Genomic DNA, 144179 nt, shown 5'->3' with positions numbered 1-144179 from the left:
TCTCTGACACTATCTGACAGTCTCTGACACACTCTGACACACTCAGACACTCTCTATCACTCTCTATCACTGTCTATCACTCTCTATCACTCTCTGACACTCTCTGACACACTCTGACACTCTCTGACACTCTCAGACACTCTCTATCACTCTCTGACGCACTCTGACTGTCTCTGACACTCTCTGACACTCTCTATCACTCTCTGACACTCTCTATCAGTTTCTGACACTCTCAGACTCTCTCCATCACTCTCTGACACTCTCTATCACTCTCTGACGCACTCTGACTGTCTCTGACACTCTCTGACACTCTCTATCACACTCTATCACTCTCTGACACACTCTGACAATCTCTGACAATCGCAGACACGCGCTGGCACTCTCTGACACTCTCAGACAATCTCTATCACTCTCTATCACTCTCTGACACTCTCTGACATTCTCAGAAACTCTCAGACACTCTCTGTCACTCTCTATCACTCGCTGACACTCTCAGACACTCTCGAAAACTCTCTGACACTCACTGAAACTCTGAGACACTCTCTGTATCTCTCAGACACTCCCAGACACTCTCTCTCACTCTCTGACACTCTCTGAAACTCTGTGACACACTCACAGTCTCTCTGACACTCTCTATCCCTCTCTGACACTCTCTGACACACTCTGACACTCTCTGACAATCTCTACCACTCTCTGACTCTCTCTGACACTCTGTGACACACTCTGACACACTCTATCGCTCTCTGACATTCTCTGACACTCTCTGACACTCTCTGACACTCTCAGACACTCTCTATCACTCTCTGACACTGACTGACACCCTCAGACACTCTCTGTCACTCTCAGAGTCTCTCAGACACTCTCTATCACTCTCTGACAGTATCTATCACTCTCTAACACTCTCTGACACAGTCTGAAACTCTCTGACACTCTCTATCACTCTCTATCACTCTCTGACACAATTTGACACTCTCTATCACTCTCTGACACTCTGTGACACTCTGTGACACACTCTGACACACTCTATCGCTCTCTGACATTCTCTGACACTCTCTGACACTCTCAGACACTGACTGACACCCTCAGACACTCTCTGTCACTCTCTGACACTTTCTATCACTCTTTGACACTCTCTGACACAGTCTGAAACTCTCTGAAACTCTCTATCACTCTCGGTTACACTCTGACACTCTCTGACACTCTCTATCACTCTCTGACACTCTCAGACACTCTCAGACACTCTCTATCAATCTCTGACACTCTCTGACACTCTGTGACACACTCTGACACACTCTATCGCTCTCTGACATTCTCTGACTCACTCTGACACTCTCTGACACTCTCAGACACTCTCTATCACTCTCTGACACTGACTGACACCCTCAGACACTCTCTGTCACTCTCAGACACTCTCAGGCACTCTCGATCACTCTCTGACACTTCCTATCACTCTCTGACACTCTCTGACACTGTCTGAAACTCTCTGACACTCTCTATCACTCTCTGACACTCTCAGACACTCTCAGACACTCTCTATCACTCTCTGACACTCTCTGACACTCACTGAAACTCTCAGACACTCTCTGCATCTCTCAGACAATCTCAGACACTCTCTCTCACTCTCTGACACTCTCTGAAACTCTCTGACACACTCACACTCTCTCTGACACTCTCTGACACTCTCTGACACACTCTGACACTCTCTGACAATCTCGATCACTCTCTGACTCTCTCTGACACTCTGTGACACACTCTGACACACTCTGACACACTCTATCGCTCTCTGACATTCTCTGACACACTCTGACACTCTCTGACACTCTCAGACACTCTCAGACACTCTCTATCACTCTCTGACACTGACTGAAACCGTCAGACACTCTCTGTCACTCTCAGACACTCTCAGACACTCGCAGACACTCTCTATCACTCTCTGACACTTTCTATCACTCTCTGACACTCTCTGACACAGTCTGAAACTCTCTGACACTCTCGATCACTCTCTATCACTCTCTGACACAATTTGACACTCTCTATCACACTCTATCGCTCTCTGACATTCTCTGACACACTCAGACACTCTCTGACACACTCAGACACTCTCTATCACTCTCTGACACTGACTGACATCCTCAGACACTCTCTGTCACTCTCAGACACTCTCAGACACTCTCTATCACTCTCTGACACTTTCCATCACTCTCTGACACTCTCTGACACATTCTGAAACTCTCTGACACTCTCTGACACTCTCTATCACTCTCTGACGCACTCTGACTGTCTCTGACACTCTCTGACACTCTCTATCACTCTCTGACACTCTCTATCAGTTTCTGACACTCTCAGACTCTCTCCATCACTCTCTGACACTCTCTATCACTCTCTGACGCACTCTGACTGTCTCTGACACTCTCTGACACTCTCTATCACACTCTATCACTCTCTGACACACTCTGACAATCTCTGACAATCGCAGACACGCGCTGGCACTCTCTGACACTCTCAGACAATCTCTATCACTCTCTATCACTCTCTGACACTCTCTGACATTCTCAGAAACTCTCAGACACTCTCTGTCACTCTCTATCACTCGCTGACACTCTCAGACACTCTCAGACACTCTCGAAAACTCTCTGACACTCACTGAAACTCTGAGACACTCTCTGTATCTCTCAGAAACTCCCAGACACTCTCTCTCACTCTCTGACACTCTCTGAAACTCTGTGACACACTCACAGTCTCTCTGACACTCTCTATCCCTCTCTGACACTCTCTGACACACTCTGACACTCTCTGACAATCTCTACCACTCTCTGACTCTCTCTGACACTCTGTGACACACTCTGACACACTCTATCGCTCTCTGACATTCTCTGACACTCTCTGACACTCTCTGACACTCTCAGACACTCTCTATCACTCTCTGACACTGACTGACACCCTCAGACACTCTCTGTCACTCTCAGAGTCTCTCAGACACTCTCTATCACTCTCTGACAGTATCTATCACTCTCTAACACTCTCTGACACAGTCTGAAACTCTCTGACACTCTCTATCACTCTCTATCACTCTCTGACACAATTTGACACTCTCTATCACTCTCTGACACTCTGTGACACTCTGTGACACACTCTGACACACTCTATCGCTCTCTGACATTCTCTGACACTCTCTGACACTCTCAGACACTGACTGACACCCTCAGACACTCTCTGTCACTCTCTGACACTTTCTATCACTCTTTGACACTCTCTGACACAGTCTGAAACTCTCTGAAACTCTCTATCACTCTCGGTTACACTCTGACACTCTCTGACACTCTCTATCACTCTCTGACACTCTCAGACACTCTCAGACACTCTCTATCAATCTCTGACACTCTCTGACACTCTGTGACACACTCTGACACACTCTATCGCTCTCTGACATTCTCTGACTCACTCTGACACTCTCTGACACTCTCAGACACTCTCTATCACTCTCTGACACTGACTGACACCCTCAGACACTCTCTGTCACTCTCAGACACTCTCAGGCACTCTCGATCACTCTCTGACACTTCCTATCACTCTCTGACACTCTCTGACACTGTCTGAAACTCTCTGACACTCTCTATCACTCTCTGACACTCTCAGACACTCTCAGACACTCTCTATCACTCTCTGACACTCTCTGACACTCACTGAAACTCTCAGACACTCTCTGCATCTCTCAGACAATCTCAGACACTCTCTCTCACTCTCTGACACTCTCTGAAACTCTCTGACACACTCACACTCTCTCTGACACTCTCTGACACTCTCTGACACACTCTGACACTCTCTGACAATCTCGATCACTCTCTGACTCTCTCTGACACTCTGTGACACACTCTGACACACTCTGACACACTCTATCGCTCTCTGATATTCTCTGACACACTCTGACACTCTCTGACACTCTCAGACACTCTCAGACACTCTCTATCACTCTCTGACACTGACTGAAACCGTCAGACACTCTCTGTCACTCTCAGACACTCTCAGACACTCTCAGACACTCTCTATCACTCTCTGACACTTTCTATCACTCTCTGACACTCTCTGACACAGTCTGAAACTCTCTGACACTCTCGATCACTCTCTATCACTCTCTGACACAATTTGACACTCTCTATCACACTCTATCGCTCTCTGACATTCTCTGACACACTCAGACACTCTCTGACACACTCAGACACTCTCTATCACTCTCTGACACTGACTGACATCCTCAGACACTCTCTGTCACTCTCAGACACTCTCAGACACTCTCTATCACTCTCTGACACTTTCCATCACTCTCTGACACTCTCTGACACTCTCTGACACATTCTGAAACTCTCTGACACTCTCTATCACTCTCTGTTACTCTCTGACGCTCTCTGACACTCTCTATCACTCTCTGACACTCTCAGACACTCTCTATCACTCTCTGACACTCTCAGACACTCTCTATCACTCTCTATCAAACTCTGACACTCTCAGACACTCTATCACTCACTGACGCTCTCTATCACACTCTGACAGTCTCTGACACTCTCTGACACTCTCTATCACTCTCTATCACTCTCTGTTACTCTCTGACACACACTGACATTCTCTGACACTCTCTGACACATTCTGACACTCTCGATCAATCTCTGACACTCTCAGACACTCTCTATCACTCACTGACACTCTCTATCACTCACTGACACTCTCTGACACACTCTGCCACTCTCAGACACTCTCTATCACTCTCTATCACTCTCTGACACACTCTGACATTTTCTGACACTCTCAGACACTCTCTATCACTCTCTATCCCTCTCTGTTACTCTCTGACACACTCTGACAATCTCTGACACACTCGATCACTCTCTGACTTTCTCTATCACCCTCTGACACTCTCTGACACTCAAATACACTCTCTATCACACTCTGTCACACTCTATCACTCTCTGTCACTCTCTGACACTCTCGGACACTCTCTCTCACTCTGTGACACTCTCTGACTCTCTCTGACTCTCTCAGACACTCTCTGACACTTTATATCACTCTCTGAACCTCTCAGACACTCTCTGACACTTTCTATCACACTCTGACACAATCTGACACTCTCAGAAAATCTCAGACAGTCTCAGACACTTCCTATCACTCTCTGACACTGTCTGACAATCTCTGACACTCTCAGACACTCTCTTTCACTCTCTATCCCTCTGTGACACTCCCTATCACTCCCTAACAATCTCAGATTCTCTATGACACTCTCTATCACTCTCTTTCACTCGCTGACACTCTCAGACACTCTCTAAAACTCTCTGACACTCACTGAAACTCTCAGACACTCTCTGTATCTCTCAGAAACTCTCAGACACTCTCTCTCACTCTCTGACACTCTATGAAACTCTCTGACACACTCACACTCTCTCTGACACTCTCTATCACTCTCTGACACTCTCTGACACACTCTGACACTCTCTGACAATCTCTACCACTCTCTGACTCTCTCTGACACTCTGTGACACACTCTGACACACTCTATCGCTATCTGACATTCTCTGACAAACTCTGACACTCTCTGACACTCTCAGACACTCTCTATCACTCTCTGACACTGACTGACACCCTCAGACACTCTCTGTCACTCTCAGAGTCTCTCAGACACTCTCTATCACTCTCTGACATTTTCTATCACTCTCTGAAACTCTCTGACACAGTCTGAAACTCTCTGACACTCTCTATCACTCTCTGACACAATTTGACACTCTCTATCACTCTCTGACACTCTGTGACACACTCTGACACACTCTATCGCTCTCTGACATTCTCTGACACACTCTGACACTCTCTGAAACTCTCAGACACTCTCTATCACTCTCTGACACTGACTGACACCCTCAGACACTCTCTGTCACTCTCAGACAATCTCAGACACTCTCTATCAATCTCTGACACTTTCTAGCACTCTCTGACACTCTCTGACACTCTCTATCACTCACTGACACTCTCTATCACTCTCTGACACACTCTGACACTCTCAGACACTCTCTATCACTCTCTATCACTCTCTGACACACTCTGACACTTTCTGCCACTCTCAGACACTCTCTATCACTCTCTATCACTCTCTATCCCTCTCTGTTACTCTCTGACACACTCTGACACTCTCTGACACTCTCGGACACACTCGGACACACTCGGACACACTCTGACACTCTCTGACACTCTCTATCACTCTGTGACATACTCTGTCACTCACAGACACTCTCAGACACACTCGATAACTCTCTGACTTTCTCTATCACTCTCTGACGCTCTCTGACACTCAAATACACCCTCTATCACTCTCTGACACTCTCTGACACTCTCAGTCACTCTCTATCACTCACTGACACTCTCTATCACTCTCTGACACACTCTGACACTCTCAGACACTCTCTATCACTCTCTATCACTCTCTGACACACTCTGACACTTTCTGACACTCTCAGACACTCTCTATCACTCTCTATCCCTCTCTGTTACTCTCTGACACACTCTGACACTCTCAGACACTCTCTATCACTCTCTGACACTGACTGACACCCTCAGACACTCTCTGTCACTCTCAGACACTCTCATGCACTCTCTATCACTCTCTGACACATTCTATCACTCTCTGACACTCTCTGACACTGTCTGAAACTCTCTGACACTCTCTATCACTCTCTGTTACTCTCTGACACTCTCTGACACTCTCTGACACTCTCTATCACTCTCTGACACTCTCAGACACTCTCAGACACTCTCTATCACTCTCTGACACTCTCTGACATTCACTGAAACTCTCAGAGACTCTCTGCATCTCTCAGACACTCTCTCTCACTCTCTGACACTCTCTGAAACTCTCTGACACACTCAGACTCTCTCTGACACTCTCTATCACTCTCTGACACTCTCTGACACACTCTGACACTCTCTGACAATCTCGATCACTCTCTGACTCTCTCTGACACTCTGTGACACACTCTGACACACTCTATCGATCTCTGACATTCTCTGACACACTCTGACACTCTCTGACACTCTCAGACACTCTCTATCACTCTCTGACACTGACTGAAACCGTCAGACACTCTCTGTCACTCTCAGACACTCTCTATCACTCTCTGACACTTTCTATCACTCTATGACACTCTCTGACACAGTCTGAAACTCCCTGACACTCTCGATTAATCTCTATCACTCTCTGACACAATTTGACACTCTCTATCACACTCTATCGCTCTCTGACATTCTCTGACACACTGTGACACTCTCTGACACTCTCAGACACTCTCTATCACTCTCTGACACTGACTGACATCCTTAGACACTCTCTGTCACTCTCAGACACTCTCAGACACTCTCTATCACTCTCTGACACTGTCAGACACTCTCTGACACTCTCTGACACTCTCAGACACTCTCTGACACTCTCAGACTCTCTCAGACACTCTCTATCACTCCATATCACTCTCTGGCACACTCTGACGCACTCTGACCCTCTCTGACACTATCTGACACTCTCTGACACACCCTGACACACTCTGACACTCTCTGTCACTCTCTATCACTGTCTATCACTCTCTATCACTCCCTGACACACTCTGACACACTCTGACACTCTCAGACACTCTCAGACACTCTCTATCACTCTCTATCAATCTCTGACGCACACTGACTGTCTCTGACACTCTCTGACACTCTCTATCACTCTCTGACATTCTCTATCACTTTCTGACACGCTCAGACTCTCTCTATCACTCTCTGACACTCTCTATCACTCACTGACACTCTCTGACAAACTCTGACACTCTCAGAAACTCTCAGCCACTCTCTATCACTCTCTATCTCTCTCTGACACACTCTGACTATCTCTGACAATCTCAGACACTCTCAGACACTCTCCAAACACTCTCTGACACTCTCTGACACTCTCAGACACTCTCTATCACTCTCTATCACTCTCTGACACTCTCTGACATTCTCAGAAACTCTCTATCACTCTCTTTCACTCGCTGACACTCTCAGACACTCTCTAAAACTCTCTGACACTCACTGAAACTCTCAGACACTCTCTGTATCTCTCAGAAACTCTCAGACACTCTCTCTCACTCTCTGACACTCTATGAAACTCTCTGACACACTCACACTCTCTCTGACACTCTCTATCACTCTCTGACAATCTCTGACACACTCTGACAATCTCTACCACTCTCTGACATTCTCTATCACTTTCTGACACGCTCAGACTCTATCACTCTCTGACACTCTCTATCACTCACTGACACTCTCTGACAAACTCTGACACTCTCAGAAACTCTCAGCCACTCTCTATCACTCTCTATCAATCTCTGACGCACACTGACTGTCTCTGACACTCTCTGACACTCTCTATCACTCTCTGACATTCTCTATCACTTTCTGACACGCTCAGACTCTCTCTATCACTCTCTGACACTCTCTATCACTCACTGACACTCTCTGACAAACTCTGACACTCTCAGAAACTCTCAGCCACTCTCTATCACTCTCTATCTCTCTCTGACACACTCTGACTATCTCTGACAATCTCAGACACTCTCAGACACTCTCCAAACACTCTCTGACACTCTCTGACACTCTCAGACACTCTCTATCACTCTCTATCACTCTCTGACACTCTCTGACATTCTCAGAAACTCTCTATCACTCTCTTTCACTCGCTGACACTCTCAGACACTCTCTAAAACTCTCTGACACTCACTGAAACTCTCAGACACTCTCTGTATCTCTCAGAAACTCTCAGACACTCTCTCTCACTCTCTGACACTCTATGAAACTCTCTGACACACTCACACTCTCTCTGACACTCTCTATCACTCTCTGACACTCTCTGACACACTCTGACAATCTCTACCACTCTCTGACTTTCTCTGACACTCTGTGACACACTCTGACACCCTCTATCGCTATCTGACATTCTCTGACACACTCTGACAATCTCTGACACTCTCAGACACTCTCTATCACTCTCAGACACTCTCTTTCACTCACTGACACTCTCTATCACTCTCTGACACACTCTGACACTCTCAGACACTCTCTATCACTCTCTATCACTCTCTGACACACTCTGACACTTTCTGACACTCTCAGACACTCTCAGACACTCTCTGTCACTCTCTATCCCTCTCTGTTACTCTCTGACACACTCTGACACTCTCTGACACTCTCTGACACACTCTGACAATCTCTGACGCTCTCTATCACTCTCTGACATACTCTGTCACTCACAGACACTCTCAGACACTCTCGATCACTCTCTGAAATTCTCTATCACTCTCTGACACTCAAAGATACTCTCTATCACCCTCTATCACTCTCTCTCACTCTATGACACTCTCGGACACTCTCTATCACTCTCTGACACTCTCTGACAGTCTCTGACACTCTCAGACACTCTCCATGACACTCAGACACTCACTATCACCGTCAGACACTCTCTATCACTCTCTGACATTCTCTGAAACTCTCAGACACGCTCTATCACTCTCTGACACTCTCAGACACTCTCTATCACTCTCTGACACATTCTATCACTCTCTATCGCTCTCTGACACACTCTGACACTTTCTGACACTCTCAGACACTCTCTCTCACTCTCTATCAAACTCTGACACACTCTGACAGTCTCTGACACTCTCTGACACTCTCTATCGCTCTCTATCACTCTCTGTTACTCTCTGACACTTTCTATCACTCTCTGACTCGCTCTATCACTCTCTGACACTCTCAGACACTCTCTATCAATCTCTGACACTCTCAGACACTCTCTACCACTCACTGACACTCTCTATCACTCTCTGACACTCTCTGACACACTCTGACATTCTCAGACACTCTCTATCACTCTCCATCCGTCTCTGTTACTCTCTGACACACTCTGACACTCTCTGACACACTCTGACATTCTCTGACACTCTATATCACTCTCTGACATACTCTGCCACTCACAGACACTCTCAGACACACTCGATCACTCTCTGACTTTCTCTATCACTCTCTGACACACTCTGACACTCAAAGACACTCTCTATCACACTCTATCACTCTCTATCACTCTCTGACACTCTCGGACACTCTCTATCACTCTCTGACACTCTCTGACTCTCTCTGACTCTCTCAGACACTCTCTGACACTTTATATCACTCTCTATCACTCTCTGACACTCTCTGACACACTTTGAAACTCTCAGACACTCTCTATCACTCTCTATCACTCTCTGACACACTCTGACACTTTCTGACACTCTCAGACACACTCTATCACTTTCTATCCCTCTCTGTTACTCTCTGACACACTCTGACACTCTCAGACACTCTCGATCACTCTCAGACACACTCTATCAATCTCTGACACGTTCTATCACTCTCTATCACTCTCTGAAACACTCTGACACTTTCTGACACGCTCAGACACTCTCTCTCACTCTCTATCAAACTCTGACACACTCTGACAGTCTCTGACACTCTCTGACACTGTCTATCACTCTCTATCACTCTCTGTTACTCTCTGACACACTCTGACATTCTCTGACACTCTCTGACACACTCTGACAATCTCAGAAACTTTCTATCACTCTCTGACACTCTCTATCACTCTCTGACACTCTCAGACACTCTCTGACACTCTCAGGCACTCTCTATCACTCTCTATCACTCACTATCCCTCTCTGTTACTCTCTGACACACTCTGACACTCTCTGACACTCGCAGACACTGTCTATCACTCACTGACACTCTCCATCAATCTCTGACACTCTCTGACACACTCTGACACTCTCAGACACTCTCTATCACTCTCTATCACTCTCTGACACACTCTGACACTTTCTGACACTCTCAGACACTCTCTATCACTCTCTATCCCTCTCTGTTACTCTCTGACACACTCTGCCACTCTCTGACACTCTCTGACACTCTCTGACACTGTCTGACACACTCTGACACTCTCTGACACTCTCTATCACTCTCTGACGTACTCTGTCACTCACAGACAATCTCAGACACACTCGATCACTCTCTGACTTTCTCTACCACTCTCTGACACTCTCTGACACTCAAAGACACTCTCTATCACACTCTATCACTCTTTATCTCTCTCTGACACAATCGGACACTATCACTCTCTGACACTCTCTGACTCTCTCTGACTCTCTCAGACACTCTCTGACACTTTATATCACTCTCTGAACCTCTCAGACACTCTCTGACACTTTCTATCACTCTCTGACACTGTCTGACAATCTCTGACACTCTCAGACACTCTATTTCACTCTCTATCCCTCGATGACACTCCCTATCACTCCCTAACACTCTCAGATTCTCTATGACACTCTATTTCACTCTCCATCACTCTCTGACACTGTCAGACACTCTCTGACACTCTCAGACACTCTCTGACTCTCTCAGACACCCTCAGACACTCTCTATCACTCTATATCACTCTCTGACACTATCTATCACTCTATGAAACTCTCTGACACTCTCCATCACTCTCTATCACTCTCTGGCACACTCTGACTCACTCTGACCATCTCTGACACTATCTGACACTCTCTGACACACTCTGACACACTCAGACACTCTCTATCACTCTCTATCACTGTCTATCACTCTCTATCACTCTCTATCACTCTCTGACACACCCTGACACTCTCTGACACTCTCAGACACTCTCTATCACTCTCTATCACTCTCTGACAGACTCTGACTGTCTCTGACACTCTCTGACACTCTCTATCATTCTCTGACACGCTCTATCACTTTCTGACACTCTCAGACACTCTCTATCATTCTCTGACACGCTCTATCACTTTCTGACACTCTCAGACACTCTCCATCACTCTCTGACACTCTCTATCACTCACTGACACTCTCTGACACACTCTGACACTCTCTGACACTCTCAGACACTCTCTATCACTCTCTATCACTGTCTATCACTCTCTGACACACTCTGACACTCTCTGACACTCTCAGAAACTCTCTATCACTCTCTGACACACTCTGACAATCTCTGACACTCTCAGACACTCTCTATCACTCTCTATCACTCTCTGACAGACTCTGACTGTCTCTGACACTCTCTGACACTATCATTCTCTGACACGCTCTATCACTTTCTGACACTCTCAGACACTCTCTATCACTCTCTGACACTCTCTATCACTCACTGACACTCTCTGACACACTCTGACACTCTCTGACACTCTCAGACACTCTCTATCACTCTCTATCACTGTCTATCACTCTCTATCACTCTCTGACACACTCTGACACTCTCTGACACTCTCAGAAACTCTTCTATCACTCTCTATCACTCTCTGACACACTCTGACAATCTCTGACACTCTCAGACGCTCTCGATCACTCGCTGACACTCTCAGACACTCTCAGACACTCTCTATCACTCTCTGACACTCACTGACACTCTCAGACACGCTCTGCCACTCTCTGACACTCTCAGACACTCTCTATCACTCTCTGACATTCTCAGAAACTGTCTATCACTCTCTATTACTCGATGACACTCTCAGACACTCACTATCACTCTCTGACACTCACTGACACTCACTGACACTCTCAGACACGCTCTGTCACTCTCTGACAGTCTCAGACACTCTCTATCACTCTCTGACATTCTCAGAAACTGCCTATCACTCTCTATTACTCGCTGACACTCTCAGACACTCTCAGACACTCTCAGATACTCTCTATCACTCGCTGACTCTCTCAGACACTCTCTATCACTTTCTGACACTCACTGAAACTCTCAGAAACTGTCTGTCTCTCTCAGACACTCTCAGACACACTCTCTCACTCTCTGACGCTCTCTGAAACTCTCTGACACACTCACACTCTCTCTGACACTCTCTATAACTCTCTGACACTCTCTGACACACTCTGACACTCTCTGACACACTCTATCACTCTCTGACACTCTCTGACACACTCTGACACTCTCTATCACTCTCTGACATTCTCAGAAACTGTCTATCACTCTCTATTACTCGCTGACACTCTCAGACACTCTCAGACACTCTCAGACACTCTCTATCACTCGCTGACACTCTCAGACACTCTCTATCACTTTCTGACACTCACTGAAACTCTCAGAAACTCTCTGTCTCTCTCAGACACTCTCAGACACACTCTCTCACTCTCTGACGCTCTCTGAAACTCTCTGACACACTCACACTCTCTCTGACACTCTCTATAACTCTCTGACACACTCTGACACACTCTGACACTCTCTGACACACTCTATCACTCTCTGACACTCTCTGACACTCTCTGACACAATCTGACACTCTCTATCACTCTCTGACACTTTCTATCACTCTCTGACACTCTCTGACACTCAAAGACACTCTCTATCACCCTCTATCACTCTCTTTCACTCTCTGACACTCTCTGACACTTTCAGACATTCTCTGCCACTCTCTATTACTCTCTCTCACTCGCTGACACTTTCAGACACTCTCTGCCACTCTCTATAACTCTCTGTCACTCTCTGACACTCTCTGACACTCTCACACTCTCTGACACTCTCACAATCTCGGACCCTTTGTGACACTCTCTATCACTCTCTGACACTCTCTGACACTCTCTATCACTCTCTGACACTCTCTAACACTCTCTGACACTCTCTGACAATCTCAGACACACTCAGACACTCTCTGACACTCTCTGACACTCTCGATCACTCTCTGACACTCTCTGACAATCTCAGACACACTCAGACACTCTCTGACACTCTCTGACACTCTCGATCACTCTCTGACACTCTCTGACACTCTCTATCACTCTCTGACACTCTCTGACTCTCTCTGACACTCTGTGACACACTCTGACACACTCTATCGCCCTCTGACACTCTCTGACACTCTCACACTCTCTGAAACTCTCACACAATTGCACACACTCTCTGACACTCTCTGACCCACTCTGACACTCTCTGTCACTGTCTGACACTCTCTGACACTCTCACACACTCTGACACACTCACTCTCTCTGAAACTCTCTCTCACACTCTCTGACACACTCTCACACTCTCTGACACTCTCTGACCCTCTCTGACTCTCTCTGACACTCTCTGTCACTCTCAGACACTCCCTGACACTCTCGATCACTCTCTGACACTCTCTATCACTCTCTGACACTCTCTGATACACTCTAATACTCTCAGACAATCTCTGACACTCTCTATCACTCTCTGACTCAATCTGACACTCTCTGACACACTCTATCGCTCTCTGACACTCTCTGACACTCTCACACTCTCTGACACTCTCACACACTCTCACACACTCTCTGACACTCTCTGATTCACTCTGACACTCTCTGTCACTGTCTGACACTCTCTGACACTCTCACACTCTCTGACACACTCACTCTCTCTGAAACTCTCTGACACTCTCTCACACTCTCTGACACTCTCTCACACTCTCTGACACTCTCTGACCCTCTCTGACTCTCTCTCACACTCTCTCACACTCTATGTCACTCTCTGACACTCTCTGACACTCTCCATCACTCTCTGATACACTGTGACACTCTCAGACACACTCTGACACACTCAGACACTCTCTACCACACTCTATCACTCTCTCACACTGTCTGACACTCTCTGATACACTCTAACACTCTCAGACACTCTCTGACATTCTCTATCACCATCTGACACTTGCTGACACTCTCAGACAGTCTCAGACACTCTCTATCACGATCTGACTATCTCTGACACTCTCTGACACTCTCTGATACTCTCTGATACTCTCCAATACACTCTGACACTCTCTATCTCTCTCTGACACTCTCTGACAATCTCATACACACTCAGACACTCTCTGACACTCTCTATCACTCTCTGACACATTCTATCACTCTCTATCGCTCTCTGACACACTCTGACACTTTCTGACACTCTCAGACACTCTCTCTCACTCTCTATCAAACTCTGACACACTCTGACAGTCTCTGACACTCTCTGACACTCTCTATCGCTCTCTATCACTCTCTGACACTTTCTATCACTCTCTGACTCGCTCTATCACTCTCTGACACTCTCAGACACTCTCTATCAATCTCTGACACTCTCAGACACTCTCTACCACTCACTGACACTCTCTATCACTCTCTGACACTCTCTGACACACTCTGACATTCTCAGACACTCTCTATCACTCTCCATCCGTCTCTGTTACTCTCTGACACACTCTGACACTCTCTGACACACTCTGACATTCTCTGACACTCTATATCACTCTCTGACATACTCTGCCACTCACAGACACTCTCAGACACACTCGATCACTCTCTGACTTTCTCTATCACTCTCTGACACACTCTGACACTCAAAGACACTCTCTATCACACTCTATCACTCTCTGACACTCTCGGACACTCTCTATCACTCTCTGACACTCTCTGACTCTCTCTGACTCTCTCAGACACTCTCTGACACTTTATATCACTCTCTATCACTCTCTGACACTCTCTGACACACTTTGACACTCTCAGACACTCTCTATCACTCTCTATCACTCTCTGACACACTCTGACACTTTCTGACACTCTCAGACACACTCTATCACTTTCTATCCCTCTCTGTTACTCTCTGACACACTCTGACACTCTCAGACACTCTCGATCACTCTCAGACACACTCTATCAATCTCTGACACGTTCTATCACTCTCTATCACTCTCTGAAACACTCTGACACTTTCTGACACGCTCAGACACTCTCTCTCACTCTCTATCAAACTCTGACACACTCTGACAGTCTCTGACACTCTCTGACACTGTCTATCACTCTCTATCACTCTCTGTTACTCTCTGACACACTCTGACATTCTCTGACACTCTCTGACACACTCTGACAATCTCAGAAACTTTCTATCACTCTCTGACACTCTCTATCACTCTCTGACACTCTCAGACACTCTCTGACACTCTCAGACACTCTCTATCACTCTCTATCACTCACTATCCCTCTCTGTTACTCTCTGACACACTCTGACACTCTCTGACACTCGCAGACACTGTCTATCACTCACTGACACTCTCCATCAATCTCTGACACTCTCTGACACACTCTGACACTCTCAGACACTCTCTATCACTCTCTATCACTCTCTGACACACTCTGACACTTTCTGACAATCTCAGACACTCTCTATCACTCTCTATCCCTCTCTGTTACTCTCTGACACACTCTGCCACTCTCTGACACTCTCTGACACTCTCTGACACTGTCTGACACACTCTGACACTCTCTGACACTCTCTATCACTCTCTGACGTACTCTGTCACTCACAGACAATCTCAGACACACTCGATCACTCTCTGACTTTCTCTACCACTCTCTGACACTCTCTGACACTCAAAGACACTCTCTATCACACTCTATCACTCTTTATCTCTCTCTGACACAATCGGACACTATCACTCTCTGACACTCTCTGACTCTCTCTGACTCTCTCAGACACTCTCTGACACTTTATATCACTCTCTGAACCTCTCAGACACTCTCTGACACTTTCTATCACTCTCTGACACTGTCTGACAATCTCTGACACTCTCAGACACTCTATTTCACTCTCTATCCCTCGATGACACTCCCTATCACTCCCTAACACTCTCAGATTCTCTATGACACTCTATTTCACTCTCCATCACTCTCTGACACTGTCAGACACTCTCTGACACTCTCAGACACTCTCTGACTCTCTCAGACACCCTCAGACACTCTCTATCACTCTATATCACTCTCTGACACTATCTATCACTCTATGAAACTCTCTGACACTCTCCATCACTCTCTATCACTCTCTGGCACACTCTGACTCACTCTGACCATCTCTGACACTATCTGACACTCTCTGACACACTCTGACACACTCAGACACTCTCTATCACTCTCTATCACTGTCTATCACTCTCTATCACTCTCTATCACTCTCTGACACACCCTGACACTCTCTGACACTCTCAGACACTCTCTATCACTCTCTATCACTCTCTGACAGACTCTGACTGTCTCTGACACTCTCTGACACTCTCTATCATTCTCTGACACGCTCTATCACTTTCTGACACTCTCAGACACTCTCTATCATTCTCTGACACGCTCTATCACTTTCTGACACTCTCAGACACTCTCCATCACTCTCTGACACTCTCTATCACTCACTGACACTCTCTGACACACTCTGACACTCTCTGACACTCTCAGACACTCTCTATCACTCTCTATCACTGTCTATCACTCTCTGACACACTCTGACACTCTCTGACACTCTCAGAAACTCTCTATCACTCTCTATCACTCTCTGACACACTCTGACAATCTCTGACACTCTCAGACACTCTCTATCACTCTCTATCACTCTCTGACAGACTCTGACTGTCTCTGACACTCTCTGACACTCTCTATCATTCTCTGACACGCTCTATCACTTTCTGACACTCTCAGACACTCTCTATCACTCTCTGACACTCTCTATCACTCACTGACACTCTCTGACACACTCTGACACTCTCTGACACTCTCAGACACTCTCTATCACTCTCTATCACTGTCTATCACTCTCTATCACTCTCTGACACACTCTGACACTCTCTGACACTCTCAGAAACTCTTCTATCACTCTCTATCACTCTCTGACACACTCTGACAATCTCTGACACTCTCAGACGCTCTCGATCACTCGCTGACACTCTCAGACACTCTCAGACACTCTCTATCACTCTCTGACACTCACTGACACTCTCAGACACGCTCTGCCACTCTCTGACACTCTCAGACACTCTCTATCACTCTCTGACATTCTCAGAAACTGTCTATCACTCTCTATTACTCGATGACACTCTCAGACACTCACTATCACTCTCTGACACTCACTGACACTCACTGACACTCTCAGACACGCTCTGTCACTCTCTGACAGTCTCAGACACTCTCTATCACTCTCTGACATTCTCAGAAACTGCCTATCACTCTCTATTACTCGCTGACACTCTCAGACACTCTCAGACACTCTCAGATACTCTCTATCACTCGCTGACTCTCTCAGACACTCTCTATCACTTTCTGACACTCACTGAAACTCTCAGAAACTGTCTGTCTCTCTCAGACACTCTCAGACACACTCTCTCACTCTCTGACGCTCTCTGAAACTCTCTGACACACTCACACTCTCTCTGACACTCTCTATAACTCTCTGAAACTCTCTGACACACTCTGACACTCTCTGACACACTCTATCACTCTCTGACACTCTCTGACACACTCTGACACTCTCTATCACTCTCTGACATTCTCAGAAACTGTCTATCACTCTCTATTACTCGCTGACACTCTCAGACACTCTCAGACACTCTCAGACACTCTCTATCACTCGCTGACACTCTCAGACACTCTCTATCACTTTCTGACACTCACTGAAACTCTCAGAAACTCTCTGTCTCTCTCAGACACTCTCAGACACACTCTCTCACTCTCTGACGCTCTCTGAAACTCTCTGACACACTCACACTCTCTCTGACACTCTCTATAACTCTCTGACACACTCTGACACACTCTGACACTCTCTGACACACTCTATCACTCTCTGACACTCTCTGACACTCTCTGACACAATCTGACACTCTCTATCACTCTCTGACACTTTCTATCACTCTCTGACACTCTCTGACACTCAAAGACACTCTCTATCACCCTCTATCACTCTCTTTCACTCTCTGACACTCTCTGACACTTTCAGACATTCTCTGCCACTCTCTATTACTCTCTCTCACTCGCTGACACTTTCAGACACTCTCTGCCACTCTCTATAACTCTCTGTCACTCTCTGACACTCTCTGACACTCTCACACTCTCTGACACTCTCACAATCTCGGACCCTTTGTGACACTCTCTATCACTCTCTGACACTCTCTGACACTCTCTATCACTCTCTGACACTCTCTAACACTCTCTGACACTCTCTGACAATCTCAGACACACTCAGACACTCTCTGACACTCTCTGACACTCTCGATCACTCTCTGACACTCTCTGACACTCTCTATCACTCTCTGACACTCTCTGACTCTCTCTGACACTCTGTGACACCCTCTGACACACTCTATCGCCCTCTGACACTCTCTGACACTCTCACACTCTCTGAAACTCTCACACAATTGCACAGACTCTCTGACACTCTCTGACCCACTCTGACACTCTCTGTCACTGTCTGACACTCTCTGACACTCTCACACACTCTGACACACTCACTCTCTCTGAAACTCTCTCTCACACTCTCTGACACACTCTCACACTCTCTGACACTCTCTGACCCTCTCTGACTCTCTCTGACACTCTCTGTCACTCTCAGACACTCCCTGACACTCTCTATCACTCTCTGACACTCTCTATCACTCTCTGACACTCTCTGATACACTCTAATACTCTCAGACAATCTCTGACACTCTCTATCACTCTCTGACTCAATCTGACACTCTCTGACACACTCTATCGCTCTCTGACACTCTCTGACACTCTCACACTCTCTGACACTCTCACACACTCTCACACACTCTCTGACACTCTCTGATTCACTCTGACACTCTCTGTCACTGTCTGACACTCTCTGACACTCTCACACTCTCTGACACACTCACTCTCTCTGAAACTCTCTGACACTCTCTCACACTCTCTGACACTCTCTCACACTCTCTGACACTCTCTGACCCTCTCTGACTCTCTCTCACACTCTCTCACACTCTATGTCACTCTCTGACACTCTCTGACACTCTCCATCACTCTCTGATACACTGTGACACTCTCAGACACACTCTGACACACTCAGACACTCTCTACCACACTCTATCACTCTCTCACACTGTCTGACACTCTCTGATACACTCTAACACTCTCAGACACTCTCTGACATTCTCTATCACCATCTGACACTTGCTGACACTCTCAGACAGTCTCAGACACTCTCTATCACGATCTGACTATCTCTGACACTCTCTGACACTCTCTGATACTCTCTGACAATCTCATACACACTCAGACACTCTCTGACACTCTCTATCACTCTCTGACACTCTCAGACAGTCTCAGACACTCTCTGACACTCTCTGACAATCTCAGACACACTCAGACACTCTCTGACACTTTCAGACACTCTCTCTGACACTCTCTCACACTCTCTGACACTCTCTGACCCTCCCTGACACTCTCTGAGACTCTCGATCACTCTCTGACAGTCTCGATCACTCTCTGACACTCTCTGACACTCTCTATCACTCTCTGACTCTCTCTGACACTTTCTGACACTCTCTATCACTCTCTGACACTCTCTGACACTCTCTGACAAACTCCATCACTTTCTGACACTCTCTGACACACTCAGACACTCTCTCTCTCACTCTCTGACACTCTCTGACACTTTCTGACACTCTCTATCACTCTCAGACACTCTCTGACACTTTCAGACACTCTCTGCCACTCTCTATCACACTCTGACACTCTCTGACACTCTCTGACACTCTCTGACACTCGCACACTCTCTGACACTCTCTGACCCTCTCTGACCCTCTCTGACCCTCTCTGACACTCTCAGACACTCTCTGGCACACTCGATCACTCTCTGACACTCTCTGACACTCTCTATCACTCTCTGACACTCTCTGACATTCACTGAAACTCTCAGACACTCTCTGCATCTCTCAGACACTCTCTCTCACTCTCTGACACTCTCTGAAACTCTCTGACACACTCACACTCTCTCTGACACTCTCTAACACTCTCTGACACTCTCTGACACACTCTGACACTCTCTGACAATCTCGATCACTCTCTGACTCTCTCTGACACTCTGTGACACACTCTGACACACTCTATCGATCTCTGACATTCTCTGACACACTCTGACACTCTCTGACACTCTCAGACACTCTCTATCACTCTCTGACACTGACTGAAACCGTCAGACACTCTCTGTCACTCTCAGACACTCTCAGACACTCTCTATCACTCTCTGACACTTTATATCACTCTATGACACTCTCTGACACAGTCTGAAACTCCCTGACACTCTCGATTAATCTCTAACACTCTCTGACACAATTTGACACTCGCTATCACAGTCTATCGCTCTCTGACATTCTCTGACACACTGTGACACACTCTGACACTCTCAGACACTCTCTATCACTCTCTGACACTGACTGACATCCTCAGACACTCTCTGTCACTCTCAGACACTCTCAGACACTCTCTATCACTCTCTGACACTGTCAGACACTCTCTGACACTCTCTGACACTCTCTGACACTCTCAGACACTCTCTGACACTCTCAGACTCTCTCAGACACTCTCTATCACTCCATATCACTCTCTGGCACACTCTGACTCACTCTGACCCTCTCTGACACTATCTGACACTCTCTGACACACCCTGACACACTCTGACAATCTCTGTCACTCTCTATCACTGTCTATCACTCTCTATCACTCTCTGACACACTCTGACACTCTCTGACACTCTCAGACACTCTCAGACACTCTCTATCACTCTCTATCAATCTCTGACGCACACTGACTGTCTCTGACACTCTCTGACACTCTCTATCACTCTCTGACATTCTCTATCACTTTCTGACACGCTCAGACTCTCTCTATCACTCTCTGACACTCTCTATCACTCGCTGACACTCTCTGACAATCTCTGACACTCTCAGAAACTCTCAGCCACTCTCTATCACTCTCTATCTCTCTCTGACACACTCTGACTATCTCTGACAATCTCAGACACTCTCAGACACTCTCCAAACACTCTCTGACACTCACTGACACTCTCAGACACGCGCTGTCACTCTCTGACACTCTCAGACACTCTCTATCACTCTCTATCACTCTCTGACACTCTCTGACATTCTCAGAAACTCTCTATCACTCTCTTTCACTCGCTGACACTCTCAGACACTCTCTAAAACTCTCTGACACTCACTGAAACTCTCAGACACTCTCTGTATCTCTCAGAAACTCTCAGACACTCTCTCTCACTCTCTGACACTCTATGAAACTCTCTGACACACTCACACTCTCTCTGACACTCTCTATCACTCTCTGACACTCTCTGACACACTCTGACACTCTCTGACAATCTCTACCACTCTCTGACTCTCTCTGACACTCTGTGACACACTCTGACACACTCTATCGCTATCTGACATTCTCTGACACACTCTGACACTCTCTGACACTCTCAGACACTCTCAGACACTCTCTATCACTCTCTGACACTGACTGACACCCTCAGACACTCTCTGTCACTCTCAGAGTCTCTCAGACACTCTCTATCACTCTCTGACACTTTCTATCACTCTCTGAAACTCTCTGACACAGTCTGAAACTCTCTGACACTCTCTATCACTCTCTATCACTCTCTGACACAATTTGACACTCTCTATCACTCTCTGACACTCTCTGACACTCTGTGACACACTCTGACACACTCTATCGCTCTCTGACATTCTCTGACACACTCTGACACTCTCTGAAACTCTCAGACACTCTCTATCACTCTCTGACACTGACTGACACCCTCAGACACTCTCTGTCACTCTCAGACAATCTCAGACACTCTCTATCAATCTCTGACACTTTCTATCACTCTCTGACACTCTCTGACACTCTCTATCACTCACTGACACTCTCTATCACTCTCTGACACACTCTGACACTCTCAGACACTCTCTATCACTCTCTATCACTCTCTGACACACTCTGACACTTTCTGACACTCTCAGACACTCTCTATCACTCTCTATCACTCTCTATCCCTCTCTGTTACTCTCTGACACACTCTGACACTCTCTGACACTCTCGGACACACTCGGACACACTCTGACACTCTCTGACACTCTCTATCACTCTGTGACATACTCTGTCACTCACAGACACTCCCAGACACACTCGATAACTCTCTGACTTTCTCTAACACTCTCTGACGCTCTCTGACACTCAAATACACCCTCTATCACTCTCTGACACTCTCTGACACTCTCTGACACTCTCAGACACTCTCTATCACTCACTGACACTCTCTATCACTCTCTGACACACTCTGACACTCTCAGACACTCTCTATCACTCTCTATCACTCTCTGACACACTCTGACACTTTCTGACACTCTCAGACACTCTCTATCACTCTCTATCCATCTCTGTTACTCTCTGACACACTCTGACACTCTCAGACACTCTCTATCACTCTCTGACACTGACTGACACCCTCAGACACTCTCTGTCACTCTCAGACACTCTCAGGCACTCTCTATCACTCTCTGACACATTCTATCACTCTCTGACACTCTCTGACACTGTCTGAAACTCTCTGACACTCTCTATCACTCTCTGTTACTCTCTGACACTCTCTGACACTCTCTGACACTCTCTATCACTCTCTATCACTCTCTGACACTCTCTAACACTCTCAGACACTCTCAGACACTCTCTGTCACTCTCTGACACTCTCTGACATTCACTGAAACTCTCAGACGCTCTCTGCATCTCTCAGACACTCTCTCTCACTCTCTGACACTCTCTGAAACTCTCTGACACACTCACACTCTCTCTGACACTCTCTATCACTCTCTGACACTCTCTGACACACTCTGACACTCTCTGACAATCTCGATCACTCTCTGACTCTCTCTGACACTCTGTGACACACTCTGACACACTCTATCGATCTCTGACATTCTCTGACACACTCTGACACTCTCTGACACTCTCAGACACTCTCTATCACTCTCTGACACTGACTGAAACCGTCAGACACTCTCTGTCACTCTCAGACACTCTCAGACACTCTCTATCACTCTCTGACACTTTCTATCACTCTATGACACTCTCTGACACAGTCTGAAACTCCCTGACACTCTCGATTAATCTCTATCACACTCTGACACAATTTGACACTCTCTATCACACTCTATCGCTCTCTGACATTCTCTGACACACTGTGACACTCTCTGACACTCTCAGACACTCTCTATCACTCTCTGACACTGACTGACATCCTCAGACACTCTCTGTCACTCTCAGACACTCTCAGACACTCTCGATCACTCTCTGACACTTTCTATCACTCTCTGACACTCTCTGACACATTCTGAAACTCTCTGACACTCTCTGACACTCTCTATCACTCTCTGTTACTCTCTGACACTCTCTGACACTCTCTATCACTCTCTGACACTCTCAGACACTCTCTATCACTCTCTGACACTCTCAGACACTCTCTATCACTCTCTATCAAACTCTGACACTCTCAGACACTCTATCACTCACTGACGCTCTCTATCACACTCTGACAGTCTCTGACACTCTCTGACACTCTCTATCACTCTCTATCACTCTCTATCACTCTCTGTTACTCTCTGACACACGCTGACATTCTCTGACACTCTCTGACACATTCTGACACTCTCTATCAATCTCTGACACTCTCAGACACTCTCTATCACTCACTGACACTCTCTATCACTCTCTGACACTCTCTGACACTCTCTATCACTCTCAGACACTCTCTATCACTCTCTATCACTCTCTGACACACTCTGACATTTTCTGACACTCTCAGACATTCTCTATCACTCTCTATCCCTCTCTGTTACTCTCTGACACACTCTGACAATCTCTGACACTCTCTATCACTCACTGACACTCTCTATCACTCTCTGACACTCTCTGACACTCTCTATCACTCTCAGACACTCTCTATCACTCTCTATCACTCTCTGACACACTCTGACATTTTCTGACACTCTCTGACACACTCACACTCTCTCTGACACTCTCTATCACTCTCTGACACTCTCTGACACACTCTGACACTCTCTGACAATCTCGATCACTCTCTGACTCTCTCTGACACTCTGTGACACACTCTGACACACTCTATCGATCTCTGACATTCTCTGACACACTCTGACACTCTCTGACACTCTCAGACACTATCTATCACTCTCTGACACTGACTGAAACCGTCAGACACTCTCTGTCACTCTCAGACACTCTCAGACACTCTCTATCACTCTCTGACACTTTCTATCACTCTATGACACTCTCTGACACAGTCTGAAACTCCCTGACACTCTCGATTAATCTCTATCACACTCTGACACAATTTGACACTCTCTATCACACTCTATCGCTCTCTGACATTCTCTGACACACTGTGACACTCTCTGACACTCTCAGACACTCTCTATCACTCTCTGACACTGACTGACATCCTCAGACACTCTCTGTCACTCTCAGACACTCTCAGACACTCTCGATCACTCTCTGACACTTTCTATCACTCTCTGACACTCTCTGACACATTCTGAAACTCTCTGACACTCTCTGACACTCTCTATCACTCTCTGTTACTCTCTGACACTCTCTGACACTCTCTATCACTCTCTGACACTCTCAGACACTCTCTATCACTCTCTGACACTCTCAGACACTCTCTATCACTCTCTATCAAACTCTGACACTCTCAGACACTCTATCACTCACTGACGCTCTCTATCACACTCTGACAGTCTCTGACACTCTCTGACACTCTCTATCACTCTCTATCACTCTCTATCACTCTCTGTTACTCTCTGACACACGCTGACATTCTCTGACACTCTCTGACACATTCTGACACTCTCTATCAATCTCTGACACTCTCAGACACTCTCTATCACTCACTGACACTCTCTATCACTCTCTGACACTCTCTGACACTCTCAGACACTCTCTATCACTCACTGACACTCTCTATCACTCTCTGACACACTCTGACACTCTCAGACACTCTCTATCACTCTCTATCACTCTCTGACACACTCTGACACTTTCTGACACTCTCAGACACTCTCTATCACTCTCTATCCATCTCTGTTACTCTCTGACACACTCTGACACTCTCAGACACTCTCTATCACTCTCTGACACTGACTGACACCCTCAGACACTCTCTGTCACTCTCAGACACTCTCAGGCACTCTCTATCACTCTCTGACACATTCTATCACTCTCTGACACTCTCTGACACTGTCTGAAACTCTCTGACACTCTCTATCACTCTCTGTTACTCTCTGACACTCTCTGACACTCTCTGACACTCTCTATCACTCTCTATCACTCTCTGACACTCTCTAACACTCTCAGACACTCTCAGACACTCTCTGTCACTCTCTGACACTCTCTGACATTCACTGAAACTCTCAGACGCTCTCTGCATCTCTCAGACACTCTCTCTCACTCTCTGACACTCTCTGAAACTCTCTGACACACTCACACTCTCTCTGACACTCTCTATCACTCTCTGACACTCTCTGACACACTCTGACACTCTCTGACAATCTCGATCACTCTCTGACTCTCTCTGACACTCTGTGACACACTCTGACACACTCTATCGATCTCTGACATTCTCTGACACACTCTGACACTCTCTGACACTCTCAGACACTCTCTATCACTCTCTGACACTGACTGAAACCGTCAGACACTCTCTGTCACTCTCAGACACTCTCAGACACTCTCTATCACTCTCTGACACTTTCTATCACTCTATGACACTCTCTGACACAGTCTGAAACTCCCTGACACTCTCGATTAATCTCTATCACACTCTGACACAATTTGACACTCTCTATCACACTCTATCGCTCTCTGACATTCTCTGACACACTGTGACACTCTCTGACACTCTCAGACACTCTCTATCACTCTCTGACACTGACTGACATCCTCAGACACTCTCTGTCACTCTCAGACACTCTCAGACACTCTCGATCACTCTCTGACACTTTCTATCACTCTCTGACACTCTCTGACACATTCTGAAACTCTCTGACACTCTCTGACACTCTCTATCACTCTCTGTTACTCTCTGACACTCTCTGACACTCTCTATCACTCTCTGACACTCTCAGACACTCTCTATCACTCTCTGACACTCTCAGACACTCTCTATCACTCTCTATCAAACTCTGACACTCTCAGACACTCTATCACTCACTGACGCTCTCTATCACACTCTGACAGTCTCTGACACTCTCTGACACTCTCTATCACTCTCTATCACTCTCTATCACTCTCTGTTACTCTCTGACACACGCTGACATTCTCTGACACTCTCTGACACATTCTGACACTCTCTATCAATCTCTGACACTCTCAGACACTCTCTATCACTCACTGACACTCTCTATCACTCTCTGACACTCTCTGACACTCTCTATCACTCTCAGACACTCTCTATCACTCTCTATCACTCTCTGACACACTCTGACATTTTCTGACACTCTCAGACATTCTCTATCACTCTCTATCCCTCTCTGTTACTCTCTGACACACTCTGACAATCTCTGACACTCTCTATCACTCACTGACACTCTCTATCACTCTCTGACACTCTCTGACACTCTCTATCACTCTCAGACACTCTCTATCACTCTCTATCACTCTCTGACACACTCTGACATTTTCTGACACTCTCTGACACACTCACACTCTCTCTGACACTCTCTATCACTCTCTGACACTCTCTGACACACTCTGACACTCTCTGACAATCTCGATCACTCTCTGACTCTCTCTGACACTCTGACACACTCTATCGATCTCTGACATTCTCTGACACACTCTGACACTCTCTGACACTCTCAGACACTATCTATCACTCTCTGACACTGACTGAAACCGTCAGACACTCTCTGTCACTCTCAGACACTCTCAGACACTCTCTATCACTCTCTGACACTTTCTATCACTCTATGACACTCTCTGACACAGTCTGAAACTCCCTGACACTCTCGATTAATCTCTATCACACTCTGACACAATTTGACACTCTCTATCACACTCTATCGCTCTCTGACATTCTCTGACACACTGTGACACTCTCTGACACTCTCAGACACTCTCTATCACTCTCTGACACTGACTGACATCCTCAGACACTCTCTGTCACTCTCAGACACTCTCAGACACTCTCGATCACTCTCTGACACTTTCTATCACTCTCTGACACTCTCTGACACATTCTGAAACTCTCTGACACTCTCTGACACTCTCTATCACTCTCTGTTACTCTCTGACACTCTCTGACACTCTCTATCACTCTCTGACACTCTCAGACACTCTCTATCACTCTCTGACACTCTCAGACACTCTCTATCACTCTCTATCAAACTCTGACACTCTCAGACACTCTATCACTCACTGACGCTCTCTATCACACTCTGACAGTCTCTGACACTCTCTGACACTCTCTATCACTCTCTATCACTCTCTATCACTCTCTGTTACTCTCTGACACACGCTGACATTCTCTGACACTCTCTGACACATTCTGACACTCTCTATCAATCTCTGACACTCTCAGACACTCTCTATCACTCACTGACACTCTCTATCACTCTCTGACACTCTCTGACACTCTCTATCACTCTCAGACACTCTCTATCACTCTCTATCACTCTCTGACACACTCTGACATTTTCTGACACTCTCAGACATTCTCTATCACTCTCTATCCCTCTCTGTTACTCTCTGACACACTCTGACAATCTCTGACACTCTCTATCACTCACTGACACTCTCTATCACTCTCTGACACTCTCTGACACTCTCTATCACTCTCAGACACTCTCTATCACTCTCTATCACTCTCTGACACACTCTGACATTTTCTGACACTCTCAGACACACTCGATCACTCTCTGACTTTCTCAATCACCCTCTGACACTCTCTGACACTCAAATACACTCTCTATCACACTCTGTCACACTCTATCACTCTCTGACACTCTCTGACTCTCGCTGACTCTCTCAGACACTCTCAGACACTATATATCACTCTCTGAACCTCTCAGACACTCTCTGACACTTTCTATCACACTCTGACACTCTCTGAAACTCTCAGAAAATCTCAGACAGTCTCAGACACTTCCTATCACTCTCTGACACTGTCTGACAATCTCTGACACTCTCAGACACTCTCTTTCACTCTCTATCCCTCTATGACACTCCCTATCACTCCCTAACAATCTCAGATTCTCTATGACACTCTCTTTCACTCTCCATCACTCTCTGACACTGTCAGACACTCTCTGACACTCTCTGACACTCTCAGACACTCTCAGACACTCTTTGACACTCTCTGACACTCTCAGGCTCTCTCAGACACTCTCTATCACTCCATATCACTCTCTGGCACACTCTGACTCACTCTGACCCTCTCTGACACTATCTGACACTCTCTGACACACTCTGACACACTCAGACACTCTCTGTCACTCTCTATCACTGTCTATCACTCTCTATCACTCTCTGACACACTCTGACACTCTCTGACACTCTCAGACACTCTCTATCACTCTCTATCAATCTCTGACGCACACTGACTGTCTCTGACACTCTCTGACACTCTCTATCACTCTCTGGCTTTCTCTATCACTTTCTGACACGCTCAGACTCTCTCTATCACTCTCTTTCACTCTCCATCACTCTCTGACACTGTCAGACACTCTCTGACACTCTCTGACACTCTCAGACACTCTCTGACACTCTCAGGCTCTCTCAGACACTCTCTATCACTCCATATCACTCTCTGGCACACTCTGACTCACTCTGACCCTCTCTGACACTATCTGACACTCTCTGACACACTCTGACACACTCAGACACTCTCTGTCACTCTCTATCACTGTCTATCACTCTCTATCACTCTCTGACACACTCTGACACTCTCTGACACTCTCGGACACACTCTGACACTCTCTGACACTCTCTATCACTCTGTGACATACTCTGTCACTCACAGACACTCTCAGACACACTCGATAACTCTCTGACTTTCTCTTTCACTCTCTGACACTCTCTGACACTCAAATACTCTCTCTATCAATCTCTGACACTCTCTGACACACTCTGATACTCTCTGACACTCTCTGACACTCTCGGACACACTCTGACACTCTCTGACACTCTCTATCACTCTGTGACATACTCTGTCACTCACAGACACTCTCAGACACACTCGATAACTCTCTGACTTTCTCTATCACTCTCTGACACTCTCTGACACTCAAATACACTCTCTATCACTCTCTGACACTCTCTGACACTCTCTATCAATCTCTGACACTCTCAGACACTCTCTTTTCTCACTGACACACTCTATCACTCTCTGACACACTCTGACACTCTCAGACACTCTCTATCACTCTCTATCACTCTCTGACACACTCTGACACTTTCTGACACTCTCAGACACTCTCAGACACTCTCTGTCACTCTCTGTCACTCTCTATCCCTCTCTGTTACTCTCTGACACACTCTGACACTCTCTGACACTCTCTGACACACTCTGACAATTTCTGACGCTCTCTATCACTCTCTGACATACTCTGTCACTCACAGACACTCTCAGACACTCTCGATCACTCTCTGAAATTCTCTATCACTCTCTGACACTCAAAGATACTCTCTATCACCCTCTATCACTCTCTCTCACTCTATGACACTCTCGGACACTCTCTATCACTCTCTGACACTCTCTGACAGTCTCTGACAGTCTCTGACACTCTCAGACACTCTCCATGACACTCAGACACTCACTATCACTGTCAGACACTCTCTATCACTCTCTGACATTCTCTGAAACTCTCAGACACGCTCTATCACTCTCTGACACTCTCAGAGACTCTCTATCAATCTCTATCGCTCTCTGACACACTCTGACACTTTCTGACACTCTCAGACACTCTCTCTCACTCTCTATCAAACACTGACACACTCTGACAGTCTCTGACACTCTCTGACACTCTCTATCGCTCTCTATCACTCTCTGTTACTCTCTGACACTTTCTATCACTCTCTGACACGCTCTATCACTCTCTGACACTCTCAGACACTCTCTATCAATCTCTGACACTCTCAGACACTCTCTACCACTCACTGACACTCTCTATCACTCTCTGACACTCTCTGACACACTCTGACACTCTCAGACACTCTCTATCACTCTCCATCCGTCTCTGTTACTCTCTGACACACTCTGACACTCTCTGACACACTCTGACATTCTCTGACACTCTATATCACTCTCTGACATACTCTGCCACTCACAGACACTCTCAGACACACTCGATCACTCTCTGACTTTCTCTATCACTCTCTGACACACTCTGACACTCAAAGACACTCTCTATCACACTCTATCACTCTCTATCACTCTCTGACACTCTCGGACACTCTCTATCACTCTCTGACACTCTCTGACACTCTCTGACTCTCTCTGACTCTCTCAGACACTCTCTATCACTCTCTATCACTCTCTGACACACTCTGACACTTTCTGACACTCTCAGACACACTCTATCACTTTCTATCCCTCTCTGTTACTCTCTGACACACTCTGACACTCTCAGACACTCTCGATCACTCTCAGACACACTCTATCAATCTCTGACACGTTCTATCACTCTCTATCACTCTCTGAAACACTCTGACACTTTCTGACACGCTCAGACACTCTCTCTCACTCTCTATCAAACTCTGACACACTCCGACAGTCTCTGACAATCTCTGACACTGTCTATCACTCTCTATCACTCTCTGTTACTCTCTGACACACTCTGACATTCTCTGACACTCTCTGACACACTCTGACAATCTCAGAAACTTTCTATCACTCTCTGACACTCTCTATCACTCTCTGACACTCTCAGACACTCTCTGACACTCTCAGACACTCTCTATCACTCTCTATCACTCTCTATCCCTCTCTGTTACTCTCTGACACACTCTGACACTCTCTGACACTCGCAGACACTGTCTATCACTCACTGACACTCTCCATCAATCTCTGACACTCTCTGACACACTCTGACACTCTCAGACACTCTCTATCACTCTCTATCACTCTCTGACACACTCTGACACTTTCTGAAACTCTCAGACACTCTCTATCACTCTCTATCCCTCTCTGTTACTCTCTGATACACTCTGCCACTCTCTGACACTCTCTGACACTCTCTGACACTGTCTGACACACTCTGACACTCTCTATCACTCTCTATCACTCTCTGACGTACTCTGTCACTCACAGACAATCTCAGACACACTCGATCACTCTCTGACTTTCTCTACCACTCTCTGACACTCTCTGACACTCAAAGACACTCTCTATCACACTCTATCACTCTCTATCTCTCTCTGACACACTCGGACACTATCACTCTCTGACACTCTCTGACTCTCTCTGACTCTCTCAGACACTCTCTGACACTTTATATCACTCTCTGAACCTCTCAGACACTCTCTGACACTTTCTATCACTCTCTGACACTGTCTGACAATCTCTGACACTCTCAGACACTCTATTTCACTCTCTATCCCTCGATGACACTCCCTATCACTCCCTAACACTCTCAGATTCTCTATGACACTCTATTTCACTCTCCATCACTCTCTGACACTGTCAGACACTCTCTGACACTCTCAGACACTCTCTGACTCTCTCAGACACCCTCAGACACTCTCTATCACTCTATATCACTCTCTGACACTATCTATCACTCTATGAAACTCTCTGACACTCTCCATCACTCTCTATCACTCTCTGGCACACTCTGACTCACTCTGACCATCTCTGACACTATCTGACACTCTCTGACACACTCTGACACACTCAGACACTCTCTATCACTCTCTATCACTCTCTATCACTCTCTGACACACTCTGACACTCTCTGACACTCTCAGACACTCTCTATCACTCTCTATCACTCTCTGACAGACTCTGACTGTCTCTGACACTCTCTGACACTCTCTATCATTCTCTGACACGCTCTATCACTTTCTGACACTCTCAGACACTCTCTATCACTCTCTGACACTCTCTATCACTCACTGACACTATCTGACACACTCTGACACTCTCTGACACTCTCAGACACTCTCTATCACTCTCTATCACTGTCTATCACTCTCTATCACTCTCTGACACACTCTGACACTCTCTGACACTCTCAGAAACTCTCTATCACTCTCTATCACTCTCTGACACACTCTGACAATCTCTGACACTCTCAGACGCTCTCGATCACTCGCTGACACTCTCAGACACTCTCAGACACTCTCTATCACTCTCTGACACTCACTGACACTCTCAGACACGCTCTGCCACTCTCTGACACTCTCAGACACTCTCTATCACTCTCTGACATTCTCAGAAACTGTCTATCACTCTCTATTACTCGATGACACTCTCAGACACTCTCTATCACTCTCTGACACTCACTGACACTCACTGACACTCTCAGACACGCTCTGTCACTCTCTGACAGTCTCAGACACTCTCTATCACTCTCTGACATTCTCAGAAACTGCCTATCACTCTCTATTACTCGCTGACATTCTCAGACACTCTCAGACACTCTCAGATACTCTCTATCACTCGCTGACTCTCTCAGACACTCTCTATCACTTTCTGACACTCACTGAAACTCTCAGAAACTGTCTGTCTCTCTCATGAAACTCTCAGACACACTCTCTCACTCTCTGACGCTCTCTGAAACTCTCTGACACACTCACACTCTCTCTGACACTCTCTCTAACTCTCTGACACTCTCTGACATACTCTGACACTCTCTGACACACTCTATCACTCTCTGACACTCACTGACACTCTCTGACACACTCTGACACTCTCTATCACTCTCTGACATTCTCAGAAACTGTCTATCACTCTCTATTACTCGCTGACACTCTCAGACACTCTCAGACACTCTCAGACACTCTCTATCACTCGCTGACACTCTCAGACACTCTCTATCACTTTCTGACACTCACTGAAACTCTCAGAAACTCTCTGTCTCTCTCAGACACTCTCAGATACACTCTCTCACTCTCTGACGCTCTCTGAAACTCTCTGACACACTCACACTCTCTCTGACACTCTCTATAACTCTCTGACACACTCTGACACACTCTGACACTCTCTGACACACTCTATCACTCTCTGACACTCTCTGACACAATCTGACACTCTCTATCACTCTCTGACACTTTCTATCACTCTCTGACACTCTCTGACACTCAAAGACACTCTCTATCACCCTCTATCACTCTCTTTCACTCTCTGACACTCTCTGACACTTTCAGACATTCTCTGCCACTCTCTATTACTCTCTCTCACTCGCTGACACTTTCAGACACTCTCTGCCACTCTCTATAACTCTCTGTCACTCTCTGACACTCTCTGACACTCTCACACTCTCTGACACTCTCACAATCTCGGACCCTTTCTGACACTCTCTATCACTCTCTGACACTCTCTGACACTCTCTATCACTCTCTGACACTCTCTAACACTCTCTGACACTCTCTGACAATCTCAGACACACTCAGACACTCTCTGACACTCTCTGACACTCTCGATCACTCTCTGACACTCTCTGACACTCTCTATCACTCTCTGACACTCTCTGACTCTCTCTGACACTCTGTGACACACTCTGACACACTCTATCGCTCTCTGACACTCTCTGACACTCTCACACTCTCTGAAACTCTCACACAATTGCACACACTCTCTGACACTCTCTGACCCACTCTGACACTCTCTGTCACTGTCTGACACTCTCTGACACTCTCACACTCTCTGACACACTCACTCTCTCTGAAACTCTCTCTCACACTCTCTGACACTCTCTCACACTCTCTGACACTCTCTGACCCTCTCTGACTCTCTCTGACACTCTCTGTCACTCTCAGACACTCTCTGACACTCTCTATCACTCTCTGACACTCTCTGATACACTCTAATACTCTCAGACAATCGCTGACACTCTCTATCACTCTCTGACTCAATCTGACACTCTCTGACACACTCTATCGCTCTCTGACACTCTCTGACACTCTCACACTCTCTGACACTCTCACACACTCTCACACACTCTCTGAAACTCTCTGACACTCTCTGATTCACTCTGACACTCTCTGTCACTGTCTGACACTCTCTGACACTCTCACACTCTCTGACACACTCACTCTCTCTGAAACTCTCTGACACTCTCTCACACTCTCTGACACTCTCTCACACTCTCTGACACTCTCTGACCCTCTCTGACTCTCTCTCACACTCTCTGACACTCTATGTCACTCTCTGACACTCTCTGACACTCTCCATCACTCTCTGATACACTGTGACACTCTCAGACACACTCTGACACACTCAGACACTCTCTACCACACTCTATCACTCTCTCACACTGTCTGACACTCTCTGATACACTCTAACACTCTCAGACACTCTCTGACATTCTCTATCACCATCTGACACTCGCTGACACTCTCAGACAGTCTCAGACACTCTCTATCACGATCTGACTATCTCTGACACTCTCTGACACTCTCTGATACTCTCTGATACTCTCCAATACACTCTGACACTCTCTATCTCTCTCTGACACTCTCTGACAATCTCATACACACTCAGACACTCTCTGACACTCTCTATCACTCTCTGACACTCTCAGACAGTCTCAGACGCTCTCTGACACTCTCTGACAATCTCAGACACACTCAGACACTCTCTGACACTTTCAGACACTCTCTCTGACACTCTCTCACACTCTCTGACACTCTCTGACCCTCCCTGACACTCTCTGAGACTCTCGATCACTCTCTGACAGTCTCGATCACTCTCTGACACTCTCTGACACTCTCTATCACTCTCTGACTCTCTCTGACACTTTCTGACACTCTCTATCACTCTCTGACACTCTCTGACACTCTCTGACAAACTCCATCACTTTCTGACACTCTCTGACACACTCAGACACTCTCTCTCTCACTCTCTGACACTCTCTGACACTTTCTGACACTCTCTATCACTCTCAGACACTCTCTGACACTTTCAGACACTCTCTGCCACTCTCTATCACACTCTGACACTCTCTGACACTCTCTGAAACTCTCTGACACTCGCACACTCTCTGACACTCTCTGACCCTCTCTGACCCTCTCTGACCCTCTCTGACACTCTCAGACACTCTCTGGCACACTCAATCACTCTCTGACACTCTCTGACACTCTCTGACACTCTCTATCACTCTCAGACAGTCTCTGACACTTTCAGACACTCTGCCACTCTCTGTCACTCTCTGACACTCTCTGACACTCTCTGACACTCTTTCAAACTCTCTGACACACTCTGACACACTCTGACCCTCTCTGACCCTCTCTGACCCTCTCTGACACTCTCTGGAACACTCTATCACTCTCTGACACTCTCTATCACTGTCAATCATTCTCAATCACTCTCAATCACTCTCTGACACTCTCTATCACTCTCAGACACTCTCTGACACTTTCAGACACGCTGCCACTCTCTATCACTCTCTGACACTCTCTGATACTCTCTGACACTCGCACACTCTCTGACTCTCTCTGACACTCTTTCAAACTCTCTGACACTCTCTGACACTCTCTGACCCTCTCTGACACTCTCTGACATTCTCAGACACTCTCTGGCACACTCTATCACTCTCTGACACTCTCTATCACTGTCAATCATTCTCAATCACTCTCAATCACTCTCAGACACTCTCTGACACTTTCAGACACTCTGCCACTCTCTATCACTCTCTGAAACTCTCTGACACTCTCTGACACTCGCACACTCTCTGACACTCTCTGACACTCTTTCACACTCTCTGACCCTCTCTGAGCCTCTCTGACACTCTCAGACAGTCTCTGGCACACTCTATCACTCTCTGACACTCTATATCACTCTCTGACACTCGCTGATACACTCTGGCACTCTCAGACACTCTCTGACACTCTCTATCACTCTCTGAAACTCTCTGACACACTCTGACACTCTCAGACACTCTCTGACACACTAAGACACTCTCTACCACTCTCTACCACTCTCTGACACTCTCTGATACACTCTAACACTCTCAGACACTCTCTGACACTCTCTTTCACTCTCTGACTCAATCTGACACTCTCAGACAGTCTCAGACACTCTCTATCACTATCTGACACTCTCTGATACTCTCTGATACACTCTGACACTCTCTGACACTCTCTATCACTCTCTGACACTCTCTGACAATCTCAGACACACTCAGACGCTCTCTGACACTCTCTATCACTGTCTGACACTCTCTGACACTCTCTGGCACTCTCTGACCCTCTCTATCACTCTCTGACCCTCTCTGAGACTCTCAGACCCACTCAGACACTCGCTGACACTCACTATCACTCTCTGGCACTCTCTGACACTTTCAGACATTCTCTGCCACTCTCTATTACTCTCTATCACTCGCTGACACTTTCAGACACTCTCTGCCACTCTCTATCACTCTCTGTCACTCTCTGACACTCTCTGACACTCTCACACTCTCTGACACTCTCTGAAACTCTCTGACACTCTCACACTCTCGGACCCTCTCTGACACTCTCTATCACTCTCTGACACTCTCTATCACTCTCTGACACTCTCTGACACTCTCTGACAATCTCAGACACACTCAGACACTCTCTGACACTCTCTGACACTTTCAGACACTCTCTGCCACTCTCTATCACTCTCTGACACTCTCTGACACTCTCTGACACTCTCTGACACTCTCTCGCACTCTCTGACACTCTCTGACCCACTCTGACACTCTCTGACATTGTCTGACACTCTCTGACACTCTCACACTCTCTGACACTCTCACTCTCTCTGACACTCTCTGACACGCTCTCACACTCTCTGACACTCTCTATCACTCTCTGACACTCTCTGACACTCTCTCTCACTCTCTGACACTCTGACACTCTCTGACACACTCAGACACTCTCTGACACTCTCTATCCCTCGCTGACACTCTCTGACAATTTCAGTCACTCTCTGCAACTCTCTATCACTCTCTGACACTTTCAGACACTCTCTGCCACTCTATCACTCGCTGACACTCTCTATCACTCTCTGACACTCTCTGACACTCTCACACTCTCTGGCACTCTCTGACACTCTCTCACACTCTCTGACACTCTCTGACCCACTCTGACACTCTCTGACATTGACTGACACTCTCTGACACTCTCACACTCTCTGACACTCTCACTCTGTCTGACACTCTCTGACACGCTCTCACACTCTCTGACACTCTCTATCACTCTCTGACACTCTCTGACAGTCTCTCTCACTCTCTGACACTCTGACACTCTCTGACACACTCAGACACTCTCTGACACTCTCTATCCCTCGCTGACACTCTCTGACAATTTCAGTCAGTCTCTGCAACTCTCTATCACTCTCTGACACTTTCAGACACTCTCTGCCACTCTATCACTCGCTGACACTCTCTATCACTCTCTGACACTCTCTGACACTCTCACACTCTCTGGCACTCTCTGACACTCTCTCACACTCTCTCACACTCTCTGACGCTCTCTGACCCTCTCGGACCCTCTCTGACCCTCTCTGACACTCTCTGAAATTTTATATCACTCTCTGTCACTGTGACACTCTCTATCACTCTCTGACTCTGTCTGACACACTCTGACACTCTCAGGCACTCTCTGAAACTCTCTATCACTCTCTGAAACTCTCTGACACTCGCAGACACTCTCTGATACTTTCTGACACTCTCAGACACTCTCTGACACTCTCTATCACTCTCAGACAATCCCTGACCCTCTCAGACACTCTCTGACACTCTCTATCACTCTCTGTCACTCTCTGACACTCTCTGGCACTCTTTGACACTCTCTGACATTCTCTGACACTCTCTATCGCTCTCTGACTCTCTCTAACTCTCTCTGTCTCTCTCTATCACTCTCGATCACTCTGTATCACTCTCAGACATTTTCTTACACTCTCAGCCACTCTCTGACACTCCGTTTCACTATCACTCTGTATCTTTCTCAGTCTTTTTCTGACACTCTCAGAAACTCTCTGATTCTCTCTGACTCTCTCTGACTCTCTCAGACACTCTCTGACTCTCTCTGACTCTCTCTAACTCTCTCTCACACTCTCTCACACTCTCTGTCACAGAGAGAGAGAGAACAGCGGGAGCAGAGCTTTGAAATGTGCGCCAATAAGTCGGAAGCCACACAGCGAGAGAGAGAGAGAGAGAACAGCGGGAGCAGAGCTTTGAAAAGCGCACCAAGAAATGGGAAGCCACAGAGGGAGAGAGAGGGAGAACAGCGGCAGCACAGATTTGAAAAAGGCGCCAAGAAATCGGAAGCCACACAGACAGACAGAGAGAGAACAGCGGGAGCAAAGCTTTGAAAATCGCGCCAAGAAATCGGATGTCACAGAGAGATAGAGAGAGAAAGAACAGCGGGAGCAGAGCTTTGAAATGCGCGCCAAGAAATCGGAAGCCACAGAGAGAGAGAGAGAGAGAGAACAGCGGGAGCTGAGCTTGGAAAAGCGCGCCAAAAAATCGGATGTCACAGAGAGAGAGAGAGAGAGAACAGCGGCAGGAAAGATTTGAAAAGCGCGCCAAGAAATCGGATGTCACAGAGAGAGAGAGAGAGAGAGAACAGCGGGAGCTGAGCTTGGAAAAGCGCGCCAAAAAATCGGATGTCACAGAGAGAGAGAGAGAGAGAACAGCGGCAGCAGAGATTTGAAAAGCGTGCCAAGAAATCGGAAGCCACAGAGCCAGAGAGAACAGCGGGAGCTGAGCTTTGAAAAGTGTGCCAAGAAATCGGAAGACATTTCTCGTGTGTAGGCGGAGCGCACGCGGGACTGCTGGGTAAGTAAGGTTACATATTTGGGCAGTTGCTTGAGTGTCCCTGCTGACTGCACCAACGGGAAGTGCACCTAACTCCAGCTCCTCGAGAACCGCGTTAGGGAACTGGAGCTGGATGAACTTCGGATCATTCTGGAGGCGGAGGGGGTTATTGACAGGAGTTATAGGGAGGTAGTCACACCTCAGGTAAAATAAGTAGGTAGATGGGTTACCGTCAGGGGAAGAAGGAGAGGGAACCAGCAGGCAGTGCAGGGATCCCCTGTGGCCGTTTCCCTCAACAACAGGTATACCGTTTTGGATACTGTTGGGGGGGGGGACTTACCGGGGTAAGCAATGGGGTACAGGTCTCTGGCACAGAGTCTGTCCCTGTTGCTCAGAAGGGAAGGGGGAAGAGGAGCAGAGCATTAGTCATTGGGGACTGCATAGTTAGGGGAACAGATAGGAGGTTCTGTGGGAACGAGAGAGACTCATGGTTGGTGTGTTGCCTCCCAGCTTCGTGATGTCTCGGATCGTGTTTTTCGGATCCTTAAGGGGGAGGGGGAGCAGCCCCAAGTCGTGGTCCACATAGGCACCAACGACATAGGTAGGAAGAGAGATGGGGATTTAAGGCAGAAATTCAGGGAGCTCGGGTGGAAGCTTCGAGCGAGAACAAACAGAGTTGTTATCTCTGGGTTGTTGCCCGTGCCACGTGCTAGCGAAGCGAGGAATAGGGAGAGAGAGGAGTTGAACACGTGGCTGCAGGGATGGTGCAGGAGGGAGGGTTTTGGTTTCCTGGATAATTGGGGCTCTTTCTGGGGTAGGTGGGACCTCTACAAACAGGATGGTCTTCACCTGAACCAGAGGGGTACCAATATCCTGGGGGGCAGATTTGCTAGTGCTCTTCGGGGGGCTTAAAATAATTCAGCAGATGTTTGGGAACCTAAATTGTAGTTCCAGTGTACAGGATGTTGAGAGTAGTGAGGTCAGGGATAAGGTTACAAGGACGCAAGAGGGCACTGGCAAGCAAGAACTTGGTTTAAAGTGTGTCTACTTCAAAGCCAGGAGCATCCGAAATAAGGTGGGCGAACTGGCAGCATGGATTGGTACCTGGGATCTCGATGTTGTGGCCATTTCAGAGACATGGGTGGAGCAGGTTCCGGGATTTAGATGTTTCAGTAAGAACAGAAAAGATGGTAAAAGAGAGGGGGGGGGAGGGGTGGCATTGTTAATCGAGGAGAGTATTACGGCGGCAGAAAGGACATTTGAGGACTCGTCTACTGAGGTAGTATGGGCCGAGGTTAGAAACAGGAGAGGAGAGGTCACCCTGTTGGGAGTCTTCTATAGACCTCCGAATAGTTCCAGAGATGTAGAGGAAAGGATAGCGAAGATGATTCTCGACAGGAGCGAGAGTAACAGGGTAGTTGTTATGGGGGACTTTAACTTTCCAAATATTGACTGGAAATACTATAGTTCGAGTACTTTAGATGGGTCAGTTTTTGTCCAGTGTGTGCAGGAGGGTTTTCTGACACAGTATGGAGACTGGCCAACCAGGGGCGATGCCACATTGGATTTGGTACTGGGTAATGAACTCGGCCAGCTGTTAGATTTAGATGTTTAGTTTCGAGATACAGCACTGAAACAGGCCCTTCGGCCCACCGAGTCTGTGCCGACCATCAACCACGCATTTTATACTAATCCTACACCAATCCCCATATTCCCACCACATCCCCACCTGTCCCTATATTTCCCTACCACCGACCTATACTCGGGGCAATTTACAATGGCCAATTTACCTACCAACCTGCAAGTCTTTTGGCTTGTGGGAGGAAACCGGAGCACCCGGAGAAAACCCACGCAGACACAGGGAGAACTTGCAAACTCCACACAGGCAGTACCCAGAATAGAACCCGGGTCGCTGGAGCTGTGGTGCTGACCACTGCGCCACTGTGCCTTTGGTGATAGTGATCACAATTCGGTTAGGTTTACCTTAGCGATGGGCAGGGACAGGTATATACCGCATGGCAAGAATTATAGCTGGGGGAAAGGAAATTATGATGCGATTAGGCAAGATTTAGGATGCGCAGGATGGGGAAGGAAACTGCAGGGGATGGGCACCATCGAAATGTGGAGCTTATTCAAGGAGCAGCTACTGCGTGTCCTTGATAAGTGTGTACCTGTCAGGCAGGGAGGAAGTTGTCGGGCGAGGGAGCCGTGGTTTACTGAAGAAGTTGAAGCGCTTGTCAAGAGGAAGAAGAAGGCTAATGTTAGGATGAGACGTGAAGGCTCAGTTAGGGCGCTTGAGAGTTACAAGCTAGCCAGGAAGGATCTAAAGGGAGAGCTAAGAAGAGAGAGGAGAGGACACGAGAAGTCATTGGCGGATAGGATCAAGGAAATCCCTAAGGCTTTCTATAGGTATATCAGGAATAAAAGAATGACTAGAGTTAGATTAGGGCCAATCAAGGATAGTAGTGGGAAGCTGTGTGTGGAATCAGAGGAGATAGGGGAAGCGTTAAATGAATATTTTTCGTCAGTATTTACAGTAGAGAAAGAAAATGTTGTCGAGGAGAATACTGAGATACAGACTACTAGGCTAGATTGGATTGAGGTTCACAAGGAGGAGCTGTTAGCAATTTTGGAAAGTGTGAAAATAGATAAGTCCCCTGGGCCAGATTTATCCGAGGATTCTCTGGGAAGCCAGGGAGGAGATTGCAAAGCCTTTGTCCTTGATCTTTATGTCGTCATTGTCGACAGGAATAGTGCCGGAAGACTGGAGGATAGCAAGTGTTGTCGCCTTGTTGAAGAAGGGGAATCGAGACAGCCCTGGTAATTATAGACCTTTGAGCCTTACTTCGGTTGTGGGTAAAATGTTGGAAAAGATTATAAGAGATAGGATTTATAATCATCTGGAAAAGAATAAGTTCATTAGCGATAGTCAGCACGGTTTTGTGACGGGTAGGTCGTGCCTCACAAACCTTATTGAGTTTTTTGAGAAGGTGAACAAACAGGTGGATGTGGGTAAAGCCGTGGATGTGGTGTATATGGATTTCAGTAAGGCGTTTGAATTAGAATTAGAACATTACAGCGCAGTACAGGCCCTTTGGCCCTCGATGCTGTGCCGACCTGTGAAACCATCTGACCTACACTATTCCATTTTCATCCAAATGTCTATCCAATGACCACTTAAATACCCTTAAAGTTGGCGAGTCTACTACTGTTGCAGGCAGGGCGTTGCACGCCCCTACTACTCTCTGAATAATGAAACTACCTCTAACATCTGTCCGATATCTATCACTCTCAACTTAAAGCTATGTCCCCTCGTGTTTGCCATCACCATCCGAGGAAAATGACTCTCACTACCCACCCTATCTAACTCTCTCATTATCTTATATGTCTCTATTAAGTCACCTCTCCTCCTCCTTCTCTCCAACGAAAACAACCTCAAGTCCCTCAGCCTTTCCTCGTAAGACCTTCCCTCCATACCAGGCAACATCCTAGAAAATCTCCTCTGCACCCTTTCCAAAGCTTCCACATACATCCTATAATGCGGTGACCAGAACTGCACACAATACTCCAGGTGCGGTCTCACCAGAGTTTTGTACAGCTGCAGCATGACCTCGTGGCTCCGAAACTCGGTCCCCCTACGAATAAAAGCTAACACAACATATGCCTTCTTAACAGCCCTATTAACCTGGGTAGCAACTTTCAGGGATTTATGTACCTGGACACCAAGAGGTCTCTGTTCATCTACACTACCAAGAATCTTCCCATTAGCCCAGTACTCTGCATTCCTGTTACTCCTTCCAAAGTGAATCACCTCACACTTTTCCGCATTAAACTCCATTTGCCATCTCTCAGCCCAGCTCTGCAGCCTATCTATGTCCCTCTGTACCCTACAACATCCTTCGGCACTATCCACAACTCCACCGACCTTAGTGTCATCCGCAAATTTACTAACCCACCGTTCGACACACACATCCAGGTCATTTATAAAAATGATAAACAGCAGTGGCCCCAAAACAGATGCTTGCAGTACACCACTAGAAACAGAACTCCAGGATGAACATTTGCCATCAACCACCACCCTCTGTCTACTTTCAGCAAGCCAATTACTGATCCAAAGATCTAAATAGCCTTCAACCACACACTTCCGTATTTTCAGACAGTCTCTGACATTCTCAGGCACTCTCAGAAAGTCTCTGACACACTCTGTCACTCTCTGACACTCTCAATCACTCTCTATCACTCTCAGACACTCTCAGACTCTCTCTGACACTCTCTACCACTCTCCATCACTCTCTGACAGTCTCTATAACTCTCAGACACCCTCTCACACTCTCTGACACTCTCTGGCATTCAAGATCACTCTCTGACACTCTCTAACACACTCTGACAATCACAGACACTCTCAGACACTCTCTGACACTCTCTGATACTCTCTATCACTCTCTGATACTCTCTGACACTCTCATACACTCTCTGACACTCTCTGGCACTCTCTCGCACTCTCTGACACTCAATATCACTCTCTGACACTCTCTATCTCTCTCTGACACTCTGAAACTCTAAATCACTCTCTGACACACTCTGACAATCTCTGACACTCTCTGTTGCTCTCGGATACACTCTGACACTCGCTGACACTCTCAGACTCTCTCTGACACACTCTTTCACACGCTATCACACTCTGACACACTCTATCACACACTGACACTCGCTGACACTCTCTTACACCCACTGACACTCTCTGGCACTCTCTGCAACTCTCCGGCTCTCGAGATCACTTTCTGACACTCTCTGACACTCTCTATCACTCTCTGACACTCTCTGACACTCTCGATCACTCTCTATCACTCTCTATCACTCTCTGACACACTCAGACCCTCTCTGACACTCTCTGACACTCTCAGACACTCTCCATCACTCTATGACACTCTCTATCGCCCTCTGACACTCTCTATCACTCTCGGACACTCTCAGACACTTTCCATCACTCTCTGACACTCTCAGACTCTCTCTGAAACTCTCTGTCACACTCTATCACTCTCTGACACACACTCTCACTCTCTGACACACTGTGACACTCTCTATCACTCTCCGACAATCTCTGACACTCTCTGATTCACTCTGACACTCTCACACACTATCACTCTCTGACACTCTCCATCACTCTCTGACACTCACTGACACACTCTGACACTCTCAGACAGTCTCAGACACTCTCTATCACCCTCTGACACTCTCTATCACTCTCGGACACTCCCAGACACTATCTGTCGCTCTCGGACACTCTCAGACACTTTCCATCACTCTCTGACACTCTCAGACTCTCTCTGAAACTCTCTGTCACACTCTATCACTCTCTGACACACACTCTCACTCTCTGACACACTCTGACACTCTCTATCACTCTCCGACAATCTCTGACACTCTCTGATTCAGTCTGACACTCTCACACACTATCACTCTCTGACACTCTCCATCACTCTCTGACACTCACTGACACACTCTGACACTCTCAGACACTCTCAGACAGTCTCAGACACTCTCTATCACTCTCTGAAACTCTCTGCAACGCTTTGACTCTCTCTATCTCTGTCTATCACTCTCTGGCACTCTCTGACACTCTCGGATACACGCTGACACTCCCTGACACTCTCTGACACATTCTGTCACTCTCTGACAAACTCTGACAATCTCAGACACAATCAGAAACTCTCAGACACTCTCTGTCACTCTCTGACACTCTCTGACACATTCAGACACTCTCAGACACACTCAGACAAACTCAAACAATCTCTGGCACTCTCTGGCACTCTCTATTACACTCTGACACTCTCTGACAATCTAAGACACAATCAGACACTCTCTGGCACTCTCTGGCGGTCTCTCTCACTCTCTGGCACTCTCTATCACTCTCTGACACTCTCTGACACTCTTTGAATGTTTATATCACTCTCTGACACACTCTATCACTTTCTGACACTCCCTGGCACTCTCAGACTCTCCCTGACACTATCAGGCTCTCTATGACTCTCTCTATCACTCTCTGACACTCTCTGACACTCTCAGACACTCTCTGACACTCTCTGACGCTCTCAGACACTCTCTCTCACTCTCTATCACTCTCTGACACTCTCTATCACTTTCTGACACTGCCTGACACACACTGACACTCTCAGGCACTCTCTGAAAGTCTCTATCACTCTCAGACACTCTCAGACTTTTTCAGACACTCTCTGACAAACTCTATCACTCTCTGGCACTCTCTGACACTCTCAGATACACTCTGACACTCCCTGACACTCTCTGAAACTCCCTTTCACTCTCTGAAACTCTCTGACAATCTCAGACACAATCAGACACTCTTTGGCACTCTCTATCACTCTCTGACATTCTCTGACATTCTCTGACACTTTCAGACACTCTCAGACACTCTCTAACACTCTGTAACACTCTCTACCACTCTCTGACACTCTCTGACACTCTCTTATACACTGTGACACACCCTGACACTCTCTGACACTTTCTATCACTCTCAGACACTCTCTGACAATCTCAGACACAATCAGAAACTCTCAGACACTCTATGTCACTCTCTGACACTCTCTGTCACTTTCAGACACTCTCAGACACACTCATACACTCTCTGGCACTCTCTGGCACTCTCTATCACTCTCTGGCACTCTCTATCACTCTGTCTCACTCTCTGACACTCTCTGAATGTTTATATCACTCTCTGACACACTCTGTCACTGTCTGACACTCCCTGACACTCTCTGACTCTCTCTGACTCTCTCTATCACTCTCTGACACTCTCTGACACTCTCTGACGCTCGCAGATGCTCTCTATCACTCTCTGAAACTCTCTATCACTCTCTGACACTCTCTATCACTTTCTGACACAGCCTGACACTCTCAGGCACTCTCTGAAAGTCTCTATCACTCTCTAAAACTCTCTGACACTGGCAGACACTCTCTGACACTTTCTATCACTTTCTGACACTCTCAGACACTCTCAGACATTTTCAGACACTCTCTGGCACTCTCTATCACTCTCTGACACTCTCTATCACTCTCAGTCTCTCTCAGACACTCCCTGACACTCTCAGACACTCTCGGACACTCTCTATCACTCTCTGACGCACTCTATCACTCTCTGAAACTCACTGAAACTCTCTGACACTCTCTGTCACTCTCTGATACACTCTGTCACTCTCTATCACTCTCAGACACTCTCTATCACTCTCAGTCTCTCTCAGACACTCCCTGACAATCTCAGACACTCTCAGACACTCCCTATCACTCTCTGACACACTCTATCACTCTCTGAAACTCACTGAAACTCTCTGACACTATCTGTCACTCTCTGTCACTCTCTGACATTCTCTACCACTCTGTACCACTCTCTACATCTCTATGTCACTCTCTGACTCTCTCTATCACTCTCTGATACTCTGACACTCTCAGACACTGTCAGACACAGTTTGACACTCTCTCACACTGTGAGACAATCTCTGACACAGTCTGACACGCTCAGACCCTCTAAGACACTCTTGACACTTTCTATCACTGCATGACACTCTCAGACACTCTCTGTCACTTTCTCTCACTCTCTGACACTGTTTGACACTCTCTGACATTGTCTGACACTCTCAGACACTCTCTGACACTTTCCATCACTCTCTGACACTCTCAGAAACTCTCAGACTGTCTCAGACAATTTATATCTCTCTCTGACACTGCCTGACACTCTCTGACACTCTCTGACACTCTCAGACACTCTCTGACACTCTCAGACACTGTCAGACACAGTTTGACACTCTCTGACACTCTGAGACACTCTCTGACACGCTCTGACACTCTCAGGCACTCTCTGACACTTTCTAACTCTCTCTGAAACTCTCAGACACTTTATATCACTCTCCGACACAATCTGAACCTCTCTGACACTTTCTATCACTCTCTGACACTCTCAGACACTCTCAGACACATTCTATCTCTCTTTGACACTCTCTGACACTCTCAGAGACTCTCAGGCAGTCTCAGACGCTCTCTATCACTCTCTGCCACTGTTTGACACTCTCTGACACTCTCAGACTCTCTCAGACACTCCCTGACACTCTCAGACACTTTCTACCACTCTCTGACACTGTCTGACATTCTCTGACACTCTCTGACACTCTCACACCCTCTCTGACACACTCTGACACTCTCAGGCACTCTCAGACGCTCTCTATCACTCTCCATCACTCTCCGACACTCTCTCATACTCTCCATCACTCTCTGAAACTCTCTGACACTCTCTATCACTTTCTGACACTCTCTGACTCTGTCTGACTCTCTCTGACATTCTCAGACACTCTCAGACACTCTCAGACACTCTCTGACAAACTCTGACACTCTCTGACACTCTCAGACACTCTCTTTCGCACTCTATCACTCCATGACAGTCCCTATCACTCCCTGACACTCTCAGATTCTGTCTGACAATCTCTTTCACTCTCCATCACTCTCTGACACTCTCTGACACTCTCTGACACTCTCAGACACTCTCTGACACTCTCTGACACCTCAGACATCTCTACCACTCTCTATCACTCTCTGATAATCTCTATCGCTCTCCGACACTCTCTGAAACTCTCTGATACACTCTGACACTCTCAGACACCCTCTGACACTCTGCATCACTCTCTGACACTCTCTGACACTCTCTGACACTCTCTATAACTCTCTGACACTCTCTGATACACTCTGACACTCCCAGACAGTCTCTGACACTTCTATCACTCTCTGACACACTCTGACACTCTCCATCACTCTCGGACAATCTCTGACACTCTCTGATACACTCTGAAACTCTCAGACACTCTCTGACACTCTCTATCACTCTCTGACACTCTCTGAAACTCTCTGATACACTGTGACACTCTCAGACACACTCTGACACTCTGTATCACTCTCTGAAACTCTCTGACACTCTCTATCATTCTCTGACACTCTCTGACACTCTCTGATACACTCTGACACTCTCAGACACTCTCTGACACTTTTATCACTCTCTGACACACTCTGAAACTCTCTATCACTCTCTGACAATCTCTGACACTCTCTGACACTCTCAGACACTCTCAGACAGTCTCAGACACTCTCTATCACTCTCTGAAACGCTCTGCCACGCATTGACACTCTCTATCTCTCTCCATCACTCTCTATCACTCTCTGACACTCTCTGACACCTTCCGACACTCTCAGGCAATCTCTACCTCTCGCTATCACTCACTGAGACTCTCTGATACACTCTGACACTCCCTGATACTCTCTGATACTCTCCATCACTCTCTGACACTCTCTGACAATCTCAGACACAATCTGACACTCTCTATGACTCTCTGACACTCTCTGACACTTTCAAACACTCTCAGACACACTCATACACTCTCTGGCACTCTCTGGCACTCTCTATCGCACTCTGGCACTCTCTATCACTCTCTGACAATCTCTGACACTTTCAGACTGTCCATGTCACTCTCAGACTCTCTCTGACTCTCTCTATCACTCTCTATCGCTCTCTGACACTCTATATCACTTTCTGACACTGCCTGACACACACTGACACTCTCAGGCACTCTCTGAAACTCTCTATCACTTGCAGACACTCTCTGACACTTTTTATGACTTTCTGACACTCTCAGACACTCTCAGACACTCTCTGGCACTCTCTATCACTCTCTGACACTCTCTATCACACTCTGATACTTTCTGTCACTCTCTGACACTCTCTGTCACTCTCTATCACACTCAGCCTCTCTCTATCACTCTCTGACACTCTCTGACACTCTCTGTCACTCTCTGTCACTCTCTGACACTCACTATCACTCTCTGACACTCTCAGACCCTCTCAGACACTCTCTGACACTCACTATCACTCTCCGACACTCTCTACCACTCTCTGTCACTCTCTGACACTCTCTGACACTCACTATCACTCTCTGACACTCTCAGACCCTCTCAGACACTCTCTGACACTTTATATCACTCTCTGACTCTCTTAGACACTCTCTGTCACTTTCTATCACTCTCTGACACTGTTTGACACTCTCTGACACTCTCAGACACTCTCAGACACTTTATATCACTCTCTGACACTCTCAGACAGTCTCTGACGCTTTCTATCACTCGCTGACACTCTCTGACCCTCTCAGAGACTCTCAGATAGTCTCAGACACTTTCTATCACTCTCTGACACTGTCTGACATTCTCGACCCTCTCAGACACTCTCTTTCACTCTCCATCCCTCTATGACACTCCCTATCACTCCCTAACACTCTCAGATACTCTATGGCACTCTCTTTCACTCTCCGACACTGTCAGACACTCTCTGACACTCTCTGACACTCTCAGACTCTCTCAGACTCTATCTATCACTCTCTATCACTCTCTGGCACACTCTGAATCTCCCTCTGACACTCTCTGACACTCTCTATCACTCTCTGACACTCTCTGACACTTTCCGACACTCTCAGACACTCTCTACCACTCTCTATCACTCTCAGACACTCTCTGAGACTCTCTGATACACTCTGACACTCCCTGACACTCTCTGACTCTCTCCATCACTCTCTCACACTCTCTGAAACTCTCTGACAATCTCAGACACTCCCTGACACTCTCTATGACTCTCTGACACTCTCTGACACGTTCAGACACTCTCAGACACACTCATACACTCTCTGGCGCTCTCTGGCACTCTCTATCACTCTCTGGCTCTCTCTATCACTCTCTGACACTCTCTGACACTCTCTGACACTCTCAGACTCTCCCTGACGCTATCAGAATCTCTCTATCACTCTCTGACACTCTCTGACACTCTCAGACTCTCTCTGTGACTCACTGACACTCTCTATCACTCTCTGACACAATCTGACACACTCAGACACTCTATCTCTCTCTATCACTCTCTGTTACTCTCTGACACACTCTGACACACACTGACACACTCTGACAATCTCTGACAATCTCTGACATTCTCTATCATTCTCTGAAACACTCAGTCACTCACAGACACTCTCAGACACTCTCGATCACTCTCTGACATTCTCTATCTCTCTCTGACACTCAAAGACACTCTCTATCACTCTCTGACACTCTTTATCACACTCTGACACTTTCTGTCACTCTCTATCACTCTCAGCCTCTCTCTATCACTCTCTGACACTCTCTGACACTCTCTGACACTCTCTGTCACTCTCTGTCACTCTCTGACACTCTCTACCACTCTCTACCACTCTCTGTCACTCTCTGACACTCTCTGACACTCTCTATCACTCTCTGACACTCGCAGACCCTCTCAGACACTTTCTGACACTTCATATTACTCTCTGACTCTCTCAGACACTCTCTGTCACTTTCTCTCACTCTCTGACACTGTTTGACACTCTCTGACACTCTCAGACACTCTCAGACACTTTATATCACTCTCTGACACTCTCAGACAGTCTCTGACACTTTCTATCACTCGCTGACACTCTCTGACACTCTCAGAGACTCTCAGATAGTCTCAGACACTTTCTATCACTCTCTGACACTGTCTGACAATCTCTGACACTCTCAGACACTCACTTTCACTCTCTATCCCTCTATGACACTCCCTATCACTCCCTAACACTCTCAGATACTCTATGGCACTCTCTTTCACTCTCCATCAATCTCTGACACTGTCAGAAACTCTCTGACACTCTCAGAATCTCTCAGACTCTATCTATCACTCTCTGCCACTCTCTATCACTCTCTGACACTCTCTGAGACTCTCTGATACACTCTGACACTCCCTGACACTCTCTGACACTCTCCATCACTCTCTCACACTCTCTGACACTCTCTGACAATCCCAGACACTCCCTGACACTCTCTATGACTCTCCATCACTCTCTGACACTCACTGACACACTCTGACACTCTCTGACACTCTCAGACGCTCTCTGACACTCTCTATCACTCTCTGACACTCTATATCACTTTCTGACTCAGCCTGACACACACTGACACTCTCAGGCACTCTCTGAAACTCTCTATCACTCTCTATCACTCTCTGACACACTCTGACACTGTCTATCACTCTCTGACACTCTCTGACACTCACTATCACTCTCTAGCACTCTCTGGCACACGCTAAAACTCTCTGGCACTCTCAGACACTCTTTATCACTCTCTGACACACTCTGACAGTCTCAGACACTCTCTATCACTCTCAGACACTCTCTATCGCTCTCTATCACTCTCTGACACTCTCTGACACTCTCAGACACTCTCTATCACTCACTGACACTCTCTATCACTCGCTGACACAATCTGACACACTCAGACACTCTATCACTCTCTATCACTCTCTGTTACTCTCTGACACACTCTGACACAATCTGACACACTCAGACACTCTATCACTCTCTATCACTCTCTGTTACTCTCTGACACACTCTGACACACTCTGACACTCTCTGACACTCTCTGACAATCTCTGACAATCTCTGACACTCAAAGACACTCTCTATCACTCTCTGACACTCTTTATCACACTCTGACACTTTCTGTCACTCTCTGACACTCCCTGTCACTCTCTATCTATCTCATCCTCTCTCTATCACTCTCTGACACTCTCTGACACTCTCTGACACTCTTTGTCACTCTCTGTCACACTCTGACACTCTCTACCACTCTCTACCACTCTCTGTCACTCTCTGACACTCTCTGACACTCTCAGACCCTCTCAGACACTCTCTGACACTTTATATCACTCTCTGACTCTCTCAGACACTCTCTGTCACTTTCTATCACTCTCTGACACTGTTTGACACTCTCTGACACTCTCAGACACTCTCAGACACTTTATATCACTCTCTGACACTCTCAGACAGTCTCTGACACTTTCTATCACTCGCTGACACTCTCTGACACTCTCAGAGACTCTCAGATAGTCGCAGACACTTTCTATCACTCTCTGACACTGTCTGACAATCTCTGACACTCTCAGACACTCTCTTTCACTCTCTATCCCTCTATGACACTCCCTATCACTCCCTAACACTCTCAGATACTCTATGGCACTCTCTTTCACTCTCCATCACTCTCTGACACTGTCAGACACTCTATGACACTCTCCGAGACACTCTGATACACTCTGACACTCCCTGACACTCTCTGACACTCTCCATCACTCTCTCTCACTCTCTGACACTCTCTGACAATCCCAAACACTCCCTGACACTCTCTATGACTCTCTGACACTCTCTGACACGTTCAGACACTCTCAGACACACTCATACACCCTCTGGCGCTCTCTGGCACTCTCTATCACTCTCTGGCTCTCTCTATCACTCTCTGACACTCTCTGACACTCTCTGACACTCTCAGACTCTCCCTGACGCTCTCAGACTCTCTCTGACACTCTCTATCACTCTCTGACACTCTCAGACGCTCTCTGACACTCTCTATCACTCTCTGACACTCTATATCACTTTCTGACTCAGCCTGACACACACTGACACTCTCAGGCACTCTCTGAAACTCTCTATCACTCTCTGAAACTCTCTGACACTCGCAGACACTCTCTGACACATTTTATCACTTTCTGACACTCTCAAACAATCTCAGACACTCTCAGACACTCTCAGACACTCTCTGACACTCTCTATCACTCTCTGACACTCTCTATCGCACTCTGACAATTTCTGTCACTCTCTGACACTCTCTGTCACTCTCTATCACTCCCAGGCACACTCTATCGCTCTCTGACACTCTGTGACACTATCTGACACTCTATGTCACTCTCTGACTCTCTCTGACATTCTCAGACACTCTCTGACTCTCTCAGACACTCTCTGATACTTTCTATCACTCTCTGACACTCTCAGACACTCTCTGTCACTTTCTATCACTCTCTGACACTGTTTGACACTCTGTGACGCTCTCAGACACTCACATACACTTTCTATCACTCTCTGGCAATCTCAGACACTCTCAGAGACTCTCAGACAATCTCAGACACTTTCTATCACTCTCTGACACTGTCTGACAATCTCTGACACTGTCAGACACTCACTTTCACTCTCTATCCCTGTATGACACTCCCTATCTCTCCCTTACACTCTCAGATTCTCTATGACAATCTCTTTCACCCTCCATCACTCTCAGACACTCTCAGACACTCTCTGACACTCTCAGACTCTCTCAGACACTCCCTATCACTCTCTATCACTCTCTGACACTGTCTATCACTCTTTGACACTCTCTGACACTCACTATCACTCTCTGTCACTCTCTGGCACACTCTGACACGCTCTGGCACTCTCAGACACTCTTTATCACTCTCTGACACACTCTGACAGTCTCTGACACTCTCAGACAGTCTCAGACACTCTCTATCACTCTCAGACACTCTCGATCGCTCTCGATCACTCTCTGAAACTCTCTGACACTCTCTGACACTCTCTGACACTCTCTATCACTCTCTGACACTCTCAGACACTATCTATCACTCACTGACACTCTCTATCACTCTCTGACACAATCTGACACACTCAGACACTCTATCACTCTCGATCACTCTCTGTTACTCTCTGACACACTCTGACACAGTCTGACACTCTCTGACAATCTCTGACAATCTCTGACACGCTCTATCACTGTCTGAAACACTCAGTCACACACAGACACTCTCACACACTCTCGATCACTCTCTGACATTCTCTCTCACTCTCTGACACTCAAAGACACTCTCGCTCACTCTCTGACACACTCTGACACTCTCTATCACTCTCTGACAATCTCTGACACTCTCTGACACTCTCAGACACTCTCAGACACTCCCTGACACTCTGTGAGTCTCTCTGACACTCTCACACCCTCTCTGACACACTCTGACACTCTCAGGCACTCTCAGACACTCTCTATCACTCTCTGAAACTCTCAGGCACTCTCTGGGACTCTCTGACACTCTCTATCACTTTCGGACACTCTCTGACTCTGTCTCATTCTCTCAGACACTCTCAGACACTCTCTTTCGCTCTCTATCACTCCATGACACTCACTATCACTCCCTGACAATCTCAGATTCTGTCTGACAATCTCTTTCACTCTCCATCACTCTCTGACACTCTCTGACACTCTCAGACACTCTCTGACACTCTCTGACACTCTCTGACACTCTCTGACACCTCAGACATCTCTACAACGCTCTATCACTCTCTGATACTCTCTATCACACTCTGAAACTCTCTGATACACTCTGAAACTCTCAGACACTCTCTGACACTCTCTATCACTCTCCGACACTCTCTGTAACTCTCTGATACACTCTGACACTCTCAGACACTCTCTGACACTCTGCATCACTCTCTGACACTCTCTGACACTCTCTATCACTCTCTGACACTTTCTGATACACTCTGACACTCTCAGACAGTCTCTGACACTTCTATCACTCTCTGACACTCTCTATCACTCTCTGACAATCTCTGACACTCTCTGATACACTCTGAAACTCTCAGACACTCTCTGACACTCTCTATCACTCTCTGACACTCTCTGAAAATCTCTGATACACTCTGACACTCTCAGACACTCTCTGACACTCTCTGACACTCTCTATCACTCTCTGACAATCTCTGACACTCTCTGATACGCTCTGAAATTCTCAGACACTCTCTGACACTCTCTATCACTCTCTGACACTCTCTGAAAATCTCTGATACACTCTGACACTCACAGACACTCTCAGACACTCTCTGACACTCTCTGATACTCTCTATCACTCTCTGATACTCTCTGACACTCTCAGACACTCTCTGACACTCTCTGGCACTCTCTTGCACTCTCTGACACTCTATATCAATCTCTGACACTCTCTATCTCTCTCTGACACTCTCTGAAACTCTCTATCACTCTCTGACACTCTCTGACACTCTCTGACACTCTCTATCACTCTCTGACACTCTCTGACACTCTCTGACACTCCCTGTCGCTCTCGGATACACTCTGACACTCGCTGACACTCTCAGACTTTATCTGACACTCTCTTACACACGCTATCACTCTCTGACACACTCTGTCACACACTGACACTCGCTGACACTCTCTGGCACTCTCTGGCACTCTCCGGCTCTCTATATCACTCTCTGACACTCTCTGACACTCTCTATCACTCTCCATCACTCTCTGACACACTCTGACACACACTGACACTCTCAGGCACTCTCTGAAAGTCTCCATCAATCTCTGAAACTCTCCGACACTCGCAGACACTCTCTGACACATTCCATCAATTAATGACACTCTCAGACACTCTCAGAGATTTTCAGACACTCTCTGACAAACTCTATCACTCTCTGACACACTCTGACACACTCTGACACTCTCTGACAGTCTCTGACACTCTCAGACACTCTCCATCACTCTATGACACTCTCTATCACTCTCTGACACTCTCTATCACTCTCTGACACTCCCTGACACTCTCTGTCGCTCTCGGACACTCTCAGACACTTTCCATCACTCTCTGACACTCTCAGACTCTCTCTGAAACTCTCTTTCACACTCTATCACTCTCTGACACACTCTCTCACTCTCTGACACACTCTGACCCTCTCTATCACTCTTTGACAATCTCTGACACTCTCTGATACACTCTGACACTCTCACACACTATCACTCTCTGACACTCTCTATCACTCTCTGACACTCACTGACACTCTCTGACACTCTCAGACACTCTCAGACACTCTCAGACAGTCTCAGACACTCGCTATCACTCTCTGAAACTCTCTACCACGCTTTGACTCTCTCTATCTCTCTCCATCACTCTCTGGCACATTCTGACACTCTCGGATACACTCTGACACTCCCTGACTCTCTCTGACACTCTCTTTCACTCTCTGACACTCTCTGACAATCTCAGACACACTCAGACACTCTCTGAAACTCTCTATCACTCTCTGACACTCTCTGACACATTCAGGCACTCTCAGACACTCACTACCACTCTCTACCACTCTCTGACACTCTCTGATACACTCTGACACACACTGACACTCTCTGACACATTCTGTCACTCTCTGACACTCTCTGACAATATCAGGCACAATCAGAAACTCTCAGACACTGTCTGTCACTCTCTGACACTCTCTGACTCTTTCAGACACTCTCAGACACACTCAGACACTCTCTGGCACTCTCTGGCACTCTCTATCACTCTCTGACGCTCTCTGACAATCTCAGACACAATCAGACACAGTCTGGCACACTCTGGCGCTCTCTATCACTCTCTGGCACTCTCTATCACTCTCTCACACTCTCTGAATGTTTATATCACTCTCTGACACACTCTATCTCTGTCTGACACTGCCTGACACTCTCAGACTCTCCCTGACAATCTCAGAATCTCTCTGACTCTCTCTATCACTCTCTGACACTCTCTGTCACTCTCTGACACTCTCAGACACTCTCAGACACGCTCTGAAACTCTCTGACACACTCTGACACTCTCAGACAGTCTCTGACACTTCTATCACTCTCTGACACTCTCTATCACTCTCTGACAATCTCTGACACTCTCTGATACACTCTGAAACTCTCTGACACTCTCTGACACTCTCTATCACTCTCTGACACTCTCTGACACATTCAGACACTCTCAGACACTCACTGCCACTCTCTACCACTCTCTGACACTCTCTGATACACTCTGACACTCTCTGACACATTCTGTCACTCTCTGACACTCTCTGACAATCTCAGGCACAATCAGAAACTCTCAGACACTCTCTGTCACTCTCTGACACTCTCTGACTCTTTCAGACACTCTCAGACACACTCAGACACTCTCTGGCACTCTCTGGCACTCTATATCACTCTCTGACAATCTCAGACACAATCAGACACAGTCTGGCACTCTCTGGCTTTCTCTATCACTCTCTGGCACTCTCTATCACTCTCTCACACTCTCTGACACTCTCTGTCACTCTCTGACACTCTCTGAACACTCTCGATCACTCTCTATCACTCTCTGACACACTCTGTCACACACTGACACTCGCTGACACTCCCTTTCACCCTCTGACACCCTCTGACACTCTCTGGCACTCTCTGGCACTCTCCGGCACTCAATATCACTCTCTGACACTCTCTGACACTCTCTATCACTCTCTGACACGCTCTGAACACTCTCGATCACTCTCTATCACTCTCTATCACTCTCTGACACACTCTGACTCACTCTGACACTCTCTGACACTCTCTGACACTCTCAGACACTCTCCATCACTCTCTGACACTCTCTGACACTCTCAGACACTCTCCATCACTCTATGACACTCTCTATCACTCTCTGACACTCTCTATCACTCTCTGAAACTCTGTACCACGCTTTGACTCTCTCTATCTCTCTCTCTCACTCTCTGGCACATTCTGACACTCTCGGATACACTCTGACACTCCCTGACTCTCTCTGACACTCTCTTTCATTCTCTGACACTCACTGACAATCTCAGACACACTCAGACACTCTCTGACACTCTCTATCACTCTCTGACACTCTCTGACACATTCAGACACTCTCAGACACTCACTACCACTCTCTACCACTCTCTGACACTCTCTGATACACTCTGACACACTCTGACACTCTCTGACACATTCTGTCACTCTCTGACACTATCTGACAATCTCAGGCACAATCAGAAACTCTCAGACACTCTCTGTCACTCTCTGACACTCTCTGACTCTTTCAGACACTCTCAGACACACTCAGACACTCTCTGGCACTCTCTGGCACTCTCTATCACTTTCTGACACTCTCTGACACTCTCTGACACTCCCTGTCGCTCTCGGATACACTCTGACACTCGCTGACGCTCTCAGACTCTATCTGACACTCTCTTACACACGCTATCACTCTCTGACACACTCAGTCACACACTGACACTCGCTGACACTCCTTTACACCCTCTGACACACTCTGACACTCTCTGGCACTCTCTGGCACTCTCTGGCACTCTATATCACTCTCTGACAATCTCTGACACTCTCTACCACTCTCTGACACTCTCTGACACTCTCGATCACTCTGTATCACTCTCTGACACACTCTGACACTCTCTGACACTCTCTGACACTTTCTGACACTCTCAGACACTCTCCATCACTCTATGACACTCTCTATCACTCTCTGACACTCTCTATCACTCGCTGACACTCTCTGACACTCCCTGACACTCTCTGTCGCTCTCGGACACTCTCAGACACTTTCCATCACTCTCTGACACTCTCGGACTCTCTCTGAAACTCTTTTTCACACTCTATCACTCTCTGACACACTCTCTCACTCTCTGACACACTCTGACACTCTCTATCACTCTTCGACAATCTCTGACACTCTCTGATACACTCTGATACTCTCACACACTATCACTCTCTGACACTCTCTGTCATTCTCTGACACTCACTGACACTCTCTGACACTCTCAGACAGTCTCAGACACTCTCTATCACTCTCTGAAACTCTCGACCACGCTTTGACTCTCTCTATTTCTCTCTATCACTCTCTGGCACATTCTGACACTCTCGGATACACTCTGACACTCCCTGACTCTCTCTGACACTCTCTTTCACTCTCTGACACTCTCTGACAATCTCAGACACACTCAGACAGTCTCTGACACTCTCTATCACTCTCTGACTCTCTCTGACACATTCAGACCCTCTCAGACACTCATTTGCCACTCTCTACCATTCTCTGACACTCTCTGATACACTCTGACACACTCTGACACTCTCTGACACATTCTGTCACTCTCTGACACTCTCTGACAATCTCAGGCACAATCAGACACAGTCTGGCACACTCTGGCGCTCTTTATCACTCTCTGGCACTCTCTATCACTCTCTCACACTCTCAGACACTCTCTGAATGTATATATCACTCTCTGACGCACTCTATCACTGTCTGACACTGCCTGACACTCTCAGACACTTCCTGACAATTTCAGACTCTCTCTGACTCTCTCTATCACTCTCTGACACTCTCTGACACTCTCTGTCACTCTCTGACACTCTCAGACACTCTCTGACACTCTCTGACACTCTCTGACACTCTCTGACGCTCTCAGACACTCTCTCTCACTCTCTATCACTCTCTGACACTCTCTATCACTTTCTGACACTGCCTGACACACACTGACACTCTCAGTCACTCTCTGAAAGTCTCCATCACTCTCTGAAACTCTCCGACACTCGCAGACACTCTCTGACACCTTCTATCAATTAATGACACTCTCAGACACTCTCAGACATTTTCTGACACTCTCTGACACACTCTATCACTCTCTGACACTCTCTATCACTCTCTGACAATCTCTGACACTCTCTGATACACTCTGACACTCTCAGACACTCTCCATCACGCTCTGACACTCTCTATCACTCTCTGACACTCACTGACACACTCTGACACTCTAGGACACTCTCAGACGGTCTCAGACACTCTCTATCACTCTCTGAAACTCTCTACCACGCTTTGACTCTCTCTATCTATCTCTATCACTCTCTGGCACTCTCTGACACTCGCGGATACACTCTGAAACTCCCTGACACTCTCTGACACTCTCTATCACTCTCTGACACAGTCTGACAATCTCAGACACACTCAGACACTCTTTGACAGTCTCTATCACTCTCTGACATTCTCTGACACATTCAGACACTCTCAGACAATCTCTACCACTCTCTAAAACACTCTGACACTTTCTATCACTCTCTGACACTCTCTGACAATCTCAGACACAATCAGAAACTCTCAGACACTCTATGTCACTCTCTGACACTCTCTGACACTTTCAGACACTCTCAGAGACACTCAGACACTCTCTGGCTCTCACTGGCACTCTCTATCACTCTCTGGCTCTCTCTATCACTCTCTCTCACTCTCTGACACTCTCTTTCACTCTCTGACACTCTCTGACAATCTCAGACACACTCAGACACACTCTGACACTCTCTATCACTCTCTGACACTCTCTGACACATTCAGACACTCTCAGACACTCACTGCCACTCTCTGCCACTCTCTGACACTCTCTGATACACTCTGACACACTCTGAAACTCTCTCACACATTCTGTCACTCTCTGACATTCTCTGACAATCTCAGGCACAATCAGAAACTCTCAGACACTCTCTGTCACTCTCTGACACTCTCTGACTCTTTCAGAAACTCTCAGACACACTCAGACACTCTCTGGCACTCTCTGGCACTCTCTATCACTCTCTGGCACTCTCTGACAATCTCAGACACAATCAGACACAGTCTGGCACTCTCTGGCGCTCGCTATCACTCTCTGGCACTCTCTATCACTCTCTCACACTCTCTGACACTCTCTGAATGTTTCTATCACTCTCTGACACACTCTATCACTGTCTGCCACTGCCTGAGACTCTCAGACTCTCCCTGACAATCTCAGACTCTCTCTAGCACTCTCTGACCCTCTCTGACACTCTCTGTCACTCTCTGACACTCTCTGACAATCTCAGACACAATCAGACACAGTCTGGCAATCTCTGGCGCTCGCTATCACTCTCTGGCACTCTCTATCACTCTCTCACACTCTCTGACAATCTCTGAATGTTTATATCACTCTCTGACACACTCTATCACTGTCTGACACTGCCTGACACTCTCAGACTCTCCCTGACAATCTCAGACTCTCTCTGACTCTTTCTATCACCCTCTGACACTTCTCACAGTCTCTGACTCTCTCTATCACTCTCTGACAATCTCTGACATTCTTGATACACTCTGAAACTCTCAGACACTCTCTGACACTCACTTTCTCTCTCTGAAAATCTCTGATACACTCTGACACTCTCTGAAACTCTCTGACACTCTGTATCACTCTCTGACACTCTCTGACACTCTCTGACACTCTCTATCACTCTCTGACAATCTCTGACACTCTCTGATACACTCTGAAACTCTCTGACACTCTCTGACACTCTCTATCTTCCTCTGACACTCTCTGAAAATCTCTGATACACTCTGACACTCACAGACACTCTCAGACACTCTCTGACACGCTCTGATACTCTCTATCACTCTCTGATACTCTCTGATACTCTCTGACACTCTCAGACACTCTCTGACGCGCTCTGGCACTCTCTGCAACTCTCTGGCACTCGATATCAATCTCTGACACTCTCTATCTCTCTCTGACACTCTCTGAAACTCTCTATCACTCTCTGACACACTCTGACACTCTCTGACACTCTCTATCACTCTCTGACACTCTCTGACACTCCCTGTCGCTCTCGGATACACTCTGACACTCGCTGACACTCTCAGACTCTATCTGACACTCTCTTACACACGCTATCACTCTCTGACACATTCTGTCACACACTGACACTAGCTGACACTGCCTTACACCCTCTGACACCCTCTGACACTCTCTGGCACTCTCCGGCACTCTATATCACTCTCTGGCACTCTCTGACACACTCTATCACTCTCTGACACACTCTGACACTCTCGATCACTCTCTATCACTCTCTGACACTCTCAAACACTCTTCATCACTCGATGACACTCTCTATCACTCTCTGACACTCTCTATCACTCTCTGACACTCTCTGACACTCCCTGACACTCTCTGTCGCTCTCGGACACTCTCATACACTTTCCATCACTCTCTGACACTCTCAGACTCTCTCTGAAACTCTCTTTCACACTCTATCGCTCTCTGACACACTCTCTCACTCTCTGACACACTCTGACACTCTCTATCACTCTTTGACAATCTCTGACACTCTCTGATACACTCTGACACTCTCACACACTATCACTCTCTGACACTCACTGACACTCTCTGACACTCTCAGACACTCTCAGACAGTCTCAGACGCTCTCTATCACTCTCTGAAATTCTCTACCACGCTTTGACTCTCTCTAGCTCTCTCTATCACTCTCTGGCACATTCTGACACTCTCGGATACACTCCCTGACTCTCTCTGACACTCTATTTCACTCTCTGACAATCTCTGACAATCTCAGACACACTCAGACACTCTCTGACACTCTCTATCACTCTCTGACACTCTCTCACACATTCAGACACTCTCAGACGGTCACAACCACTCTCTACCACTCTCTGACACTCTCTGATACACTCTGACACACTCTGACACGCTCTGACACATTCTGTCTCTCTCTGACACTCTCTGACAATCTCAGGCACAATCAGAAACTCTCAGACACTCTCTGTCACTCTCTGACACTCTCTGACTCTTTCAGACACTCTCAGACACACTCAGACACTCTCTGGCACTCTCTGGCACTCTCTATCACTCTCTGACACTCTCTGACAATCTCAGACACAATCAGACACAGGCTGGCACTCTCTGGCGCTCTCTATCACTCTCTGGCACTCTCTATCACTCTCTCACACTCTCTGACACTCTCTGAATGTTTATCTCACTCTCTGACACACTCTATCACTGTCTGACACTGCCTGACACTCTCAGACTCTCCCTGACAATCTCAGACTCTCTCTGACTCTCTCCATCACTCTCTGACACTCTCTGACACTCTCTGTCACTCTCTGACACTCTCAGACACTCTCAGACACTCTCTGAAAGTCTCTATCACTCTCTGAAACTCTATGACACTCGCAGACACTCTCTGACACATTCTATCAATTACTGACACTCTCAGACACTCTCAGACATTTTCAGACACTCTCTGACACACTCTATCACTCTCTGACACTCTCTGACACTCTCTATCACTCACTGACAATCTCTGACACTCTCTGATACACCCTGACACTCTCAGACACTCTCTATCACGCTCTGACACTCTCGATCACTCTCTGACACTCACTGACACACTCTGACACTCTCAGACAGTCTCAGACACTCTCTATCACTCTCTGAAACTCTCTACCACGCTTTGACTCTCTCTATTTCTCTCTATCACTCTCTGGCACATTCTGACACTCTCGGATACACTCTGACACTCCCTGACTCTCTCTGACACTCTCTTTCACTCTCTGACACTCTCTGACAATCTCAGACACACTCAGACAGTCTCTGACACTCTCTATCACTCTCTGACTCTCTCTGACACATTCAGAACCTCTCAGACACTCATTTGCCACTCTCTACCATTCTCTGACACTCTCTGATACACTCTGACACACTCTGACACTCTCTGACACATTCTGTCACTCTCTGACACTCTCTGACAATCTCAGGCACAATCAGACACAGTCTGGCACACTCTGGCGCTCTTTATCACTCTCTGGCACTCTCTATCACTCTCTCACACTCTCAGACACTCTCTGAATGTATATATCACTCTCTGACGCACTCTATCACTGTCTGACACTGCCTGACACTCTCAGACACTTCCTGACAATTTCAGACTCTCTCTGACTCTCTCTATCACTCTCTGACACTCTCTGACACTCTCTGTCACTCTCTGACACTCTCAGACACTCTCTGACACTCTCTGACACTCTCTGACACTCTCTGACGCTCTCAGACACTCTCTCTCACTCTCTATCACTCTCTGACACTCTCTATCACTTTCTGACACTGCCTGACACACACTGACACTCTCAGTCACTCTCTGAAAGTCTCCATCACTCTCTGAAACTCTCCGACACTCGCAGACACTCTCTGACACCTTCTATCAATTAATGACACTCTCAGACACTCTCAGACATTTTCTGACACTCTCTGACACACTCTATCACTCTCTGACACTCTCTATCACTCTCTGACAATCTCTGACACTCTCTGATACACTCTGACACTCTCAGACACTCTCCATCACGCTCTGACACTCTCTATCACTCTCTGACACTCACTGACACACTCTGACACTCTAGGACACTCTCAGACGGTCTCAGACACTCTCTATCACTCTCTGAAACTCTCTACCACGCTTTGACTCTCTCTATCTATCTCTATCACTCTCTGGCACTCTCTGACACTCGCGGATACACTCTGAAACTCCCTGACACTCTCTGACACTCTCTATCACTCTCTGACACAGTCTGACAATCTCAGACACACTCAGACACTCTTTGACAGTCTCTATCACTCTCTGACATTCTCTGACACATTCAGACACTCTCAGACAATCTCTACCACTCTCTAAAACACTCTGACACTTTCTATCACTCTCTGACACTCTCTGACAATCTCAGACACAATCAGAAACTCTCAGACACTCTATGTCACTCTCTGACACTCTCTGACACTTTCAGACACTCTCAGAGACACTCAGACACTCTCTGGCTCTCACTGGCACTCTCTATCACTCTCTGGCTCTCTCTATCACTCTCTCTCACTCTCTGACACTCTCTTTCACTCTCTGACACTCTCTGACAATCTCAGACACACTCAGACACACTCTGACACTCTCTATCACTCTCTGACACTCTCTGACACATTCAGACACTCTCAGACACTCACTGCCACTCTCTGCCACTCTCTGACACTCTCTGATACACTCTGACACACTCTGAAACTCTCTCACACATTCTGTCACTCTCTGACATTCTCTGACAATCTCAGGCACAATCAGAAACTCTCAGACACTCTCTGTCACTCTCTGACACTCTCTGACTCTTTCAGAAACTCTCAGACACACTCAGACACTCTCTGGCACTCTCTGGCACTCTCTATCACTCTCTGGCACTCTCTGACAATCTCAGACACAATCAGACACAGTCTGGCACTCTCTGGCGCTCGCTATCACTCTCTGGCACTCTCTATCACTCTCTCACACTCTCTGACACTCTCTGAATGTTTCTATCACTCTCTGACACACTCTATCACTGTCTGCCACTGCCTGAGACTCTCAGACTCTCCCTGACAATCTCAGACTCTCTGTAGCACTCTCTGACCCTCTCTGACACTCTCTGTCACTCTCTGACACTCTCTGACAATCTCAGACACAATCAGACACAGTCTGGCAATCTCTGGCGCTCGCTATCACTCTCTGGCACTCTCTATCACTCTCTCACACTCTCTGACAATCTCTGAATGTTTATATCACTCTCTGACACACTCTATCACTGTCTGACACTGCCTGACACTCTCAGACTCTCCCTGACAATCTCAGACTCTCTCTGACTCTTTCTATCACCCTCTGACACTTCTCACAGTCTCTGACTCTCTCTATCACTCTCTGACAATCTCTGACATTCTTGATACACTCTGAAACTCTCAGACACTCCCTGACACTCACTTTCTCTCTCTGAAAATCTCTGATACACTCTGACACTCTCTGAAACTCTCTGACACTCTGTATCACTCTCTGACACTCTCTGACACTCTCTGACACTCTCTATCACTCTCTGACAATCTCTGACACTCTCTGATACACTCTGAAACTCTCTGACACTCTCTGACACTCTCTATCTTCCTCTGACACTCTCTGAAAATCTCTGATACACTCTGACACTCACAGACACTCTCAGACACTCTCTGACACGCTCTGATACTCTCTATCACTCTCTGATACTCTCTGATACTCTCTGACACTCTCAGACACTCTCTGACGCGCTCTGGCACTCTCTGCAACTCTCTGGCACTCGATATCAATCTCTGACACTCTCTATCTCTCTCTGACACTCTCTGAAACTCTCTATCACTCTCTGACACACTCTGACACTCTCTGACACTCTCTATCACTCTCTGACACTCTCTGACACTCCCTGTCGCTCTCGGATACACTCTGACACTCGCTGACACTCTCAGACTCTATCTGACACTCTCTTACACACGCTATCACTCTCTGACACATTCTGTCACACACTGACACTAGCTGACACTGCCTTACACCCTCTGACACCCTCTGACACTCTCTGGCACTCTCCGGCACTCTATATCACTCTCTGGCACTCTCTGACACACTCTATCACTCTCTGACACACTCTGACACTCTCGATCACTCTCTATCACTCTCTGACACTCTCAAACACTCTTCATCACTCGATGACACTCTCTATCACTCTCTGACACTCTCTATCACTCTCTGACACTCTCTGACACTCCCTGACACTCTCTGTCGCTCTCGGACACTCTCATACACTTTCCATCACTCTCTGACACTCTCAGACTCTCTCTGAAACTCTCTTTCACACTCTATCGCTCTCTGACACACTCTCTCACTCTCTGACACACTCTGACACTCTCTATCACTCTTTGACAATCTCTGACACTCTCTGATACACTCTGACACTCTCACACACTATCACTCTCTGACACTCACTGACACTCTCTGACACTCTCAGACACTCTCAGACAGTCTCAGACGCTCTCTATCACTCTCTGAAATTCTCTACCACGCTTTGACTCTCTCTAGCTCTCTCTATCACTCTCTGGCACATTCTGACACTCTCGGATACACTCCCTGACTCTCTCTGACACTCTATTTCACTCTCTGACAATCTCTGACAATCTCAGACACACTCAGACACTCTCTGACACTCTCTATCACTCTCTGACACTCTCTCACACATTCAGACACTCTCAGACGGTCACAACCACTCTCTACCACTCTCTGACACTCTCTGATACACTCTGACACACTCTGACACGCTCTGACACATTCTGTCTCTCTCTGACACTCTCTGACAATCTCAGGCACAATCAGAAACTCTCAGACACTCTCTGTCACTCTCTGACACTCTCTGACTCTTTCAGACACTCTCAGACACACTCAGACACTCTCTGGCACTCTCTGGCACTCTCTATCACTCTCTGACACTCTCTGACAATCTCAGACACAATCAGACACAGGCTGGCACTCTCTGGCGCTCTCTATCACTCTCTGGCACTCTCTATCACTCTCTCACACTCTCTGACACTCTCTGAATGTTTATCTCACTCTCTGACACACTCTATCACTGTCTGACACTGCCTGACACTCTCAGACTCTCCCTGACAATCTCAGACTCTCTCTGACTCTCTCCATCACTCTCTGACACTCTCTGACACTCTCTGTCACTCTCTGACACTCTCAGACACTCTCAGACACTCTCTGAAAGTCTCTATCACTCTCTGAAACTCTATGACACTCGCAGACACTCTCTGACACATTCTATCAATTACTGACACTCTCAGACACTCTCAGACATTTTCAGACACTCTCTGACACACTCTATCACTCTCTGACACTCTCTGACACTCTCTATCACTCACTGACAATCTCTGACACTCTCTGATACACCCTGACACTCTCAGACACTCTCTATCACGCTCTGACACTCTCGATCACTCTCTGACACTCACTGACACACTCTGACACTCTCAGACAGTCTCAGACACTCTCTATCACTCTCTGAAACTCTCTACCACGCTTTGACTCTCTCTATCTATCTCTATCACTCTCTGGCACTCTCTGACACTCGCGGATACACTCTGAAACTCCCTGACACTCTCTGACACTCTCTATCACTCTCTGACACTCTCTGACAATCTCAGACACACTCAGACACTCTTTGACAGTCTCTATCACTCTCTGACATTCTCTGACACATTCAGACACTCTCAGACAATCTCTACCACTCTCTACCACTCTCTGACACTTTCTATCACTCTCTCACACTCTCTGACAATCTCAGACACAATCAGAAAATCTCAGACACTCTATGTCACTCTCTGACACTCTCTGACACTTTCAGACACTCTCAGAGACACTCAGACACTCTCTGGATCTCTCTGGTACTCTCTATCACTCTCTGGCCCTCTCTATCACTCTCTCTCACTCTCTGACACTCTCTGACACTCTCTGAATGTTTATATCACTCTCTGACACACTCCATCACTGTTTGACACTCCCTGACACTATCAGAATCTCTCTGACTCTCTCTATCACTCTCTGACACTCTCTGACACTCTCTGACACTCTCAGACACTCTCTGACACTCTCTGACGCTCTCAGACACACTCTATCACTCTCTATCACTCTCTGACACTCTCTATCACTTTCTGACACTGCCTGACACACACTGACACTCTCAGGCACTCTCTGAAAGTCTCTATCACTCTCTGAAACTCTCTGACACTCGCAGACACTCTCTGACACTTTCTATCACTTTCTGACACTCTCAGACACTCTCAGACAATTTCAGACTCTCTCTGGCACTCTCTATCACTCTCTGATACTCTCTAACACTCTCTGATACACTCTGTCACTCTCTATCACTCTCAGACACTCTCTATCACTCTCAGTCTCTCTCAGACACTCCCTGACACTCTCAGACACTCTCAGACACTCTCCAACACCCTCTGAAGCACTCTATCACTCTCTGAAACTCACTGAAACTCTCTGACACTCTCTGTCACTCTCTGACACTCTCCACCACTCTATACCACTCTCTACAACTCTCTGTCACTCTCTGACACTCTCTGACACTTTCTATCACTCTCTGACACTCTCTGACACTCTCAGACACTCTCTGACACACTCAGACCCTCTCAGACACTCTTGACACTTTATATCACTGTCTGACACTCTCAGACACTCTCTGTCACTTTCTCTCACTCTCTGACACTGTTTGACACTCTCTGACATTCTCTGACACTCTCTGACATTCTCTGACACTCTCAGACACTCTCTGACACTCTCAGACACTCTCTTTCACTCTCTATCCCTCTATGACAGTCTCTGACATTCTCATACACTCTCTGACACTCTCAGACACTCTCTGACACTCTCAGACACAGTTTGACACTCTCTGACACTCTGAGACACTCTCTGACACAGTCTGACACTCTCAGACATTCTCTGACACTCTCTGACACTCTCTATCACTCTCTGACACTCTCCATCACTCTCTATAACTCTCTGACAATCTCAGGCACTCTCTGACACTTTCTAACACTCTCTGAAACTCTCAGACACATTTTATCACTCTCCGACACACTCTGACACTCTCTGACACTTTCTATCACTCTCTGACACTCTCAGACACTCTCAGACACATTCTATCTCTCTTTGACACTCTCTGACACTCTCAGAGACTCTCAGGCAGTCTCAGAAGCTCTCTATCACTCTCTGCCACTGTTTGACACTCTCTGACACTCTCAGACACTCTCAGACACTCCCTGACACTCTCAGACACTTTCTAACACTTTCTGACACTGTCTGACATTCTCTGACACTCTCTGACACTCTCACACCCTCTCTGACACACTCTGACACTCTCAGGCAGTCTCAGACACTCTCTATCATTCTCCATCACTCTCTGACACTCTCTCATACTCTCTAACACTCTCTGACACTCTCAGACACTCTCTGGGACTCTCTGACACTCTCTATCACTTTCTGACACTCTCTGACTCTGTCTGACTCTCTCTGACATTCTCAGACAATCTCAGACACTCTCAGACTCTCTCTGACACACTCTGACACTCTCTGACACTCTCAGACACTCTCTTTCGCTCTCTATCACTCTATGACACTCCCTATCACTCCCTGACACTCTCAGATTCTGTCTGACAATCTCCTTCACTCTCCATCACTCTCTGATACTCTCTGACGCTCTCAGACACTCTCTGACACTCTCTGACACCTCAGACATCTCTACCACTCTCTATCACTCTCTGATACTCTCTGTCGCTCTCCGGCACTCTCTGAAACTCTCTGATACACTCTGACACTCTCAGACACTCTCTGAAACTCTGCATCACTCTCTGACACTCTCTGACACTCTGTTTCACTCTCTGACACTCTCTGACACTCCCTGTCACTCCCTGACACTCTCAGATTCTGTCTGACAATCTCCTTCATTCTCCATCACTCTCTGATACTCTCTGACGCTCTCAGACACTCTCTGACACTCTCTGACACCTCAGACATCTCTACCACTCTCTATCACTCTCTGATACTCTCTGTCGCTCTCCGGCACTCTCTGAAACTCTCTGATACACTCTGACACTCTCAGACACTCTCTGAAACTCTGCATCACTCTCTGACACTCTCTGACACTCTGTTTCACTCTCTGACACTCTCTGACACTCTCTGACACTCTCTGATACACTCTGACACTCTCAGATAGTCTCTGACACTTCTATCACTCTCTGACACACTCTGACACTCTCTATCAGTCTCTGACAATCTCTGACACTCTCTGATACACTCTGAAACTCTCAGACACTCTCTCACACTCTATCACTCTCTGACAATCTCTGACACTCTCTGACACTCTCAGACACTCTCAGATAGTCTCAGACACTCTCTATCACTCTCTGAAACACTCTACCACGCAAAGACACTCTCTATCTCTCTCCATCACTCTCCATCACACTCTGAAACTCTCCGACACTTTCCAACACTTCCAGACACTCTCTGACACACTCCATCACTCTCTGACACTCTCTGACAATCTCAGACACAATCTGACACTCTCTATGACTCTCTGACACTCTCTGACACTCTCTGATACACTCTGACACTCTCAGACACTCTCTGACACTTATATCACTCTCTGACACTCTCTGACACTCTCTATCACTCTCTGACACTCTCTGATACACTCTGACTCTTTCAGACACTCTCAGACACACTCAGACACTCTCTGGCACTCTCTGGCACTCTCTATCACTCTCTGACACTCTCTGACAATCTCAGACACAATCAGACACAGGCTGGCACTCTCTGGCGCTCTCTATCACTCTCTGGCACTCTCTATCACTCTCTCACACTCTCTGACACTCTCTGAATGTTTATCTCACTCTCTGACACACTCTATCACTGTCTGACACTGCCTGACACTCTCAGACTCTCCCTGACAATCTCAGACTCTCTCTGACTCTCTCCATCACTCTCTGACACTCTCTGACACTCTCTGTCACTCTCTGACACTCTCAGACACTCTCAGACACTCTCTGAAAGTCTCTATCACTCTCTGAAACTCTATGACACTCGCAGACACTCTCTGACACATTCTATCAATTACTAACACTCTCAGACACTCTCAGACATTTTCAGACACTCTCTGACACACTCTATCACTCTCTGACACTCTCTGACACTCTCTATCACTCACTGACAATCTCTGACACTCTCTGATACACCCTGACACTCTCAGACACTCTCTATCACGCTCTGACACTCTCGATCACTCTCTGACACTCACTGACACACTCTGACACTCTCAGACAGTCTCAGACACTCTCTATCACTCTCTGAAACTCTCTACCACGCTTTGACTCTCTCTATCTATCTCTATCACTCTCTGGCACTCTCTGACACTCGCGGATACACTCTGAAACTCCCTGACACTCTCTGACACTCTCTATCACTCTCTGACACTCTCTGACAATCTCAGACACACTCAGACACTCTTTGACAGTCTCTATCACTCTCTGACATTCTCTGACACATTCAGACACTCTCAGACAATCTCTACCACTCTCTACCACTCTCTGACACTTTCTATCACTCTCTCACACTCTCTGACAATCTCAGACACAATCAGAAAATCTCAGACACTCTATGTCACTCTCTGACACTCTCTGACACTTTCAGACACTCTCAGAGACACTCAGACACTCTCTGGATCTCTCTGGCACTCTCTATCACTCTCTGGCCCTCTCTATCACTCTCTCTCACTCTCTGACACTCTCTGACACTCTCTGAATGTTTATATCACTCTCTGACACACTCCATCACTGTTTGACACTCCCTGACACTATCAGAATCTCTCTGACTCTCTCTATCACTCTCTGACACTCTCTGACACTCTCTGACACTCTCAGACACTCTCTGACACTCTCTGACGCTCTCAGACACACTCTATCACTCTCTATCACTCTCTGACACTCTCTATCACTTTCTGACACTGCCTGACACACACTGACACTCTCAGGCACTCTCTGAAAGTCTCTATCACTCTCTGAAACTCTCTGACACTCGCAGACACTCTCTGACACTTTCTATCACTTTCTGACACTCTCAGACACTCTCAGACAATTTCAGACTCTCTCTGGCACTCTCTATCACTCTCTGATACTCTCTAACACTCTCTGATACACTCTGTCACTCTCTATCACTCTCAGACACTCTCTATCACTCTCAGTCTCTCTCAGACACTCCCTGACACTCTCAGACACTCTCAGACACTCTCCAACACCCTCTGAAGCACTCTATCACTCTCTGAAACTCACTGAAACTCTCTGACACTCTCTGTCACTCTCTGACACTCTCCACCACTCTATACCACTCTCTACAACTCTCTGTCACTCTCTGACACTCTCTGACACTTTCTATCACTCTCTGACACTCTCTGACACTCTCAGACACTCTCTGACACACTCAGACCCTCTCAGACACTCTTGACACTTTATATCACTGTCTGACACTCTCAGACACTCTCTGTCACTTTCTCTCACTCTCTGACACTGTTTGACACTCTCTGACATTCTCTGACACTCTCTGACATTCTCTGACACTCTCAGACACTCTCTGACACTCTCAGACACTCTCTTTCACTCTCTATCCCTCTATGACAGTCTCTGACATTCTCATACACTCTCTGACACTCTCAGACACTCTCTGACACTCTCAGACACAGTTTGACACTCTCTGACACTCTGAGACACTCTCTGACACAGTCTGACACTCTCAGACATTCTCTGACACTCTCTGACACTCTCTATCACTCTCTGACACTCTCCATCACTCTCTATAACTCTCTGACAATCTCAGGCACTCTCTGACACTTTCTAACACTCTCTGAAACTCTCAGACACATTTTATCACTCTCCGACACACTCTGACACTCTCTGACACTTTCTATCACTCTCTGACACTCTCAGACACTCTCAGACACATTCTATCTCTCTTTGACACTCTCTGACACTCTCAGAGACTCTCAGGCAGTCTCAGAAGCTCTCTATCACTCTCTGCCACTGTTTGACACTCTCTGACACTCTCAGACACTCTCAGACACTCTCAGACACTCCCTGACACTCTCAGACACTTTCTAACACTTTCTGACACTGTCTGACATTCTCTGACACTCTCTGACACTCTCACACCCTCTCTGACACACTCTGACACTCTCAGGCAGTCTCAGACACTCTCTATCATTCTCCATCACTCTCTGACACTCTCTCATACTCTCTAACACTCTCTGACACTCTCAGACACTCTCTGGGACTCTCTGACACTCTCTATCACTTTCTGACACTCTCTGACTCTGTCTGACTCTCTCTGACATTCTCAGACAATCTCAGACACTCTCAGACTCTCTCTGACACACTCTGACACTCTCTGACACTCTCAGACACTCTCTTTCGCTCTCTATCACTCTATGACACTCCCTATCACTCCCTGACACTCTCAGATTCTGTCTGACAATCTCCTTCACTCTCCATCACTCTCTGATACTCTCTGACGCTCTCAGACACTCTCTGACACTCTCTGACACCTCAGACATCTCTACCACTCTCTATCACTCTCTGATACTCTCTGTCGCTCTCCGGCACTCTCTGAAACTCTCTGATACACTCTGACACTCTCAGACACTCTCTGAAACTCTGCATCACTCTCTGACACTCTCTGACACTCTGTTTCACTCTCTGACACTCTCTGACACTCCCTGTCACTCCCTGACACTCTCAGATTCTGTCTGACAATCTCCTTCATTCTCCATCACTCTCTGATACTCTCTGACGCTCTCAGACACTCTCTGACACTCTCTGACACCTCAGACATCTCTACCACTCTCTATCACTCTCTGATACTCTCTGTCGCTCTCCGGCACTCTCTGAAACTCTCTGATACACTCTGACACTCTCAGACACTCTCTGAAACTCTGCATCACTCTCTGACACTCTCTGACACTCTGTTTCACTCTCTGACACTCTCTGACACTCTCTGACACTCTCTGATACACTCTGACACTCTCAGATAGTCTCTGACACTTCTATCACTCTCTGACACACTCTGACACTCTCTATCAGTCTCTGACAATCTCTGACACTCTCTGATACACTCTGAAACTCTCAGACACTCTCTCACACTCTATCACTCTCTGACAATCTCTGACACTCTCTGACACTCTCAGACACTCTCAGATAGTCTCAGACACTCTCTATCACTCTCTGAAACACTCTACCACGCAAAGACACTCTCTATCTCTCTCCATCACTCTCCATCACACTCTGAAACTCTCCGACACTTTCCAACACTTCCAGACACTCTCTGACACACTCCATCACTCTCTGACACTCTCTGACAATCTCAGACACAATCTGACACTCTCTATGACTCTCTGACACTCTCTGACACTCTCTGATACACTCTGACACTCTCAGACACTCTCTGACACTTATATCACTCTCTGACACTCTCTGACACTCTCTATCACTCTCTGACACTCTCTGATACACTCTGACACTCTCAGACACTCTCTGACACTTATATCACTCTCTGACACACTCTGAAACTCTCTATCACTCTCTGACAATCTCTGACACTCTCTGACACTCTCAGACACTCTCAGACAGTCTCAGACACTCTCTATCACTCTCTGAAACACTCTAACACGCATTGACACTCTCAGGCAATCTCTACTACTCTCTATCACTCACTGACACTCTCTGATACACTCTGACACTCCCTGACAGTCTCTGACACTCTCAGACACACTCATACACTCACTGGCACTCTCTATCACTCTCTGACACTCTCTGACACTCTCTGACACTTTCAGACTGTCCATGTCACTCTCAGACTCTCTCTGACTCTCTCTATCACTCTCTGACACTCTCTGACTCTCTCAGACACTCTCTGACACTCTCTATCACTCTCTGACACTCTATATCACTTTCTGACACTGCCTGACACACACTGACACTCTCAGGCACTCTCTGAAACTCTATATCACTCTCTGAAACTCTCTGACACTCGCAGACACTCTCTGACACTTTTTATCACTTTCTGACACTCTCAGACACTCGCAGACACTCTCTGACACTTTTTATCACTTTCTGACACTCTCAGACACTCTCAGACACTATGTGGCACTCTCTATCACACTCTGACACTTTCTGTCACTCTCTGTCACTCTCTATCACTCTCTGACACTCTCTGGCACTCTCTGACACTCTCTGTCACTCTCTGTCACTCTCTGACACTCTCTACCACTCTCTGTCACTCTCTGACATTCTCTGACAATCTCTATCACTCTCTGACACACTCTGACACTCTCAGACCCTCTCAGACACTCTCTGACACTTTCTATCACTCTCTGACTCTCTCAGACACTCTCTGTCACTTTCTATCACTCTCTGACACTGTTTGACACTCTCTGACACTCTCAGACACTCTCAAACACTTTATATCACTCGCTGACACTCTGAGACAGTCTCTGACACTTTCTATCACTCTCTGACACTCTCAGAGACTCTCAGATAGTCTCAGACACTTTCTATCACTCTCTGACACTGTCTGACAATCTCTGACACTCTCAGACACTCTCTTTAACTCTCTATCCCTCTATGACACTCCCTTTCACTCCCTAACACTCTCAGATACTCGATGGCACTCTCTTTCAGTCTCCATCACTCTCTGACACTGCCAGACACTCTCAGACTCTCTCAGACACTATCTATCACTCTATGAAACTCTCTGACACTCTCTATCACTCTCTGGCACACTCTGACTCTCTCTGACAGTCTCTGATACTCTATATCACTCTCTGACACTCTCTGACACTTTCCAACACTCTCAGACAATCTCTACCACTCTCTATCACTCTCTGACACTCTCTGAGACTCTCTGATACACTCTGACACTCCCTGACACTCTCTGACACTCTCCATCACTCTCTGACACTCTCTGACACTCTCTGACAATCTCAGACACTCTCTGACGCTCTCTATGACTCTCTGACACTGTCTGACACTTTCAGACACTCTCAGACGCACTCATACACTCTCTGGCGCTCTCTGGCACTCTCTATCACTCTCTGGCTCTCTCTATCACTCTCTGACACTCTCAGACTCTCCCTGACGCTCTCAGACTCTCTCTGACTCTCTCTATCACTCTCTGACACTCTCTGACACTCTCAGACACTCTCAGACACTCTCTGACCATCTCAGACGCTCTCTGGCACTCTCTATCACTCTCTGGCTCTCTCTATCACTCTCTGACACTCTCTGACACTCTCAGACTCTCCCTGACGCTCTCAGACTCTCTCTGACTCTCTCTATCACTCTCTGACACTCTCTGATACTCTCAAACACTCTCAGACACTCTCTGACACTCTCATACACTCTCTGTCACTCTCTATCACTCTCTGACACTCTCTGGCACTCTCTGGCACTCTCTGACACTCTCTGTCACTCTCTGTCACTCTCTGTCACTCTCTGACACTCTCTACCACTCTCTGACACTCTCTGACACTCTCAGACCCTCTCAGACACTCTCTGACACTTTCTATCACTCTCTGACTCTCTCAGACACTCTCTGTCACTTTCTATCACTCTCTGACTCTGTTTGACACTCTCTGACACTCTCAGACACTCTCAGACACTTTATATCACTCTCTGACACTCTCAGACAGTCTCTGACACTTTCTATCACTCGCTGACACTCTCTGACACTCTCAGAGACTCTCAGATAGTCTCAGACGCTTTCTATCACTCTCTGACACTGTCTGACAATCTCTGACACTCTCAGTCACTCTCTTTCACTCTCTATCCCTCTATGACACTCCCTATCACTCCCTAACACTCTCAGATACTCTATGGCACTCTCTTTCAGTCCCCATCACTCTCTATCACTCTCTGGCACACTCTGGCAATCTCTGACACTCTCTGACACTCTCTATCACTCTCTGACACTCTCTGACACTTTCCAACACTCTCAGACACTCTCAACCACTCTCGATCAATCTCTGACACTCTCTGAGACTCTCTGATACACTCTGACACTCCCTGACACTCTCTGACACTCTCCATCACTCTCTGACACTCTCTGACAATCTCAGACACTCTCAGACACTCTCTTTAACTCTCTATCCCTCAATGACACTCCCTTTCACTCCCCAACACTCACAGATACTCTATGGCACTCTCTTTCAGTCTCCAACACTCTCTGACACTGCCAGACACTCTCAGACTCTCTCAGACACTATCTATCACTCTATGAAACTCTCTGACACTCTCTATCACTCTCTGGCACACTCTGACACTTTCCAACACTCTCAGACACTCTCTACCACTCTCTATCACTCTCTGACACTCTCTGAGACTCTCTGATACACTCTGACACTCCCTGACACTCCCTGACACTCTCTGACACTCTCCATCACTCTCTGACACTCTCTGACACTCTCTGACAATCTCAGACACTCTCTGACACTCTCTATGACTCTCTGACACTCTCTGACACTTTCAGACACTCTCAGACGCACTCATACACTCTCTGGCGCTCTCTGGCACTCTCTATCACTCTCTGGCTCTCTCTATCACTCTCTGACACTCTCTGACACTCTCAGACTCTCCCTGACGCTCTCAGACTCTCTCTGACTTTCTCTATCACTCTCTGACACTCTCTGACACTCTCAGACACTCTCTGACACTCTCAGACGCTCTCTGACACTCTCTATCACTCTCTGACACTCTCTGGCTCTCTCTATCACTCTCTGACACTCTCTGACACTCTCAGACTCTCCCTGACGCTCTCAGACTCTCTCTGACTCTCTCTATCACTCTCTGACACTCTCTGACACTCTCAGACACTCTCAGACACTCTCTATCACTCTCTGACACTCTATATCACTTTCTGACTCAACCTGACACACACTGACACTCTCAGGCACTCTCTGAAACTCTCTATCACTCTCTGAAACTCTCTGACACTCGCAGACACTTTCTGACACTTTTTATCACTTTCTGACACTCTCAGACACTGTCAGACACTCTCTGGCACTCTCTATCACTCTCTGACACTCTCTATCACACTCTGACACTTTCTGTCACTCTCTGTCACTCTCTATCACTCTCTGACACTCTCTGGCACTCTCTGACACTCTCTGTCACTCTCTGTCACTCTCTGACTCTCTCAGACACTCTCTGACACTTTCTATCACTCTCTGACTCTCTCAGACACTCTCTGACACTCTCAGACACTCTCAGACACTTTAGATCACTCTCTGACACTCTCAGACAGTCTCTGACACTTTCTATCACTCGCTGACACGCTCTGAGACTCTCAGAGACTCTCAGATAGTCTCAGACACTTTCTATCACTCTCTGACACTGTCTGACAATCTCTGACACTCTCAGACACTCTCTTTCACTCTCTATCCCTCTATGACACTCCCTATCACTCCCTAACACTCTCAGATACTCTATGGCACTCTCTTTCAGTCTCCATCACTCTCTATCACTCTCTGGCACACTCTGACTCTCTCTGACACTCTCTGACACTCTATATCACTCTCTGACACTCTCTGACACTTTCCAACACTCTCAGACACTCTCTACCACTCTCTATCACTCTCTGACACTCTCTGAGACTCTCGGATACACTCTGACACTCCCTGACACTCTCTGACACTCTCCATCACTCTCTGACACTCTCTGACAATCTCAGACACTCTCTGACACTCTCTCTGACTCTCTGACACTGTCTGACACTTTCAGACACTCTCAGACACACTCATACACGCTCTGGCGCTCTCTGGCTCTCTCTATCATTCTCTGACGCTCTCTGACACTCTCTGACACTCTCAGACTCTCCCTGACGCTCTCAGAATCTCTCTGACTCTCTCTATCACTCTCTGACACTCTCTGACACTCTCAGACACTCTCAGACACTCTCTGACACTCTCATACGCTTTCTGACACTCTCTATCACTCTCTGACACTCTCTATCACCTTCTGACTCAGCCTGACACACACTGACACTCTCAGGCACTCTCTGAAACTCTCTATCACTCTCTGAAACTCTCTGACACTCGCAGGCACTCTCTGACACTTTTTATCACTTTCTGACACTCTCAGACAATCTCAGACACTCTCAGACACTCTCTGGCACTCTCTATCACTCTCTGACACTCTCTATCACACTCTGACAATTTCTGTAACTCTCTGACACTCTGTGACTATCTCTGACACGCTATGTCAATCTCTGACAATCTCTGCCACTCTCGACCACTCTCTGTCACTCTCTATCACTCTCTGACTCTCTCTGACACTCTCAGACACTCTCTGACTCTCTCAGACACTCTCTGACACTTTCTAACACTCTCTGACACTCTCAGACACTCTCTGTCACTTTCTATCACTCTCTGACACTGTTTGACACTCTCTGACGCTCTCAGACACTCTCAGACACTTTCTATCACTCTCTGACAATCTCAGACACTCTCTAACACTTTCTATCACTCGCTGACTCTCTCTGACACTCTCAGAGACTCTCAGACAGTCTCAGACACTTTCTATCACTCTCTGACACTGTCTGACAATCTCTGACACTCTCTGAAACACTCCGTCACTCACAGACACTCTCTGACACTCTCGATCACTCTCTGACATTCTCTATCACTCTCTGACAATCTCTGACACTCTCTGACACTCTCAGACACTCTCAGACACTCCCTGACACTCTCTGAGACTCTCTGACACTCTCACACCCTCTCTGACACACTCTGAAACTCTCAGGCACTCTCAGACACTCTCCATCACTCTCTATCACTATCTGACACTCTCTGACTCTGTCTGACGCTCTCTGACATTCTCAGACACTCTCAGACACTCTCAGACACTCTCAGACACTCTCTGACACACAGTATTACTCCCTGACACTCTCAGATTCTGTCTGACAATCTCTTTCACTCTCCATCACTCTCTGACACTCTCTGACACTCTCTGACACCTCAGACATCTCTACAACTCTCTATCACTCTCTGATACTCTCTATCACACTCTGACACTCTCTGATACACTCTGAAACTCTCAGACACTCTCTGACAATCTCTATCACTCTCCGACACTCTCTGAAACTCTCTGATACACTCTGACACTCTCAGGCACTCTCTGACACTCTGCATCACTCTCTGACACTCTCTGACACTCTCTATCACTCTCTGACACTCTCTGACACACTCTGATACACCCTGACACTCTCAGACAGTCTCTGACACTTCTATCACTCTCTGACACTCTCCATCACTCTCTGACAATCTCTGAAACTCTGTGATACACTCTGAAACTCTCAGACATTCTCTGACATTCTCTATCACTCACTGACACTCTCTGAAAATCTCTGATACACTCTGACACTCTCAGACACTCTCTGACACTCTGCATCACTCTCTGACACTCTCTGACACTCTCTATCACTCTCTGACAATCTCTGACACTCTCTGATACACTCTGAAACTCTCAGACACTCTCTGACACTCTCTGTCACTCTCTGAAAATCTCTGATACACTCTGACACTCACAGACACTCTCAGACACTCTCTGACACTCTCTGATACTCTCTATCAATCTCTGATACTCTCTGACACTCTAGGACACTCTCAGACACTCTCTGGCACTCTCTCGCACTCTCTGACACTCTATATCAAACTCTGACACTCTCTATCTCTCTCTGACACTCTCTGAAACTCTCTATCACTCTCTGACACACTCTGACCCTCTCTGACACTCTCTATCACTCTCTGACACTCTCTGACACTCTCTGTCACTCTCTGTCACTCTCAGATACACTCTGACACTCGCTGACACTCTCAGACTCTATCTGACACTCTCTTACACACGCTATCACTCTCTGACACACTCTGTCACACACTGATACTCTCTATCACACTCTGACACACTCTGACCCTCTCTGACACTCTATATCACACTCTGAAACTCTCAGACACTCTCTGACAATCTCTATCACTCTCCGACACTCTCTGAAACTCTCTGATACACTCTGACACTCTCAGGCACTCTCTGACACTCTGCATCACTCCCTTACACCCTCTGACACTCTCTGGCACTCTCTGGCACTCTCCGGCACTCTATATCACTCTCTGAAACTCTCTATCACTCTCTGACACACTCTGACACTCTCTGACACTCTCTGGCACTCTCCGACACTCTAGATCACTCTCTGACACATTCTGTCACTCTCTGACACTCTCTGACAATCTCAGGCACAATCAGAAACTCTCAGACACTCTCTGTCACTCTCTGACACTCTCAGACACTCTCCATCACTCTATGACACTCTCTATCACTCTCTGACACACTCTATCACTCTCTGACGCTCTCTGACACTCCCTGACACTCTCTGTCACTCTCGGACACTCTCAGACACTTTCCATCACTCTCTGACACTCTCAGACTCTCTCTGAAATTCTCTTTCACACTCTATCACTCTCTGACACACTCTCTCACTCTCTGACACACTCTGACTCTCTCTATCACTCTTTGATAATCTCTGACACTCTCTGATACACTCTGACACTCTCACACACTATCACTCTCTGACACTCTCTATCACTCTCTGACACTCACTGACACTCTCTGACACTCTCAGACACTCTCAGACAGTCTCAGAGACTCTCTATCGCTCTCTGAAACTCTCTACCACGCTTTGACTCTCTCTATCACTCTCTGGCACATTCTGACACTCTCGGATACACTCTGATACTCCCTGACTCTCTCTGACACTCTCTTTCACTCTCTGACACTCTCTGACAATCTCAGACACACTCAGACACTCTCTGACACTCTCTATCACTCTCTGACACTCTCTGACACATTCAGACACTCTCAGACACTCACTACCACTCTCAACCACTCTCTGACACTCTCTGACACACTCTGACACACCCTGACACTCCCTGACACATTCTGTCACTCTCTGACACTCTCTGACAATCTCAGGCACAATCAGAAACTCTCAGACACTCTCTGTCACTCTCTGACACTCTCTGACTCTTTCAGACACTCTCAGACACACTCAGACACTCTCTGGCACTCTCAGACACTCTCTGACACGCTGTATCAATCTCTGACAATCTCTGACACTCTCTGAAACACTCTGAAACTCTCAGACACTCTCTGACACTCTCTATCACTCTCTGACACTCTCTGAAAATCTCTGATACACTCTGACACTCACAGACACTCTCTGACACTCTCTGATACTCTCTATCACTCTCTGATACTCTCTGACACTCTCAGACACTCTATGACACACTCTGACCCTCTCTGACACTCTCGATCACTCTCTGACACTCTCTGACACTCTCTGTCACTCTCAGATACACTCTGACACTCGCTGACACTCTCAGACTCTATCTGACACTCTCTTACACACGCTATCACTCTCTGACACACTCTGTCACACACTGATACTCGCTGACACTCCCTTACACTCTCTGACACTCTCTGGCACTCTCTGGCACTCTCCGTCACTCTATATCACTCTCTGACACTCTCTATCACTCTCTGACACACTCTGACCCTCTCTGACACTCTCTATCACTCTCTGACACTCTCTGACACTGTCTGTCACTCTCAGATACACACTGACACTCGCTGACACTCTCAGACTTCATCTGACACTCTCTTACACACGCTATCACTCTCTGACACACTCTGTCACACACTGATACTCGCTGACACTCCCTTACACCCTCTGACACTCTCTGGCACTCTCTGGCACTCTCCGGCACTCTATATCACTCTCTGACACTCTCTATCACTCTCTGACACACTCTGGCACTGTCTGACACTCTCAGACACTCTCCATCACTCTATGACACTCTCTATCACTCTCTGACACACACTATCACTCTCGGACGCTCTCTGACACTCCCTGACACTCTCTGTCGCTCTCGGACACTCTCAGCCACTTTCCATCACTCTCTGACACTCTCAGACTCTCTCTGAAATTCTCTTTCACTCTCTATCACTCTTTGACAATCTCTGACACTCTCTGATACACTCTGACACTTTCTCACACTATCACTCTCTGACACTCTCTATCACTCTCTGACACTCACTGACACTCTCTGACACTCTCAGACACTCTCAGACAGTCTCAGAGACTCTCTATCACTCTCTGAAACTCTCTACCACGCTTTGACTCTCTCTATCTCTCTCCATCACTCTCTGGCACATTCTGACACTCTCGGATACACTCTGGTACTCCCTGACTCTCTCTGACACTCTCTTTCACTCTCTGACACTCTCTGACAATCTCAGACACACTCAGACACTCTCTGACACTCTCTATCACTCTCTGACACTCTCTGACACATTCAGACACTCTCAGGCACTCACTACCACTCTCTACCACTCTCTGACACTCTCTGATACACTCTGACACACCCTGACACTCTCTGACACATTCTGTCACTCTCTGACACTCTCTGACAATCTCAGGCACAATCAGAAAATCTCAGACACTCTCTGTCACTCTCTGACACTCTCTGACTCTTTCAGACACTCTCAGACACACTCAGACACTCTCTGGCACTCTCTGGCACTCTCTGACACTCTCTGACACTCTCTGACAATCTCAGACACAATCAGACACAGTCTGGCACTCTCTGGCGCTCTCTATCACTCTCTGGCACTCTCTATCACTCTCTCACACTCTCTGACACTCTCTTAATGTTTATATCACTCTCTGACACACTCTATCACTGTCTGACACTGCCTGACACTCTCAGACTCTCCATGACAATCTCAGACTCTCTCTGACTCTCTCTTTCACTCTCTGACACTCTCTGACACTCTCTGTCACTCTCTGACACTCTCTGACACTCTCTATCACTCTCTGACACTCTCTGACACTCTCTGACGCTCTCAGACAATCTCTCTCACTCTCTATCACTCTCTATCACTCTCTGACACTCTCTATCACTTTCTGACACTGCCTGACACACACTGACACTCTCAGGCACTCTCTTAAAGTCTCCATCACTCTCAGAAACTCTCAGACACTCTATGTCACTTTCAGACACTCTCAGAGACACTCAGACACTCTCTGGCTCTCTCTGGCACTCTCTATCACTCTCTGGCAGTCTCTATCACTCTCTCTCACTCTCTGACACTCTCTGACACACTCTGACACTCTCTGACACTCTCTGAATGTTTATATCACTCTCTGACACACTCTATCACTGTTTGACACTCCCTGACACTATCAGAATCTCTCTGACTCTCTCTATCACTCTCTGACACTCTCTGACACTCCAGGACACTCTGAGACATTCTCTGATACTCTCTGTCACTCTCTGACGCTCTCAGACACTCTCTCTCACTCTCTATCACTCTCTGACACTCTCTATCACTTTCTGACACTGCCTGACACACACTGACACTCTCAGGCACTCTCTTAAAGTCTCCATCACTCTCTGAAACTCTCTGACACTCGCAGACACTCTCTGACACATTCTATCAATTACTGACACTCTCAGACACTCTCAGTCATTTTCAGACACTCTCTGACACACTCCATCACTCTCTGACACTCTCTATCACTCTCTGAGAATCTCTGACACTCTCTGATACACTCTGACACTCTCAGACACTCTCTATCACGCTCTGACACTCTCTATCACTCTTTGACACTCACTGACACACTCTGACACTCTAGGACACTCTCAGACAGTCTCAGACACTCTCTATCACTCTCTGAAACTCTCTACCACGCTTTGACTCTCTCTATCTATCTCTATCACTCTCTGGCACTCTGTGACAATCTCAGACACACTCAGACACTCTTTGACAGTCTATATCACTCTCTGACATTCTCTGACACATTCAGACACTCTCAGACAATCTCTACCACTCTCTGCCACTCTCTGACACTTTCTATCACTCTCTGACACTCTGACAATCTCAGACACAATCAGAAACTCTCAGACACTCTATGTCACTCTCTGACACTCTCTGACACTTTCAGACACTCTCAGAGACACTCAGAAACTCTCCGGCTCTCTCTGGCACTCTCTATCACTCTCTGGCAGTCTCTATCACTCTCTCTCACTCTCTGACACTCTCTGGCACACACTGACACTCTCTGACACTCTCTGAATGTTTATATCACTCTCTGACACACTCTATCACTGTTTGACACTCCCTGACACTATCAGAATCTCTCTGACTCTCTCTATCACTCTCTGACACTCTCTGACACTCCAGGACACTCTCAGACATTCTCTGATACTCTCTGTCACTCTCTGACGCTCTCAGACACTCTCTATCGCTCTCTATCACTCTCTGACACTCTCTATCACTTTCTGACACTGCCTGACACACACTGACACTATCAGGCACTCTCTGAAAGTCTCTATCACTCTCTGAAACTCTCTGACACTCGCAGACACTCTCTGACACTTTCTATCACTTTCTGACACTCTCAGACACTCTCAGACATTTTCAGACACTGTCTGGCACTCTCTATCACTCTCTGACACTCTCTAACACTCTCTATCACTCTCAGTCTCTCTCAGACACTCCCTGGCACTCTCAGACGCTCTCAGACATTCTCTATCACCCTCTGACGCACTCTATCACTCTCTGAAACTCACTGAAACTCTCTGACACTCTCTGTCACTCTCTGTCACTCTCTGACACTCTCTACCACTCTATACCACTCTCTACAACTCTCTGACACTCTCTGACATTCTCTATCACTCTCTGACACTCTCTGACACTCTCAGACACTCTCTGACACGCTCTATCACTCTCTGAATCTCTCTATCACTCTCTGACACTCTCTGACTCAATCTGACACTCTCTATCACTCTCTGACACCCTCTATCACTCTCTATCACTCACTGACACACTCTGACACACTCTGGCAACCTCTGACACTCTCAGACACCCTCTATCACTCTCTGAATCTCTCTATCACTCTCTGACACTCTCTGACTCAATCTGACACTCTCTATCACTCTCTGACACCCTCTATCACTCTCTATCACTCACTGACACACTCTGACACACTCTGGCAACCTCTGACACTCTCAGACACTCTCTATCACTCTCTGACACTCACTGACACTCTCAGACACTCTCTGTCACTTTCAGACACTCTCAGACACTCTCTATAAGTATCTGACTCTCTCTATCACTCTCTGACACTCTCTATCATCTCTGATAATCTCAGACTCTCTCTATCAATCTCTGACACTCTCTGACACTCTCAGACACTCTCGATCACTCTCTGACACACTCTGACACTCTCTGACTCTCTCAGACACTCTCTGTCACTCTCTATCACTCTCTGACACACTCTGACAGTCGCTGACACTCTCAGACGCTCTCAGACACTCAGACACTCTCAGACACTCTCTATCACTCTCTGACACACTCTGACACTCTCAGACACTCTCTATCACTCTCTGACACACTCTATCACTCTCTGGCACTCTCTATCACTCTCTGACACTCTCTATCACTCTCTGACGCTCTCTGAAACTCTCTGACGCTCTCTATCACTCTCTACAACTCTCTGACACTCTCTGACAATCTCAGGCACTCTCTGACACTTTCGAACACTCTCTGAAACTCTCAGACTCTTTTTGTCACTCTCCGACACACTCTGACACTCTCTGACACTTTCTCTCACACTCTGACACTCTCAGCCACTCTCAGACACATTCTATCTCTCTTTGACACTCTCGGACACTCTCAGAGACTCTCAGGCAGTCTCAGACGCTCTCGATCACTCTCTGCCACTGTTTGACACTCTCTGATACTCTCAGACACTCTCAGACACTCCCTGACACTCTCAGACACTTTCTATCACTCTCTGACACTGTCTGACATTCTCTGACACTCTCTGACACTCTCACACCCTCTCTGACACACTCTGACACTCTCAGGCACTCTCAGACGCTCTCTATCACTCTCCATCACTCTCCGACACTCTCTCATACTCTCCATCAATCTCTGACACTCTCAGACACTCTCTGACACTCTCTATCACATTCTGACACTCTCTGACTCTGTCTGACTCTCTCTGACATTCTCAGACACTCTCAGACACTCTCTGACACACTCTGACACTCTCTGACACTCTCAGACACTCTCTTTCGCTCTCTATCACTCTATGACACTCCCTATCACTCCCTGACACTCTCAGATTCTGTCTGACAATCCCTTTCACTCTCCATCACTCTCTGACACTCTCTGACACTCTCAGACACTCTCTGACACTCTCTGACACCTCAGACATTTCTGCCACTCTCGATCACTCTCTGATACTCTCTATCGCTCTCCGGCACTCTCTGAAACTCTCTGATACACTCTGACACTCTCAGACGCTCTCTGACACTCTGCATCACTCTCTGACACTCTCTGACACTCTCTATCACTTTCTTACACTCTCTGAGACTCTCTGACACTCTCTGACACTCTCTGATACACTCTGACACTCTCAGACAGTCTCTGACACTCTCAGACAGTCTCTGACACTTCTATCACTCTCTGACACACTCTGACACTCTCTATCACTCTCTGACAATCTCTGACACTCTCTGATACACTCTGAAATGCTCAGACACTCTCTGACACTCTCTATCACTCTCTGAAACTCTCTGAAACACTGTGACACTCTCAGACACTCTATGACCCTCTGTATCACTCTCTGACACTCTCTGACACTCTCTTTCACTCTCTGACACTCTCTGATACACTCTCTGATACACTCTGACACTCTCTGACAGTCTCTGACACTTATATCACTCTCTGACACACTCTGAAACTCTCTATCACTCTCTGACAATCTCTGACACTCTCTGAAACTCTCAGACACTCTCAGACAGTCTCAGACACTCTCTATCACTCTCTGAAACACTCTACCACGCATTGACACTCTCTATCTCTCTCTATCACTCTCTGACACTCTCTGACACTTTCCGACACTCTCAGGCAATCTCTACCACTCTTTATCACTCACTGACACTCTCTGATACACTCTGACACTCCCTGACACTCTCTGACACTCTCCATCACTCTCTGACACTCTCTGACACTTTCAGACACTCTCAGACACACTCATACACTCTCTGGCACTCTTTGGCACTCTCTATCACTCTCTGACACTCTCTGACACTTTCAGACTGTCCATGTCACTCTCAGACTCTCTCTGACTCTCTCTATCACACTCTGACACTCTCTGACTCTCTCAGACACTCTCTGACACTCTCTATCACTCTCTGACACTCTCTATCACTCTCTGACACTCTCTGACACTCTCTATCATTCTCTGACACTCTCTCTCACTCTCTGACACACTCTGACACACTCTGACACTCTCAGACACTCTCCATCACTCTATGACACTCTCTATCACTCTCTGATACTCTCTCTCACTCTGTGACGATCTCTGACACTCCCTGACACTCTCTGTCGCTCTCGGACACTCTCAGACACTTTCCATCACTCTCTGACACTCTCAGACTCTCTCTGAAATTCTCTTTCACACTCTATCACTCTCTGACACACTCTCTCACACTCTGACACTCTTTATCACTCTTTGACAATCTCTGACACTCTCCGACACTCTCTGATACACTCTGACACTCTCAGACAGTCTCTGACACTCTCAGACAGTCTCTGACACTTCTATCACTCTCTGACACACTCTGACACTCTCTATCACTCTCTGACAATCTCTGACACTCTCTGATACACTCTGAAATGCTCAGACACTCTCTGACACTCTCTATCACTCTCTGAAACTCTCTGAAACACTGTGACACTCTCAGACACTCTATGACACTCTGTATCACTCTCTGACACTCTCTGACACTCTCTTTCACTCTCTGACACTCTCTGATACACTCTCTGATACACTCTGACACTCTCTGACAGTCTCTGACACTTATATCACTCTCTGACACACTCTGAAACTCTCTATCACTCTCTGACAATCTCTGACACTCTCTGACACTCTCAGACACTCTCAGACAGTCTCAGACACTCTCTATCACTCTCTGAAACACTCTACCACGCATTGACACTCTCTATCTCTCTCTATCACTCTCTGACATTCTCTGACACTTTCCGACACTCTCAGGCAATCTCTACCACTCTTTATCACTCACTGACACTCTCTGATACACTCTGACACTCCCTGACACTCTCTGACACTCTCCATCACTCTCTGACACTCTCTGACACTTTCAGACACTCTCAGACACACTCATACACTCTCTGGCACTCTTTGGCACTCTCTATCACTCTCTGACACTCTCTGACACTTTCAGACTGTCCATGTCACTCTCAGACTCTCTCTGACTCTCTCTATCACACTCTGACACTCTCTGACTCTCTCAGACACTCTCTGACACTCTCTATCACTCTCTGACACTCTCTATCACTCTCTGACACTCTCTGACACTCTCTATCATTCTCTGACACTCTCTCTCACTCTCTGACACACTCTGACACACTCTGACACTCTCAGACACTCTCCATCACTCTATGACACTCTCTATCACTCTCTGATACTCTCTCTCACTCTGTGACGATCTCTGACACTCCCTGACACTCTCTGTCGCTCTCGGACACTCTCAGACACTTTCCATCACTCTCTGACACTCTCAGACTCTCTCTGAAATTCTCTTTCACACTCTATCACTCTCTGACACACTCTCTCACACTCTGACACTCTTTATCACTCTTTGACAATCTCTGACACTCTCTGATACACTCTGACACTCTCACACACTATCACTCTCTGACACTCTCTATCACTCTCTGACACTCACTGACACTCTCTGACACTTTCAGACACTCTCAGACACACTCATACACTCTCTGGCACTCTTTGGCACTCTCTATCACTCTCTGACACTCTCTGACACTTTCAGACTGTCCATGTCACTCTCAGACTCTCTCTGACTCTCTCTATCACACTCTGACACTCTCTGACTCTCTCAGACACTCTCTGACACTCTCTATCACTCTCTGACACTCTCTATCACTCTCTGACACTCTCTGACACTCTCTATCATTCTCTGACACTCTCTCTCACTCTCTGACACACTCTGACACACTCTGACACTCTCAGACACTCTCCATCACTCTATGACACTCTCTATCACTCTCTGATACTCTCTCTCACTCTGTGACGCTCTCTGACACTCCCTGACACTCTCTGTCGCTCTCGGACACTCTCAGACACTTTCCATCACTCTCTGACACTCTCAGACTCTCTCTGAAATTCTCTTTCACACTCTATCACTCTCTGACACACTCTCTCACACTCTGACACTCTCTATCACTCTTTGACAATCTCTGACCCTCTCTGATACACTCTGACACTCTCACACACTATCACTCTCTGACACTCTCTATCACTCTCTGACACTCACTGACACTCTCTGACACTCTCAGACACTCTCATGCAGTCTCAGACACTCTCTATCACTCTCTGAAACTCTCTACCACGCTTTGACTCTCTCTATCTCTCTCTATCACTCTCTGACACACTCTGACAATCTCAGACACACTCAGACACTCTCTGACACTCTCTATCACTCTCTGACACTCTCTGACACATTCAGACACTCTCAGACACTCACTACCACTCTCGACCACACCCTGACACTCTCTGACACATTCTGTCACTCTCTGAAACTCTCTGACAATCTCAGGCACAATCAGAAACTCTCAGACACTCTCTGTCACTCTCTGACACTCTCTGACTCTTTCAGACACTCTCAGACACACTCAGACACTCTCTGGCACTCTCTGGCACTCTCTACCACTCTCTGACACTCTCTGACAATCTCAGACACAATCAGACACAGTCTGGCACTCTCTGGCGCTCTCTGTCACTCTCTGCCACTCTCTATCACTCCCTCACACTCTCTGACACTCTCTGAATGTTTATATCACTCTCTGACCCACTCTATCACTGTCTGACGCTGCCTGACACTCTCAGACTCTCCCTGACAATCTCAGACTCACTCTGACTCTCTCTATCACTCTCTGAAACACTCTGACACTCTCTGTCACTCTCTGACACTCTCAGACACTCTCAGACACTCTCTGACTCTCTCTGACGCTCTCAGACACTCTCTCTCACTCTCTATCACTCTCTGACACTCTCTATCACTTTCTGACACTGCCTGACACACACTGACTCTCTCAGGCACTCTCTGAAAGTCCCTAACACTCTCTGACACTCTCTGACACTCGCAGACACTCTCTGACACATTCTATCAATTACTGACACTCTCAGACACTCTCAGACATTTTCAGACACTCTCTGACACACTCTATCACTCTCTGACACTCTCTGACACTCTCTATCACTCTCTGAGAATCTCTGACACTCTCTGATACACTCTGACACTCTCAGACACTCTCTATCACGCTCTGACACTCTCTATCACTCTTTGACACTCACTGACACACTCTGACACTCTCAGACACTCTCAGACAGTCTCAGACACTCTCTATCACTCTCTGAAACTCTCTACCACGCTTTGACTCTCTCTATCTATCTCTATCACTCTCTGGCACTCTCTGACACTCACGGATACACTCTGGAACTCCCTGACACTCTCTGACACTCTCTGACACTCTCTATCACTCTCTGACACTCTCTGACAATCTCAGACACAATCAGACACTCTTTGACAGTCTCTATCACTCTCTGACATTCTCTGACACATTCAGACACTCTCAGACAATCTCTACCACTCTCTACCACTCTCTGACACTTTCTATCACTCTCTGACACTCTGACAATCTCAGACACAATCAGAAACTCTCAGACACTCTATGTCACTCTCTGACAATCTCTCTCACTCTTTGACACTCACTGACACACTCTGACACTCTCAGACACTCTCAGACAGTCTCAGACACTCTCTGAAACTCTCTACCACGCTTTGACTCTCTCTATCTATCTCCATCACTCTCTGGCACTCTCTGACACTCGCGGTACACTCTGGAACTCCCTGACACTCTCTGACACTCTCTATCACTCTCTGACACTCTCTGACAATCTCAGACACACTCAGACACTCTTTGACAGTCTCTATCACTCTCTGACATTCTCTGACATATTCAGACACTCTCAGACAATCTCTACCACTCTCTACCACTCTCTGACACTTTCTATCACTCTCTGACACTCTGACAATCTCAGACACAATCAGAAACTCTCAGACACTCTATGTCACTCTCTGACACTCTCTGACACTTTCAGACACTCTCAGAGACACTCAGACACTCTATGGCTCTCTCTGGCACTCTCTATCACTCTCTGGCACTCAGTATCACTCTCTCTCACTCTCTGACACTCTCTGACACACTCTGACACTCTCTGACACTCTCTGAATGTTTATATCACTCTCTGACACACTCTATCACTGTTTGACACTCCCTGACACTATCAGAATCTCTCTGACTCTCTCTATCACTCTCTGACACTCTCTGATACTCTCTGACACTCTCTGACGCTCTCAGACACTCTCTATCACTCTCTATCACTCTCTGACACTCTCTATCACTTTCTGACACTGCCTGACACACACTGACACTCTCAGGCACTCTCTGAAAGCCTCTATCACTCTCTGAAACTCTCTGACACTCGCAGACACTCTCTGACACTTTCTATCACTTTCTGACACTCTCTGACACTCTCTAACACTCTCTATCGCTCTCAGTCTCTCTCAGACACTCCCTGACACTCTCAGACACTCTCAGACACTCTCTATCACACTCTGACGCACTCTATCACTCTCTGAAACTCACTGAAACTCTCTGACACTCTCTGTCACTCTCTGTCACTCTCTGACACTCTCTGACATTCTCTATCACTCTCTGACACTCTCTGACACTCTCAGACACTCTCTGACACCCTCAGACCCTCTCAGACAGTCTTGACACTTTCTATCACTGTATGACACTCTCAGACACTCTCTGTCACTTTCTCTCACTCTCTGACACTGTTCGACACTCTCTGACATTCTCTGACATTCTCTGACAATCTCAGACACTCTCTGGCACTTTCTATCAATCTCTGACACTCTCAGAAACTCTCAGACAATTTATATCACTCTCTGACACTCTCTGACTCTCTCAGACACTCTCTGACACTCTCAGGCACTCTCTGACACTCTATATCACTTTCTGACACTGCCTGACACACACTGACACTCTCAGGCACTCTCTGAAACTCTCTATCGCTCTCTGAAACTCTCTGACACTCGCAGACACTCTCTGACACTTTTTATGACTTTCTGACACTCTCAGACACTCTCAGACACTCTCAGACACTCTCTGGCACTCTCTATCACTCCCTGACACTCCCTATCACACTCTGACACTTTCCGTCACTCTCTGTCACTCTCTATCACTCTCTGACACTCTCTGGCACTCTCTGTCACTCTCTGTCACTCTCTGTCACTCTCTGACAGTCTCTGTCACTCTCTGTCACTCTCTGGCACTTTCTACCATTCTCTACCACTCTCTGTCACTCTCTGACATTCTCTGACACTCTCAGACACTCTCTGACACTTTCTATCACACTCTGACTCTCTCAGACACTCTCTGTCACTTTATATCACTCTCTGACACTGTTAGACACTCTCTGACACTTTATGTCACTCTCTGACACTCTCAGACAGTCTCTGACACTTTCTATCACTCGCTGACACTCTCTGACACTCTCTGATACTCTCAGATAGTCTCAGACACTTTCTATCACTCTCTGACACTGTCTGACAATCTCTGACACTCTCAGACACTCTCTTTCACTCTCTATCCCTCTATGACACTCCCTATCACTCCCTAACACTCTCAGATACTCTATGGCACTCTCTTTCACTCTCCATCACTCTCTGACACTGTCAGACACTCTCAGACTCTCTCAGACACTATCTATCACTCGATGAAACTCTCTGACACTCTCTATCACTCTCTGGCACACTCTGACTCTCTCTGACACTCTCTGACACAATCTATCTCTCTCTGACACTTTCCAACACTCTCAGACACTCTCTACCACTCTCTATCACTCTCTGACACTCTCTGAAACTCTTTGATACACTCTGACACTCCCTGACACTCTCTGACACTCTCCATCACTCTCTGACACTCTCTGACACTCTCAATGACTCTCTGACACTGCCTGACACTTTCAGACACTATCAGACACACTCATACACTCTCTGGCGCTCTCTGGCACTCTCTATCACTCTCTGGCACTCTCTATCACTCTCTGACACTCTCAGACTCTCCCTGATGCTCTCAGACTCTCTCTGACACTCTCTAACACTCTCTGACACTCTCTGAAACACTCTGACACTCCCTGACACTCTTGACACTCTCCATCACTCTCTGACACTCTCCATCACTCTCTGACTCTCTCTGACAATCTCAGACACTCTCTGACACTCTCTATGACTCTCTGACACTGTCTGACACTTTCAGACACTATCAGACACACTCATACACTCTCTGGCGCTCTCTGGCACTCTCTATCACTCTCTGGCACTCTCAGACTCTCCCTGATGCTCTCAGACTCTCTCTGACACTCTCTAGCACTCTCTGACACTCTCTGATACACTCTGACACTCCCTGACACTCTCTGACACTCTCCATCACTCTCTGACACTCTCTGACAATCTCAGACACTCTCTGACACTCTCTATGACTCTCTGACACTGTCTGACACTTTCAGACACTCTCAGACACACTCATACACTCTCTGGCGCTCTCTGGCACTCTCTATCACTCTCTGTCACTCTCTGGCACTCTCTATCACTCTCTGACACTCTCTGACACTCTCAGACACTCTCTGACACACTCAGGCACTCTCTGAAACTCTCTATCACTCTCTGAAACCTTCTGACACTCGCAGACACTCTCTGACACTTTTTATCACTTTCTGACACTCTCAGACAATCTCGGACACTCTCAGACACTGTCAGACACTCTCTGGCACTCTCTATCACTCTCTGACACTCTCTATCACACTCTGACACTTTCTGTCACTCTCTGACACTCTCTGTCACTCTCTATCTCTCCCAGGCACTCTCTACAACTCTCTGACACTCTCTGACACTCTCTGTCACTCTCTGACAATCTCTGCCACTCTATGTCCCTCTCTGTCACTCTCGATCACTCTCTGACTCTCTCTGACTCTCTCAGACACTCTCAGACACTCTCAGACACTCTCTGACTCTCTCAGACCCTCTCAGACACTCTCTGACACTTTCGATCACTCTCTGACACTCTCAGACACTCTCTGTCACTTTCTATCACTCCCTGACACTGTTTGACACTCTCTGACACTCTCAGACAATCTCAGACACTTTCTATCACTCTCTGACAATCTCAGACACTCTCTGACACTTTCTATCACTCGCAGATACTCTTTGACACTCTCAGAGACTCTCAGACAGTCTCAGACACTTTCTATCACTCTCTGACACTGTCTGACAATCTCTGACACTCTCAGACACTCACTTTCACTCTCTATCCCTCTATGACACTCCCTATCCCTCCCTTACACTCTCAGATTCTCTATGACAATCTCTTTCACACTCCATCACTCTCAGACACTCTCAGACACTCTCAGACTCTCTCTGACACTCTCAGACTCTCTCAGACACTCTCAGACACTCTCTATCAATATATATCACTCTCTGACACACTCTGACACAGTCTATCACTCTTTGACACTCTCTGACACTCACTATCACTCTCTATCACTCTCTGGCACACTCTGACAGTCTCTGACACTCTCAGACAGTCTCAGACACTCGTTACCACTCTATACCACTCTCTACTACTCTCTATCACTCTCTGACAATCTCTGACACTCTCTATCACTCTCTGACACTCTCTGACATTCTCAGACACTCTCTGACACGCTCAGACACTCTCAGACACTCTTGACACTTTCTATCACTCTCTGACACTTTCAGAAACTCTCAGACAGTCTCAGACAATGTATATCACTCTCTGACACTGCATGACATTCTCTGACACTCTCAGACACTCTCTTTCACTCTCTATCCCTCTATGACACTCTCTGACACTCTGAGACACTTTCTATCACTCTCTGACTCTGACTGACACTCTCAGACACTCTCTGTCACTCTCAGACACTCTCAGACACTCTCTATCACTCTCTGACTCTCTCTATCACTCTCTGACACTCTCAGACTCTGTCTGAATCTCTCTATCACTCTCTGACACTCTCTGACACTCTCTGACACTCTCAGACACCCTCTATCACTCTCTGAATCTCTCTATCACTCTCTGACACTCTCTGACTCACTCTGACACTCTCTATCACTCTCTGACACCCTCTATCACTCTCTATCACTCACTGACACACTCTGACACACTCTGGCAACCTCTGACACTCTCAGACACTCTCTATCACTCTCTGACACTCACTGACACTCTCAGACACTCTCTGTCACTTTCAGACACTCTCAGACACTCTCTATAAGTATCTGACTCTCTCTATCACTCTCTGACACTCTCTATCATCTCTGATAATCTCAGACTCTCTCTATCAATCTCTGACACTCTCTGACACTCTCAGACACTCTCGATCACTCTCTGACACACTCTGACACTCTCTGACTCTCTCAGACACTCTCTGTCACTCTCTATCACTCTCTGACACACTCTGACAGTCGCTGACACTCTCAGACGCTCTCAGACACTCAGACACTCTCAGACACTCTCTATCACTCTCTGACACACTCTGACACTCTCAGACACTCTCTATCACTCTCTGACACACTCTATCACTCTCTGGCACTCTCTATCACTCTCTGACACTCTCTTTCACTCTCTGACGCTCTCTGAAACTCTCTGACGCTCTCTATCACTCTCTACAACTCTCTGACACTCTCTGACAATCTCAGGCACTCTCTGACACTTTCGAACACTCTCTGAAACTCTCAGACTCTTTTTGTCACTCTCCGACACACTCTGACACTCTCTGACACTTTCTCTCACACTCTGACACTCTCAGCCACTCTCAGACACATTCTATCTCTCTTTGACACTCTCGGACACTCTCAGAGACTCTCAGGCAGTCTCAGACGCTCTCGATCACTCTCTGCCACTGTTTGACACTCTCTGATACTCTCAGACACTCTCAGACACTCCCTGACACTCTCAGACACTTTATATCACTCTCTGACACTGTCTGACATTCTCTGACACTCTCTGACACTCTCACACCCTCTCTGACACACTCTGACACTCTCAGGCACTCTCAGACGCTCTCTATCACTCTCCATCACTCTCCGACACTCTCTCATACTCTCCATCACTCTCTGACACTCTCAGACACTCTCTGGGACTCTCTGACACTCTCTATCACTTTCTGACACTCTCTGACTCTGTCTGACTCTCTCTGACATTCTCAGACACTCTCAGACACTCTCTGACACACTCTGACACTCTCTGACACTCTCAGACACTCTCTTTCGCTCTCTATCACTCTATGACACTCCCTATCACTCCCTGACACTCTCAGATTCTGTCTGACAATCCCTTTCACTCTCCATCACTCTCTGACACTCTCTGACACTCTCAGACACTCTCTGACACTCTCTGACACTCTCTGACACCTCAGACATTTCTACCACTCTCGATCACTCTCTGATACTCTCTATCGCTCTCCGGCACTCTCTGAAACTCTCTGATACACTCTGACCCTCTCAGACGCTCTCTGACACTCTGCATCACTCTCTGACACTCTCTGACACTCTCTATCACTTTCTTACACTCTCTGAGACTCTCTGACACTCTCTGACACTCTCTGATACACTCTGACACTCTCAGACAGTCTCTGACACTCTCAGACAGTCTCTGACACTTCTATCACTCTCTGACACACTCTGACACTCTCTATCACTCTCTGACAATCTCTGACACTCTCTGATACACTCTGAAATGCTCAGACACTCTCTGACACTCTCTATCACTCTCTGAAACTCTCTGAAACACTGTGACACTCTCAGACACTCTATGACACTCTGTATCACTCTCTGACACTCTCTTTCACTCTCTGACACTCTCTGATACACTCTCTGATACACTCTGACACTCTCTGACACTCTCTGACACTTATATCACTCTCTGACACACTCTGGAACTCTCTATCACTCTCTGACAATCTCTGACACTCTCTGACACTCTCAGACACTCTCAGACAGTCTCAGACACTCTCTATCACTCTCTGAAACACTCTACCACGCATTGACACTCTCTATCTCTCTCTATCACTCTCTGACACTCTCTGACACTTTCCGACACTCTCAGGCAATCTCTACCACTCTTTATCGCTCACTGACACTCTCTGATACACTCTGACACTCCCTGACACTCTCTGACACTCTCCATCACTCTCTGACACTCTCTGACAATCTCAGACACAATCTGACACTCTCTATGACTCTCTGACACTCTCTGACACTTTCAGACACTCTCAGACACACTCATATACTCTCTGGCACTCTTTGACACTCTCTATCACTCTCTGACACTCTCTGACACTTTCAGACTGTCCATGTCACTCTCAGACTCTCTCTGACACTCTCTATCACACTCTGACACTCTCTGACTCTCTCAGACACTCTCTGACACTCTCTATCACTCTCTGACACTCTCTATCACTCTCTGACACTCTCTGACACTCTCTATCATTCTCTGACACTCTCTCTCACTCTCTGACACACTCTGACACACTCTGACACTCTCAGATACTCTCCATCACTCTATGACACTCTCTATCACTCTCTGATACTCTCTCTCACTCTGTGACGCTCTCTGACACTCCCTGACACTCTCTGTCGCTCTCGGACACTCTCAGACACTTTCCATCACTCTCTGACACTCTCAGACTCTCTCTGAAATTCTCTTTCACACTCTATCACTCTCTGACACACTCTCTCACACTCTGACACTCTCTATCACTCTTTGACAATCTCTGACACTCTCTGATACACTCTGACACTCTCACACACTATCACTCTCTGACACTCTCTATCACTCTCTGACACTCACTGACACTCTCTGACACTCTCAGACACTCTCATGCAGTCTCAGACACTCTCTATCACTCTCTGAAACTCTCTACCACGCTTTGACTCTCTCTATCTCTCTCTATCACTCTCTGACACACTCTGACAATCTCAGACACACTCAGACACTCTCTGACACTCTCTATCACTCTCTGACACTCTCTGACACATTCAGACACTCTCAGACACTCACTACCACTCCCGACCACACCCTGACACTCTCTGACACATTCTGTCACTCTCTGAAACTCTCTGACAATCTCAGGCACAATCAGAAACTCTCAGACACTCTCTGTCACTCTCTGACACTCTCTGACTCTTTCAGACACTCTCAGACACACTCAGACACTCTCTGGCACTCTCTGGCACTCTCTACCACTCTCTGACACTCTCTGACAATCTCAGACACAATCAGACACAGTCTGGCACTCTCTGGCGCTCTCTGTCACTCTCTGGCACTCTCTATCACTCCCTCACACTCTCTGACACTCTCTGAATGTTTATATCACTCTCTGACACACTCTATCACTGTCTGACGCTGCCTGACACTCTCAGACTCTCCCTGACAATCTCAGACTCACTCTGACTCTCTCTATCACTCTCTGAAACACTCTGACACTCTCTGTCACTCTCTGACACTCTCAGACACTCTCAGACACTCTCTGACTCTCTCTGACGCTCTCAGACACTCTCTCTCACTCTCTATCACTCTCTGACACTCTCTATCACTTTCTGACACTGCCTGACACACACTGACTCTCTCAGGCACTCTCTGAAAGTCCCTAACACTCTCTGACACTCTCTGACACTCGCAGACACTCTCTGACACATTCTATCAATTACTGACACTCTCAGACACTCTCAGACATTTTCAGACACTCTCTGACACACTCTATCACTCTCTGACACTCTCTGACACTCTCTATCACTCTCTGAGAATCTCTGACACTCTCTGATACACTCTGACACTCTCAGACACTCTCTATCACGCTCTGACACTCTCTATCACTCTTTGACACTCACTGACACACTCTGACACTCTCAGACACTCTCAGACAGTCTCAGACACTCTCTATCACTCTCTGAAACTCTCTACCACGCTTTGACTCTCTCTATCTATCTCTATCACTCTCTGGCACTCTCTGACACTCGCGGATACACTCTGGAACTCCCTGACACTCTCTGACACTCTCTGACACTCTCTATCACTCTCTGACACTCTCTGACAATCTCAGACACAATCAGACACTCTTTGACAGTCTCTATCACTCTCTGACATTCTCTGACACATTCAGACACTCTCAGACAATCTCTACCACTCTCTACCACTCTCTGACACTTTCTATCACTCTCTGACACTCTGACAATCTCAGACACAATCAGAAACTCTCAGACACTCTATGTCACTCTCAGACACTCTCTCTCACTCTCTATCACTCTCTGACACTCTCTATCACTTTCTGACACTGCCTGACACACACTGACTCTCTCAGGCACTCTCTGAAAGTCCCTAACACTCTCTGACACTCTCTGACACTCGCAGACACTCTCTGACACATTCTATCAATTACTGACACTCTCAGACACTCTCAGACATTTTCAGACACTCTCTGACACACTCTATCACTCTCTGACACTCTCTGACACTCTCTATCACTCTCTGAGAATCTCTGACACTCTCTGATACACTCTGACACTCTCAGACACTCTCTATCACGCTCTGACACGCTCTATCACTCTTTGACACTCACTGACACACTCTGACACTCTCAGACACTCTCAGACAGTCTCAGACACTCTCTATCACTCTCTGAAACTCTCTGACAATCTCAGGCACAATCAGAAACTCTCAGACACTCTCTGTCACTCTCTGACACTCTCTGACTCTTTCAGACACTCTCAGACACACTCAGACACTCTCTGGCACTCTCTGGCACTCTCTGGCACTCTCGACCACTCTCTGACACTCTCTGACAATCTCAGACACAATCAGACACAGTCTGGCACTCTCTGGCGCTCTCTGTCACTCTCTGGCACTCTCTATCACTCCCTCACACTCTCTGACACTCTCTGAATGTTTATATCACTCTCTGACACACTCTATCACTGTCTGACGCTGCCTGACACTCTCAGACTCTCCCTGACAATCTCAGACTCACTCTGACTCTCTCTATCACTCTCTGAAACACTCTGACACTCTCTGTCACTCTCTGACACTCTCAGACACTCTCAGACACTCTCTGACTCTCTCTGACGCTCTCAGACACTCTCTCTCACTCTCTATCACTCTCTGACACTCTCTATCACTTTCTGACACTGCCTGACACACACTGACTCTCTCAGGCACTCTCTGAAAGTCCCTAACACTCTCTGACACTCTCTGACACTCGCAGACACTCTCTGACACATTCTATCAATTACTGACACTCTCAGACACTCTCAGACATTTTCAGACACTCTCTGACACACTCTATCACTCTCTGACACTCTCTGACACTCTCTATCACTCTCTGAGAATCTCTGACACTCTCTGATACACTCTGACACTCTCAGACACTCTCTATCACGCTCTGACACTCTCTATCACTCTTTGACACTCACTGACACACTCTGACACTCTCAGACACTCTCAGACAGTCTCAGACACTCTCTATCACTCTCTGAAACTCTCTACCACGCTTTGACTCTCTCTATCTATCTCTATCACTCTCTGGCACTCTCTGACACTCGCGGATACACTCTGGAACTCCCTGACACTCTCTGACACTCTCTGACACTCTCTATCACTCTCTGACACTCTCTGACAATCTCAGACACAATCAGACACTCTTTGACAGTCTCTATCACTCTCTGACATTCTCTGACACATTCAGACACTCTCAGACAATCTCTACCACTCTCTACCACTCTCTGACACTTTCTATCACTCTCTGACACTCTGACAATCTCAGACACAATCAGAAACTCTCAGACACTCTATGTCACTCTCAGACACTCTCTCTCACTCTCTATCACTCTCTGACACTCTCTATCACTTTCTGACACTGCCTGACACACACTGACTCTCTCAGGCACTCTCTGAAAGTCCCTAACACTCTCTGACACTCTCTGACACTCGCAGACACTCTCTGACACATTCTATCAATTACTGACACTCTCAGACACTCTCAGACATTTTCAGACACTCTCTGACACACTCTATCACTCTCTGACACTCTCTGACACTCTCTATCACTCTCTGAGAATCTCTGACACTCTCTGATACACTCTGACACTCTCAGACACTCTCTATCACGCTCTGACACTCTCTATCACTCTTTGACACTCACTGACACACTCTGACACTCTCAGACACTCTCAGACAGTCTCAGACACTCTCTATCACTCTCTGAAACTCTCTACCACGCTTTGACTCTCTCTATCTATCTCTATCACTCTCTGGCACTCTCTGACACTCGCGGATACACTCTGGAACTCCCTGACACTCTCTGACACTCTCTGACACTCTCTATCACTCTCTGACACTCTCTGACAATCTCAGACACAATCAGACACTCTTTGACAGTCTCTATCACTCTCTGACATTCTCTGACACATTCAGACACTCTCAGACAATCTCTACCACTCTCTACCACTCTCTGACACTTTCTATCACTCTCTGACACTCTGACAATCTCAGACACAATCAGAAACTCTCAGACACTCTATGTCACTCTCTGACACTCTCTATCACTCTTTGACACTCACTGACACACTCTGACACTCTCAGACACTCTCAGACAGTCTCAGACACTCTCTGAAACTCTCTACCACGCTTTGACTCTCTCTATCTATCTCTATCACTCTCTGGCACTCTCTGACACTCGCGGTACACTCTGGAACTCCCTGACACTCTCTGACACTCTCTATCACTCTCTGACACTCTCTGACAATCTCAGACACACTCAGACACTCTTTGACAGTCTCTATCACTCTCTGACATTCTCTGACATATTCAGACACTCTCAGACAATCTCTACCACTCTCTACCACTCTCTGACACTTTCTATCACTCTCTGACACTCTGACAATCTCAGACACAATCAGAAACTCTCAGACACTCTATGTCACTCTCAGACACTCTCTCTCACTCTCTATCACTCGCTGACACTCTCTATCACTTTCTGACACTGCCTGACACACACTGACTTTCTCAGGCACTCTCTGAAAGTCCCTAACACTCTCTGACACTCTCTGACACTCGCAGACACTCTCTGACACATTCTATCAATTACTGACACTCTCAGACACTCTCAGACATTTTCAGACACTCTCTGACACACTCTATCACTCTCTGACACTCTCTGACACTCTCTATCACTCTCTGAGAATCTCTGACACTCTCTGATACACTCTGACACTCTCAGACACTCTCTATCACGCTCTGACACTCTCTATCACTCTTTGACACTCACTGACACACTCTGACACTCTCAGACACTCTCAGACAGTCTCAGACACTCTCTATCACTCTCTGAAACTCTCTACCACGCTTTGACTCTCTCTATCTATCTCTATCACTCTCTGGCACTCTCTGACACTCGCGGATACACTCTGGAACTCCCTGACACTCTCTGACACTCTCTGACACACTCTATCACTCTCTGACACTCTCTGACACTCTCTATCACTCTCTGAGAATCTCTGACACTCTCTGATACACTCTGACACTCTCAGACACTCTCTATCACGCTCTGACACTCTCTATCACTCTTTGACACTCACTGACACACTCTGACACTCTCAGACACTCTCAGACAGTCTCAGACACTCTCTATCACTCTCTGAAACTCTCTACCACGCTTTGACTCTCTCTATCTATCTCTATCACTCTCTGGCACTCTCTGACACTCGCGGATACACTCTGGAACTCCCTGACACTCTCTGACACTCTCTGACACTCTCTATCACTCTCTGACACTCTCTGACAATCTCAGACACAATCAGACACTCTTTGACAGTCTCTATCACTCTCTGACATTCTCTGACACATTCAGACACTCTCAGACAATCTCTACCACTCTCTACCACTCTCTGACACTTTCTATCACTCTCTGACACTCTGACAATCTCAGACACAATCAGAAACTCTCAGACACTCTATGTCACTCTCAGACACTCTCTCTCACTCTCTATCACTCTCTGACACTCTCTATCACTTTCTGACACTGCCTGACACACACTGACTCTCTCAGGCACTCTCTGAAAGTCCCTAACACTCTCTGACACTCTCTGACACTCGCAGACACTCTCTGACACATTCTATCAATTACTGACACTCTCAGACACTCTCAGACATTTTCAGACACTCTCTGACACACTCTATCACTCTCTGACACTCTCTGACACTCTCTATCACTCTCTGAGAATCTCTGACACTCTCTGATACACTCTGACACTCTCAGACACTCTCTATCACGCTCTGACACTCTCTATCACTCTTTGACACTCACTGACACACTCTGACACTCTCAGACACTCTCAGACAGTCTCAGACACTCTCTATCACTCTCTGAAACTCTCTACCACGCTTTGACTCTCTCTATCTATCTCTATCACTCTCTGGCACTCTCTGACACTCGCGGATACACTCTGGAACTCCCTGACACTCTCTGACACTCTCTGACACTCTCTATCACTCTCTGACACTCTCTGACAATCTCAGACACAATCAGACACTCTTTGACAGTCTCTATCACTCTCTGACATTCTCTGACACATTCAGACACTTTCAGACAATCTCTACCACTCTCTACCACTCTCTGACACTTTCTATCACTCTCTGACACTCTGACAATCTCAGACACAATCAGAAACTCTCAGACACTCTATGTCACTCTCTGACACTCTCTATCACTCTTTGACACTCACTGACACACTCTGACACTCTCAGACACTCTCAGACAGTCTCAGACACTCTCTGAAACTCTCTACCACGCTTTGACTCTCTCTATCTATCTCTATCACTCTCTGGCACTCTCTGACACTCGCGGTACACTCTGGAACTCCCTGACACTCTCTGACACTCTCTATCACTCTCTGACACTCTCTGACAATCTCAGACACACTCAGACACTCTTTGACAGTCTCTATCACTCTCTGACATTCTCTGACATATTCAGACACTCTCAGACAATCTCTACCACTCTCTACCACTCTCTGACACTTTCTATCACTCTCTGACACTCTGACAATCTCAGACACAATCAGAAACTCTCAGACACTCTATGTCACTCTCAGACACTCTCTCTCACTCTCTATCACTCGCTGACACTCTCTATCACTTTCTGACACTGCCTGACACACACTGACTCTCTCAGGCACTCTCTGAAAGTCCCTAACACTCTCTGACACTCTCTGACACTCGCAGACACTCTCTGACACATTCTATCAATTACTGACACTCTCAGACACTCTCAGACATTTTCAGACACTCTCTGACACACTCTATCACTCTCTGACACTCTCTGACACTCTCTATCACTCTCTGAGAATCTCTGACACTCTCTGATACACTCTGACACTCTCAGACACTCTCTATCACGCTCTGACACTCTCTATCACTCTTTGACACTCACTGACACACTCTGACACTCTCAGACACTCTCAGACAGTCTCAGACACTCTCTATCACTCTCTGAAACTCTCTACCACGCTTTGACTCTCTCTATCTATCTCTATCACTCTCTGGCACTCTCTGACACTCGCGGATACACTCTGGAACTCCCTGACACTCTCTGACACTCTCTGACACTCTCTATCACTCTCTGACACTCTCTGACAATCTCAGACACAATCAGACACTCTTTGACAGTCTCTATCACTCTCTGACATTCTCTGACACATTCAGACACTCTCAGACAATCTCTACCACTCTCTACCACTCTCTGACACTTTCTATCACTCTCTGACACTCTGACAATCTCAGACACAATCAGAAACTCTCAGACACTCTATGTCACTCTCTGACACTCTCTATCACTCTTTGACACTCACTGACACACTCTGACACTCTCAGACACTCTCAGACAGTCTCAGACACTCTCTGAAACTCTCTACCACGCTTTGACTCTCTCTATCTATCTCTATCACTCTCTGGCACTCTCTGACACTCGCGGTACACTCTGGAACTCCCTGACACTCTCTGACACTCTCTATCACTCTCTGACACTCTCTGACAATCTCAGACACACTCAGACACTCTTTGACAGTCTCTATCACTCTCTGACATTCTCTGACACATTCAGACACTCTCAGACAATCTCTACCACTCTCTACCACTCTCTGACACTTTCTATCACTCTCTGACACTCTGACAATCTCAGACACAATCAGAAACTCTCAGACACTCTATGTCACTCTCTGACACTCTCTGACACTGTCAGACACTCTCAGAGACACTCAGACACTCTATGGCTCTCTCTGGCACTCTCTATCACTCTCTGGCACTCAATATCACTCTCTCTCACTCTCTGACACTCTCTGACACACTCTGACACTCTCTGACACTCTCTGAATGTTTATATCACTCTCTGACACACTCTATCACTGTTTGACACTCCCTGACACTATCAGAATCTCTCTGACTCTCTCTATCACTCTCTGACACTCTCTGATACTCTCTGACACTCTCTGACGCTCTCAGACACTCTCTATCACTCTCTATCACTCTCTGACACTCTCTATCACTTTCTGACACTGCCTGACACACACTGACACTCTCAGGCACTCTCTGAAAGCCTCTATCACTCTCTGAAACTCTCTGACACTCGCAGACACTCTCTGACACTTTCTATCACTTTCTGACACTCTCTGACACTCTCTAACACTCTCTATCGCTCTCAGACTCTCTCAGACACTCCCTGACACTCTCAGACACTCTCAGACACTCTCTATCACACTCTGACGCACTCTATCACTCTCTGAAACTCACTGAAACTCTCTGACACTCTCTGTCACTCTCTGTCACTCTCCGACACTCTCTGACATTCTCTATCACTCTCTGACACTCTCTGACACTCTCAGACACTCTCTGACACCCTCAGACCCTCTCAGACAGTCTTGACACTTTCTATCACTGTATGACACTCTCAGACACTCTCTGTCACTTTCTCTCACTCTCTGACACTGTTCGACACTCTCTGACATTTTCTGACATTCTCTGACAATCTCAGACACTCTCTGGCACTTTCTATCAATCTCTGACACTCTCAGAAACTCTCAGACAATTTATATCACTCTCTGACACTGCCTGACACTCTCTGACACTCTCAGACACTCTCTTTCACTCTCTTTCCCTCGATGACACTATCTAACACTCTCAGACACTCTCTGACACTCTCAGACACTCTCTGACACTCTCAGACACAGTTTGACACTCTCTGACACTCTGAGACACTCTCTGACACAGTCTGACACTCTCAGACACTCTCTAACACTCTCTGTCACTCTCTGACACTCCCTATCACTCTCTATAACTCTCTGACACTCTCTGACAATCTCAGGCACTCTCTGACACTTTCTAACACTCTCTGAAACTCTCAGACACTTTTTATCACTCTCCGACACATTCTGACACTCTCTGACACTTTCTATCACTCTCTGACACTCTCAGACACTCTCAGACACATTCTATCTCTCTTTGACACTCTCTGACACTCTCAGAGACTCTCAGGCAGTCTCAGACGCTCTCTATCACTCTCTGCCACTGTTTGACACTCTCTGACACTCTCTGACACTCGCAGACACTCTCTGACACATTCTATCAATTTCTGACACTCTCAGACATTTTCAGACACTCTCTGACACACTCTATCACTCTCTGACACTCTCTGACACTCTCTCTCACTCTCTGAGAATCTCTGACACTCTCTGATACACTCTGACACTCTCAGACACTCTCTATCACGCTCTGACACTCTCTATCACTCTTTGACACTCACTGACACACTCTGACACTCTCAGACACTCTCAGATAGTCTCAGACACTCTCTATCACTCTCTGAAACTCTCTACCTCGCTTTGACTCTCTCTATCTATCTCTATCACTCTCTGGCACTCTCTGACACTCGCAGATACACTCTGGAAGTCCCTGACACTCTCTGACACTCTCTTACACTCTCTATCACTCTCTGACACTCTCTGACAATCTCAGACACACTCAGACACTCTTTGACAGTCTCTATCACTCTCTGACATTCTCTGACACATTCAGACACTCTCAGACAATCTCTACCACTCTCTACCACTCTCTGACACTTTCTATCACTCTCTGACACTCTGACAATCTCAGACACAATCAGAAACTCTCAGACACTCCATGTCACTCTCTGACACTCTCTATCACTCTTTGACACTCACTGACACACTCTGACACTCTCAGACACTCTCAGACAGTCTCAGACACTCTCTGAAACTCTCTACCACGCTTTGACTCTCTCTATCTATCTCTATCACTCTCTGGCACTCTCTGACACTCGCGGATACACTCTGGAACTCCCTGACACTCTCTGACACTCTCTGACACTCTCTATCACTCTCTGACACTCTCTGACAATCTCAGACACACTCAGACACTCTTTGACAGTCTCTATCACTCTCTGACATTCTCTGTCACATTCAGACACTCTCAGACAATCTCTACCACTCTCTACCACTCTCTGACACTTTCTATCACTCTCTGACACTCTGACAATCTCAGACACAATCAGAAACTCTCAGACACTCTATGTCACTCTCTGACACTCTCTGACACTTTCAGACACTCTCAGAGACACTCAGACACTCTATGGCTCTCTCTGGCACTCTCTATCACTCTCTGGCACTCAATATCACTCTCTCTCACTCTCTGACACTCTCTGACACACTCTGACACTCTCTGACACTCTCTGAATGTTTATATCACTCTCTGACACACTCTATCACTGTTTGACACTCCCTGACACTATCAGAATCTCTCTGACTCTCTCTATCACTCTCTGACACTCTCTGATACTCTCTGACACTCTCTGACGCTCTCAGACACTCTCTACCACTCTCTATCGCTCTCTGACACTCTCTATCACTTTCTGACACTGCCTGACACACACTGACACTCTCAGGCACTCTCTGAACGCCTCTATCACTCTCTGAAACTCTCTGACACTCGCAGACACTCTCTGACACTTTCTATCACTTTCTGACACTCTCTGACACTCTCTAACACTCTCTATCGCTCTCAGTCTCTCTCAGACACTCCCTGACACTCTCAGACACACTCAGACACTCTCTATCACACTCTGACGCACTCTATCACTCTCTGAAGCTCACTGAATCTCTCTGACACTCTCTGTCATTCTCTGTCACTCTCTGACACTCTCTGACATTCTCTATCACTCTCTGACACTCTCGGACACTCTCAGACACTCTCTGACACGCTCAGACCCTCTCAGACAGTCTTGACACTTTCTATCACTGTATGGCACTCTCAGACACTCTCTGACACTTTCAATCAATCTCTGACACTCTCAGAAACTCTCAGACAATTTATATCACTCTCTGACACTGCCTGACACTCTCTGACACTCTCAGACACTCTCTTTCACTCTCTATCCCTCTATGACACTCTCTGACACTCTCAGACACTCTCTGACACTCTCAGACACAGTTTGACACTCTCTGACACTCTGAGACACTCTCTGACACAGTCTGACACTCTCAGACACTCTCTGACACTCTCTGTCACTCTCTGACACTCCCTATCACTCTCTGACACTCTCTGACAATCTCAGGCACTCTCTGACACTTTCTAACACTCTCTGAAACTCTCAGACACTTTTTATCACTCTCCGACACATTCTGACACTCTCTGACACTTTCTATCACTCTCTGACACTCTCAGACACTCTCAGACACATTCTATCTCTCTTTGACACTCTCTGACACTCTCAGGCAGTCTCAGACGCTCTCTATCACACTCTGCCACTGTTTGACACTCTCTGACACTCTCAGACACTCTCAGACACTCCCTGACACTCTCAGACACTTTCTATCACTCTCTGACACTGTCTGACATTCTCTGACACTCTCTAACACTCTCACACCCTCTCTGACACACTCTGACACTCTCAGACACTCTCAGACACTCCCTGACACTCTCAGACACTTTCTATCACTCTCTGACACTGTCTGACATTCTCTGACACTCTCTAACACTCTCACACACTCTCTGACACACTCTGACACTCTCTGACACTCTCTGGGACTCTCTGACACTCTCTATCACTTTCTGACACTCTCTGACTCTGTCTGACTCTCTCTGACATTCTCAGACACTCTCAGACACTCTCAGACACTCTCTGACACACTCTGACACTCTCTGACACTCTCTGAAAGCCTCTATCACTCTCTGAAACTCTCTGACACTCGCAGACACTCTCTGACACTTTCTATCACTTTCTGACACTCTCTGACACTCTCTAACACTCTCTATCGCTCTCAGACTCTCTCAGACACTCCCTGACACTCTCAGACACTCTCAGACACTCTCTATCACACTCTGACGCACTCTATCACTCTCTGAAACTCACTGAAACTCTCTGACACTCTCTGTCACTCTCTGTCACTCTCTGTCACTCTCTGACACTCTCTGACATTCTCTATCACTCTCTGACACTCTCTGACACTCTCAGACACTCTCTGACACCCTCAGACCCTCTCAGACAGTCTTGACACTTTCTATCACTGTATGACACTCTCAGACACTCTCTGTCACTTTCTCTCACTCTCTGACACTGTTCGACACTCTCTGACATTCTCTGACATTCTCTGACAATCTCAGACACTCTCTGGCACTTTCTATCAATCTCTGACACTCTCAGAAACTCTCAGACAATTTATATCACTCTCTGACACTGCCTGACACTCTCTGACACTCTCAGACACTCTCTTTCACTCTCTTTCCCTCGATGACACTATCTAACACTCTCAGACACTCTCTGACACTCTCAGACACAGTTTGACACTCTCTGACACTCTGAGACACTCTCTGACACAGTCTGACACTCTCAGACACTCTCTAACACTCTCTGTCACTCTCTGACACTCCCTATCACTCTCTATAACTCTCTGACACTCTCTGACAATCTCAGGCACTCTCTGACACTTTCTAACACTCTCTGAAACTCTCAGACACTTTTTATCACTCTCCGACACATTCTGACACTCTCTGACACTTTCTATCACTCTCTGACACTCTCAGACACTCTCAGACACATTCTATCTCTCTTTGACACTCTCTGACACTCTCAGAGACTCTCAGGCAGTCTCAGACGCTCTCTATCACTCTCTGCCACTGTTTGACACTCTCTGACACTCTCTGACACTCGCAGACACTCTCTGACACATTCTATCAATTACTGACACTCTCAGACATTTTCAGACACTCTCTGACACACTCTATCACTCTCTGACACTCTCTGACACTCTCTCTCACTCTCTGAGAATCTCTGACACTCTCTGATACACTCTGACACTCTCAGACACTCTCTATCACGCTCTGACACTCTCTATCACTCTTTGACACTCACTGACACACTCTGACACTCTCAGACACTCTCAGATAGTCTCAGACACTCTCTATCACTCTCTGAAACTCTCTACCTCGCTTTGACTCTCTCTATCTATCTCTATCACTCTCTGGCACTCTCTGACACTCGCAGATACACTCTGGAACTCCCTGACACTCTCTGACACTCTCTTACACTCTCTATCACTCTCTGACACTCTCTGACAATCTCAGACACACTCAGACACTCTTTGACAGTCTCTATCACTCTCTGACATTCTCTGACACATTCAGACACTCTCAGACAATCTCTACCACTCTCTACCACTCTCTGACACTTTCTATCACTCTCTGACACTCTGACAATCTCAGACACAATCAGAAACTCTCAGACACTCCATGTCACTCTCTGACACTCTCTATCACTCTTTGACACTCACTGACACACTCTGACACTCTCAGACACTCTCAGACAGTCTCAGACACTCTCTGAAACTCTCTACCACGCTTTGACTCTCTCTATCTATCTCTATCACTCTCTGGCACTCTCTGACACTCGCGGATACACTCTGGAACTCCCTGACACTCTCTGACACTCTCTGACACTCTCTATCACTCTCTGACTCTCTCTGACAATCTCAGACACACTCAGACACTCTTTGACAGTCTCTATCACTCTCTGACATTCTCTGTCACATTCAGACACTCTCAGACAATCTCTACCACTCTCTACCACTCTCTGACACTTTCTATCACTCTCTGACACTCTGACAATCTCAGACACAATCAGAAACTCTCAGACACTCTATGTCACTCTGACACTCTCTGACACTTTCAGACACTCTCAGAGACACTCAGACACTCTATGGCTCTCTCTGGCACTCTCTATCACTCTCTGGCACTCAATATCACTCTCTCTCACTCTCTGACACTCTCTGACACACTCTGACACTCTCTGACACTCTCTGAATGTTTATATCACTCTCTGACACACTCTATCACTGTTTGACACTCCCTGACACTATCAGAATCTCTCTGACTCTCTCTATCACTCTCTGACACTCTCTGATACTCTCTGACACTCTCTGACGCTCTCAGACACTCTCTACCACTTTCTGACACTGCCTGACACACACTGACACTCTCAGGCACTCTCTGAACGCCTCTATCACTCTCTGAAACTCTCTGACACTCGCAGACACTCTCTGACACTTTCTATCACTTTCTGACACTCTCTGACACTCTCTAACACTCTCTATCGCTCTCAGTCTCTCTCAGACACTCCCTGACACTCTCAGACACTCTCAGACACTCTCTATCACACTCTGACGCACTCTATCACTCTCTGAAGCTCACTGAATCTCTCTGACACTCTCTGTCACTCTCTGTCACTCTCTGACACTCTCTGACATTCTCTATCACTCTCTGACACTCTCTGACACTCTCAGACACTCTCTGACACGCTCAGACCCTCTCAGACAGTCTTGACACTTTCTATCACTGTATGGCACTCTCAGACACTCTCTGACACTTTCTATCAATCTCTGACACTCTCAGAAACTCTCAGACAATTTATATCACTCTCTGACACTGCCTGACACTCTCTGACACTCTCAGACACTCTCTTTCACTCTCTATCCCTCTATGACACTCTCTGACACTCTCAGACACTCTCTGACACTCTCAGACACAGTTTGACACTCTCTGACACTCTGAGACACTCTCTGACACAGTCTGACACTCTCAGACACTCTCTGACACTCTCTGTCACTCTCTGACACTCCCTATCACTCTCTGACACTCTCTGACAATCTCAGGCACTCTCTGACACTTTCTAACACTCTCTGAAACTCTCAGACACTTTTTATCACTCTCCGACACATTCTGACACTCTCTGACACTTTCTATCACTCTCTGACACTCTCAGACACTCTCAGACACATTCTATCTCTCTTTGACACTCTCTGACACTCTCAGGCAGTCTCAGACGCTCTCTATCACACTCTGCCACTGTTTGACACTCTCTGACACTCTCAGACACTCTCAGACACTCCCTGACACTCTCAGACACTTTCTATCACTCTCTGACACTGTCTGACATTCTCTGACACTCTCTAACACTCTCACACCCTCTCTGACACACTCTGACACTCTCAGACACTCTCAGACACTCCCTGACACTCTCAGACACTTTCTATCACTCTCTGACACTGTCTGACATTCTCTGACACTCTCTAACACTCTCACACCCTCTCTGACACACTCTGACACTCTCTGACACTCTCAGACACTCTCTGGGACTCTCTGACACTCTCTATCACTTTCTGACACTCTCTGACTCTGTCTGACTCTCTCTGACATTCTCAGACACTCTCAGACACTCTCAGACACTCTCTGACACACTCTGACACTCTCTGACACTCTCAGACACTCTCTTTCGCTCTCTATCACTCTATGACACTCCCTATCACTCCCTGACACTCTCAGATTCTGTCTGACAATCTCTTTCACTCTCCATCACTCTCTGACACTCTCTGAAACCTCAGACATCTCTACCACTCTCGATCACTCTCTGATACTCTCTATCGCTCTCCGGCACTCTCTGAAACTCTCTGATACACTCTGACACTCTCAGACACTCTCTAACACGCTCAGACCCTCTCAGACAGTCTTGACACTTTCTATCACTGTATGGCACTCTCAGACACTCTCTGACACTTTCTATCAATCTCTGACACTCTCAGAAACTCTCAGACAATTTAGATCACTCTCTGACACTGCCTGACACTCTCTGACACTCTCAGACACTCTCTTTCACTCTCTATCCCTCTATGACACTCTCTGACACTCTCAGACACTCTCTGACACTCTCAGACACAGTTTGACACTCTCTGACACTCTGAGACACTCTCTGACACAGTCTGACACTCTCAGACACTCTCTGACACTCTCTGTCACTCTCTGACACTCCCTATCACTCTCTGACACTCTCTGACAATCTCAGGCACTCTCTGACACTTTCTAACACTCTCTGAAACTCTCAGACACTTTTTATCACTCTCCGACCCATTCTGACACTCTCTGACACTTTCTATCACTCTCAGACACTCCCTGACACTCTCAGACACTTTCTATCGCTCTCTGACACTGTCTGACATTCTCTGACACTCTCTGACACTCTCACACCCTCTCTGACACACTCTGACACTCTCAGGCACTCTCAGGCACTCTCCATCACTCTCCGACATTCTCTCATACTCTCTATCACTCTCTGACACTCTCAGACACTCTCTGGGACTCTCTGACACTCTCTATCACTTTCTGACACTCTCTGACTCTGTCTGACTCTCTCTGACATTCTCAGACACTCTCAGACACTCTCAGACACTCTCTGACACACTCTGACACTCTCTGACACTCTCAGACACTCTCTTTCGCTCTCTATCACTCTATGACACTCCCTATCACTCCCTGACACTCTCAGATTCTGTCTGACAATCTCTTTCACTCTCCATCACTCTCTGACACTCTCTGAAACCTCAGACATCTCTACCACTCTCGATCACTCTCTGATACTCTCTATCACTCTCCGGCACTCTCTGAAACTCTCTGATACACTCTGACACTCTCTGACACTCTGCATCACTCTCTGACACTCTCTGACACTCTCTGATACACTCTGACACTCTCAGACAGTCTCTGACACTTCTATCACTCTCTGACACACTTTGACACTCTCTATCACTCTCTGACAATCTCTGATACTCTCTGATACACTCTGAATCTCTCAGACACTCTCTGACACTCTCTATCACTCTCTGACACTCTCTGAAACTCTCTGATACACTGTGACACTCTCAGACACTCTCTGACACTCTCTGACACTCTTTGACACTCTCTGACACTCTCTGAAACTCTCTATCACTCTCTGACACTCTATATCACTTTCTGACACTGCCTGACACACACTGACACTCTCAGGCACTCTCTGAAACTCTCTATCGCTCTCTGAAACTCTCTGACACTCGCAGACACTCTCTGACACTTTTTATCACTTTCTGACACTCTCAGACACTCTCTGGCACTCTCTATCACTCCCTGACACTCCCTATCACACTCTGACACTTTCTGTCACTCTCTGTCACTCTCTATCACTCTCGGACACTCTCTGGCACTCTCTGACACTCTCTGTCACTCTCTGTCACTCTCTATCAATCTCTGACACTCTCTGACACTCTCAGACCCTCTCAGACACTCTCTGACACTTTCTATCACACTCTGACTCTCTCAGACACTCTCTGTCACTTTCTATCACTCTCTGACACTGTTTGACACTATCTGACACTCTCAGACACTCTCAGACACTTTATATCACTCTCTGACACTCTCAGACAGTCTGACACTTTCTATCACTCGCTGCCACTCTCTGACACTCTCAGAGACTCTCAAATAGTCTCAGACACTTTCTATCACTCTCTGACACTCTCTGACACTCTCTATCACTCTCTGACAATCTCTGACACTCTCTGACACTCTCTGATACACTCTGACACTCTCAGACAGTCTCTGACACTTCTATCACTCTCTGAAACACTTTGACACTCTCTATCACTCTCTGACAATCTCTGACATTCTCTGATACACTCTGAATCTCTCAGACACTCTCTGACACTCTCTATCACTCTCTGACACTCTCTGAAACTCTCTGATACACTGTGACACTCTCAGACACTCTCTGACACTCTTTGACACTCTCTGACACTCTCTGAAACTCTCTATCACTCTCTGATACACTCTCTGATACACGATGACACTCTCAGACACTCTCTGACACTTATATCACTCTCTGACACACTCTGAAACTCTCTATCACTCTCTGTCAATCTCTGACACTCTCTGACACTCTCAGTCAGTCTCAGACACTCTCTATCACTCTCTGAAACACTCTACCACGCATTGACACTCTCTATCTCTCTCTATCACTCTCTATCACTCTCTGACACTCTCTGACACTTTCCGACACTATCAGGCAATCTCTACCACTTTCTATCATTCACTGACACTCCCTGATACACTCTGACACTCCCTGACACTCTCTGACACTCTCCATCACTCTCTGACACTCTCTGACACTCTCAGACACAATCTGACACTCTCGATGACTCTGACACTTTCAGACACTCTCAGACACACTCATACACTCTCTGGCACTCTCTGGCACTCTCTATCACTCTCTGACACTCTCTGACACTTTCAGACTGTCCATGTCACTCTGAGTCTCTCTCTGACTCTCTCTATCACTCTCTGACACTCTCTGACACTCTCTATCACTCTCTGACACTCTATATCACTTTCTGACACTGCCTGACACACACTGACACTCTCAGGCACTCTCTGAAACTCTCTATCGCTCTCTGAAACTCTCTGACACTCGCAGACACTCTCTGACACTTTTTATCACTTTCTGACACTCTCAGACACTCTCTGGCACTCTCTATCACTCCCTGACACTCCCTATCACACTCTGACACTTTCTGTCACTCTCTGTCACTCTCTATCACTCTCTGACACTCTCTGTCACTCTCTGTCACTCTCTGACACTCTCTACCATTCTCTACCACTCTCTGTCACTCTCTGACTTTTTCTGACACTCTCTATCAATCTCAGACACTCTCTGACACTCTCTATCACTCTCTGACACTCTCTGAAAATCTCTGATACACTGTGACACTCTCAGACACTCTCTGACACTCTTTGACACTCTCTGACACTCTCTGAAACTCTCCATCACTCTCTGACACTCTCTGATACACTCTCTGATACACTCTGACACTCTCAGACACTCTCTGACACTTATATCACTCTCTGACACACTCTGAAACTCTCTATCACTCTCTGACAATCTCTGACACTCTCTGACACTCTCAGTCAGTCTCAGACACTCTCTATCACTCTCTGACACTCTCTGACACTTTCCGACACTATCAGGCAATCTCTACCACTCTCTATCACTCACTGACACTCTCTGATACACTCTGACACTCCCTGACACTCTCTGACACTCTCCATCACTCGCTGACACTCTCTGACAATCTCAGACACAATCTGACACTCTCTATGACTCTCTATCACTCTCTGATACACTCTCTGATACACGATGACACTCTCAGACACTCTCTGACACTTATATCACTCTCTGACACACTCTGAAACTCTCTATCACTCTCTGTCAATCTCTGACACTCTCTGACACTCTCAGTCAGTCTCAGACACTCTCTATCACTCTCTGAAACACTCTACCACGCATTGACACTCTCTATCTCTCTCTATCACTCTCTATCACTCTCTGACACTCTCTGACACTTTCCGACACTATCAGGCAATCTCTACCACTTTCTATCATTCACTGACACTCCCTGATACACTCTGACACTCCCTGACACTCTCTGACACTCTCCATCACTCTCTGACACTCTCTGACACTCTCAGACACAATCTGACACTCTCGATGACTCTGACACTTTCAGACACTCTCAGACACACTCATACACTCTCTGGCACTCTCTGGCACTCTCTATCACTCTCTGACACTCTCTGACACTTTCAGACTGTCCATGTCACTCTGAGTCTCTCTCTGACTCTCTCTATCACTCTCTGACACTCTCTGACACTCTCTATCACTCTCTGACACTCTATATCACTTTCTGACACTGCCTGACACACACTGACACTCTCAGGCACTCTCTGAAACTCTCTTTCGCTCTCTGAAACTCTCTGACACTCGCAGACACTCTCTGACACTTTTTATCACTTTCTGACACTCTCAGACACTCTCTGGCACTCTCTATCACTCCCTGACACTCCCTATCACACTCTGACACTTTCTGTCACTCTCTGTCACTCTCTATCACTCTCTGACACTCTCTGTCACTCTCTGTCACTCTCTGACACTCTCTACCATTCTCTACCACTCTCTGTCACTCTCTGACTTTTTCTGACACTCTCTATCAATCTCAGACACTCTCTGACACTCTCTATCACTCTCTGACACTCTCTGAAAATCTCTGATACACTGTGACACTCTCAGACACTCTCTGACACTCTTTGACACTCTCTGACACTCTCTGAAACTCTCCATCACTCTCTGACACTCTCTGATGCACTCTCTGATACACTCTGACACTCTCAGACACTCTCTGACACTTATATCACTCTCTGACACACTCTGAAACTCTCTATCACTCTCTGACAATCTCTGACACTCTCTGACACTCTCAGTCAGTCTCAGACACTCTCTATCACTCTCTGACACTCTCTGACACTTTCCGACACTATCAGGCAATCTCTACCACTCTCTATCACTCACTGACACTCTCTGATACACTCTGACACTCCCTGACACTCTCTGACACTCTCCATCACTCGCTGACACTCTCTGACAATCTCAGACACAATCTGACACTCTCTATGACTCTCTGACACTTTCAGACACTCTCAGATACACTCATACACTCTCTGGCACTCTCTGGCACTCTCTATCACTCTCTGACACTCTCTGACACTTTCAGACTGTCCATGTCACTCTGAGACTATCTCTGACTCTCTCTATCACTCTCAGACTCTCTCTGACACTCTCTATCACTCTCTGACACTCTATATCACTTTCTGACACTGCCTGACACACACTGACACTCTCAGGCACTCTCTGAAACTCTCTATCGCTCTCTGAAACTCTCTGACACTCGCAGACACTCTCTGACACTTTTTATCACTTTCTGACACTGTCAGACACTCTCTGGCACTCTCTATCACTCCCTGACACTCCCTATCACACTCTGACACTTTCTGTCACTCTCTGTCACTCTCTATCACTCTCTGACACTCTCTGGCACTCTCTGACACTCTCTGTCACTCTCTGTCACTCTCTGACACTCTCTACCATTCTATACCACTCTCTGTCACTCTCTGACATTCTCTGACACTCTCTATCAATCTCTGACACTCTCTGACACGCTCAGACCCTCTCAGACACTCTCTGACACTTTCTATCACTCTCTGACACTGTTTGACACTATCTGACACTCTCAGACACTCTCAGACACTTTATATCACTCTCTGACACTCTGAGACAGTCTCTGACACTTTCTATCACTCTCTGACACTCTCAGACTGTCTCTGACACTTTCCATCACTCGCTGACACTCTCTGCCACTCTCAGAGACTCTCAGATAGTCTCAGACACTTTCTAACACTCTCTGACACTGTCTGACAATCTCTGACACTCTCAGACACTCTCTTTCACTCTCTATCCCTCGATGACACTCCCTATCACTCCTTAACACTCTCAGATACCCTATGGCACTCTCTTTCACTCTCCATCACTCTCTGTCACTGTCAGACACTCTCAGACTCTCTCAGACACTATCTGGCGGGGCGGCACAGTGGCCACTCTATGAAACTCTCTGACACTCTCTATCACTCTCTGGCGCACTCTGACGCTCTCTGACACTCTCTGACACAATCTATCACTCTCTGACACTTTCCCACACTCTCAGACACTCTCTACCACTCTCTATCACTCTCTGACACTCTCTGATACACTCTGACACTCCCTGACACTCTCTGACACTCTCCATCACTCTCTGACAATCTCTGACACTCTCTGACACTTTCAGACACTCTCAGACACACTCATACACTCTCTGGCGCTCTCTGGCACTCTCTATCACTCTCTGGCACTCTCTATCACTCTCTGACACTCTCAGACTCTCCCTGACGCTCTCAGACTCTCTCAGACTCTCTCTGACTCTCTCTAACACTCTCTGACACTCTCTGACACTCTCAGACACTCTCAGACGCTCTCTGATAATCTCTATCACTCTCTGACACTCTATATCACTTTCTGACACAGCCTGACACACACTGAAACTCTCAGGCACTCTCTGAAACTCTCTATCACTCTCTGAAACCTTCTGACACTCGCAGACACTCTCTGACACTTTTAATCACTTTCAGACACTCTCAGACAATCTCAGACACTCTCAGACACTGTCAGACACTCTCTGGCACTCTCTATCACTATCTGACACTCTCTATCACACTCTGACACTTTCTGTCACTCTCTGACACTCTCTGTCACTCTCTATCACTCCAAGGCACTCTCTATCACTCTCTGACACTCTCTGACAATCTCTACCACTCTCTACCACTCTCTGTCACTCTCTATCACTCTCTGACTCTCTCTGACTCTCTCTGACACTCTCAGACACTCTCAGACACTCTCTGACTCTCTCAGACCCTCTCTGACACTTGATATCACTCTCTGACACTCCCTGACACTCTCTGTCCCTTTCTATCACTCCCTGACACTGTTTGACACTCTCTGACACTCTCAGACAATCTCAGACACTTTCTATCACTCGCTGACACTCTTTGACACTCTTAGAGACTCTCAGACAGTCTCAGACACATTCTATCACTCTCTGACACTGTCTGACAATCTCTGACACTCTCAGACACTCACTTTCACTCTCTATCCCTCTATGACACTCCCTATCCCTCCCTTACACTCTCAGATTCTCTATGACAATCTCTTTCACACTCCATCACTCTCAGACTCTCTCAGACACTCTCTGACACTCTCAGACTCTCTCAGACACTCTCAGACACTCTCTATCAATATCTATCTCTCTCTGACACACTCTGACACAGTCTATCACTCTTTGACATTCTCTAGCACTCTCTATCACTCTCTGACACTCTCTATCACTCTCTATAACTCTCTGACACTCTCTGACAATCTCAGGCACTCTCTGACACTTTCTAACACTCTCTGAAACTCTCAGACACTTTTTATCACTCTCCGACACACTCTGACACTCTCTGACACTTTCTATCACTCTCTGACACTCTCAGACACTCTCAGACACATTCTATCTCAATTTGACAATCTCTGACACTCTCAGAGACTCTCAGGCAGTCTCAGACGCTCTCTATCACTCTCTGCCACTGTTTGACACTCTCTGACACTCTCAGAGACTCTCAGACACTCCCTGACACTCTCAGACACTTTCTATCACTCTCTGACACTGTCTGACATTCTCTGACACTCTCTGACACTCTGACACCCTCTCTGACACACTCTGACACTCTCAGGCACTCTCAGACACTCTCTATCACTGTCAATCACTCTCCGACATTCTCTCATACTCTCTATCACTCTCTGACACTCTCAGACACTCTCTGGGACTCTCTGACACTCTCTATCACTTTCTGACACTCTCTGTCTCTGTCTGACTCTCTCTGACATTCTCAGACACTCTCAGACACTCTCAGACACTCTCTGACACACTCTGACACTCTCTGACACTCTCAGACACTCTCTTTCGCTCTCTATCACTCTATGACACTCCCTATCACTCCCTGACACTCTCAGATTCTGTCTGACAATCTCTTTTACTCTCCATCACTCTCTGACACTCTCTGACACTCTCAGACACTCTCTGACACCTCAGACATCTCTACCACTCTCGATCACTCTCTGATACTCTCTATCGCTCTCCGGCACTCTCTGAAACTCTCTGATACACTCTGACACTCTCAGACACTCTCTGACACTCTGCATCACTCTCGGACACTCTCTGACACTCTCTATCACTCTCTGACACTCTCTGAAACTCTCTGACACTCTCTGACGCTCTCTGATACACTCTGACACTCTCAGACAGTCTCTGACACTTCTATCACTCTCTGACACACTCTGACACTCTCGATCACTCTCTGACAATCTCTGACACTCTCTGATACACTCTGAAACTCTCAGACACTCTCTGACACTCTCTATCACTCTCTGACACTCTCTGAAACTCTCTGATACACTGTGACACTCTCAGACACTCTCTGACACTCTGTATCACTCTCTGACACTCTCTGACACTCTCTATCACTCTCTGATACTCTCTGATACACTCTCTGATTCACTCTGACACTCTCAGACACTCTCTGACACTTATATCACTCTCTGACACACTCTGAAACTCTCTATCACTCTCTGACAATCTCTGACACTCTCTGACACTCTCTGACACTCTCAGACACTCTCAGACAGTCTCAGACACTCTCTATCACTCTCTGAAACACTCTACTACGCATTGACACTCTTTATCTCTCTCTATCACTCACTATCACTCTCTGACACTCTCTGACACTTTCTGACACTCTCAGGCAATCTCTCCCACTCTCTATCACTAACTGACACTCTCTGATACACTCTTACACTCCCTGACACTCTCTGACACTCTCCATCACTCTCTGACACTCTCTGACAATCTCAGACACAATCTGACACTCTCTATGACTCTCTGACACTCTCTGACACACTCATACACTCTCTGGCACTCTCTGGCACTCTCTATCACTCTCTGACACTCTCTGACACATTCAGACTGTCCATGTCACTCTCAGATTCTCTCTGACTCTCTCTATCACTCTCTGACACTCTCTGACTCTCTCAGACACTCTCTATCACTCTCTGACACTCTATATCACTTTCTGACACTGCCTGACACACACTGACACTCTCAGGCACTCTCTGAAACTCTCTATCACTCTCTGAAACTCTCTGACACTCGCAGACACTCTCTGACACTTTTTATCACTTTCTGACACTCTCAGACACTCTCTGGCACTCTCTATCACTCCCTGACACTCTCTATCACTCTCTGACACTCTCTGACACTTTCCGACACTATCAGGCAATCTCTACCACTCTCTATCACTCACTGACACTCTCTGACACTCCCTGACACTCCCTGACACTCTCCATCACTCTCTGACAGTCTCTGACAATCTCAGACACAATCCGACACTCTCGATGACTCTCTGACACTTTCAGACACTCTCAGACACACTCAGACACTCTCTGGCACTCTCTGGCACTCTCTATCACTCTCTGACACTCTCTTACACTTTCAGACTGTCCATGTCACTCTGAGACTCTCTCTGACTCTCTCTATCACTCTCTGACACTCTCTGAATCTCTCAGACACTCTCAGACACTCTCTGACACTCTCTATCACTCTCTGACACTCGATATCACTTTCTGACACTGCCTGACACACACTGACACTCTCAGGCACTCTCTGAAACTCTCTATCGCTCTCTGAAACTCTCTGACACTCGCAGACACTCTCTGACACTTTTTATCACTTTCTGACACTCTCAGACACTCTCAGACACTCTCTGGCACTCTCTATCACTCCCTGACACTCCCTATCACACTCTGACACTTTCTGTCACTCTCTGTCACTCTCTATCACTCTCTGACACTCTCTGGCACTCTCTGACACTCTCTGTCACTCTCTGTCACTCTCTGACACTCTCTACCATTCTCTACCACTCTCTGTCACTCTCTGACATTCTCTGACACTCTCTATCAATCTCTGACACTCTCTGACACTCTCAGACCCTGTCAGACACTCTCTGACACTTTCTATCACTCTCTGACTCTCTCAGACACTCTCTGTCACTTTCTATCACTCTCTGACACTGTTTGACACTCTCTGACACTCTCAGACACTCTCAGACACTTTATATCACTCTCTGACACTCTCAGACACTCTCTTTCACTCTCTATCCCTCTATGACACTCCCTATCACTCCCTAACACTCTCAGATACCCTATGGCACGCTCTTTCACTCTCCATCACTCTCTGACACTGACAGACACTCTCAAAATCTCTCAGACACTATCGATCACTCCATGAAACACACTGACACTCTCTATCACTCTCTATCACTCTCTGACACTCTCTGAGACTCTCTGATACACTCTGACACTCCCTGACACTCTCTGACACTCTCCATCACTCTCTGACACTCTCTGACACTCTCTGACAATCTCAGACACTCTCTGACACTCTCTATGACTCTCTGACACTGTCTGACACTTTCAGACACTCTCAGACACACTCATACACTCTCTGGCGCTCTCTGGCACTCTCTATCACTCTCTGGCACTCTCTATCACTCTCTGACACTCTCAGACTCTCCCTGACGCTCTCAGACTCTCTCAGACTCTCTCAGACTCTCTCTGACTCTCTCTAACACTCTCTGACACTCTCTGACACTCTCAGACACTCTCAGACACTCTCTGACACTCTCAGATGCTCTCTGACACTCTCTATCACTCTCTGACACTCTATATCACTTTCTGACACAGCCTGACACACACTGAAACTCTCAGGCACTCTCTGAAACTCTCTATCACTCTCTGAAACCTTCTGACACTCGCAGACACTCTCTGACACTTTTAATCACTTTCAGACACTCTCAGACAATCTCAGACACTCTCAGACACTGTCAGATACTCTCTGGCACTCTCTATCACTATCTGACACTCTCTATCACACTCTGACACTTTCTGTCACTTTCTGACACTCTCTGTCACTCTCTGTCACCCCCAGGCACTCTCTATCACTCTCTGACACTCTTTGACACTCTCTGTCACTCTCTGACACTCTCTACCACTCTCTACCACTCTCTGTCACTCTCTATCACTCTCTGACTCTCTCTGACACTCTCAGACACACTCTGACTCTCTCAGACCCTCTCAGACACTCTCTGTCACTTTCTATCACTCCCTGACACTGTTTGACACTCTCTGACACTCTCAGACAATCTCAGACACTTTCTATCACTCTCTGACACTCTCAGACACTCTCTGACACTTTCTATCACTCGCTGACACTCTCTGACACTCTCAGAGACTCTCAGACAGTCTCAGACACTTTCTGTCACTCTCTGAAACTGTCTGACAATCTCTGACTCTCTCAGACACTCACTTTCACTCTCTATCCCTCTATGACACTCCCTATCCCTCCCTTGCACTCTCAGATTCTCTATGACAATCTCTTTCACACTCCATCACTCTCAGACACTCTCAGACACTCTCTGACACTCTCAGACTCTCTCAGACACTCTCAGACACTCTCCATCAATATCTATCACTCTCTGACACACTCTGACACAGTCTATCACTCTTTGACACTCTCTGACACTCACTATCACTCTATCTCACTCTCTGGCACACTCTGACGCTCTCTGGCACTCTCAGACACTCTCCATCACTCTCTATCACTCTCTGACACACTCTGACAGTCTCTGACACTCTCAGACAGTCTCAGACACTCTCTACCAATCTTTACCACTAACTACAACTCTCTACAACTCTCTATCACTCTCTGACACTCTCTGACACTCTCTATCACTCTCTGACACTCTCTGACACTCTCTGACACTCTCTGACACGCTCAGACCCTCTCAGACACTCTTGACACTTTCTATCACTGAATGACACACTCAGACACTCTCTGTCACTTTCTCTCACTCTCTGACACTCTCTATCACTCTCTGACACTCTCTGAAACTCTCTGACACTCTCTGACACTCTCTATCACTCTTTGACACTCTCAGACAGTCTCTGACACTTCTATCACTCTCTGACACTCTCTGACACTCTCGATCACTCTCTGACAATCTCTGACACTCTCTGATACACTCTGAAACTCTCAGACACTCTCTGACACTCTCTATCACTCTCTGACACTCTCTGAAACTCTCTGATACACTGTGACACTCTCAGACACTCTCTGACACTCTGTATCACTCTCTGACACTCTCTGACACTCTCTATCACTCTCTGATACTCTCTGATACACTCTCTGATACACTCTGACACTCTCAGACGCTCTCTGACACTTATATCACTCTCTGACACACTCTGAAACTCTCTATCACTCTCTGACAATCTCTGACACTCTCTGACACTCTCAGACACTCTCAGACAGTCTCAGACACTCTCAATCACTCTCTGACACACTCTGACACAGTCTATCACTCTTTGACACTCTCTGACACTCACTATCACTCTATCTCACTCTCTGACACTCTCTTACACTTTCCGACGCTGTCAGGCAATCTCTACCACTCTCTATCACTCACTGACACTCTCTGATACACTCTGACACTCCCTGACACTCTCTGACACTCTCCATCACTCTCTGACACTCTCTGACAATCTCAGACACAATCTGACACTCTCTATGACTCTCTGACACACTCTGACACACTCATACACTCTCTGGCACTCTCTGGCACTCTCTGTCACTCTCTGACACTTTCAGACTGTCCATGTCAATCTCAGATTCTCTCTGACTCTCTCTATCACTCTCTGACACTCTCTGACTCTCTCAGACACTCTCTGACACCCTCTATCACTCTCTGACACTCTATATCACTTTCTGACACTGCCTGACACACACTGACACTCTCATGCACTCTCTGAAACTCTCTATCACTCTCTGAAACTCTCTGACACTCGCAGACACTTTCTGTCACCCTCTATCACTCTCTGACACTCTATATCACTTTCTGACACTGCCTGACACACACTGACACTCTCATGCACTCTCTGAAACTCTCTATCACTCTCTGAAACTCTCTGACACTCGCAGACACTTTCTGACACTCTCTATCACTCTCTGACACTCTCAGACACTCTCAGACCCTCTCAGACACTCTCTGACACTTACTATTACTCTCTGACTCTCTCAGACACTCTCTGTCACTTTCTATCACTCTCTGACACTGTTTGACACTCTCTGACACTCGTTGGCACTCTCAGACACTCTCAGACACTTTATATCTCTCTCTGACACTTTCAGACACTCTCTGACACTTTCTATCACTCGCTGACACTCTCAGAGACTCTCAGATAGTCTCAGACACTTTCTATCACTCTCTGACACTGTCTGACAATCTCTGACACTCTCAGACACTCACTTTCACTCTCTATCCCTCTATGACACTCCCTATCCCTCCCTTACGCTCTCAGATTCTCTATGACAATCTCTTTCACACTCCATCACTCTCAGACACTCTCTATCACTCTCTGACACTCTCAGACACACTCCATCACTCTCAGACACTCTCAAAACTCTCTGACACTCTCTATCGCAACTATCACTCTCAGACTCTCTCAGACACTCTCAGACACTCTCTATCACTCTATATCACTCTCTGGCACACTCTGACTCTCTCTGACACTCTCTGACACTCCCTATCACTCCCTAACAATCTCAGATTCTCTATGACACTCTCTTTCACTCTCCTTCACTCTCAGACACTGTCAGACACTCTCTGACACTCTCAGACACTCTCGGACACTCTCAGACTCTCTCAGACACTCTCAGACACTCTATATCACTCTATATCACTCTCTGGCACACTCTGACTCTCTCTGACACTCTCTGACACTCTCTATCACTCTCTGACACTCTCTGACACTCTCTGACACTCTCTATCACTCTATATCACTCTCTGGCACCCTCTGACTCTCTCTGACACTCTCTGACACTATCTATCACTCTATGAATCTCTCTGACACTCTCTATCACTCTATATCACTCTCTGGCACACTCTGACTCTCTCTGACACTCTCTGACACTCTCTATCACTCTCTGACACTCTCTGACTCTCTCTGACACTCTGTGATAAACTCTGACACTCTCTGACACTCTCTATGACTCTCTGACACTCTCCGACACTTTCAGACACTCTCAGACACTCTCATACACTCTCTGGCACTCTCTGGCAATCTCTATCACTCTCTGGCTCTCTCTATCACTCTCTGACACTCTCAGACACTCTCTATCACTCTCTGAATCTCTCAGACACTCGCTGACACTTTCTATCACACTCTGACACTCTCTGACACTCACAGATAATCTCAGACAGTCTCAGACACTTTCTGTCACTCTCTGACACTGTCAGACACTCTCTGACACTCTCAGACTCTCTTAGACACTCTCAGACACTCTCTATCACTCTATGAAACTCTCTGACACTCTCTATCACTCTCTATCACTCTCTGGCCTCTCTGACTCTCTCTGACACTCTCTGACATTCTCCATCACTCTCTGACACTCTCTGACACTTTCCGACACTCTCAGGCACTCTCTACCACTCTCTATCAATCTCTGACACTCTCTGATACACTCTGACCCTCCCTGACACTCTCTGACACTCTCCATCACTCTCTGACACTCTCTGACAATCTCAGACACTCTCTGACACTCTCTATGACTCTCTGACACTCTCTGACATATTCAGACACTCTCAGACACACTCATACACTCTCCGATACTCTCTGGCACTCTCTATCACTCTCTGACACTCTTTATCACTCTCTATCACTCTCTGACACTCTCTGACACTGTCTGACACTCTCAGACTCTCCCTGGCACTCTCAGACTCTCTCTGACTCTGTCTATCACTCTCTGACACTCTCTGACACTCTCAGAAACTATCAGACACTCTCTGACACTCTCTGAAACTCTCAGACGCTCTCTGACACTCTCTATCACTCTCTGACATTCTATATCAATTTCTGATTCTGCCTGACACACAGTGACACTCTTAGGCACTCTCTGAAACTCTCTATCACTCGCTGAAACTCTCTGACACTCGCAGACACTCTCTGACACATTTTATCACTTTCTGACACTCTCAGGCAATCTCAGACACTCTCAGACACTCCCTGGCACTCTCTATCACTCTCTGACACTCTCTATCACACTCTGACACTTTCTGTCACTCTCTGACACTCTCTGTCACACTCTACCACTCTCAGGCACTCTCTATCACTCTCTGTCACTCTCTGACACTGTCTACCACTCTCTGTCACTCTCTGACACTCTCTACCACTCTCCATCACGCTCAGACACTCTCTGACACGCTCTATGACTCTCTGACACTCTCTGACACTTTCAGACACTCTCAGACACACTCATGCACTCTCTGGCACTCCTTGGCAATCTCTATCACTCTCTGGCACACTCTATCACTCTCTGACACTCTCTGACACTCTCAGACTCTCCCTGACACTCTCAGACTCTCTCTGACTCTCTCCATCACTCTCTGACACTCTCAGACGCTCTCTGACACTCTCTATCACTCTCTGACACTCTATATCACTTTCTGACTCAGCCTGACACACACTGACACTCTCAGGCACTCTCTGAAACTCTCTATCACTCTCTGAAACTCTCTGACACTCGCAGACACTCTCTGACACTTTGTATCACTTTCTGACACGCTCAGACTATCTCAGACACTCTCAGACTCTCTCAGACACTCTCAGGCACTCTCTATCATTCTCAGACACTCTCTGACACTCTCTGTCACTCTCTGACAATCTCTACCTTTCTCTACCACTCTCTGTCACTCTCTGAAACTCTCTATCACACTCTGACACATTCTGTCACTCTCTGACACTCTCTGTCACTCTCTATCACTCGCAGGCACTCTCGATCACTCTCTGACACTCTCTGACACTGTCTACCACTCTCTGACACTCCCTGACACTCTCAGACACTCCCTGACTCTCTCAGACCCTCTCAGACACTCTCTGACACTTTCTATCACTCTCTGACACTCTCATACACTTTCTATCACTCTCTGTCCCTCTATGACACTCCCTATCTCTCCCTAACACTCTCAGAATCTCTATGACAATCTCTTTCACTCTCCATCAATCTCTGACACTCTCAGACTCTCTCTATCACTCTCTGAATCTCTCAGACACTCGCTGACACTTTCTATCACACTCTGACACTCTCTGACACTCTCAGATAATCTCAGACCGTCTCAGACACTTTCTATCACTCTCTGACACTGTCTGACAATCTCTGACACTCTCCAACACACTATTTCGCTCTCTATCCCTCTATGACACTCCCTATCACTCCCGAACACTCTCAGACACTCTCTATCACTCTCCGAATCTCTCAGACACTCGCTGACACTTTCTATTACACTCTGACACTCTCTGACACTCACAGATAATCTCAGACAGTCTCAGACACTTTCTATCACTCTCTGACACTGTCAGACACTCTCTGACACTCTCAGACTCTCTCAGACACTCTCTATCACTCTATATCACTCTCTGACACTCTCTGTCACTATCTATCACTCGATGAAACTCTCTGACACTCTCTATCACTCTCTGGCCACTCTGACTCTCTCTGACACTCTCTGACACTCTCCATCACTCTCTGACACACTCTGACACTTTCCGACACTCTCAGACACTCTCTATCACTCTCTATCACTCTCTGACACTTTCTATCACTCTCTATCACTCTCTGACACACTCTGACACTTTCTGACACTCTCAGACACTCTCTCTCACTCTCTTTCAAACTCTGACACACTCTGACAATCTCTGACACTCTCTGACACTCTCTATCACTCTCTATCACTCTCTGTTACTCTCTGACACTCTCTGATATTCTCTGACACTCTCTGACACACTCTGACAATCCCTGACACTTTCTATCAATCTCTGACACTCTCTATCACTCTCTGACACTCTCAGACACTCTCTATCAATCTCTGACACTCTCAAACACTCTCTATCACTCACTGACACTCTATATCACTCTATGACACTCTCTGACACACTCTGACACTCTCAGACACTCTCTATCACTCTCTGACACACTCTGACACTTTCTGACACTCTCAGACAACCTCTATCACTCTCTATCCCTCTCTGTTACTCTCTGACACACTCTGACACTCTCTGACAATCTCTGACACTCTCTGACACAGTCTGACAATCTCTGACACTCTCTGTCACTCTCTGACATACTCTGTCACTCACAGACACTCTCAGACACTCTCGATCACTCTCTGATATTCTCTATCACTCTCTGACACTCTCTGACACTCAAAGACACTCTCTATCACACTCTATCAATCTCTATCACTCTCTGTCACTCTTGGACAGTCTCTATCACTCTCTGACTCTCTCTGACTCTCTCTGACTCTCTCAGACACTGTCTGACACTTTATATCACTCTCTGAACCTCTCAGACACTCTCTGACACTTTCTATCACACTCTGACACTCTCTGACACTGTCAGATAATCTCAGACAGTCTCAGACACTTTCTATCACTCTCTGACACTGTCTGACAATCTGTGACACTCTCAGACACTCTCTTTCACTCTCGATCCCTCTGTGACACTCCCTATCACTCCCTAACACTCTCAGATTCTCTATGACACTCTCTTTCACTCTCCATCAATCTCTGACACTTTCAGACACTCTCTGACACTCTCAGAAACTCTCTGACTCTCTCAGACATTCTCAGACACTCTCCATCACTCTATATCACTCTTTGACACTCTCTTTCACTCACTGACAATCTCTGACACACTCTGACACTCTCAGACACTCTCAGACACTCTCGATCACTCTCTGTCACTCTCTGACGCACTCTGAGAATCTCTGACACTCTCAGACACTCTCAGAGACTCTCTAAACACTTTCTATCACTCGCTGACACTCTCAGACACTCACTGACACTCTCAGACACGCTCTGTAACTCTCTGACACTCTCAGACACTCTCTATCACTCTCGATCACTCTCTGACACTCTCTGACATTCTCAGAAACTCTCTATCATTCTCTATCATTCTCTATCACTCGCTGACACTCTCAGACACTCTCAGACACTCTCTATCACTCTCTGACACTCACTGAAAATCTCAGACACTCTCTGTCTTTCTCAGACACTTCAGACACTCTCTCTCACTCTCTGAAACTCTCTGACAAACTCACACTCTCTCTGACACTCTCTATCACACTCTGACACACTCTGACACTCTCTGACACTCTATATCACGCTCTGACACTCTCTGACACACTCTGACACACTCTATCGCTCTCTGACATTCTCTGACACACTCTGACACTCTCTGACACTGTCAGACACTCTCTATCACTCTCCATCACTCTCTGACATACTCTGACACAATCTGACAATCTCTGACACTCCCAGACACTCTCTATCACTCTCTGACACTGACTGACACCCTCAGACGCACTCAGACACTCTCTGTCACTCTCAGACACTCTCTGTCACTCTCAGACACTCTCTATCACTCTCTGACATTCTCTGAAACTCTCAGTCACTCTCTATCACCCTCTGAAACTCTCAGACACTCTCTATCACTCTCTATCAAACTCTGACACTCTCAGACACTCTCTATCACTCACTGACACTATCTATCTCACTCTGACAGTCTCTGACACACTCTGACACTCTCTATCACTCACTATCACTCTCTGTTACTCTCTGACACACTCTGACATTCTCTGACACTCTCTGACACACTCTGACACTCTCTATCAATCTCTGACACTCTCAGACACTCTCTATCACTCACTGACACTCTCTATCACTCTCTGACACTCTCTGACACACTCTGACACTCTCAGACACTCTCCATCACTCTCGATCACTCTCTGACACACACTGACATTTTCTGACACTCTCAGACACTCTCTATCACTCTCTATCCCTCTCTGTTACTTTCTGACACACTCTGACACTCTCTGACACTCTCCGACACTCTCTGACACACTCTGACAATCTCTGACACTCTCTATCACTCTCTGACATACTCTGTCACTCACAGACACTCTCAGACACACTCGATCACTCTCTGACTTTCTCTATCACTCTCTGACACTCTCTGACACTCAAAGACACTCTCTATCACACTCTACCACTCTCTGACACTCTCGGACACTCTCTCTCACTCTCTGACACTCTCTGACTCTTTCTGACTCTCTCAGACAGTCTCTGACACTTTATATCACTCTCTGAACCTCTCAGAACCTCTCTGACACTTTCTATCACACTCTGACACTCTCTGACACTCTCAGATAATCTCAGACTGTCTCAGACACTTCCTATCACTCTCTGACACTGTCTGACAATCTCTGACACTCTCAGACACTCTCTTTCACTCTCTATCCACCTATGACACTCCCTATCACTCCATATCAATCTCAGATTCTCTATGACTCTCTCTTTCACTCTCCATCACTCTCTGACACTGTCAGCCACTCTCTGACACTCTCAGACACTCTCTGACTCTCTCAGACTCTCTCAGACACTCTCTTTCACTCTATATCACTCTCTGACACTATCTATCACTCTATGAAACTCTCTGACACTCTCCATCACTCTCTATCACTCTTTGGCGCACTCTGACTCACTCTGACCCTCTCTGACACTATCTGACACTCTCTGACACACTCTGACACACTCAGACACTCTCTTTCGCTCTCTATCACTGTCTATCACTCTCTATCACTCTCTGACACTCTCTGACACTCTCTGACACACTCTGACACTCCCTGACACTCTCAGACACTCCCGATCACTCTCTATCACTCTCTGACGCACTCTGACTGTCTCTGACACTCTCTGACACTCTCTATAACTCTCTGACACTCTCTATCACTTTCTGACATTCTCAGACACTCTCTATCACTCTCTGACACTCTCTATCACTCACTGACACTCTCTGACACACTCAGACACTCTCAGAAACTCTCAGACACTCTCTATCACTCTCTATCACTCTCTGACACACTCTGACAATCTCTGACTATCTCAGACACTCTCAGACACTCTCTAAACACTCTCTGACACTCACTGACACTCTCAGACACGCGCTGTCACTCTCTGACACTCTCAGACACTCTCTATCACTCTCTGACACTCTCTGACATTCTCAGAAACTCTCTATCACTCTCTATCACTCACTGACAATCCCAGACACTCTCAGACACTCTCTATAACTCTCTTTCACTCTCTGACACTCACTGAAACTCTCAGACATTCTCTGTATCTCTCAGAAACTCTCAGACACTCTCTATCACTCTCTGACACTCTCTGACACACTCTGACACTCTCTATCACTCTCTGACTCTCTCTGACACTCTGTGACACACTCTGAAACACTCTATCGCTCTCTGACATTCTCTGACACACTCTGACACTGACAAACACTCTCAGACACTCTCTATCACTCTCTGACACTTTCTATCACTCTCTGACACACTCTGACACAGTCTGAAACTCTCTGACACTCTCTATCATTCTCTGACAATCTCTGACACTCCGTGACACACTCTGACACACTCGATCGCTCTCTGACATTCTCTGACACACTCTGACACTCTCAGACACTATCTATCACTCTCTGACACTGACTGACTCCCTCAGACACTCTCTGTCACTCTCTGTCACTCTCAGACACTCTCAGACACTCTCTATCACTCTCTGACACTTTCCATCACTCTCTGACACTCTCTATCACTCTCTATCACTCTCTGACACACTCTGACAATCTCTGACTATCTCAGACAATCTCAGACACTCTCTAAACTCTCTCTGACACTCACTGACACTCTCAGACACGCGCTGTCACTCTCTGTCACTCTCTGACACTCTCAGACACTCTCTATCACTCTCTATCACTCTCTGACACTCTCTGACATTCTCAGAAACTCTCTATCACTCTCTATCACTCGCTGAGAATCCCAGACACTCTCAGACACTCTCTATAACTCTCTACCACTCGCTGACACTCTCTATCACTCGCTGACACTCTCAGACACTCTCAGAGAATCTCTATCACTCTCTGACACTCACTGAAACTCTCAGACATTCTCTGTATCTCTCAGAAACTCTCAGACACTCTCTCTCACTCTCTGACTCTCTCTGACACTCTGTGACACACTCTGACACACTCTATCGCTCTCTGACATTCTCTGACAGACTCTGACACTCTCTGACACTCTCAAACACTCTCTATCACTCTCTGACACTGACTGACACCCTCAGACACTCTCTGTCACTCTCAGACACTCTCAGACACTCTCTATCACTCTCTGACACTCTCTGACACACTCTGACACTATCTGACACTCTCTATCACTCTCTGACTCTCTCTGATACTCTGTGACACACTCTAACACACTCTATCGCTCTCTGACATTCTCTGACACACTCTGACACTCTCTGACACTCTCAGACACTCTCTATCACTCTCTGACACTGACAGACACTCTCAGACACTCTCTATCACTCTCTGACACTTTCTATCTCTCTCTGACACACGCTGACACAGTCTGAAACTCTCTGACACTCTCTATCACTCTCTGACACTCTGTGACACACTCTGACACTCTCTATCGCTCTCTGACATTCTCTGACACACTCTGACACTCTCAGACACTATCAATCACTCTCTGACACTGACTGACTCCCTCAGACACTCTCTGTCACTCTCAGACACTCTCAGACAGTCTCTATCACTCTCTTACACTTTCCATCACTCTCTGACACTCTCTGACACAGTCTGAAACTATCTGACACTCTCTGACACTCTCTATCACTCTCTGTTACTCTCTGACACTCTCTATCACTCTCTATCAAACTCTGACACTCTCAGACACTCTCTATCACTCACTGACGCTCTCTATCACACTCTGACAGTCTCTGACACTCTCTGAAACTCTCTATCACTCTCTATCACTCTCTGTTACTCTCTGACACACTCTGACATTCTCTGACACTCTCTCACACACTCTATCACTCTCTGACACTCTCAGACACTCTCTATCTCTCACTGACACTCTCTATCACTCTCTGACACTCTCTGACATACTCTGACACTCTCTGACACTCTCAGACACTCTCTATCACTCTCTATCACTCTCTGACACACTCGGACATTTTCTGACACTCTCAGACACTCTCTCACTCTTTGTCCCTCTCTGTTACTCTCTGACACACTCTGACAATCTCTGACACTCTCTATCACTCTCTGACATACTCTGTCACTCACAGACACTCTCAGACACACTCGATCACTCTCTGACTTTCTCTATCACTCTCTGACACTCTCTGACACTCAAAGACACAATCTATCACACTCTCTCACTCTCTATCACTCTCTGACACTCTCGGACACTCTCTATCACTCTCTGACACTCTCAGACACTCTCTGTCACTCTCTGACACTCTCACACACTCTCTATCACTCTCTATCAAACTCTGACACTCTCAGACACACTCTATCACTCACTGACGCTCTCTATCACACTCTGACAGTCTCTGACACTCTCTGAAACTCTCTATCACTCTCTGTTACTCTCTGACACACTCTGACATTCTCTGACACTCTCTGACACACTCTATCAATCTCTGACACTCTCAGACACTCTCTATCTCTCACTGACACTCTCTATCACTCTCTGACACTCTCTGACACACTCTGACACTCTCTGACACTCTCAGACACTCTCTATCACTCTCTATCACTCTCTGACACACTCTGACATTTTCTGACACTCTCAGACACTCTCTATCACTCTTTATCCCTCTCTGTTACTCGCTGACACACTCTGACAATCTCTGACACTCTCTATCACTCTCTGACATACTCTGTCACTCACAGACACTCTCAGACACACTCGATCACTCTCTGACTTTCTCTATCACTCTCTGACACTCTCTGACACTCAAAGACACTCTCTATCACACTCTCTCACTCTCTATCACTCTCTGACACTCTCGGGCACTCTCTCTCACTCTCTGACACAGTCTGAAACTATCTGACACTCTCTGACACTCTCTATCACTCTCTTTTACTCTCTGACACTCTCTGACACTCTCTATCACTCTCTGACACTCTCAGACACTCTCTGTCACTCTCTGACACTCTCACACACTCTCTATCACTCTCTATCAAACTCTGACACTCCCAGACACTCTCTATCACTCACTGACGCTCTCTATCACACTCTGACAGTCTCTGACACTCTCTGAAACTCTCTATCACTCTCTATCACTCTCTGTTACTCTCTGACACACTCTGACATTCTCTGACACTCTCTGACACACTCTATCAATCTCTGACACTCTCAGACACTCTCTGACACTCTCAGACACTCTCTGTCACTCTCTGACACTCTCACACACTCTCTATCACTCTCTATCAAACTCTGACACTCTCAGACACTCTCTATCACTCACTGACGCTCTCTATCACACTCTGACAGTCTCTGACACTCTCTGAAACTCTCTATCACTCTCTATCACTCTCTGTTACTCTCTGACACACTCTGACATTCTCTGACACTCTCTGACACACTCTATCAATCTCTGACACTCTCAGACACTCTCTATCTCTCACTGACACTCTCTATCACTCTCTGTCACTCTCAGACACTCTCTATCACTCTCTGACACTATCTATCACTCTATGAAACTCTCTGACACTCTCCATCACTCTCTATCACTCTCTGGCACACTCTGACTCACTCTGACATTCTCTGACATTCTCTGACACTCTCTGACACACTCTATCAATCTCTGACACTCTCAGACACTCTCTATCTCTCACTGATACTCTCTATCACTCTCTGACACTCTCTGACACACTCTGACACTCTCTGACACTCTCAGACACTCTCTATCACTCTCTGACACACTCTGACATTTTCTGACACTCTCAGACACTCTCTATCACTCTTTATCCCTCTCTGTTACTCTCTGACACACTCTGACAATCTCTGACACTCTCTATCACTCTCTGACATACTCTGTCACTCACAGACACTCTCAGACACACTCGATCACTCTCTGACTTTCTCTGTCACTCTCTGACACTCTCTGACACTCAAAGACACTCTCTATCACACTCTCTCACTCTCTATCACTCTCTGACACTCTCGGACACTCTCTCTCACTCTCTGACACTCTCTGACACAGTCTGAAACTATCTGACACTCTCTGACACTCTCTATCACTCTCTGTTACTCTCTGACACTCTCTGACACTCTCTATCACTCTCTGACACTCTCAGACACTCTCTGTCACTCTCTGACACTCTCAGACACTCTCTATCACTCACTGACGCTCTCTATCACACTCTGACAGTCTCTGACACTCTCTGAAACTCTCTATCACTCTCTATCACTCTCTGTTACTCTCTGACACACTCTGACATTCTCTGACACTCTCTGACACACTCTATCAATCTCTGACACTCTCAGACACTCTCTATCTCTCACTGACACTCTCTATCACTCTCTGTCACTCTCTGACACTCTCTGACACACTCTGACATTTTCTGACTCTCTCAGACACTCTCTATCACTCTTTATCCCTCTCTGTTACTCTCTGACACACTCTGACAATCTCTGACACTCTCTATAACTCTCTGACATACTCTGTCACTCACAGACACTCTCAGACACACTCGATCACTCTCTGACTTTCTCTATCACTCTCTGACACTCTCTGACACTCAAAGACACTCTCTATCACACTCTATCACTCTCTATCACTCTCTGACACTCTCGGACACTCTCTCTCACTCTCTGACACTCTCTGACTCTCTCTGACTCTCTCAGACACTCTCTGACACTCTCTATCACTCTCTGAACCTCTCAGACACTCTCTGACACTTTCTATCACACTCTGACACTCTCTGACACTCTCAGATAATCTCAGACAGTCTCAGACACTTCCTATCACTCTCTGACACTGTCTGACAATCTCTGACACGCTCAGACACTCTCTTTCACTCTCTATCCCTCTATGACACTCCCTATCACTCCCTAACAATCTCAGATTCTCTATGACACTCTCTTTCACTCTCCATCACTCTCTGACACTGTCAGACACTCTCTGACACTCTCAGACACTCTCAGAAACTCTCTATCACTCTATATCACTCTCTGACACTATCTATCACTCTATGAAACTCTCTGACACTCTCCATCACTCTCTATCACTCTCTGGCACACTCTGACTCACTCTGACATTCTCTGACATTCTCTGACACACTCTGACACTCTCTGACACTCTCAGACACTCTCTATCACTCTCTGACACTGACAGACACTCTCAGACACTCTCTATCACTCTCTGACACTTTCTATCACTCTCTGACACACTCTGACACAGTCTGAAACTCTCTGACACTCTCTATCACTCTCTGACACTCTCTGACACTCTGTGACACACTCTGACACACTCTATCGCTCTCTGACATTCTCAGACACACTCTGACACTATCAGACAGTATCTATCACTCTCTGACACTGACTGACTCCCTCAGACACTCTCTGTCACTCTCAGACACTCTCAGACACTCTCTATCACTCTCTGACACTTTCCATCACTCTCTGACACTCTCTATCACTCTCTATCACTCTCTGACACACTCTGACAATCTCTGACTATCTCAGACACTCTCAGACACTCTCTAAACACTCTCTGACACTCACTGACACTCTCAGACACGCGCTGTCACTCTCTGACACTCTCAGACACTCTCTATCACTCTCTATCACTCTCTGACACTCTCTGACACTCTCTGACATTCTCAGAAACTCTCTATCACTCTCTATCACTCGCTGAGAATCCCAGACACTCTCAGACACTCTCTATAACTCTCTATCACTCGCTGACACTCTCTATCACTCGCTGACACTCTCAGACACTCTCAGAAACTCTCTATCACTCTCTATCACTCGCTGAGAATCCCAGACACTCTCAGACACTCTCTATAACTCTCTATCACTCGCTGACACTCTCTATCACTCACTGAAACTCGCAGACATTCTCTGTATCTCTCAGAAACTCTCAGACACTCTCTCTCACTTTCTGACTCTCTCTGACACTCTGTGACACGCTCTGACACACCCTATCGCTCTCTGACATTCTCTGACACACTACGACACTCTCTGACACTCTCAGACACTCTCTATCACTCTCTGACACTGACTGACACCCTCAGACACTCTCTGTCACTCTCAGACACTCTCAGAAACTCTCTATCACTCTCTGACACTCTCTGACACACTCTGACACTCTCTGACACTCTCTATCACTCTCTGACTCTCTCTGACACTCTCTGACACACTCTGACACACTCTATCGCTCTCTGACATTCTCTGACACACTCTGACACTCTCTGACACTCTCAGACACTCTCTATCACTCTCTGGCACTGACAGACACTCTCAGACACTCTCTATCACTCTCTGGCACTTTCTATCTCTCTCTGACACACTTTGACACAGTCTGAAACTCTCTGACACTCTCTATCACTCTCTGACACTCTCTGACACTCTGTGACACACTCTGACACACTGTGGTAGATGCGGGCACGATGGAGTCTTTTAAGATGTATCTGGACAGATACATGAATACATGAATGGGCAGGAAGAAAAGAGATACAGAACCTTAGAAAATAGGCGACATGTTTAGAGAGAGGATCTGGATCGGCACAGTCTTGGAGGGCCGAAGGGCCTGTTCCTGTGCTGTAAATATCTTTGTTCTTTGTTCTATCGCTCTCTGACATTCTCTGACACACTCTGACACTCTCAGACACTATCAATCACTCTCTGACACTGACTGACTCCCTCAGACACTCTCTGTCACTCTCAGACACTCTCAGACACTCTCTATCACTCTCTGACACTTTCCATCACTCTCTGACACTCTCTGACACAGTCTGACACTCTCAGACACTCTCTATCACTCACTGACGCTCTCTATCACACTCTGACAGTCTCTGACACTCTCTGAAACTCTCTATCACTCTCTATCACTCCCTGTTACTCTCTGACACACTCTGACATTCTCTGACACTCTCTGACACACTCTATCAATCTCTGACACTCTCAGACACTCTCTGTCACTCTCTGACACTCTCACACACTCTCTATCACTCTCTATCAAACTCTGACACTCCCAGACACTCTCTATCACTCACTGACGCTCTCTATCACACTCTGACAGTCTCTGACACTCTCTGAAACTCTCTATCACTCTCTATCACTCTCTGTTACTCTCTGACACACTCTGACATTCTCTGACACTCTCTGACACACTCTATCAATCTCTGACACTCTCAGACACTCTCTGACACTCTCAGACACTCTCTGTCACTCTCTGACACTCTCACACACTCTCTATCACTCTCTATCAAACTCTGACACTCTCAGACACTCTCTATCACTCACTGACGCTCTCTATCACACTCTGACAGTCTCTGACACTCTCTGAAACTCTCTATCACTCTCTATCACTCTCTGTTACTCTCTGACACACTCTGACATTCTCTGACACTCTCTGACACACTCTATCAATCTCTGACACTCTCAGACACTCTCTATCTCTCACTGACACTCTCTATCACTCTCTGTCACTCTCAGACACTCTCTATCACTCTCTGACACTATCTATCACTCTATGAAACTCTCTGACACTCTCCATCACTCTCTATCACTCTCTGGCACACTCTGACTCACTCTGACATTCTCTGACATTCTCTGACACTCTCTGACACACTCTATCAATCTCTGACACTCTCAGACACTCTCTATCTCTCACTGATACTCTCTATCACTCTCTGACACTCTCTGACACACTCTGACACTCTCTGAAACACTCAGACACTCTCTATCACTCTCTGACACACTCTGACATTTTCTGACACTCTCAGACACTCTCTATCACTCTTTATCCCTCTCTGTTACTCTCTGACACACTCTGACAATCTCTGACACTCTCTATCACTCTCTGACATACTCTGTCACTCACAGACACTCTCAGACACACTCGATCACTCTCTGACTTTCTCTGTCACTCTCTGACACTCTCTGACACTCAAAGACACTCTCTATCACACTCTCTCACTCTCTATCACTCTCTGGCACTCTCGGACACTCTCTCTCACTCTCTGACACTCTCTGACACAGTCTGAAACTATCTGACACTCTCTGACACTCTCTATCACTCTCTGTTACTCTCTGACACTCTCTGACACTCTCTATCACTCTCTGACACTCTCAGACACTCTCTGTCACTCTCTGACACTCTCACACACTCTCTATCACTCTCTATCAAACTCTGACACTCTCAGACACTCTCTATCACTCACTGACGCTCTCTATCACACTCTGACAGTCTCTGACACTCTCTGAAACTCTCTATCACTCTCTATCACTCTCTGTTACTCTCTGACACACTCTGACATTGTCTGACACTCTCTGACACACTCTATCAATCTCTGACACTCTCAGACACTCTCTATCTCTCACTGACACTCTCTATCACTCTCTGTCACTCTCTGACACTCTCTGACACACTCTGACATTTTCTGACTCTCTCAGACACTCTCTATCACTCTTTATCCCTCTCTGTTACTCTCTGACACACTCTGACAATCTCTGACACTCTCTATAACTCTCTGACATACTCTGTCACTCACAGACATTCTCAGACACACTCGATCACTCTCTGACTTTCTCTATCACTCTCTGACACTCTCTGACACTCAAAGACACTCTCTATCACACTCTATCACTCTCTATCACTCTCTGACACTCTCGGACACTCTCTCTCACTCTCTGACACTCTCTGACTCTCTCTGACTCTCTCAGACACTCTCTGACACTCTCTATCACTCTCTGAACCTCTCAGACACTCTCTGACACTTTCTATCACACTCTGACACTCTCTGACACTCTCAGATAATCTCAGACAGTCTCAGACACTTCCTATCACTCTCTGACACTGTCTGACAATCTCTGACACGCTCAGACACTCTCTTTCACTCTCTATCCCTCTATGACACTCCCTATCACTCCCTAACAATC

Source organism: Heterodontus francisci, chromosome X (assembly GCF_036365525.1).
Source record: "Heterodontus francisci isolate sHetFra1 chromosome X, sHetFra1.hap1, whole genome shotgun sequence".
In the NCBI taxonomy this organism is placed as follows: domain Eukaryota; kingdom Metazoa; phylum Chordata; class Chondrichthyes; order Heterodontiformes; family Heterodontidae; genus Heterodontus; species Heterodontus francisci.
This window is presented reverse-complemented; position numbering follows the sequence as displayed.